The sequence below is a fragment of the Hermetia illucens genome, chromosome 2 (assembly GCF_905115235.1).
Source record: "Hermetia illucens chromosome 2, iHerIll2.2.curated.20191125, whole genome shotgun sequence".
In the NCBI taxonomy this organism is placed as follows: domain Eukaryota; kingdom Metazoa; phylum Arthropoda; class Insecta; order Diptera; family Stratiomyidae; genus Hermetia; species Hermetia illucens.
In genome coordinates, this window is record NC_051850.1 from 166197673 (window position 1) to 166335814 (window position 138142).

Below are 138142 nucleotides of genomic sequence, written 5' to 3' on the forward strand. Positions count from 1 at the left end.
CAGCTACGATGATGAAATCCGCGCACGGTTTTTGTCAGCCAACAGAGCCTATTTCAGCTTACAAAAACTTTTCCGCCCGAAACGTCTCACCATGGGGACAAAGCTCTTACTGTACAAGACAATGATCTTGCCAGTCGCCGGTTGTTATAAAAAAAAATTGGGAACTGTTGTCCGCGTTCGAGAGAAGAATCCTCCGGAGAATTTTTGGCCCCCTACATGAGGATGGACGATTCCGTAGCCTACATAATGACGAAATCTATGAGCGATACCATGTCTATATGTGTGGTTGTGAATAAAATCCGGCTTAATACGTTACGGTGGGCGGGCGACTTAATTCATATGGATAAGGATGACCCCGCCCGGAAAGTCTATAAGGGCAATATCTATGGTAGAAAAAGAAGACGAGGCAGACCCTGCTTAAGATGGAGCGATGGCGTAGGCCAGGACGCCAGACAGTTTTACGGATATCGAATTGGTGGACCTCGGCGCAAAACGGGGATGACTGCAGTTCCTTATTAAGGCAGGCCTAGACCGGATACCGGTTGTTGCGCCGTTGATGATGATGATATGCTCATAATTGCTATGAACCCAAAGAAAATGCTTTGCGAGTCCAACGTCGCCACCATTCAACTTCTGTCATGGTATGGTGGGGCGTCTCATATCACGGAGTAACTGATATTCATTTCTGCGAGGCCGGCGTCAAAAGCAATGCGACCGTGTACGAAAAGATGTTAGAGGATGTAGCCCCACTCACAAAGTCAAGATAATTCAGGAGGAGTTAGCGGTGCATGTTCCTGACTTCATAACCGTGAGTGAATGGGCTTCAGGCAGCCCAGATTTGAATCTTCTGGACTACAGCGTTTGCTCTAAGTTAGAGGAGGCTGCTTACGATCGAACTTACGCGTAGCTCGGGAAATGCCGTTTCATACCGTGCGTGAAGCGATCGATGCATGGCCTCATAGACTCCGAGCCTGTATAGCTGTTAGCGGCAGCCATTTTGAATATTGTTTTTCCTTTGAAAGCTCCATGTTTCCCTTTTCTAATGGTGTACTTTTCGATTGATTCGGTTTATTACTTTGTGATAAATAAAGATTTGTTTAACGAACAGAACTTATGGCTACACTATGTATAATTTTCAAGCGATTTGGCCTTATTTCAATTTTTGAAAAATCGATTTAAAAAAAAATCTAGCATAATGTCAAAGCTGTTATGATACTGTTTTTTTGCTTTAAGACCATATCTTTGAAATTAAAGCAGTTATAGGTTCGGGCACACTGCCACACTGGCCATTTTGTTTTGAGCGGCTTTGATAAAATTTACGAGCATTCCCCATTACTTCTTCACCGAAAAGTTACGTAATTTATTTTTTTTTTTCTGAGGAATTTTACATGACGAATTTTACAATGGTTTATTTCCTTAATCTGATCCTACAGTCATTGTTTTTTCTCATATTTTTCGCCATGTGTCAATCATCTAAATAAATCATTACTAAAATGGGACTTACGGGCACTTCAGGTTGCTTCTAATTAACAGAAACTCGACTATAGGGTTTGACAAGAAAGAAAGGAGGACTTTGGGCCGAAATCCTCGCACTTTTTTAACAAGGTCGAACGAATAACAGCTTCTAGTATGTCCAGTCCATACAATGCGAAAGCAGTTCAAAGGTTTTTCTTTATGAGTTCAAACTCGGTCATAAAGCAGGGGAGGCGACCAGGAACATTAACAACGCATTTGGAGCTGGTACGATAAGGGACCGAACATTCCGGTCAGGTGACGTAAACGTTCAAAGTGAGCTACGTGGACATCCAGGACCATCGATTGACAACGACGAGCTGCGAATCCAACACACGTCCGTATGTGAAAGACATTGCAGAGAAACTGGACGTACACTATTAGATAGTTTCCCGGCACTTGCAACAACTTGGAAAGGTGAAAAAGCTCGACAAATCGGTTCCGCATGCCCTTACAGAGCAAAACATGGCACTTCGAATGGACATTTGCAGTTCTTTACTCTCCCGCAACAGAAGCAACCCCTTTTTGCACAGAATAGTGACATGTGATGAAAAGTGGATATTATACGACAATCGTCGTCGATCAGCACAATGGCTAGATGCTGATGAGCCACCGAAGCATATGCCGAAACCGAGCCTCCATCCGAAGAAGGTAATGGTGACTGTTTGGTGGTCTATAGCTGGAGTTATCCACTATTCTTTTTTGGCACCTGAAGAAACGATAAATGCGCAGAAATACTGTGCCCAACTCGAGGAAGTGCAACGAAAGTTGAGTATTCAACGGCCGAGATTAGTCAACAGAGATGGTGTGATACTCCTTCACGACAATGCACGACCTCATGTAACCAGAACAACGGTTCGAATGGCAGTATAAGACTCTGCCTCATCCACTATATTCACCGGACCTTTCGCCAACCGACTACCACTTTTCTAAGCATTTGGATCATTTTTTGGCGGAAAAACAATTTAGGAATGAAGAGGCCATCAAAATTGTCTTCCACGATTTTATCAACACCCGAAAATTGGACTTATACGAAACTGGCATACATGCTCCTGTATCTCGCTAGGAGAAGTGTTTTGAATCGACTATTTTGATTAATTAAATAAATTTTTGTAAGCTTTACAGTCGTTTCAAATTTTATCATAGTACCAAATCGGCCATTTCTTGTGCAACAACCTAATATATCACATATAGTAATATAAACGACGAGGAAGAACGGAATAAAATTGAGCATTTAGCATTTAGATTGAATACTGTGGTAAGTATAGTGTAAATACATTGGATAAGAACATTGCAACAGCCGTTGGAACGTAACTTATAGCCGATCCATGGATGTTAGGTCTGCCCTTGCTCCTGTAATATGTAGTGTATGTGTTCCTGTGGAAATCTGAATGAAACAAATAACGTCTTCCATGTGAGCGCGTACTTTTATGTTCACAAAAATAAAATAAATTGTTGTTGTTACAAAAATAAATAGCATTAGGTACATTTACCTATGTAGGTACGTGTCACTTAAAAACTAAATTATGAAGTTTGTTTGTATGTCTGAACATTAAATATGAAGGAATGATAGAATTTCTAAGGCGTGCATATTTGAACTACAACTTGTTAAACTAAACATAACGAAAAATTTGTATTTCAAAATGTTGAAAAGAAAACAACAACTACATATAGGTTGTTTGTTTACTGTAAGTGTGGTTTGCACATTTTCCAATTTGAATTATGCTCGAGTATTTTAAAATGAAATTTGTGCAGAAATGGCTAAATATAATATTAATATAATTAACTTCTCATTTCATAGAGAATTAAAAATATAATATTGTGCCGTGTTCTATCGTTGTGTGACTCCTTTCAATTACTGAGCATAAGTAAAATTTAAACGTTCAGAATTTAGCCGTAAATTAACCCCGTTGGCGGAAATCTGATATATCACCTTAATCACAGGCGCATAATCCACCCACATGATATATCTAAGCACATACATTCTAATTCTAGATTGTTCCATTTATATGTATAATATATGCAAGATTCATCTAATGTAGAGTGTGCATTTGATAACAAACATGTGTACAAAAATAATATATCACCCTTTGAATTTCAAAAACTGAACAACAAAATATACATCGAGAGTTACTTTCTAGTAAGTAATTTGTCTTAGACTTCTCTATAAAAATAATATAATTATATATTCTAAAGATAATGCTCTCAAAGTCGTAACGATTAAATAATCAATTGGTTCTTTGGAGGTGTGTTTCTTATCTGCGTTTTTCTCAGAAAAGTAAATTTTGATATAATCACGGTATTTTTGTTTTGCTCCGTTGTCTAGTACAAGCACGTGCATGTAGATATTTCGAATATTTAGATTACAGTATCAGCTGTCATAAAGCAGTATTGTTTCTAAGGGAATTTTCAATCAATCGTATTTAAGCTCCTCTAATATTTCTCTGTCTGATCAGAGTGACAATCGAGTAATTCATCGGACTTTATACTTTCTGAATATACATTGCGTATATCTATAATATAAAAAACATTTTTACTTGTTCTATGCCATTAAGATAGCGTGGATTTATAACAATTTAAACAAAATGCGGTGAAAATTCCAGTAATACAAAAATAAATTTACATATTTTTTGAATAAGGGAAGCTCAACTTGTTAGCTAAGAATATGAGAAAAATGTTGAATTGTGGAGTGTTTCTATTTTAATTCATATTACGCTATGTTATATGGCCACTTATGATAAACTAATATCAAATTTGATATGAACCCATAACAAGGGTTTCTGCCAGGCCAGTAAAAGGACCTTCACTCCCAAGTCTTTGATATTCATCTTACTATATTTCAAGGCTATCTTCAAATTCATAAATATAAACAATGCAAATTGGGATATTTTCATGTTAGCTCTTAGCTTGTACCTTTCATTTCACAAACACTAAATATTACAATACATTACCGTTACTTTGAGGTGCATTCTAAAACTAAAAATTATTCAAATTTCAAGCAGTTTATTTTGCTTCTTTAGGCCGGTTCGCAAACAATTCCTCTACAACTGCTTCATCAGCTAGGGTAGAAATATCGCCTACATCGCGGTCGTTCACAGCTACCTTTCGAAGTACACGGCGCATAATTTTGCCTGAACGCGTTTTCGGTAGTCCGGGAGCATTTTGTATTACGTCTGGTTGAGCGAATGGCCCAATTCTTTCCCGCACTAAGTGCTTTAGTTCATCTATTAGCTTCTTATTGAAAACTTCATTCTGATTTGGTGTTATGAAACAATATAGACATTGTCCTTTAATTGGATGTGGTCTGGCGACAACAGCAGCTTCCGAAACTTGATCATGTTCTGTGAGAACTGCTTCTACTTCGGCAGTTGACATTAAATGACCGGAAACATTCAACATATCATCTACACGACCAGTGATCCAAATGTAGCCATCAGAGTCACGACGAGCACCTGGAAAATGTAGAGATCTTTTTAGAGAGTTTCGGTAGATTCATTAATAAATCCAATTGAAATGTGTTTTATTTGAAAAATACAAAAATTTAAATATTCAATTAGTGATCATAGCATTGTTGATTTTGCATACTAAAATGGTCAGAGAGCTTCTGGGGGTTCAAATCCTTTCGGTCCCTTGGAAAATGATTCAATAAAACACTAAATAATAAATTCTATAAACATTCATTTTATATAAAGTAAGTTCGAAAACCCGTAGACAGTTTCTTATAAACGTTGCTTGTACGATCAACAAGTTGTAGTGTGCGTTTCTTTTGCTGACCTAAGCAGATTTTTCCTTATATGACTAGCATAGGGAATCTATTTCACTTCCTGACGTATTGCCAGACGTTTACCCATTTAAGGTCGCTAAAACTACTAAGAATGTGGAAGCTGCTGGTAGCACCAGTGGTATGGAGAACATTATTAATTTCAACCAATTATAAGTTCATTTCCACATTCCATTCTTTAGTGCTAATGGTAAGAGCGTGATAATTGATAGGAGAAATCCCATTAGTATTCGCCTCCAATCTAAACAGTTAGTTTTTTCAAAACTTTTCTGCAAGTTAGGAAGTGCTCACATTCCACGTCCGATTTATTTATTCTATTGTATTTATAACAAAAACCATTATAGGATAATCCAAAATGTAATGTCAGCTTAATTCTTGAACGCATTAAAGAATACCTCGAAAGTTTCATCGACGGAGAGCAGGCCGCTTCTCACTCTGAATCCTCCTGCAATAACCACCATTAGCATCATTCACATCATTCTGGAACTCCGAGATACAAAAGCAGGTAAAAGAAAAGGGCTTGAGGTAACGTATCTAATACTATTATATTTCCAGTAAAACTTGCAGCTCAGTATGGATGGAATAATTTCACCATACTAAATCCTGCTTAATCTAAAATTTTCGTCAAAAAAGTTACAAAATGTTGACCTGCTCATCCAGGTTGAGAGTTCGTCGACGTTCAGCAAGCTGATAGAAGAGCTCGGATTGAATTGACTCAAAGGCAACTCGTAAAAGAACCCCGGACTATTCTATTGAAACATGAAACGTGCGATGCCTGTCCCTGGATGAGAAATCACATGTCTTCAACAAGTCGAGAAACCAGAAGCTGGGCGCTTCAGGTATGAAAGGTTTTGTTTGATTCTTCTGTGAGTGTATTCACAGTAAAGTCAACTTTGAGCTACTGTAACTTTATTAGTAATAGTATGATTCATCAAACTTGGGTATTATCCCATGCTTTATATTATATTCTGTACTAGTACACATTTTTATAACTCTAGGATAAACTTAAGGGAGGTTTTTACTCAGTTTCCTCAAGAATATAGTAATATACTATTATTAACTTAATATGAGCAGATATCGATGCGGAGAATATTTTGAGGTCACCATATAGAGGCAGCTTGGTGATTTTTGCAGATTTTTCGGTTGGGTAGTTTCTTAGAATGGGTCCTTTAAAGAAATCATCACTTTTGACCGCTCCCACTCCCTGATTTTCTATCAAATGTCAAAACTAAAACGAGCATCGAAAAGTATTAATTGAGACCTTTCATTTGATACCCAACATAACTATATTCGGTGAAAAAAATGTACACCCCCCTTTTGCATGTATCTGCATGGCTGGTCGTTAGTTCCCACCTTCTCACCAAATTTCGTGTCAATCAGTATAGTCGTTTCTGAGAAAAGTGCGTATGACAGACAGACAGACAGACAGACGCGAGAGTTTGGAGGCGTATAGTTGACAAAAAAATGAATCCTCAATTCAGGCCTATCATTGAAAAATTATGCGCACTCCAAATAAATTATTGAATAGGTGGCCCATCAATTCTAATGCTTCAATAATTTTTATATTCATGATGTTAAAATATTGCTTGGGGCCAAAGTCGACAATAAGGTAATGCACCGGGGAACAACGGCTACTTCATACAAAGATTGACAAGGGCAGCGCCTCATTGATCTCGTATGCAGCAGAAATATGGTCGTCAATTCGATATAGTTCTCGCATCTTCGCGGCCAGACCTTTAATCAAGTCAATTGAGCTGAAAACAATAGGCAACTAGCATATTTGACGTCAGCATAATTTAAGACGATTGGAGCTCGGATTATAATTTAGTGAAAACCACCTATTGATGTCATATATGTATCTACAACTCATGCAAAAAAGCCCATCTGTCCGAAAACTTCGTTTCTGATAGACTCCAGAGTGAATCTATGTTATCTCTAGAAATGAAAATACATTCACATCTAAATGAGTTCTCAGATGATAATCAAAGATAATTGAAAGAAAAGTAAAGATAAAATTAAAAATGTCACTGATCAGGAAATAGAATTAGAAACCCGGCGGAAGGAAACAATTGGTTCGACAATGGATGCAAGTAGCACAACAAGACAAAAACGAGGCACACTGAGAACATATTTAATGGCCTACCAGAGTGAAGAAAGGCATCATGCTTAGACACAAGAAAACAATAACTTTGTAACAAACGACATCAGATGAACGTTTCAAGTATTGAGAATATTTAAGGATGATTTTCAAGGGAAAACTAACCTTTGCCAAGACAAAATTGGAAGTATAATTCCCGAGAGTGACTTGATAAACAAAATATGGGCGTCCTGCCCTTTAGACCTCATAAACCCTCAAAGTTCATCGGCGTCAACAAAGGAATTTTCTTTGCAACGTTAAGACTGTATCCCTGATTTCCGTCCATAAAGGAGGTGGATATTACCATCAAGGGTATTGTAGTCACAATAAAGTGGAAAAACTATTATGTGAAAATTGCAAAGGCATCTCGCACTATGCGCTTCCTAGGCATTACTGGAAACCGGTAACAATGGCGCAAATTGACAGTTGATGATTATGCCCCACATAGGGATTTATGGTAATAACATATAAGTACTATATACTAAAAAGTTTAAAGCATTCGGAACTAATTTGTGAGTATCAGCCAGGTTTCAGCCAAACGACCGTCGAGGACACTCAGTTGCAATACGGAAAATTGTTTGCCGCGCTTCACCTCAGTCACAAGCATTTAATGAAGCTGATCCCCCATAGAAAAAGAGAGTCTACCCAATGACCATGGTCTTAATAGGCCTAATCGCGGAACTATAATTAGAAAGAGTCGAGTGGCATTACTATTTACTGTGAATATGGAAGTCGGCAACCTGGGGCTTAGCAGAGCTTCTAAAAGGAGGATACGGGAACGGAAAAAATTGCATCTGCCTATATGGTTGAACAGCAGACGTAGTAGACGTTCGATACAACAATTTTACTTTACTGCTGTTTCAGCGTTCCTGATTGCCTCAGAGGTGGAACGGCGATGTTATACAATACGGAGACCACTACGATAATTTCTACTTTATTTATACGATTATTTCTACTTTTTTTATAAAATAGCAGCATATATGCTTTTATTATAGATTTTGCAGAGCGAAGGAGTTGACACTTAGGGGACAGAACTGCTTGTTGTTTGTTTTATAATAGCTCGCATTTGAGAGGATCTGGACTACGTTGGCTTTGGCAGAGAATTTATAAATAAATAAATAATCATTTTTTTTTATCCCAATATCATAACAAGAATCAACGACATATAGGCCGTGTTGATCAGCTCACGTATATTTGAAGAAAGGGCGACAATTTCCACAATGGTCAGCGAGTGTGTCGCCCCAGAACTATATGGTACAGAACAGTGGAGGAAAAATACGAACTTTTCGGAAACACCTGGGGACTAAAACACAATACAATTGATAACGATGACAGTCAGGTATCGTTGACGCACTATGCTTTACTTGGGGTTTATGGCAATCATATAATTATCATTTTTGGTCCTGCATTAATTCAATGTGGTTTACATTAAACCTTAAAAAACTTTACTGTAGCATTGCAATGTCCCGAAGGTTCCTTTTTTCACACTTTGTGTGCAAATCTAAGTCTATATTCAGTTGTACATATGAAGCACGTAAATCAATATTGTTAAAAATGACCATCTACAAGCATAACATGGTACACCGTATCGTGCTATACGCGGCCCTTTGATCGTGCGAAAAAATTACCCATGCTTATGCAATTAACCTAACCAAATTTCATGTAAAATCTGCATTTATTACTCACCATCTCCTGTACAATAGTACCCTGGAAACTTTGAAAAATACGTATTTTCGAAACGGGGATGATTATTATAGAGTGTTCGCATCATTCCTGGCCATGGTTGTGAAAATGCTAAATAACCCTCTCCCTCTCCCTTTATTTCTGTTCCATTTTCATCAAGTAACACTGGTTTCACTCCGAAGAATGGGAACGACTGAAAAGGTAAAGAGATTTTGGTTTTTCTTTTTTCGAGGTTAGACATCTTCAAATCTTACTGCGGATCCTGGCTTCATCGGCGTTGCACCTGGAAGTGGAGTAATGACATGACCTCCTGTTTCGGTTTGCCAGAAAGTGTCAACAATTGAGCACTTTTCTTGTCCAATATAACGATAGTACCAAAGCCATGCTTCCGGATTGATTGGCTCACCAACACTTCCTAGAACTCTACAAGCAGAATAAAACAAGACACAATTATCTTTTTGATTACTCGAATATTTAAATAGAAGAAATAGTTAACTTCTTAAAAAGCCTGCTTAGAATAATCATTTTACTTGATAAAAAGCACTAATGGAAGGAACTGAATAGTGAAACTTAAACGAGAAACTCACTTCAAGGTTGAAAGGTTGCATTTTTTCACTGGCTCTTCTCCGAATTTCATTAAAGCACGAATGGCTGTTGGCGCCGTGTAAAACTGAGAAACCTTGTATTTTTCGATAACTTGCCAGAATCTGCTATTGTCAGGATAAAAAGGAGTGCCTTCGAACTATTGGAAAATATAACGTGAATACACTCGGTCGTTGTCATGAGAAATCATTCCACTTACCATCACAGACGTAGCACCATTTGCTAAAGGACCATATACAACATAAGTATGGCCAGTAATCCAACCAATGTCGGCTGTACACCAATAAATATCACCTGGCTTGTAGTCGAATACGATTTTGAACGTTGTGCTGGCATACAATAAATACCCAGCTGTCGTGTGTAACACCCCCTTAGGTTTGCCTGTAGAACCACTTGTGTAAAGCATAAACAACGGATCTTCTGCAGCCATCCACTCTGGGTAACATGCGGCCTCTTTATCCTCCATTTCTTCGTGCCACCAAAAATCACGGTCATCTGTCATTGGAATATCCTCTTCCGGAGTGTCCTCTACACATGGTGTCACTCGTCTTAAATGTGAGACTACAATGCAGGTTTCCACTTTGTGGCCCAATTCTTCACATCTATGTAGAGCCTCATCACAGGTAGCCTTCAAGTATAATAGCTTTTCTCCCCGCCAAGCACCGTCTGCCGTTATAAGGACCTTAGCCTTACAATCATGCATCCTTTCAGCTAGAGAATCAGATGAAAATCCAGCGAAAACAATAGAGTGTATAGCACCAATTCGCGCGCATGCCAACATGGCAATTGGCAACTCTAATATCATGGGCATGTAGAGAGCAACACAATCTCCTTTTTTAACTCCATGATCTTTCAAGACATTAGCAAATCGGCATACTTCCTCGAGTAATTTTCTATAAGTCAGTCCTTTTGAGTAATCCTCTGGATGGTTTCCTTCCCTGCAAAAAAAGTATATTTTATGCATTACTAATAACCATTATGACTTATAGATTTCTTATCGGCAATCAATATTTACGTAAAATATATTAGATTAGAAATTTGAAAAGAGATTCGATGTAAGCAGAATACATCACAACAAACTTTGAATCACTTTCTGTGTCATTCAAATATGCTTGTTAAGGTCGAAATACGACCCTGCTACGCATTCACCAAATTATTTTTCATAAAACATTTAATTTATAATAAAGCTTATCAATCTAGAAGTTGTACGGATGACTTAATCTGTAAAGCAACTACCTAATCTGAAGTGAAATGCGTAATTGCGAAGTATAAAGATGTGAAAGCATCAATATTTTGAAATATTCTACTATTCCCATTTCAGAACATATAAACCATAAGGTTTTCCAACCAGGTCATTTAACCTAATTATATATTATATAGCTTGCTCAATGACACTCGAAATCAAATAACTCGCGGGTCTCGTCCTCCGCTGCCAGATGCCAATATCTAGATCGATTGGCCCTTCTCAATGCATTCTGAGCTTCCTGATCTGTCTCACTATCCCAATTTTTCCTTAATGTCTTTTTAATATTTAATTTATTGTATGTATTTTAGCTCTCTATTGCATATGCCTGGTGTCTTCATAAACGTTCTTTGCCAAGTGAATTTTTGCAAAAAGCAATTGCGTCATGGATGTTTATGTTTGGCTTTGTGCGTGTCCCGCTACTGCTGACTTATCAGTTGCATTGCGTTAAGTGTAATGATAATGAAAGTTAAGTACGGTTTTTTTATGAAATGGGGACAAGAATAACAAAGAATAGACTGTATACCAAAATTTGAGCAAGGGACGTTCTGTTAAGCGGATTTTACACGCATTCTCTATTAGGTTAGCTCCAACACAAAGTTTTTGACAGACTGCATTTGCAAAAGCAATGCTAATTTCTAATTCTGACGAGACGTCCAAAATGGACAATAAATAACGAGAAAAAAATATACAATAACATACTCTGCAGAATTTTTGATTATTTTAATATTTAAAAATCTACAAGTTCTTGAGTTCTCCTAGTCTAACCCGACACAGAAAATTTCCCCATTCAGTGCATTAGTCACTTTCACTAGCTTTCTTTTCACTTTTTCATTGTATTCAATTCTAAAGTCGTTAACCCGCAACTAGCCAGCATATGTGAACGGCCAAGCGTTGTAAAACAAGTGATGGTCCCAGCGAGATCGAAATCCTACCATCCGATCACGTACTAAAAGCCGAACATGGGAGTGGATTATGCCATTCGAACAAATGAGTAGCCAGAACTTCGTTATCTGGAAAAACATGGGACTCAGTCAGAAGAATAAGCAACTCCATGTCGAATCCGAAAATCAACGAGAGCAAATCACGGTACTGGTGAAAGCAGTAAAATTCATAGAACTCAAATTAAGGGGGTCATCCCGTGTGAAGGCCGTTTTTTTTTGCCTTTTTTTGAAAAATTATTTTGGAGGACTGGATAAAGATAGAAACGTGATTTTTTCACCATATGTTTATTGATATCTCTAGTATATGTCATAAATTTTTCAGCTTGATATCGTAGCTAATTTTTGGAATACGGGTCAATTTATGCACCCATCTCCAAAAAAAGGTGTTTTTCTGCTGCCACGCTAGAGGGCGCTGTGTTCATCTCAAGAAAAAAAACTAAACGGAATTTTAATGTGGACAATATTCTACGGTCCGCAAACTAGGATAATTAGAAAATATTAAAAGGTCAATTTTTGGTGGGCTTTTAAACTTAATTTTTTGGATTTTGGTGTTTTTTTACGGCTTTTTTTATGAATAAAAAAAAAACTACCCGTCCGATTGCAATTATCCTAGTTTGCGGACCGTAGAAATATGTATTAAAGAAGTCGTGAAAATTTCAAAGAATTTGGTTGGATAGATTTGGAGCTATGGTGGCAGCCGATTTTCAAGATGCAGTTTCGAGAAAAACGCATTTGAAAATTTAAATGTGATTATCAACAGTAAAATTTTAACTCAGCATTAATCTGCTGTACCTGGTCCATAGAGAGTACCCTCCGTTTGTTCAAAAAAGTCTTACAAGGCCGATTGTTGCTCTCTCGTTTCAATTCTGGCTCTTTTAGAGAGGTCAGTCGATCGTCGTTCGGACCGCCAAATTCGCGCTTTTTTACGGCGGTCGACATAAACCTGACATATGTGACCAACTTGACATCCCATTTTCACTAGGTTTTGAGAATGCCATTGAGTCCTTCATTGAAAATAATTACAGCCAGAAAAGTGACTATTTCTACATCCTTGGCCCCAGAATGAGGGTGTTTAGGAGCGAAAGTCCAGATCAATGCATTTAACGACTCATTGTTCCCATTCTTTTCTCGACATGTCCTACGCATTCCTTTTTTACTACTACGTATATTTTATTATTTGCAAAAATTTGCAAAATTACCGGAGAAAACTCCAGCAAAATCCAATATACAATATACAAAACTTGTCGCAATTCAAACATCCATGTTCACGCTTGCTAAAAGTTACTTTGCTGATGTTGATGTGAAGTCCTTTTTCTTTTCTGATAAGTATCGATTCCCATGAAATACTCGTTTTTTAGTGCGAGCATGACGTTGAACGGTAAAGCAATCTCCCTTCGTACGATCCATTTAAAAAAATCACTGAACACACAAACAGCACAATAGTTACTACAAAATATAACTGAGTATAGCTTGAAAGCCTTTCAATGCTCACTCTAGAATGGATTATCCTTTTTATTCCAAACAGCAAATAAGTTTAGACAATTGATTGGTTTTCCATCTTTTTATATTTATAGCTGTGTTCGAATTTATAAGGCTCAGGTAAAAAACTAACAGGTAAAACAAGATTCGACGCTCTTTCTCATCGAGTACTCTAGCCGCGGCTGCAGACTCCTTACTTGTTTAACGCTGTGATTTCTGAACGACTTGGAATATCGGAAAATCCCTTTGCCCACATATTCTCCACTATATATAGATACAATTCATGCAAAAAAAAAAAATCGATTTCTCCAACCCGACACACGGGATGACCCCCTTAAGAGTAGCAATGTCATCGCTACACAACCAGATACCGGCCCGCACCAATAGTATCTTATATCACCGAAGAGCCTGTGCTAACGATCATTTCATCATCAATTTTTCTACGATCGGTCCAACCCCATAACGATCGCGGATATCCTCATTTCGGATGTGATCAAATCGTGTCACGCCACTAGTCCAACGTAACCTCTTTGTCTCCATTACCGCAAGACGCCGTTCATTGTCTTTTATTGTCGGCCAACACTCAAAAGCATAGAGGGCGACAGGACGGACGTTCGTTGATACGTCGATCACAAAGAACGGCCATAAACTTTTCAAACAGCAAGGGTAAAAGTCACCATGTTAAGAATTCCAGAATTCCAATCAAATTTCAATTGAGAGTTTCTATAGCCACTTTCAAACCTTCTCAGGAAATCCATGAAGCCGCAAAGGTCAAATACATTCGTCACCAAATTGTAACCATCGACAAAATTCAAGAGAGATAATTGCCAAAAACTCAAGCACGTTGCCCAAAATAGCTGAAGAGATCTGTAAAAGGGATGATATTCACCCGCTTGTTTAATCGTTTAATCGACACTCTTGGATGATCAGGACACTGATACAGCTTTTTGTGTGCGCATTGTTTTCTTCTAAATACACTGGCTATTCCACAGTCAAATGAAATCTTACAGACACATATCAACACAAAGTGGTTTAATTATGAGACAACAAACAAGAGGAATATAACCAAGTGACAACCTTGAATCAATAAAGCCATAAAACGAGTTTGTGTAATATGTTAGACAGAAATGTTTTTTTCTTTACGACGCATCATGGCCAAAGAATGCATTGAGGTGTTAGGATCTAGTAGGAATCATATGTTCAAAATACTGTTGGGTAACAAAATAGGCCCTAAGAAACAGGACGAAAAAATGTGACATCTAAAAAATTTCTTGCGAGAATTGTCCATGCCCCTACATAGGACAAATGATCAACTATCTGAAAGAAGCTAAGTTAGGGAAACGGAAGAGAAGGCAACACATCAGTTCTGTTTTGCTGACGATAATGCAACATTAATTTCACATAACTCCACTTTATGAAAAATTGTCGTCTTCAAGTGAAAATCAACAACATAAGAATACACCTTAATAAAAGGGCCACTTGGAAACGCCACATAGGGACAAAGAACCAGCAACCTACGCAGCAGGTGATTGATCTACATATTGGTCCTTAAAACAATATGGACAAATAGGATTCAATTATGGGCTCTGCCAAACCATTCAATGTTAATCTACTAGCGCGATCTCAGTGTAAATTTTTAAGGTTCATCCCCACTGCTCTGTAGTATTTCTGTGACACCATAAAGATTTACATATTATAATCTAGAAAAATAGTGAAGCAGATTGAGTATTGTGCCAATAAATACTTGGCCAAACTTAAGAGCCCCAAGAATATAGTAAACAAAATTTGGCTTCCAGAAAGTTCAGGACTCTGAAAAGAGTCCGCTCCTTCAATCTAGGGGAAGCATAATCACGTAATATGAATATATTTAAGTAAATCAGGAGGGGTGAAATAAAGTTGAGGTTGCTAACATATATTAATATATTACACATATATGGTATATATATGTTAACAGTAAGTAAAATATTATTAAAAAATCGAATTGAAACAAATCAGACGACTGGAAACAACCATAAACCTTAATTTTAAATTGTATTGTATTCTGTATTATTCTCCACGTTGTGGATGGCATTTGGTTGACGCGACATTCACTTACAAATTAGGCCTGTAAATAAGTAACAAATCGCAAACCGGAAGCTGAACGCTTCGGGTATAAAGTGTTCATCTTTTGTGAGAAATTTCCTATTTACGATTTTCCCCTTCCACTTCACTCACCCGCACTCCAATTTAAAATATTCCTTGATATACATATGTATTTCCAAACTTCAACTCCGCCGTTTATATGAGTTCGCTTCGATACCCGACGTCATACACGTCTTAGAATATGATAAATTCACGTGCAATACACAATTTTAACCTTTCATATCTTTGCTAATAAATAGTTGGATTTTTATCAAACTTTCCAAAATAGTCTATTATGTTATTACTTATAACCTTTCCAAATTTTGTACTTCTACGATGAACATAAAGGGTGTTTTCCGGTGAACTTCTAAAATATGGTAATATACTATTATTAACTTAATTTAAGCAGATATCGGAATGGGATGTACTTTAAGGACTGGATTTCGTAAGGATTGTGATTTTTTTCAAATTTTTCGGTTGGATAGGTTCTGAGAACGCGATCTGTTACACTTTTTGAGCACACATTTTCACCTAGTATGGAAAATATCACATCAATTTTGAAAACTACTGGTTGAGTCCTTTGATACCCAACACGACTATATTCTATAAAAAAAATGTCCACCTCCTTTTACATGAATGGGGAGCACCCGCTTAAACCCAGTGTAAAATAATGCCATCCGTTGTATGTAAGGGATTCACAGACTACACGTTCTCACCAGATTTCGTGACAATTGGTTTAGTCGTTACGGAGTAAATCGGATGTAACAGACAGACAGACATCGAATCGATTCTAATAAGGTTTTGCTATCAAAAAACACAGTTACTTCTAAAGGAGGAAGAGATAAATAAGAATAGACATCTCGAAGCGCAATCTTTGAAAAAAGCAGTATTCCTCTTGAAATATGTTAATAAAACTTCATCCTGTAGCATTTGAACGTAGCAGCTAGCTTAACCTGATTTTAGATCATGTCCTCAACTACCATTATGAGGTAAGCATATTTCAACCTGCATTATTATGAAGCGGAAGCGAACCGAAAATTGTCCATCTTTGTACCACTTCGCACTGGGAGATTGCTTAAGGTAATCTTCTATGTAGAGAAAGAAAATTGCAATTCTACTAGGTTATCAGAAAATTTCAAAAGAAAAAAAATCAAAAAGTTTCCTCTGACCGAGGAAGGGAAAGAAGATGTCATACAATTTTATATCTTTAATATAGCCCTAAAGATTCACATCAACAGATACGTTCACATCTTGTTGATGGTTGGGATGCCGTTTACATCTTACAGTAGGACCTATTACTCGTACACAAGGCGAGGAAGACTCAGGTTTGATCTCACAGCAACCTCTCCAAGTATTTTCTCCGAATTTGTGGCCATCATCTAGTCCTGACTGTGATCCCCTTGAGTATTATGTGTACAGTGTTAATGAAGCAAATGACAACGCAAGACTACATAACATCAATGACGCCCCATAGTCATGATTTCCGAAGTAATAGCCGACATAAACAAGGAGGAGTTAAACAGGTTTTAATTCAGGATAATCCTAGTCGTTGAAGTTGACGGCTACGTTCATAAACAAGCAACAATGTGAGATAGTATCAGACGAACTCATGTGTTCGATTAAACTGCTCTTCCGAGATTTGAAGAGCAAAATTTAAAATATGACAAGTATGTACATCAGAATCACTCCGTATCTCACCCCGATAATACCGATATTTCAGGAACCACTTGTTCCCGATATTTCAGGAACCACTTGTTCCCTTCATCAGTCCTAACAAGTCGCTGGAAACATCGCATAATTACACTCAGATAGCTAAAATTACCTTGAACACCAAAGTTGATGAGAAATGACCCAACCTCGGAAGGGGGTAAAGCAGAAGATTTTTAGCTCTACAAAACGTTCAAGCAGCTCTCTTGGATGAGATATTGCGTTGTGCTCTATTTTCCCAATTTTTATGAGTTAAACCTGCACCATTCAGTTTTTCTTCAAACGACCTTAAACTATGTTTGAAATTGCAACGCAGCTTTATATGGAAATTGCCCTGTTTACAGGCGAACCGACAAAGATGGACTTGATAGTAAACACCCCAATTCACTTTATTTTCTATTGTTAATTTTCATAATGGGATTTATTACCTTAAACCTCACTGTCGGCATAGATGTAAATAGGATAATTAGAACAGCTTAAAAATTTACAGTATATATTACATCCGTACCTAAAAGTTGATATTGTATTTGCACTGCATGTTACACTAAAGCAACCCATTATGCACAAAGTAAAAAAGTAAACTTTCTTCAAGTTTGAAATTTCCCTGGGTGCTAACTGATCTCATCACGACATTATCAACTTAAGGGGGTCATCACGTGTGTCGGATCCGCGAAATCGAATTTTTTTTGGCATCATTTGTATCTAGACATAGTGTAGAATATATGGGCAAAGTGATTTTTTGCTATTCGGAGTGCTTCGGAAATTATAGTATTAAACAATCGCCGTTCGAATGACTTCGCTAAAAGAACAAGAATTGAAGCGAAGGCTGTATATGTGTTTCTTGAAGGAACCTAAGGTTTATGGACTAGGTAGAGCAGATTAATGGTCAGTTAAGATTTTATGGCTAAAATTCACAAATAAATGCATTTTTCTCAAAACCGCATATTGAAAATCTGCTGCCACCATAGCCCAAAACCTATCCAACGAAATTGCAAATGCAACAATGTCTAATCTATTCATTTTCTGACCTCATACCCAAATTGGAATATCCCCAAAAGAATTAAATAATGGGAACTGGGGAGAAAATATAAATTTTTGTATTTTTTCTTTCACCAGGTTTAATGTACTACGGTTTAATAAGCACGATTTATTGCACATTGAATATAAGTTAAGTGATTTTTTTTGTCTCTTTGCAGTATTCTTTACGATGTTTCTTGCAAGAGGATAGTTTATAGCATTTTCAACACATCATGGTGCCAATGAGACATAATAATTTGATATATTATAGCAATGGTAACAATTAATGTTGCTGTTTTTATTGCGACAAGAAGATGTATTGGATTTTCCATTGGCCATTGTACGAGGGAAAGAAGTTTACATATCACAAGCTAAATGAATTTATTCGAGAAATTAATGTTGTAGAAACAAACGTTTATTAAACATGTCCCTTTCAAAAATATTGTATTCCACCGTTTATTTATGTTTTTGATACTCTCAAGTATACGACTTTGGCGATATTTTTTTTGCATGGGTGGTAATATTTATGATCACTTTTTTATCGCTTATTTTAAGTAACTCTTTTTAATGTAATTAAATTAAAAAGAACACTCTGGATTTGGCATCATATATTTTTTGATAAACTGCTTGAAACAAAACTTTCGCATTACAACAATTACACATAACAACAAAATGACATATATTATCTGAAAGTGCGGCGACCTAATAGCCATAATTGTGTAACTACAATATTTTTTAAAATGCCGTAAACCTATAAAATAGTTCCGCTTTTATTATGCCAACAAATTACTACAAAAACGTCCAAGTATGCAAGTCATTCAAAATCAACGATTTATTGTACTCAAGTGAAAATTTGAAATTTAAAACAATTACATACATAGTTCTACTGGAAGGTGAGGTAACCATGCACATAGTAAATTCCCGTGCATGTACTCACATATATAAATGAAACGTGTTGCAAATTAGGTGCTGAAGTTAAACTTGGCTTTCACCATATAGAAATTTCTATATAGCGCAAAGACTTCCAATAGCCATGAAAGTCTTTGCGCTATATTTCATTTAGATTGCCTTAAATTTTACATCAGGGTAAGACTTAGTGTTATTGAGCTGAAAGTTGGCTTCACTACCCGCATAGGAGGACCGAAAAATTGAAAGCAGGATTACATAATAAATATAGAAAGAATTCCAAAATTATTCAATTTTTAGGATTAGGATTCAGCCTTCAGTCAATCTTTCGTTGCGGGTTTCAGCTATTATGCATGAACTAGGAAACTTTGCACGCTTTTCCCAGAATTCTAATATATTCCAAGTTAATTTCACCTATTTACATAGGTAGAGTCAGTATATTGGAACACTATGTAACCAACTTGGTAATAGAGATTTGTATTGTAACTAATGTTCGAAAATGTCTTCTGACCAACCTGGATTTCAATTCGAAAAAGAAACGACTGGCAAAGGGAAATGAACCCCGTGGTAGTTTTTTGACTATAATACAGTAACGGAGGTGTGGTTTCTCCCAAACACCACAGTACAATTCTATTTTCGAAAGCATGCACCAACGGTGCTAATAAAACTTCTATAAATTTATAATAAAACAGCAATAGCGACAATATAAGCATTAAATAATAACATGTTCAGCAGGTTCCGAGTGGTTTCCTCCAATAGCGATACATAAGTTCAAACGAAACTTGAAATTTTTTATGTTAGGCCTCAGATCCTCGACAGTCGTTTCCGCTCCCGACGAAGTAATTGCTTCACTAACACTTTTAGCACATGCCCTCCCCTCTAAAATCGACCACAGACCCTATTGCCCTGAGGTTGAGATCTGATTAGTAAGGAGGCTTTTCCTTTATACGTGATGACATTCGGAAAATTGGTCTTGCATCAATATTAAGTCAGATTTGCTTCATAACTCGAAGCGTCCAATTTGCATCACAGAAGTTCTGTCAATGCGCCCCAAATTATGGCTGATTGCAGATTTTGAAGATGTTGTACGTTTGCCTATGTGCTGGGTGTTCTGTCCTTTTATCATTTGTGGACTTGTTCTACAATGAATAGCTTCTCTTCTTAAATTGAGGGCGTCTTTGAAGCTGTACCAGATTGTTTTCATCGCCTAGATGCTGAACTCTTTAGAGCTTCTACGACTTAAGGTTGCCGTGCAAATTTCCTCCTACCCCTCACAGGGGATGACCCCCTTAAGTCAGCTGATTGCATTGCCTAACAATAAATTTGGGCACGTGTTTGGAAGTCGTTGTCATGCTGGAACGTCAACACTTCTGGTATTTGACCCCAAGCCTACGGGAGCCTTCAATGGCGTGTTGTACATTTTACACACCGTCCTGAGGTCTCAATCGACAGCTAGCATAGCGACACGTCTGTGTCACTTTCATGGGTCAACCCTTCGTTCCTTTTGTTGCCAGGTAGCGATCAACACCCACTTCGACGCATAGCAATCTCTGCGTTAACATAGGGTAACTTCACTAAACAAAAGTATTAGCGACACCACATGCTCTGGGGTATCACAAAGTTGTCGGAAAGGCGCAGAATCAAAATCCTCTTAAATACCCACGAATACCTCCACCGGGTACTCGCATTTCAAAGTTGCGTCCTCTATGTTTAAAACCAAGGAATGAAGAGCAAACTAATAAGACTTTCCGTACTGGTAAACATGTTAATTTTCATTTAACAGGTTCATACATGCGCTTTTTCCGCGCCATTTCAAGAATGTGATGCCCAACCAGACTCTCCAAACATTTGAGCTAGAATGATGTTAAATTGATTTATGTGAAGTTCTTTATATTTGAGCAGTCGTTTTCCAGATCCAGAAGACTAAGGTAGGCCATACCTTAACCTTCTAGCAAGATGCTGGCACTTAGCCCAGACCAAGAGATGCTGGAAAAATATTTCCTAGAAGTTGCTCTAGATGCTCTATGCCCTCCTTTAGGATCACTAGATGGATGCCACCCATGCTTTGAAATGCTCAAAGGATAGTATAGCTACTTTTCTAATAGTAATAAACGTTCTCGCAGTGTTCCAGCTTCCTTTAAAAAACCTTTGTGTTAGAAATCGTCAACGTTCCCCTTCTCACTTATGTCACCTGTTCTGTCGAATGGTTTGCTTGTTGCCAACATATTTTCGCCTGGCAAAAGAACTTTCAACAAATCCTTCCAAGCCTTTAATGAATATCTCTTTGCGAACGACAGACGTGCCCGTGACCGTGTTCAAAAACTCGCCTAGGTAATATCCAAGTGGCAAATTTCACGCTCAAAAATTTTCACAGAATAAAGCTTACATAACACAAGAAAAAGCCCAAAATTATATTTGCCAATTTCTTTTAAATAACCCTTCTATATTATCCAGTGAAATCGCCAACAAACCTATTTCAATGGTTCTAACAGCTGGTAATAGATACCACTAGGTCTTATCTAGCATTATCGCTACCATATACCATGCTGACATGTTCTGGTCAATTGCAATTATAAATCAAGGATCGGTTCTCAGAAACTACTTAACGGAAAAATCCGCATAAAAAAAATCAATCTGCCGTTTTTAGTATCTATGCATCACAATACCCCTCTCACCGATAATAATAATCATCATCATCATCAACGGCACAAAAACCGGTATCGAGGCTAAGATTGCCTTAATAAGGAACTCCAGACACCCTGGTTTTGCTCCGAGGTCCACCCATTCGATATCCTTAAAATCTGTCTAGCGTCCTGACCTATGCCATCGCTCCATCTCAGGCAGGGTCTGTCTCGTCTTCTTTTTCTACTATAGATATTGCCCTTATAGACTGTCCGGGCTGGATCATCTTCATCCATACAGATTAAGTGACCCGCCCACCATAACCTATTGAGCCGGATTTTATCCACAACTTGACGGTCATGATATCTCTCATAGATTTCGTCGTTATGTAGGCTACGGAATCGTCTATCCTCATGTATGGGCCAAAAGTTCTTCAGAGGATTCTTTTCTCTAACGCGGCTAAGAGTTCGCCTTTTTTTTTTGCTAAGAACCCAAGTCTCCCAGGAATACATAAGGATTGGCCAAATCGTAGCCTTGTGCAGTAAAAGCTTTGACCCTATGGTGAGACGTTTCGAGCGAAACCGTTTTTGTAAGCTGAAATAGGCTCTGTTGGCAGCCAATAACCGTGCGTGGATTTGATCGTCATAGCTGTTATCGGTTGTGATTTTCGACCCTAAATAGGAAAAATTTTTAACGGTCTCAAAGTTATAGTCTCCTATCTTCATTGTTTTCGTTTGACCAGTGCGATTCGATGTTGTTCGTTCTTTGAAGAGGGTGGTGCCTCTCGCATTTACATCGGGATCGCGAATCACTTTCTCCACGACCAGGTCGAAGAGGACGAATGATAGGGCATCCCTTTGTCTTTGACCGTTGTTGATTTTGAATGGTCTCGAGAGTGATCCTGCTGCTTTTATCTGGCCTCGCACATTGGTCAGGGTCAACCTAGTCAGTTTTATCAATTTCGTTAGGATACCGAATTCTCTCATGGCCGTGTATAGTTTTACCATGGCTATGCTGTCCTAGGCGGCTTTAAAGTCGATGAAAAGATAATGCAACTGATGTCCATATTCCGACAATTTTTGCATTGCCTGCCGCAGAGAGAAAATCTGATCTGTTGCTGATTTCCCTAGAGTGAACCCTCTTTGGTATGGGCTAATGATATTCTGGGCGTATGGGGCTGTCCGGCCTAGCAAGATAGAGGAGAATATCTTATAGATGGTATTCAGCAACGAGATACCTCTATATTTGCTGCACTGCGTGATATATCCCTTTTTATGTATGAGCCAGATAATGCCTCGTTGCCAGTCGTTAAGTATTGATTTTCTGTCCCATGCTGTAAGCATCAGTTGATGAATTACTTGGTCGCCTCCATATTTAACCAATTCGGCTGTAATTCCATCGGCTCCTGGCGACTTATGGTTTTTAAGCCGATGAATTGCACGGAATGTTTCTTCTATGCTTGGTGGTGGCATCATTTATCCGTCGTCTTCAGATGGCGACTCGCCGATATTTTGGTCGTTGAACAGTTCATCAAAATACTCAACCCATCGCTCCAATATGCTCCTTCTGTCGGAAATCAGATTTCCCTCTTTGTGTCATCCTGCTGACTTGTTGATAAAATTTGTGCGCTTCGTGTGATTGCTCCCTGTGCTTTTCTCAGCTCAAGGTCAAGATATAACTGTTTAAATTTCAAAAATATAGTATAGTACCCTTCATCTGCCTCAAACATACCGGAAATCGAAATGGTACAGCAGTGAGGACCAGTGAGAACTTTGTTCGCTTAAAATGGCCGTGAGTCTTATTTTGCCTTTCAGTTCGGGAACTTTTTAAATAAATGAAATTTTGTGGTCCTTCTTTTTTTTTCTTCAGCCTTTGTCCCGTTCACAAGCGGGGTCGGCTATGTGGTGCTAAAAAGCTGCCCAAACTAAATTATTTTTCGTTCCTAACTCCAAATTAAAACCCAATTAAAATTGGCTCATTTTCTGTCTGTCTGCCTAATTGACTAGCACAATCAATTCTGCGTTATTTATTTTAAGGATTTTCCCGAAGTCCTTCATATTAAACTAAATAACTCGAATGTGGTTCGCTTGGAAACTGAAGAAGAAGAATGCAATAGTAATTCTTACTTCTAAAAATTAAGCCCCAAAATGCAAATTAGTTATTCCAATATTTGGTAAATTATTTTAAATAATTTAATTATATATTTAAATAATTGTGATGAAATTGTCTCATCTTCGAGATCAAACAGGAAACCTCCCCAAATTCTTTTGATATCATCATGAAACTTGACATTTTATTAATAAGTCAATATGGTAATATACCGAAATTTTTTGACGGTAGCATCTTTGCCAACATATACATATATATTTAAAACCAATTGCACTGGAATCTATAATACTTATTAAAAAGAACAGCAGAATATTTTGCACTTGATGCATCAAGCTTCGCATTTCACACCGTGGTCTACCCAATTGTTTGCAGACGGAGCTTAAATTTCTGGTAATATAAACTCACCTCTGACTCCTTAGGAAAGTTTCAACATGTGAGAATTCACAAAATTTTCCATAATTCGGACATGCGTAAATATATAAATTATATGTCGCATGTAAAGATTTATCTCATTTCAAGAAACATCCAGTCGTTTCTGGCGTGGTAAATGGAGAGAAAGACATTAAATTATTTTAATGTTTGCAATCAGTAGCATTCTCCAGTTCCATGAAACCGCGAACAGTAACAATCGGTGCTATTATTAGTACGCATCAAATATCATAAATAGGCAAAACGCACTCCAAATCATATTTATAGATCAAATCTTCATAATTTCATCATGAGGGCAATATCGCAATCGAATGAAATAGAGTGAAATTGGTTTATCTCCAGTCCTATGTATGTAAATGGTGAGTTCCATTATCACGACGTGAGTTCAAGCCACTCTTACTGATAACATCTCTAATTAGTCATAGTTCTGTCTGATAATATTAGTTAATGATCATCAGGCCCAGACTAGTCTGTCGTTGGCCTAAAGTGTGATTTTGACCATGTACTAATCCAAAGAGCGATTCGTAATCACATCAGGTGAGTACAAACACGTACGCGGGTGAAGTGGCTTTCAATTGGCCACCTGAGATCGCGCGACTGGATAAGATATCCAGTGAGCAACTGTTTCGCTGCTTCCATTACATTTAGATAGATATACCAAGAGATTTTCTGGTGAAATTGTCGATTGCCATCTGAAATCAAGTTATAATATCGCTTTCATTGTTCTATGATACCAAGGAAGTTGTTATTTTCCATCGATGATTTGCAATTTTAAAACAAAAAGTTGATAAGAGAAATAAAAAAAAATAACAATAAGAAGGGGAACCATGAAAAACCCAAGAAAATCTCCAATTTTTGATGATAGTTACCAACGTAGAATCAACTTCTCTTTTCAAACAATAAAATTTTCAATGTTTCTGCTTTTTTACTTTCCATGAATTTTGCTTCTAATTTTAATATTAATTTAAATTTTTACAACGTACCAGTGTTTCTTTAATTAATTTATTTTGTTCCTCAAGGCCAGTGGAATACTTTAATATTTTTAACACCATTTGAAATATTTACTTATCCGCCCGGAAATACATAATATATTCATTTGAATTTTGCTTAAAATGTTCAAAATGAAAAGGTAATTGTCATAGTGAAAATAAGATAAAACTAAAAATTAGAATTAAAAACTTTATTGTTTTTTATTCGGGAGGGACAACGATAATAGCAAGATACAAAAGAATGCACTTTATAATGATTAACGAATTCAAGAAAACACAAAAATCTCAACCGATAAACCTGATCAGATGCATTTATGGAGATTTTCGATTGGATTTTCGGTTCAAAGCCATAAATTATGAATTCCGGGACTGCAGTTGCAATATAACAAGATGGAAGTTGAAGTAAATTCCCCGACATAACTGAGAACAAAATGAGACCCCAAGCGTCATTAATACTTAACTTGTTTTATGTGTTTGACGAAATGCCTGACAATAACAAGTAAATAGTATATTTTCAATATCCACGATTCGTATTTACGTCATTCGCTTAGCAAGGAGGTTGTTCCCATTTTACGGATGACCTCTATATAACATTAAAAAAATACTTTTGATTGACTTATGAAGATTATGGACGCTTGATTAAGCCCAAAAAGCACTTGTTTCGAGAAGGTAAAACGAATTAAAAATGTAATAACTGAATATTCGCGTTTTGTCTTGGAAGTCACTCTAAGCAATAAGAATTGTTTTTTTTTTACAATTCGAAATGAATAAATATTCCTTTCTGTTTTAAATGCTCGTAACTACTGCAGATCGCTCCTACTCGACATGCATTTCATAAATGCTTGTATGCAAATGGCTAGACTTTTGGGGGTACTTCTGAAAATGTTACCTTAGGTTTCATAAAAATTCTCTCAAAAATGCATTAAATCAATGAAAATGCGAACTTTTCGCATAGTTGAGGCAATATATGGGTGCAACTTTAATTGTTCTATTTGACAAAACTTGAGTTACATATTACAGAAAGCGACGAAAGGACGAAGAAATAAGTTGTTGCGTCTGGTTCGATATAGTTCATACCCGTGTCGAGATTTTAAATTAAGGGGTTGGGCCACAGTAATGGCCTAATAAATAATCTGTATAAATTATTTTTTTTTTAAAGCAATGCAAAAGCAAATGACGGCTGCACAACTTTTTGCAACGACGCTTTCTTTTTTGAAAATCCCACATATGAAGTTTTCGGTATGTTCGCATCGAGCAAAGGGTGCTTGCGCCAAAAGTTTAGACATTTTCTCCATCTTTATCCTTTGAACATCCCATTCTTAAGGTGTGAGGGTATTCTTTCAGAAAAAAACAAAAGATTTGCTTTTAAAAATTCCTACAGTGACTAACCCCTTAATATATTCAGTGTTAACAACAGTTATGAAACTTCGCAGAGAAGCAGTGAGACAGCGTCTGATAAGTTGCCTTAAACAAGACGAAATGTGGAAGTTCAACGCTTCAGATATGAAAAATTTTGTCTATTTCTTGTGTAAGTATATTTAAGTGAAGAACAATTCCATTTGTATTATACATAGTCCGTAATGTACATATACGCATTTAGCGTGTCAGTCTCCTCACTTTAGTGTGATATTGATATTCAGCATTTTGGGTTACGGTAAATTCACATAGAAAAGAATACTTTGACCTAGTGTAACTTTGTTATTAAAAAATAACTTGGCGATATCATGTTTCATAAGTCTTCATGACTACAAATGGAGGATTAACTTAAGGGACGGTTCTAAGCAATTCTCGAAAACATAATAGCTGTTACATTAATTTGAATAGATATTGGTATAGATTTTCGATTGGGTATTCCGCATAAAACAGGTCCGTGAAAGAAATAATCAATCTCTAGTCCCCACACTCCTCGCCTTTCCAACAATTTTCAAAACTAAGGCCGGCGTTTGAAAGTACTAATTAAATCCCACATACTGATATTTGGTGGAAAAAATGTCAAACATTTCTTTTGCATGTATGAGAATCTCCCCCTTTAAACTCAATCTAAAAGGATATAACTCACTGCATGTGTAGGCATGTTCCGCCATCTCACCAAATTTCGTATCAATTGGTACCGTCGTTTCTGAGAAAGGTGCATCTGACAGACACGGAGACATTGAACTGATTTTAACAAGGTTTCTATTGATACAATACGTGCACTTAACTTACCCAAAAAGAGTGGTTTGTGCGCTAGGATGCACTCCGCCACCAAATGGATGGGGAATTCAGGACCACTCAATTCTCAAACAAAAAATTGATTGAATAAGTATGAGCCCCTCTGCAATATTACCCTTGCGCGGATCACCTAACAATCACCTAACTTTGCTGAATACCCGCTAAGAGATGTGTTCTATCCCGTTTGTGAAAAAAAAAAAACAATTTTTTTGATCCTCAATATGCATTCATAGGGACCATGGATTTCATAAATTATGTAGGCAGAGGCACAATCACGTGAAGATTGCCTAAGGTGATTGCACAATCATAAGACTTGTAACGCCTAATGTGAATTCCGGTGGTACTAAAAAAAAACCTTCTTCGAGGTAAATATTTTTCCGATAATGAACCTGTGAAAAGAATCTGACACATTGCTTTATAATCATCATAAAATCGTTGCTGGGGAAAAATGTTAAATTTATTATTGCATATTCCAATATTGCGAAATTCCCCGCCCTACTAGATTTATGTTGACTAAAGCAACAATGGGTGATTTTATCGGATTTCAGTTTTATTTGTAAGAGACCAGTCAAAAATGTGATAAATTTTAGAATTATTGTGAAATACTTCTTCTACCTATTAAGCTGTTCGTAGTGATGAATAAGGAATCTAACCTCAACTTCCTTAACTAAACCTCCAGAAGTCTGACACCTACAAATTTCCTCCGTTAAGACAAGTTAATTTTTCCTCCATTGACTGGATCACTGGGCAACCACACAGCCTCTCTTATTGTCCATATTTATTTCGAATAAAAGTATGTTTTAATTTCATTATCATGATCACACTTAATGCTACACAACGGACAAACCAACAAGAATAATATTATAAGGCCTACAAATAAGTTCTGTCGGTTTTCACAATAGATGGCGTAGCTTGTTTTTTATTCCATTGATCCACATTTCCAAACATTCATTGGAAAGCTACTGTCAATAGGCACCAATGTCAGTATAAATTATTTAATTGAAGTGTAAACAACAATACTTTTTTCATCAACGAAAATGGCCAATTTTGTACCAAATAATGTGTTTTTGCGGGGAGTTCTACTTCATTATTTCAATATGAAGAAAAAAGCAACCGAAAGTCATCGCATTTTAGTGGAAGTTTATGGTGACCATGCTCTATCTGAACGAACGTGCCAGAGGTGGTTTGGACGGTTTAAAAGTGGCAATTTTGACTTGGAAGACGAAGAGCGCGCCGGACGGCCAACAATTATTGAAGATGAAGAATTAGAGGCATTGCTCGACCAAGATCTATCTCAAACGCAAGAAGAACTTGGAAAAACGCTTGGAGTCACTCAGCAAGCCATTTCCCACCGTTTAAAAGCAATGGGAATGATCCGAAAGGTCGGAAATTGGGTTCCGTATGAACTGAAGCCAACAGACGTCGAACGTCCTGAAAGTAGACAATCGCCTTAAAGCTAAATTTCATTGAAGGAAGAGATAGTGTCAGCTATGGTAAACATGTCACTTTTTAAACCCAAATTACATCTTCAAATCTGTACTTCTTTTGTCATTTAAAAATTGGATCCCTGACGAAATCCAGCAAACCAAGCTAAAAATTAAAGAAATGAAAGGCAACGCCGTCTTCGTCGCTAGCAGTAATTTTTATTTAGCAAATTCCGATATTTCGAGAGCTATTTGTTCCCTTCTTCAGTGCGGGGTGTCTACTAATTAAAGTCTAGTCTAGTCTAATTAAAGTCAACTTCGAATTTTCCCTTCACTAAGTTCTTTCTCGTTATTCGATTTTGAAAGACTTAAGACTTGAAAATATGCATATTTGGAGGAAGAAATAAATTTAGAGAATTTTAATTTAATTTTTAACACTTTTCTTAAACGCTCATTATAGATCATCGCGCCTTTTGCGAGTGGCTCTAGATATTGAGTATCTTCTTTGCGCGTACATGCAGCCTTTATCATATTTCCTTTTCTTTCCTAATATAATTCTGTATTTTCCCGGATTCTTTATTCTCCTAGAATTTCTGTTTGAAGTCAAACAGAACTGCGCACTGGTGGGGGGAGGGAACTGTATGGAGGGAAAATGGTTCGTACTTTGAAAAAGGTCATATAATTAAATTTTTCTCCGATGCTTTTAGTCCACCCTATAATTAATAGGCAAAGGAGTAACTTTCCCCAAAACTACAATTTTCTGTTTCAACGTATATATATTTCGGGAGCGGCATACCCCCAGTTCGAAAGCTACCTCTCCGCAAGTTAATCACCAGGAAGATAGACATAAATTGGTTCCGATGCATTGTTGTATACGTCATTCCGGATAGTGGCCTTCTTCTTCTTGTTTTTCTTCAGCCTTTGTCCCGTTCACAAGCAGGCATTCGGTTTCGCCATTTGGCTCTATCGAATGCCTGATCTGGGTGCAATCTCGAGGCTTTTAAATCCCCATCCAGAGTATCAAGCCACCGTTGTTTCAGTCTGCCTTTTGGTAGCTTACCATCGACGTCGATGTTCAGACCAATCTTGACAAGTGAATTCTCGTAAGCACGAATTGCGTGACCACATAATCGAAGACGCCTCTTTCGCAATTTTTCCACGATCGGTGCAACCCCATAACGATCGCGGATATCCTCATTTCGAATGTGATCAAAACGTGTCACGCCACTAGTCCAACGCAACATCTTCATCTACATTACCGCAACACGCCGTTCATTGCCTTTTATAGTTGGCCAATACTTAGAACCATAGAGGGCGACAGGACGGACGACATTGCGGAAAATTTTAAATTTGAGACGTTCATTCATACGTCGATCACAAAGAGTACCAGCTGTGGAACGCTACTTCATCTAGGTTGCGTTAATGCGTGAAGCAATTTCATAACGCAGTTCTCCATTGGCTGATAGCGTTGATCGGAGGTATTTAAATCGCTCAGTTCTGGGCAGATCACTGCCGCTGACAGTGATTCTACCTGTTTCAATCTGAGACCGTACTGCATGAGGCGATCATTCCTTTTTTGGACAAGTTGCTCGAGATCATTTTTGCTTTCAGATGGAAGGAAAACATCATCTGGATAAAGCAGTATGTAGGGCGCTGGACGTTGGATATCCCGTGTGACGGTGTCCATAACAAGAACAAAGAGGAGTGATGAGAGGGCTAGTGGCCTGACATATTATTTAAATATCTTGACAAAATCAAAAGCCAATCTTGTGTTACAGTAGCGAAACCTGGACGTTGATTCAAGCCGGAAAACAGATAAGCAATGCCTTCGAATGGGCAGTCTTCGGCGATTATATCACACCTAATGAGAAAGGATAATGAGTGGAGAACCAAACAGAGGAGGGAGTTGTATCCTTTTATTCAATGAGTTGGAAGCGATCACCCACATTTAGTGGACCAAGTGAAAAGGAGAAAATTTTCAAAAGCAAGGAAAAGAGGACTTTCAGGAAAAAATTAACTCAGAACCCCCTTAGAAGATTGCGCACTTAAGGGTATATTGATGAATAAAATTCAATATGTAAAAACCACTAGATCCTTTTTAATAGATCCACATATTTGGCAGATGTTTATATGCAATTTTTTCAGTTCCTGAATAAGCAAGTGTGCGACTATCAAAAAGGGAGATTCGCATACTAAATAATTTCCCTCGTTCTTCGTAGTGAAACAAATATCATTACGATGCTACTCCCTCAACGAATTGGTTGATCTAGAGTCTTTTGACCTCATAAAAAGGGCTAAGAAACCCGTTTGCAGTTTTCGTTTTGATAGAAAAAAAAATCTATAACACAAATTTGGTCTATTTTTTACAACTATTCACTTATCTTCATATAGGCTGCCATAGAACAGTTTGAATGCTCAAAAGGAACATTGTTTCTATTTATTCATCAACTGTATTCACTAAAAGTTCCAAATGAATTCCCTTAATTGGGTTTGTTACGTAAACTTTCTTTGCTTCCCTCGTAATTATCCTTCTCTTTATGCTTCATTTCATCTGCTTATAATGGCAGTTCTTCAACAATGTCAACAATTTCTTCCCAAGAAACGCATAATCAAGACACTGCAGAATTACAGGTCGATTCTCAAAGCATCAGAGTGAGAATATTAAAATTGTCATCGACCTCCTTCTGAAATTTTTCCAATTTGTCTAGGTGCCGACTGAACAGTAGAAAGGATACAAAAATCAAATTATTCTAACAAGGACTCGAGCAATCCTTGCAAACATTGCACCATCTTTATCGATTTCCTCCCCCCAATTATTATGTAAGCCATGACAACATGACATCGTCAATTCCTCCTTTCGCTGCCAGTAAGCCCAAGCTTACGTCAGACATTCTGTCCGTTTGTAAGCAAAACAGGAGCAACAAAGGATTTCATTTGGAATTGATGCTACACTGGGCGATAATAAAAATGAGAGTGAAGTGATTGAGTCACTCCTTGTAGTGATAATCGATTCAATGCACACAATTATATTATGACATCGGCCAGTCGCACTTTATTTACACTTCTTTAGTACAAAAGGAAGGAAGAAGGGGTGACTGTGGTGTGGTGACCTTGCAACACGAGTGCACCGTAAAGTGGGCAGACACTACAGCATTACGGAAGAGTTCATGCGTAGGCAACAGAAAATCGATACATGTCTATGCTTGAGAAAATCTAAATTTGTAGCCACTTGAATACGCAAAAATGTATTTTATGATGTAGTAAAGGCAACATTCGAATTACTTGAAGCGAGCGGGTCCTTTGAATTTATGTAAATTCCCTGAAAATCACTCACCAATAAAATGCGATATTATCAGCTAATCCATTTTTTACATTCCTATCTAGCAAATTGTAGCAAATATTTGTCGAAGCACCCTCCATCCACTTAATCTGGACAGGACCCTTTGTGGGGTCGAAGTTGTACTGCATAAACTTCTTCGCATCAGCTGGAGTCTCCCAGTGAAATTGTTTGGCGATCCGACCCCAGAATTCAGATGGATTGTCGAGCGATTCCCGATAGAATTTCAAGTACTCCTCCATACTAGAAATGTATGCATTTCGACTTAAAGTCGCGTTCGGAAGATAAATCGACTTTTCAGACGGCATTTTCACTTTCGAATTTTCCAACACTATAAACGAAAATCTCGACGATTTTTCACAACCCTAACGACGATGGCTACGACGGATTCTAATTGGGCATGGAAAGCGATTCCAATTGTATTCGTTCTTTCTTTGTTATTTCTGCCGCCACACTTTAGAGGTCACCACATATGTTGAGCGGATTACGGAAACGCGGAAACGAGAAATGTGTTAAACACTTATGAATTATGCGCGCGCGATTCAAACGCGTACCAGTCTTGCTTTGAAAATTAACCACTCTTGAGTTAGTGTATTTAAAGGTTTGGATGCTTTCCACCGACTGAGCTAAGCTTGCATGAGTATGAATGCAATATGAGAACTTGTCGCGACTTTTTTCGCCAACGGAAAGTCATTTAGTTTTTTTTTGGAGAACGCTTTTTTCCTGCTTCACTCCACAAGTCCAGCGTCCGAGTTGTTTTCTACCTCACATGTTCCGATGAAACGTATGATTCCTCACTATCACACTGTTGCAGACGTCCGGAACGAAAGCTTTCGCACAACCCCCAAAACAAAGTAGTAGAGATAAGAAAGCGCATGTTTGGTGCTGTATGGAAGTCGTAGAACAGTATAAGAACGAGGGGCACACAACCTTTAATTGCTGAATGAAAATTCGCCTATTGGAAACGGAAAACATCAGATCCCTTAAATTCAACTTGTTTGAGAAAATTCCTCTTTTAGATTGTTGTATACATACAAATAGGGATAGAAAGGCCATAGGAATATTCGGGATTAATGTGGATTTAGATGTAATAATTACATTCACTGGACTTGCACGCTCCGTTTTATCTTCAATTGCACATAGATGGAGAGTAAGAGACACTAATAAATACTGTCTTCTTCTCAGGATTCACTTTGTGATGATTTATCCAAATGTAGTTATTATTACATAGATCAACAAGAATTGTAAATTCCTATCTTAACTTTTTTATAGATCTTTACCTCCACAAATTGAATGATTTTCTCATCTCGAAATTACATTTCTCTTGCTTTTCAATAGTTCAATAGTGTTTTTACCAACGTTCTTCTCAACGTTTGTATGTATCATCATCAAAGGGCGCAACATCCGGTATCCGGTGTAGGCCTGCCTTAATATTCGATATCCCTAAAAGCTGTCTGGCGTCCTGACCTACGCCATCGTTCCATCTCAGGCAGGATCTGCCTCGTCTTCTTCTTCTACCATAGATATTGGCCTTATAGACTTTCCGGGTTGGATCACCCTCATCCATACAGATTAAGAGAAACGCCTCCCGCAACCTGTTGAGCCGGATTTTATCCATTATCGTGGTATCGCTCATAGATTTCATCGTTATGTAGGCTACGGAATTGTCTATCCTCATGTAAGGAGCCAAAAATGCTTCGGAGCATTCTTCTCTCGAATGCGGCCAAAAGTTCGCAATTTTTTTCGCAAAGAACCCAGGTGTCCGAGGAATACATGAGGATTGGCAAGATCATGTTCTTGTACAGTGAGAGCTTTGACACCATGGTGAGACTAGCGAAATAGTTTTTGTAAGCTGAAATAGGCTCTGTTGGCAGCCAACAACCGTGCACGGATTTCATCGTCTTAGGTGTTATCGGTTGTGATTTTCGACCCTAGGTAGAAGAAATTTTCAACGGTCTCAAAGTTGTAGTCTCCTATCTTCATTATGACGGTAGCGATACGATGTTGTTCGTTGTTTGGTTTTTGGCGCTGACATTGCCACTATGTACTTCGTCTTGCCTTCATTAATGTGCACCGCCTGCTCGATCTGGATGAAGATAGATTGTACATCTCAGGTTTTTCTTCCCATAATGTCAATATCGTCAGCGTAGGTCAGTAGTTTGGTGGACTTGAAGAGGATGCGTTTACGTATGCATCGCGAATCAATTTCTCCAGGGCCAGGTTGAAGAGATCGCATGATAGGGCATCTCCTTTTCTTAGACCGTGGTTGATGTTGAATGGTCTCAAGGGTGATTCTGCTGCTTTTATCTAGCTTCGCACATTGGCCAGGGTCAGCCTAGTCAGTCTTATTAATTTCGTCGGGATACCGAATTCTCTTATGGCCGTGTACAGTACAGGTCATAGGTGGACACAAAAGGTACGCTGCTCTATAAGTCCTATATGCGGACGATATAAACTTTATGGTATATCAGTAAAGGAGATTTCTATAAACTTCGATAAAAAAGCAAACAAAGTTGGTCTTCGAGTTAATGAAAAAAAAAAACACAATTATGACGCAAACGACAAAAATGGCGTCCAATAGACAAAATGTAACGATTGGCGAGTAGAATCTATAAAATGTAGACATCTTTGTATAATTAGACTTACAACTGACGAAAAGTGAAAATAAACTTGAGGAAATAAAACAATGAACTTAGCACGCAAATAGGGCCGTTTACTCGGTCCTTATGATTGTAAAAGCCAGCTGCATACACAGGACAGCAAAGCTCCGAATCCACAAAACGATAATAAGAACTGTACTATGCTATGGATGTGAAACATGGATCCTAACACAAATTTTAAAAAAAAACTGGTCAATACCTTCGAGAGAAGAATCCAATAGCGAATCGGATACAACCATGAGTTGTAAATATTTGACAACCCTGAAGTCTTCAAATTAATAAAACTTCGAAAGTTGCAATGGGCTGGCTACATTCAGCAATTGGACGATATTTGGATATCTAAAAGGGTACTCGAAGGGAGGTCAGAAGGACGAAGACAGGTAGGAAAATGTTGAAAACACTGGGTAAATTCGGTTAACGAAGACAGCGCATCACTGCTCGGATTTCAGAATTGAAGGACGCATTCGATAGATTGAGTTGGTTGGAGGAAGGACATGCTCAACTGTAATGCCTCGACGACGACTGCCAATATTGAGAAAAAAAATATACAAGAGGGCAAAGCTAGAAACTTACTGTATCGTTAGGCTGAAGAACAGGCAATCATACCCTTCGCAAGGCGTATCCCCAGGTTAATTTGAAGTCCAGGCAAGAAGGATGTCCAATGATGAACCATATGCAATAGGAACTTACACCTTTTATATAAACCGCCAGGAACCCCTATGCACATCGAAATTCGGAAGCTCTTGTAGATTGGTCATGTAGAACAGATGAACGACAAGAGAATTCCTAGATACCTACTCAACGGCAAGGTACAAGGCTGACAACAGCCCTAAACACATTGGCACATATGAGGACAAGCCATTAACAATGCGAATTACAAGCTGTTCGGTTTTCAAAGGTAAAGAATGAAGTCGCCTGACCGAGAATAGTGGAGGCGGAGATTTCGAGAGAACAAGGATCGATTTTGGACTATAGTGGGATGGAAGAACTGATATGCCTTAATATGTAGTTCCGCTGCTTGGTATTTCACACCACACAATTGTCTACTACATCAATAATGAGACTCCAAATTAGAAGTCCCTTCTTCAGGAAAATGTATTCTATCGCTCCAAAACTTAAGAGCTTAAGCAATGAACATATTTTGAGCGTATGGACATATCGAGTAATTTTTTTAGCCAAAATTTGGAGGTCAAATATAAATAAAACATATGACGTTTCCTGCTTTTTTTAAATATTACGTTATTTCAAAAAAAATTTGCCAAAGAGAAAATTCCCTCCTTTAGGTTAAGCATTTTGGGGATGTGGATTTATTCGCGCATATGAAGTGCAGCATGAGAATAAAAAACCGCTAATTATTAAAATAAAAGGATTTGACCTCATATATCACTGTTTTTACACAAGTAGCACGCACTATTTCTTTGTACCCTTCCTTGAAAAAATAGACAGACTTTTCCGTTTTCTTAGCACGTGCGATTGGAATCAACTGTCCCCCAAACATCCAATTATAAGCCGCTCTATGGACATCGGATGATCTCAGCTTACACCCATCAATCAATTGCCCATATGTTCCCGTATGGTGTAGATTATATAATGGCACACAGAACCCAGAACGTGATGGGCACTGGTAGTGTTACTGAGACCCAGACATTCAGACATTTGGCTGCATCGTGTTGCCCAGTCCACTCCTCTCATTCAATGATAAAACCTGACCTTGGTGCCAAAATTTACCGTCCGTATCGTCTCTTATGATTGGAGGAGTATTTGCAAGAAATTAATTTTCCACTATAAGCACTCACTGAGATTAGTGTAGTGAAACAGTCGGTGGAAATTTTAGTGTCAACATTATCTGCTACCAGCGAAACTGGTACTCATCGCACTTGTAAAAGATAAGACAATTCGTAATGCTGAGTAATTTGTGGCTGATTTTATTGACCCATTGAGAAGTAAAAGCATCTAATATTGATCACAAACACGAAACGCAATATTGTACGATTTTTACACTCTATTCAGCAGTGATAATTAGAACGTACATTCAAATTGCTTTTCAAAAAGAGAAATGTATATTTGTAAACTTCGATTACACATTATTTACTAGAAAGCGGTTGCGCTTATTATCAGGAAATGTTATGAAACTACTCGTGTAAAAACTACACTGTCTAGGTACATATTTGTGATATGCAATAAATTAAATAGCTTCGTGCTGTGTTCAACAAGGAGATTACTCGCTTATCACGGTAGGGATAACAATTTGTGGGCTAATATTCGAAATATAAGTACGCTAACGAAACGATATGGAGACGCCTAAAACAGACGAGCATTAGGATTATCGCGGCTAGACAGAATGCTCATTACCTCTTAGTTAAGCTACTGTTCTAGAGATATCGGCTGTGAATTCAGGATTAAAATAAATTGAGATATTAAATCAATAGGGGAAAAGTTGAGAAAAAATAAGGGAAGTATATTTCGTTTCTGGCCAAACTATTATTTTAATTTAACACAAACTGTATTCCGGGAGCCAGTTGCTCCCTTCTTTACTGAGTCTTCTTCAAAACAGCACGAGAGAAAGCTCACGAAATACGATAAGTGTAAAATAAAAAAATTGTTTAACGACAATGGAAAATCAAGAAATCAATCCATCATACGAGAAATGTAACAATAGAAGATCTTCAATTTTTGACTAATTTTTTTGATTGCATTACCCCATTCGAAAACTATTTGTTCCCTTATCATGCCATGACTAAGTTGAGGTCATTTAGTAATGCTTTCAGCTTCATTGATATTGATTTACTAAATATTTATAAAACGCAAAAAAAATCATAATTTAAGTATTTTATTCGATCTCCTGATACTTTTTTTACTTGACAATTTTTTAACTTTGAATGTGACCTCTTAGGTTTCACTCTACCACGTTTTCTCAATTTTTTTCACAAAGTATTTTATGTAGCTAAATACAATCTGTAAACTATGAGCACGTGTTGTTAGTGTGAACCAGCTTAAGGCTAAATGATAGCTACGAGATTCCAGCCCAAATAGTGAAACATCCCAGTATCGGCTGCGCGCTAATTTAATCTTTCGGCGGAGAAAGAGAAAGTAGGCTTTTTATGACAAAATGTAATCAGCATCAACCGAGTCCTGTCCCATATCCGCAGAATTTCACCCATCGCTATCAACTAGAGCACCGAAGATATGACGCCACCCTGGAATGTCCCTCTTGTCCCTCTCGTTCATTCGATTGGATTATCCTGATTTTTAGCACAGATACTATCCAATGTGTAAGACACTCCTCTAATTTTATTCTGGTTAGAAACTCGTTGATAGTCAGAGTGAAATTATGGGGTGTTTCCAACGATTTATTAATTGAAATAATAAAAAAAAAAACTTGTTGTTTCTTATTCGTTGGTGTGGGTATTTATTCACACAATAAGTATTTATCACCACAAGTTTGCACTGATGAAGGGAACAAGTGGTTCCCGAAATATCGGTATTTGCAAGAATAAATACCCACACCAACGAATAAGAAACAGCAAGTTTTTATTATTTCAACTCGTTGATAGCTTTGGCGCTAGCGTTGTTGAATTTTCGTTCTATATTCAGGAAGGCAGCTAAGGTAAGTCGCCTGTGGTGTAACAACCGGCCAACCGTGCTAATTGGCTCGTAAAGAGCGGTTTCTATAGGTTTGCCTTGGGGGTATACGTACTAAGATTTGGTAAAGGGCAAGCTCTCCGTGATCGTCTTTGAAATTATGTTCAGGATGCCATCTATGGTCGTCAACAAAAACGAGGTGAACCTGATTGTCACTCGTCACTCGTGGAGTCATAGTTTGAGTTAATGGCCTGCTGCGATTGACTCGAAACTGAAACAAGTCAGGAGACCGGAAGCTGACATCTTCAGGTATAAAAGGTTCTGTGTTTTCCTATGTGAGGAACTTTGAGTGCGTGTCAGTTGCACTTGCAGAGTAATTTAAAATTCAATTACGGACCACTTTTGAGCGGCCATTTACACAAATAATTTGCTCTACAAAGTACTCTATTCATTATAGTTAATTCCATACGCTTCACTAGAAGTTCAGCATTATCAGCAATGTGAAGAAATTCACCTAAAACAGATACAAAAAACGGCTAACCTAATAGCAGCAAAGGACAGAAGGAGAATTCGCTTCTTCATATATATAGGCTGTAATATTTCACTTGAATGTCAATTATTCTAGTTAATAATGACGTCAGCATCTTATTTGCATGGTTTAACATGCAATAAATTCTCGCGAAATTGATAATTTGAACTGCTATAGCTTGGAACTAATAGTCGGATTCTCACGAAACTTTGCGGTATTTACAGGGCGTTGGATGAACTTTAGGGGGTTTTCCGAACAACTTTTAAAATACTATCATTAAATTTATTTGAGCAGATATCAGAATGGGACATATTTTGAGGCCTAAACTTCATATAAGCGCAAGGCCTTGAAATTTTTCAGATTTTTTGATTGGGTAGTTTCTAAGAATAAGTCCACACTCACTTTAAATATGCACATTTTGGCTCCTTACTCGGGTACATTAGGTGTAAAAAAATTTTACATCCCCCCTTTAAAACTCCACCTAAATTTATTTCACTCACTGTGCGCGTGAGATTTTCCCATATGTCCACGAAATTTGGTTTGAATCGGTGCGGTTGTTTCAGAGAAAAGTGCGTGGAGCAGACAGACAGAATCGATTATAATAAGGTTTTGTTTTACACAATCACACATTATCCCTTATACCAATTCCAAATCCTGTATTTCTAGGATGAAGTTAAGGGGGGTTTTCGGATAAATTTCTTAAATATATTAGTACGCTGTCATTAATTTACTTGAGCCGATTTCGAATGTATTTTCAGACCTAGATTTCGTATCGATGCATCATTTTTTGGTTGAATAGGTTCTCAGAATGAGACCTGCTTCATTTTTTGGGGAACACATTTTGTTTTCCACTCCTCTCTCCGATACTAGGTAACAGTTTCGAAAAATACCAATCGAACCCTTTCATATATTTAGTGAAAAAAATTTACAATCCCCTACCCCTCCCCTTTGCATGTATTGGGAGCCCCCATTAAACTTAATACAAAATGGTGGTACTTGCAACTTTGCTATATGTAAAGGGATTCACAGATCACACCCTCTCAGAAAATTTCGTGGCAATTGGTTCGGCGGTTTCTGTGCAAATCGGTTGTGACAGACAGGCAGGTAGATAGGCGTACACAAGAATTTAAAAGGAGCTTTTAATGAGCAGGGAATATTGTTTGGGCGCTATGAGGCATTTGTAGGCAACACGGGATGATTTTGTGACCACAATCAGAGTCCTGTTGAGGCAAACACAACGGTACCAGTTTATACTGAGTGCATGGCTCAAGTAATTCACACTGGTGTATGCAAGACTTAATTCTCTACCAAACTAAGGAGTACGGCACTCGTGTTGAAACCCAACACCATGCGATCCCCCGCTTGAATGTAACCACAACCCCCATGAAACTCCCACTAGAGAGCCAACCGCTATAACCAAGCTGAAGAATTCTTCTGAGACACGTGAACTCAGGGATTATCCTGGTTGTAATGGTACCAGTGTACCCCTGGCAAGGTTTTGTGATCTATTGTCAAATCAGATGAGCCCCCGTGCAGTCTCGGTTCTGATTGTCTCAATCCATAGCGACTACTGCGTATTCTATTGCCGACACGTGGAGGTTCTCCTCCCACTTGATTGTAGTCCGGACAATAGGGTATAAAAGTATAAGTCTTTCACAGAAACGCGAGATGCGCTAGAGCTTCCTTTCTGGTAAAAGAGTGCAAGATTGCGCCCACGAGTGTAGGGGAGACTGCCGCATATAAAAATAATTTTGCCACCGTATACGGCGTCAAGGAATAGATTACATGATGGTCTTATTAGTGATGTCAATGGTAGGCTTCACGATGATGAGCAGTCGAAGAAGGAACACTTTACCACAATTCGGAATCCTATAACATCCGATGAAGTTTCACTTTTTGTGGATGATATGGCAAGCCATCAACATGCGAATACAGACTCCTCTTCCAACTGAAAACGAAATTATCTTTGTCATTAACGCATTTAAGTGGAGTAAAGCTATCCGTCTTGACGATCTCCAGCGAATCTTTTCCGTGCAGCTTTTGTAATTTCTCCAGAGTTGTTATTTCCACTCATACATACATATTGAGTATCTGAGATCATTCCACATAAGTGAAAGAAGATGATGATGGTTAAGATTCCGAAGAAATATACCTTGATTACAACAATTGGAGGGGTATCTGCGTGCTTCGAGAAATTAACTTAAATCATCCTGGAACGCATCAAAACACATCTCAAAATGTTGATCGACAGAGAACAGGTTGATTTTCACCCTGGATCCTCTTGTACCCACTACATCAATACCACTCGGATTATTGTGGAATGGTGAGCGGAGTTTAGATCGCCGCTTCGCCTTCATCTAATTGACTTCGAGAAAGCTTTCGACAACGTGAACAGGGAGTGTATCTGAAATCCTCTACGCAGGAGGAACATTCCGAACAAACTAATAGCTATTATCAGAGGCACATATAATAGCGTGGTGTTACATGGTGCATCGAGGTAAAATCTCAGAGGAACTTGAGGTGCAAAGTGGAATACGCCAGGATTGCATATTGTTGCAGATATTATTTCTCTTGTCTTCGAGGGGTCTTTAAATGCTGCCTTGTCTGGAGCATGTAGAGGAGTTCAATCGACTGTGTAATTTTTGCTCCAACACCTCAATTACACTGAAGACGCTGAGGCTTGTTCTGGATCTGGAACAGGAGGCTAAACCAAGGTTCCCGACCTGACTAGTGACCTTCCTAGTTGCAATAACGGGCTGAACATCGAAGTCGTCGATTAGTTTGTATATTTAGTTGCAATAACGGGCTGAACATCGAAGTCGTCGATTAGTTTGTATATTTAGGAAATCTTATCTTCACTGTTTTGTCCAAAACTTGGAAATGTAAATATCTCAACACTATCATCAAGTTGACATTGTTCTGTCCTAGTGTTCCGTCTCCGCTACTACATGGAAGCAGGACGTGGAAAGTGGCTACCACTGTTATTCCAAGTTTTCATCAATTTATTTAAGCCTTTTGCTATCGACCTAGTTCGTCGACAGAGCCGACACATAGTAATTACAAAAGGAAGAAGGAACATAAGAAGTGGTCTAATATGTAATTTCCAGAAGTATACTCCTGATGGCATCAAGGGACTTCTACTTTTTAGCCTAACATCCGTCATGCAACGCTTAGAATTTCGTACTGAAAACACTAGACGAGTTAATTCAAAAACTATCACGAAAAAGCATTATTTTCTTTCTGCTTCCTAGATGACTTATTAATACAAGTAATTCTCGAATGAAAACATTTCCTTATTTACAAAGATAAAAATCAATAATTTTAGATCGATACTTTTCGAAGTATTAATGGGCTTGTTTCAATGATAAATTGATTAGAACTTTTTCAAACATGAATGAAACCCGAAAATATAAATATATTCGTGCACTGTGTATATGCCTCAATCTAATGTAGTTGTTTAAAGTAGTTTAAATTTACTAACAACAATTTGAGGCAGGTTGTCAAAAGGAAGGTCGTTTACTTTCATGTCGTGAGCTAGATTACTTATTATTTGTTCAGAATCGTATCACGCGGGTATTTCATACATGCATTCATATGCTTAGGTAATTAATCTCAATCCATTCTATGCTAGATCGGTTAGCGATATTTTTTATTTCCGGATTAGTAGAAAGTTACTAACCAGATTAATCTTAACGATTTGCATTGCTAGACTACTGTTCGGAGAAGGTCACGTTCGAGGAAAACTACTCAATGTTCCACCAACTGCATGTAATGCATGCGTTATGTCACTAATAGAATAACGAAATTATTTGTTACGAGTTGAAACTAATTATCATAAAACTTTTCTTCCAAATAAACGAGGGGTAATAACATGGTACTAATGGAGTAGGAAACATATTTTTGCGCAACACAATGTATACTATTTTGGTTTACTTTTCAGGTTAAATTCTTAATTGGGAAGTGGTATTATATACTATATATAATCACTGTACGATATATCGAACCGAAACCAGTATAAAATAATCTGAAAAATTTATTGACAAATAAATTATCAGCTCATCCCAATAATAAGTAAAAGAAAATCATAACGCTCAATACCACTATCTCGTCGTGCGGAATTGCAAATAATTGCAAAACACTCCCATCATAAAGACATACCCCTCCTTCTATCCTTTAGCTATCCTAAGCTTCCATGTTCATACAGCTGATGGTCTTATTTGCCGCACCACAGGCCTCATTGACTTTTGCACTTATGGCACCATATTAAAAAATCCATTCAACGTTTACTAAAGAAATTGCAAATATAAGAAAAATACTCTTGGGCGATATTGCAGTTGTGTTTAGAATTACTGTAATGACTTCAGAGAATAATATTACTTCATTAAATGAGTCTGAGGAGAAATATTCACGATTACGATTGCGGTTTAAGCTTTGGAGTTTGTCACATGATTGTGGCTTCTAAGTCTAGCCAATTTGCTTTTGCCTGCAGAACTATTACTAATTGAGACTTTTCCTTCATGAGGAATTCATTCTCTTCTCTCGCTTAATTAATTTCGCTCAATCTGCAGACATAATTCCGGCAATTCAGCCCTAAATAAAACGGTTTGCGATCAACCCCGGCAAGGAGCAATACTTTCAAGTATAGAGGAAGAAACAAACCGGAATTTATTCAATGTCAGACAGAAAGACGTCTGTCACAGACAATCTACATGGAAACGTCTTAAGCTAGGTATTCATCATCGACGGCGCAACAACCGGCATCCGGTCCAGGCCTGCCTTAATAAGGAACTCCAGACATCCCGGTTTTGCGCCGAGGATCCGTTGTCGTTGCCGGGTTCGTCATTGTAAGATCCATCCCATCCGAAGCTCCTTTCGTGGCTTCGTAACGTCGGTTTTCCGTGTAGGGTTGTCAGCCCTAGCCAACCCCAACCTAGAGGTCCAGTTGGTACATTTTGTCCCGTTTTTAGACGCAGGAGACTCGCCTTCATCCTTCTCCGTCTGTAGTTTTTCATATTGGTGCTCAGAGGTAGCGGTGAGGAAGACGGGGCGGCAACCCTGTCGGCCAAAGCAAAACCAAGTGGTCGAGGAGAACCTCCATAGCACCGGGAGACGCTGTACTCACTTTGGTTTGCCGGCCGTGATGTAGTAGGCGAATGCTCCAAAGGCCTAATCAGGGCGATCAGACCCGAGTCTGCACGGGGACTCATCTGAAGTGGTAATTGGCCACGAAACCTTACCAGGGGTATACTGGTACCATGGGAACCGGAATAGCTCCTGGACTCTCATACTTCGGGTGAACTCCCGTTGTATGTGAGTACAGCTCGGTTATTTGTGGTAGGCCCCCTAGTGGGAGTTTCATGGGGGCTGTGGTTATGCTCAAGCAAGAAGAGACCTTCGCGCCCCGACATCGTGTTGCGTTTCAACACGGGTGCCGTACTCTTTAGTTCGGTAGAGATTTAGGTATGTCATGCATCCGCCAGTATGAATGCTAAGCCATGCACTTGGTATAGACTGTCTTAAGAAGACCGTGGGATTAAGTCACAAGACAAGCGCTAACGTTAAACCTTTAAGGACTTAACTGTAGTTTTTCATAATGAAAGAACTCCCAGCGATCACCACGCGGAGGTGGAGATGGAGTTTGGTAGTAGAGCTATTGGCGTTGGTTCAGCAGGCGTTTCTCATGTTTTATGCTCCATCGTGGGTACCAATCTACGTTTCGCCCTGGGATCTATACTACCCTTTGACCGCCAAGCTAGGTATTATCATGAAATTGTGGGGACTATGTGTGTTCAAACATGGAGCCAAAGGTATAATTTTCTGCTGATTATGAGGTTTGTTCCCAAAACTTGCCAAACCGAAAATTCTCAAAAAGATAATCATCAAACCTCTTTATAAAAACCAGTCCTTAAAATACAATAAAGTTAATACATAGTAGTAAATTACTAAATTTTTGAAAATTTACTGGAAAGTTGCCCTTAAGGGGAGAAACCACATTCGTAGGCTTATTTTCATGAAATTTTTTGGTAGGAAAAAATAATTGGAAGTCAATCAAATTTGGACATGATATTAGTCATATTTCGGACAACTTTTGAAAGTAGTGCATCTACATATGTATATGAAATCTAGGCCTCAAAATACAGTTAATAATGGTATCTTACTATTATAAATTAACAGAAATTTACCTAAGAACCCACTTCAGTTCATCTCAGGAGTACAAAATGATGGGTGAACTTAGAGCATAATATACGGCATATATTTGAAAAATAGGGTTGAAATCGTACTATTATTACCAAAGTTATGATAAGTCAAAGTTATCATTTTCGTGTGAAATTATTGCGCGTTAAGTAATTGGTCATCAGCAATTTACTGTCCGGATAGCTGAGTGGTTAGGAAAGTCGCGGTTCAAATCTCACTGGTGGTAGTGGTATTTGTATCGTGATTTGACTTCGGATACCAGTCGACCCAACTGTGAATGAGTACCTAAGTCAAATCAGGGTAATAATCTCGGACGAGCGTCAATGCTGACTACATTGCCTCCTATAGGGTACTGTAATCCTATAGTGTACCGTTGCGGTCTTGAATTAGGTGCTCTAACACACTTCAAGGCCCTAATCCATGGATTGTTGCGCCAACGATAATCATTATTAATTTGCTAAAGGTGTTTGTTTTCGGTTTTCAAAATCACTTTTATTTGGAAGAAATTTTGGACAATAATAATGTAGATTTAGAAAAATAAATGAAAAAAATAGAAGAAATTTTATGTAGTTTCCGAGAATGGTATTAAATTTTTGACTAAATGATTCATCATCATCATCAACGGCGCAACAACCGGTATCCGGTCTAGACCTGCCTTAATAAGGAACTCCAGACATCCCGGTTTTGCGCCGAGGTCCACCAATTCGATATCCCTAAAAGCTGTCTGGCGTCCTGACCTACGCCATCGTTCCATCTTATGCAGGGTCTGCCTCGTCTTCTTTTTCTACCATAGATATTGCCCTTATAGATTTTCCGGGCTGGATAATCCTCATCCATACGGATTAAGTGACCCGTCCACCGTAACCTATTGAGCCGGATTTTATCCACAACCTGACCATCGTGGTATCGCTCATAGGTTTCGTCGTTATGTAGGCTACGGAAACGTCCATCCTCATGTAGGGGGGCCAAAAATTCTTCGGAGGATTTTTCTCTCGAACGCGGCCAAGAGTTCGCAATTTTTTTTTGCTAAAAACCCAAGTCTCCGTGAAATACATGAGGACCGGCAAGATGGTTGTCTTGTACAGTAAGAGATTTGACCCTATGGTGACACGTTTCGAGCGAAACAGTTTTTTTAAGCTGAAATAGGCTCTGTTGGCTGCTAACAACCGTGCGCGGATTTCATCACCGTAGTTGTTATCGGTTGTGATTTTCGACCCTAGATAGGAGAAATTATCAACGTTCTCAAAGTTGAAGTCTCCTATCTTTATTCTTCCTGTTTGACCAGTGCGGTTTGATGATGTTGGTTGGCTGGTTTTCGGTGCTGACGTTGCCACCATATATTTTGTCTTACCTTCATTAATGTGCAGCCCAAGATCTCGCGCCGATCGCCGCTTGTTCGATCTGGATGAAGGCAGCTTATACGTCTCGGGTCGTTCTTCCCATGATGTCGATATCGTCAGCATAGGCCAATAGTTGGGTGGACTTAAAGAGGATTTACCTCGAGGGCCAGGTTAAAGATGACGTATGATAGGGCATCCCCTTGTCGTAGACCGTTGTTGATGTCGAATGGTCTTGAAAGTGATCCTGCTGCTTTTATCTGACCTCACACATTGGTCAGGGTCAGCCTAGCACAGTTTTATCAATTTCGTCGGGATACCGAATTCCCTCATGGCTGTGTACAATTTTACCCTGGTTATGCTATAACAGGCGACTTTAAATCGTCAGGCATTGATTCGCTGTCCCACACCTTGAGCACAAGTTGATGAACTACTTGGTGTAACTGGTCGCCTTCATATTTAACTTATTCGGCTGTAATTCCATCGGCTCCTTGGCGACTTATGATTTTTTAGCCGATGAATTGCACGGATTGTTTCTCCTATACTTGGTGGTGGCAGCATTTGTCCGTCGTCTTCAGTTGGCGGGACCTCCAACTCGTCGATGTTCGGGTTGTTCAGTAGTTCATCAAAGTACTCAACCCATCGCTCCAATATGCCCATTCTGTGGGAAATCAGATTTCCCTCTTTGTCTCGGCAGGATGAGCATCAAGGTGTATAAGGCTTCATCCTGCTGACTTGTTGGTAAAACTTGGGCGCCTCGTGCGGTTGCCTCTTGTACTTTTCTAGTTCAGACTTTGTGGGTTCTCCCAGGCTTCCTTTTTCCGTCTGTGAAGTCGCTTCTCTGCTCGATGGAGTTCGTGATAAGTCTCTGCTCGTGCCCGCGTTCATTGAGAATGTAGCATTACTCGATATGCGGCATTCTTCCGTTCCGTTGCTAGCTTACATTCATCGTCAAACCAGCTGTTCCGACTCCTTTTGCGCCTGGGGCCAAGTATCTTTGTGGCCGTATCAATGATAACGTTCTTCAGGTGGTTGTGTAGATCATTTGTTGATACTTCATCTCCAGATCCTCTGTGTTGTGGATGGCGTCAGTGTTAACTATCACCTGATTGTCAGAGGGGATTCTGGGTGGTGTTGTTATTCAAGCTCGGAGCACCATGCCAACGAGATAGTGATCCGAGTCTATCAATATATGGCCAATGCCCCCTATATGTTCTGACATTCATCAAGGCTGAGAGGTGGCGGCGTTCGATCAATACGTGGTCAATTTGGTAGATAGTGATCCGGTCTGGAGAGGCCAACGTATGTTTGTGGACCGCTTTGCGCGCAAACCAGGTACTTCCAACAACCATTTCGTGTGACACTGCTAATTGAATAATCCGCAGTCCGTTATGGTTGGTATCCTTATAAACGCTATGGGAGCCAACGTATCGCCTGAATACGGGCTCCTTCCCCACTTGGCTGTTAAAATCTCCAAGTACGATTTTGATATCATATCTGGGACAGGCTTCGAGGATTTGTTGTACTGCCTCGTAAAAGGTATCCTTCTTCGACTCTGCAGTCTCCTCTGTAGGGACGTGAAGGTTAATGCGGCTTATTTTCTCTTATGTTTTCAAAGCCGATAACACTAAGTTTCATTTTTTGGCTGTCTAAGAAACCTACTCCGAGCACATGGTTTACTGGATGGTCACTATAATATATAGTGTAGCGGCTCTTCTCCAGGAAACCGATCCCTGTCCAACACATCTCCTGTAACGCTATTACATCAGCCCTATATTGGGACAGGGTATCGGCTAGCTGCTCAGCAGTTTCATCTCTGTACAGGGAGCGCATGTTCCATGAGTAAATGCGCAAATCGTTATTCCGTTGTCGGTGCCGGGTTGGTCGTTGTGTAATCCGCAGTCCGAGGCTCCTGTTGTGGCTTCGTAACAAGTTGTTTTCCGTGTAGGGTTGTCAGTCCTTACCAACCCCCAACCTGGAGGACCAGTTGGTACATTTTGCCCCGTTTTTAGACGCGGGAGACTCGCCTTCATCCCTCTCCGTCTGCAGCTTTTCTTTAAGAAAGAACTCCCAGTGGTCACCACGAGGAGGTGGAGATAGGGTTTGGTAGTAGAGCTGTTGGTGTTGGTTCAGCAGGCATTCCCAGGTTTTATGCTCCATCGTGGGTACCAATCGCCCTGGGACCTATACTACGCTTTGACCACCAAATAATATACATAATATATATAACCCAATCAAACTACAAATTTCCCACAATTCCGTGTAATTAGGGTTGCAAACACATGCAGGTTCATGTGGTTGCCTTGGACCTAACATTTTTTTCAACGGTCAATACGTTGACGCTTATTCAACCTGATATGATGATAAATACTCCTCTTCTCAATTTCTGCAAGGCAAAATAATTTAATAATAATTTGATCATTCCAAGCATATGAGTATCACCGAAAATTTTTCCTTCTTCTTTAGAAAGAATGTCGTTAAGTTAGTTTCACGACATTTTAAAACCCTAGTTACCACGCGACAGGTAATCATCAAAAATATTCGGGTTAATCAGAGACACCAGCAATATTAAATATGAATTATTTTTTATTTTACAATAATAGAGGGCAGCTATGTCTTTTGCAATTGGCAGAAATTGGAAAGAAAATTAGCACCAAAAGGCCGACATCTATAGTGATTATTCGTTTAGATTACTGAGGGTTATATGTGAAAATTGGCGTAGATGTCGGAAATATTGTACTAAATTACACGGGTTGTTCTCCCGGCTACTATCACTCATCCTCAAACTGTTTTTCTAATGCAGAAACTTGGCTAAGTACTGAGAGAGGTTTTGATCCTATTTTCATTCCGTTCTTCATTTGGAAAAATGGATAATTGACAGTAATTCCATTTATTTCATACTGTAAATTTGTAAGATTAGGAAATAACAGTTTGAGCACCTGGATTAACATCCGAGAAGGCAACCTCCCGGAAACTAATCGTCCGAAATCTCGTTAGCGAAACCTATCAATTAGCCACCTGTAACTTTACATTACAATGCGGACTTCCGCAACCAGCTGTAGAATTCAACCAAGAAACCGAAATCTGAAAAACTGCAGGTTGGTTTTTACAGAGCAAGAATGCGTGAGGAGTACGGGGCAGGGTTCTTGATAGATTGTTCGAGTTGAAGCTCTTCCAGACTGAAGTACGTTTTTAGTTTTATACGCATATATGACTTGCCGATTATTATCGGTGTTCACTTCAAAAGTTTGGATTTGGATTGTGCTGGTCAGCACGATGATTGCGATTGCAGATTCCTTACTAAATGAGTACGTCTAAAATCGTAACCCACCCCCTTATTACCCCTGTTCGAAACACCCTACTGACTATGGTTACATAAAATACCATGATTAATGATGAAGTAGTCAATTTAAAATACATCATAAAAACACATTTTATTAAAGGTTAAGCGTAGCTCTACCAATGTTTCACATATCACTAGACACCATCTTTGGATTAATTCTATTCAATTCTTTAACATAACAATCAAGGTCCATTCGGAACATCAGCCTATCTAGTGCGAGTCTGATTTTAAGAACTCTTCGTATTTCTTTTCATCCATGAGTTCTTCCAATTCCGCAGGCTGTATGAGCTTCACTTTGAATAGCCAACCTAAAGGAGAGTCGCAATAACGTAAAGTCAATAAACATGTTTTTAGCGATTCAAAATGTGATGGCATCACCTTTATCATAACACGAAGAGTTGATAAGGCCAGGCGAGTCCTCGACTGCCGTATTCTTTTCGGTAACGGTTCCAGATACAGGAGAATACACTTCGCTGGCAGCCTTCACGCTTTCAAGCGCCCCACATTCCTCATTTTGCTTTATATTCGCGCCGACATCAGGAAGCTGTGCGAAAACCACATCCCCTAGAGAGTCTTGGGCATAGTGTGAGATTCCAACTGTTGCGATCCCATTCGCAACTGTTACCCATTCATGTTTCGCTGTAAATCTTCTCTCTGTAAAAAAAGGTTAACGAACACGAAAAATCCATTACAAAGGTTATCGCATGAACACTACGACGCAACACTCACCGCTTCGATTCACTGCTGAGATACCAAAGCATCTGTAATAGTTTGCTGAGGAAATCCCATTAAACTGTGCCTGCACCGGTCGCGAACTCTTCAGCAGTCGCAAACTGCAATTGAGTAATTTCTGTGATAGAACCATTTTCGCGACAGCACTCCTAAGAAGACCTAAACACAGATTACACGCCGCTCAATAACGCGCTGCTTGTTTGCGAGACAGACTTGGATTAACACCGATAATCCCCAAGAACGCGTCTCCCCCGATGATAACTTTTTTCTGCACTTGCCCCCAGTTTGACATAACACCCGGCCCCGGCCGATGCCCGCTTAGTAATCTGTCAATGCGCGAGCAAAAAACAGAAACATATGAACAACACGTGGTCTACGTCAGCATTGCCAGGTTCTTTCTTATCTGTAGGCAATCTGTGAGATTTGTGAGACTTTCATTAGAACTGATTTCAGTGGGCGGGGAAATGCGAAAAGATATCTGAATCAATAACGAGCAATTTGTAGCCAATGAAGGAGTGTCTTTTTAATTTCAAGTGTCTTTTGTTTCTATATACTTTGTTTAATCGACCGAAGCTTAGTTTCTCTTTATTCTGATCTGAGGATTACTTGGCTCCCAGAAGGAACTAAGTGGGCTCAGTTTTCATCTTTATAATGATACAGGCAAATAATTAAGCAGAGTATGAAGAAGGAGTTTGCACAGGCAAACTGGAAGCAGAAAAGTTTTATTTCGGTAACGGTAACGTTGTAACGATTTGGCTCCGTGTTTCCTGTACTTCCTAACCATTGCCAACAGAAAACTAATTTTGTCATTCTTCGCCAATTATCATGTTACATATATTCAGAGGACGTTGTATGTTCTGAGCGATGTGAACTTTTATTATGACCCTTATCTTTCATCTTAATACACAGCATAGATCATGGATCACTGATAATTTTGGAGTGGATTGGCAACTCGTATTTGAAATGACGAAATTGAAGAAATTTCTTCTTCTTATGGTTACGTTAAGTTTTGCGGTTCGATATCAAAAACATAATTTTATGGTTTGAAATGCACTTTATTATTATATTAAGTACTCTGAGTATTCGCAGCAGCGAGAGAGAGATTCGAGCCGAAGATGGACAACTCCCGAAATTTGTACTTGGGGTTGGATTTGAGGCTCTGAAGCACTGCGCCATCTTCCTACTCTTTGGCAATAGCCGAGAAGTCGAGTGAAGCGGGGATGTTTATCTCGGAGACACGTGGCAAAGCGTCATCAACTATGTTGTCCTTGCCGGACACGTGAACTGACTTATAAAGCTCAGGTGTCGAAGCTGACGAGGGGACGCTTTATCGGGCTTTTGTTTTAAAGCATACGTGAGGGGCTTACGGTCCGTGACCACTGTGAACGGCGTGCCTTCTAGGGAGAAATGGAAGTATTTAATGCTCCAGTTCGCGGCGAGCAGTTCTCGATCGCGATTGCTGCAATTCCGTTGAGCCGAGTTCAACTATTTAGAGAAAAAGCTTAACGGTTGCCAGACTTGATTCACCTTTTGGTGGAGAGCAGCACCTACTGTGATGTAAGAGGCATCAACAAAAACGGCTAGGGGTGCATCTTGTTGAGGAAATGCCAAGAATGTAGCATCAGCCAGTTTTTGCCGAGATTTGTCAAACGCGCGGAGGCCACACAATCTCTCGTGTGTTCTTTGTTTTGGGGCCTACAAAGAACCGGAGACGCACCCTAGGACCGTCTGGGTGCTCTCCGGAAGTCGTCAGAGCCAGAGCGACTTCAGCAAGTCGTCGTCATCTTGCTCCCACTCAATTGCCTCATTTTGCGAAGCAATTGGCTGGGAGTTCGATCTCCCAACGTTAACCCTGCCAACAAGTGATCCGGCTTAGCTGACTCACTTACCATCAGACGCTTAATTAGCTCCGTTTTGAGTACATTTTAGGAGGCCGTTTTGACAATGTCTGCCACAATGAGGATGGTCTCCATATTCAAGCCTACAATGGCGTGGTTAAATTTGGTCGCGTCTGCTGTGACTCCGGACATTTGGAATTGCGCCTCCAAATGGACGAAACACAGCTCCGGGTTCCTTCGCCAAAAAGGAGGGACGCGCACAGCGAGGGTGACCACTTGAGGGTCCGATGGGCCTGCCGCGCCTTTGTTGTCCAGAGGCATGGCAATAGCTAAGTTAAACGGTGCGAGGTGAGTCGAGGACGCGGCTGTATCGAATTTGAACATACCCTAATTTGCCGACGGCAGATCGCACCCCGAAATGCCCGTACGAAAGACAAAAGAAACACACGCATCAGCAAAATCCGCCGATATACCCCGGAGCGGACGTTTGACGCGCAGACCTAAAATAAAAAAATCGCCACGAGAACGGAACTCCAACGACGAATTTTAAAAAGAATATCGTCACCGTCTCTTGTGGCGGTTCTATATTTATTTATTCTTTAACTAGAAATTCAGGACACGGAAGGAATATGTCAAAATTTTACAACTTAAAAAAAACTTTTTCCCTGCGGCGGTTTGCACTGACAGCGTTTTTGAGGCTGGGGCTCCTAAGCGTGCGCGATGATCCTCGTCGGTGGCTCCCTGCGGTGACGTCGTCGAAATCAGCTTCCGCATCTTAGAGGCTGATGGCTCAACGGACTGATGATTTCAGCACTAGACATCGGGGGCACAAAAGAACCAACGGCATTTTTCGTGTCTCCTAGTCGGCGCTGATACGGGACGTCCTCTGCAGAATTCAACCACGTGGCGGTCACGACCATGACGTTCCACGAAATGAATTCCCTGCGATCGCTCATTCAAAGCCGTTTTCGCGGTGCTGCGTCGGGCTCCTTCTGGTGCACGGCACACAAAAAACAGCCCGAAACTGGCCCTGCGACGATGTCGGCTCTCACTCAAGTCCTGGCTGCGCTGCCTCGCTCTACCTGGGCACAATCGTCACAATTGCAGATTTCCGCACAAACCTGCCTTTTCTCCTCGTTCCAATCAATCGGAAATTTTATTCCAATTATTCTCGAACCGGGCGAGTTCTTCTGGGTCACCAATTTAATTAAAACATTTTATTTATTTCACAACTTATATTTACAGCTGGCCTAAAATATTACATTAATATTCAGAATTTTCTGAAATAATAAAAAACTTGTTGTTTCTTTTTCGTTGGTGTGGATATTTATTCCTACAAATACCGATATTTCGGGAACCACTTGTTCCAAGTGGAACAAGAACCCGCATAATTACACTCAGATTCAGAATTTATTGTTTTACCAGTTTGCAAGTAATCCACAAACAAAATACCTCTCGCATCTCAAAAAAAAACTGATGCCAATACCTTCTTGGCTGATTTCTGGACATGAACTCGCTTCAGAGCCGAAGAACCAGGTTCACTCCACTGTTTTGATTCAGGGTCATGGTGATAGGCGCAACCTTCATCTAGAGTGATAAATCGATCCATATAATCGACTTTATCCTTTCGAAAACGCTCTAAATGTCGCTGAGAAAGTCGCATTCGAATGTGTTTTTGTTCCATTGTTTGCAAATGCGGCACCTATTGTACACATAGCTTTCTGAAACTCAATACTTCAGTCAAAATATTGCTCACATTGCCCAATGAGACGCCTAGGGCTTCTACTAAATTTCTTTCAATCACTGGACGATTTTCCAATATGATATCCCGGATTTTTCCTACAATTTCTGGTGTTGTTGTTGTTTTAGACGCCCTTCACGTGGATCGTTTTCAAGGCTTGTACGACCACGTTTAAATTCAGCAACCCAACTTTCTACTGTACTAATCGAAAGCGAAGAGTCCTTATACACTTTCAACACCCGTTCATAAATTTCCTTTGCTTTTAAACTTGATTTTTTTGCATTGTAAAAAATACTGGGGCCAGCCGATACTAAATGGCTCGTAAAGAAAGAATGAATTAACAGATTGGACGCTCGCCACGGTCACCACTTTGGGGTATTACCGACACTTGCATTATCGTGGTAATATTCGAAATAACTCGTCTCCAAGGCAGATTACTTTTCACTAAACTTTATTCACAAACAAATACAATTTTCATTTAAAGAAAAGACTGACGTTTTATGATGTCTGTCGAACTGCCGGATAATCGTTTGCGAACTTCTCCCTCCTTTTGTATGTCCCTCTCGCAGTTGACTTTTGTATCTCTCCTCATTGTTGCCACAGCAGCATTTCATATCAGGTCATCTACTGGCAAATCTATTCTAAAAGGTAAATCACAAAGGCCCATACAGCCAAATGGAGAAATTCGAAGTTTGTTAGCAGGTGAAAACCTCTGTGAAAAACCTGAAGCGTCTAGAGTGACATTTTTATTATTCTTTAAGAAGGGGAACATGAAAACTCGGATAGGGCTTTTAGCGGGAAATGCCACAGGTAGTAGAAGACCCCTGCATAAGCGATTTTATACGGTAGAACAACGGGCTTAATGAAGGCTGTGTTTCCCCTCATCTCCTAGCCTAATCTAACTGTTCGGTAGCTTGACTTTTAGCAATCAAAACTATGTTAGGCGATGACGGCTTTATGGTTTCTTACAAGGGCAGAGGCAAACCGTCAGACGCTGCCTCACCTCTGCCCTGGGAGCAGCGTGACCGAAGCGGATCGCAGATGTTAAGTGCTGCTTTATATAATTCGCAGAACACAACATGTGAGGGGTGCTAAGCCATAAACGAGTGGTCGGTGGACCAAAAAAAGAGGGAGTAAGTAGCTCCCCATTTGGTCTAGTCCGAGATCAAGTTGATGCGGATTTAGGACCCCACAATTCTCAAAAAAATCAAAACTACTTTTCGACAACTGCGTAATGAGACACGCTGTTATTCAAATCACCAAGATATTTTCATCTTGGCCCTATTTTGGTCATGACAAGTTTGAAAGAGTAAGTAAAATCTTGACGTAAATATGGGTTTTCATTTGATTTCGGTAGGATCCAATAAGAGGCCAATAGTTGGGTTAATTTATTTTTTGGAGCTTAGTACAAACCAGATAGTAACAAGGACTGATAAAGATGACACGTCTATCCGCCGGATATTGTGGAAGAAATCCTTTTCTTGTTTTGTACATTTGCTGATTCTTCAGAGGGAAAAATAGAAAAAAAAATGGTAAAATTTGTTCATATTGTCATAAAAATAAAATATGAAAATAACCACATTATTTTTAGCTAACGTGAAACAAGCCAACAGTTTATTATGGAACTTAGAGATTTTACGCGAATGCACTACATCCCAGAGATAAGAGCTGACCCCAAGTTCACTCGAAATCAGTCTGTGGTGATGGAGTCTTCGCAGGGGGCCATGCGCATACCAACGAGAAGTGCGTCTCTGTATCTGCTTCGTCCATAGTCACTTGAATATTTCATTAGTATCTGGGAGGGTTTAGTTACAAATAGCCTGGATTAGCAAGTGACGTACTGAGCCCGTTTAGAGTTCAAGTACAAGAGCGCGTTCCGGGAGCGATAGTGGACTGGGGCACTTCGAAAAGTATTGAAACAACCAAAACAAAAATAACAATATATTATTAAATAGTAGTAAATTAAGAACATAGTCACTAATTTGTATAAACTTTATACAACGTAAAAATAGTAATAATTTACAATGCCGAACGTGCTTCAATCATAGGCTTAGAGTTATTTCCTTTGATCGCCATCATTGAAATCTAGAATTCCGAAGAGCCGATTTTAAAGGTCTGTTTGATTGATTGGTTGCAGCTGTATCTGAACGTACCATCTGAGGACTATAATCAGGATCTGGAACGGGCGGGTAGGGTTTGAAAGTGTTAGTATCAGCTAATACAGCATAACCATTTTTTTTAGGAAGATCATTCTCTTCTTTCGTATCATTACCAGGCGGGTACCGTTGATAATGTCGTTGCAGTAGTGAATCCACCGACATGGCATTCGCTCGTTTCAAAGGTTCAACGTTCAGTTGTACTGATCCGGAGTTACGATCTGGTTCTTTGCTGTGAATTGAAGGAAAATGTAAAACTATTGGGAAAGCTTTCAAACTATATACATAATATGAAAAATATATGTGGTAAACGTGTTAGAGGTGGTACAAAGTAGTATTCGACAGTTAGTAGACAAAATAGGACGATAAAACTATTGGAAAATCTTGAAAGACATCAATTGAGGTACCTTTGCTGATGATCGCTAAAAAAATCGGAAAACTTTTAACATTCCTTAAAAGAAACTTTATATTTTTTTAGAATAAAACTTAAAAAATAATAATCAAAACCAAAAGAAAAGTCTAACCAAGAAAATATTTAGATATCTTTCTTCCTGGACTAAATATATGGAGTAAGGTTGGGTGGCTGGATACAATAAGGAAGCTCGTTTCATACAATAGCAAGTTATTTCGGTTGGGGTCTAGAGATAAAGTCAATTTACTTGAAACCCGGCAACGAGGTTCGAACGAAAACGCGGCCCAGATTCAAGAAGTGCAAGAATTTTCATAATATGATGGCCAAAAGACCTGACTGAAATTGAAATTTTCCACCACTCCGGATCATAAAAATGAGCAAAAATACAAAATTGTCGAATCGTGGTGAACGATACCTCATTCTAAACTGGGAATCGACTCAGATTCAGGAAATTAAAGAATTGGTCCTTTATTATCATAATAGGGTTTGCACCAAACTTTCTATTATGGTAATCTGTATATGATTTGGATCGTTGTAAAATTTTAGCAGAATTATTTATTTCCATTGTCTGATTATGAACGCTACCAGTTGAGAAGAAACTGTCTGCCATTCAGAGCTGCCTCAATACACAAAAACAAAGAAGTAATTAATAGTCATGACGGCCACGGATTTCTCGTGCAGACATGAGGCAATGTTCGTTGGCTTGACCGTGTTCTTAGTAAAACCATGCCCAATTTTTTATCAATATTATAATTTTTGTGATCGATCTCTCGCTGTAAATTGACACCTCTATCTATAATGACCAGGGAATGCTGAGGAAGGGAGGGTAAGCCAAAAGAGAAGAGAAATCGGAGGAGGATATGATCTATTGTGCGTCCCTCCTCTATCGCAGCAAATGGGTTAGGAGTTTTTCAGCTCCAGACGCGAAGTACGTTATCAAAGACGATCTCACCCACCCGAGGCCAAATCAACTTAAGGCAGAATAGCAAGAATTTGTTGGGAAATTCAACTTGTATCCACTCACATATTTTTTTTTTTTTTGCAAATTCCACAAAGTTGTATTTAACTGCAATTGGCATTTTTTCTCTTCATTAAATTTTGATATTGCTAATCTTAAGACCGTTCTTTCTATTTCCCATTATAATCAATTGGTTTATTTACTTTTTTAGCTGAAGTGAAGGTTCTAATATTTTACATTTTATGAAGTTGAATTTGACGAAAATAAGTCAAAAATGGCAACTCTCAAGATATAGCGGAAAATCTGTGGTCAGAGGACCTGGCCCAAATCAAGCAAAATTGAAATTTTCCATGACCTTCGGGACATCAAAAATGGCAAAAATGTAAAATCAACGGATTGCGGCGGGTAATACCTCCTTCGAACGGGAAGGCGGCCCAGATTCCTAAAATGCAAGAATTTTCACTTCAGTATGTCGAGGACGCAAGATATCGCAACCGAAAATGAAAAAAATTGAAATCTCCCACGACGTGGTAGAATTCGGTAAATTGGCAAATGGTCGGATTGCTGCAGGCGATGTCTCCTTCAAACGGGGAGGCGACCCAGAATGCAAAAAATGCAAGATTGTCCTCGCTACGTTGCCGGGAACGCAAGATATGGCAGAAAATCAGCGGCCAGAGAACTTGGTCCAAAGAAAATCTGAATTTTTTAACGACCCCTGGGTCGGAAAAATTGGTAAAATGCAAAAGCGATACCTCGTTCGAACAGGGCGATTCGAATTCCAATATTGCAAGAATTTTCACGCTTCGATGTAGGGACCGCGAAATATCAGGTAAATGATATGGCAGGAAAACCGCAGCCAGAGAACCTGACCAAAATCAAGGAAAATTTGAAATTCTCCACGAAAGGTCGTAAAAATTGGCAACAATGTGAAATCGTCGGATTGGGGGAAGCCCTCGTTCGAATGGGGAGACGGTCTGGATTTCAAAATTGAAAGAACTGTTACGCTACGATGCTGGGAATGCTATATATGGCGGAAAACCTGCGTCCAGAGAAGCTAGCCAAAATCGAGGAAAATTGAAAATTTCAACGACCCCAGATCGAAAAAATTGGCAAAAATTAAAACTCGTCGGATTGACATTCAAAATCTTGAATTTCCAAAGAAGTGACAATTCTGACCTATTAATCAAGCTCTATATTATAGCCTACATTGCTGCAAAATTTCATGGTGCTCGGATGAACCTAAGGAGAGTTCTGCAGCCAATTACTGAAAATTATAGTAATATACTATTATTAACTTTATTTGAATGGATATCGGTATAGATGGTATTTCGGAGCCTAGCCACCATGTAGTGGTAGCCTATTGATTTTTTTCAGATTTTTCGGTTGGGCAGTTTCTGAGAATGGCCCCATTAAATAAATGACCACTTTCAACCCTCCGCACTCCCCGCCTTTGCAACAAATGTCAAAACTAAAACCATCGTCGGAAAGTACTAACCGAGACTTTTCATTTGATACTCCACCGGTGAAAAAAAAATTTACTCCCCCTTTTGCATGCATGGGGACCCCCCTTAAGTTCTACGTCCAAGGATGTAACTCACTGAGCGTTCACAGTTCCCAACTCTCCACCAAATTTGGTGTCAATCCTCGTGTCCTCGAGAAAAATGAGACGGACAGACAGACAAGATGCAATACAAGATAACAGATGCTGCGCAGTGGTGACACTCGAAGTAAAAAGTGAATTCAACACTGCAAAGTGGACGAAAATCGAAGAGGCTCTAACCAAATTACAGGCTCCAAAGTACATTGTACGCATTTCTTCTTGGAAGAAGATTATATTGCCACTCGGACGATGGACAGACATTATTCCCAATGACGTGCGGCGTACCACAGGGACCTGTCTTAAGTCCCTTACTGTAGTTAATTATGTATAGTGGAGTGCTGACGCTACGCCTTCCTAACGGCGTGACAACCATTGGCTTTGCGGGCGATATCGGGATAATAGTAGTTGCAAAACGCTTAGACGAGATGGAAATCTATGCAAATGAAGTGATATGGGAGATCAATTCCTGGTTGAAAAAGTCCGGTCTAGCACTTGCTGAACATAAAACGGAACTAGTGCCCATCAGCAAAAGAAGGAAAGGCACGACCATGAAAATTAAAGGTGGTGAACAAACAATTTACTCCCAAGAGTGGCTTAAATATTTGGGAGTAATGGTTGTCAAAAGGCTCAACTTTAAAAAACACATTGAGTGCGCTGCAACCAAAGCGTCTTCCATCGCTGTAACGATCTCGGGGATACTACCGAACATTGGTGGACCAAGACAAAGTCGACGTCGTCTTATTTCAAGGGTAGTTAGTTCCGTGCTACTCTACGCAGCTCCAGTTTGGGCAATCGTTCTGGAAAATAAATCAAACTGCGGAAAACTAGGAATGGTGTATCGACTAAGTGCACTCCGAGTATGCAGTGCTTATCGAACAACATCAGGGGGGAGTCTATTGTACTTCGACGGCAACTAGCACGGCGGGAATCCATCGCAGAATGGCAGAAAAAACGGAACGAGTCACAAACTGGCCGTTGGACTTACCATATCATTCCACACATTCGAAGATGCATTGAAAGGGGCCACGGGAAACTAAGCTACGAGCTAACACAGTTTTTAAGTGGATGTGGAGGTTATCGAGCTTATCTACATCGATTTGGAAACGACAAGTAACCATGCTGCCCAAGATGTGATAACGTGGCTGAGAATGCGGAGCATGTTGTATTTGAGTACCCAATAATTACACCACACCGAACTAGGCTGCAGGCGATCGCAAACAGGCGCTTATCACCTGAAAATATAGTGGACTTTATGTTGGAATCAACGGAGGTTTCGAATCAAGTGGTCATTGAGGTGAAAATGATTCATCAACAGCTAAAGCATGAAGAACTGCGAAGAAAGCATGAAAGGGAGCGAACAATAACGAGCCGAAGTTAAGAATTGATCCAGCCCCGCGATGCAATGCTTATAGCAGTCCCGTGGGGAGAGTGGAAGAAGAAGGAGGTGGTTTAAACCTTTCCACCTTCCAACGATAAAAAAAGACAGACAGACAGAAAGTAAACCGACTTTAATAACGTTTTGTTTTACACAAAACCTTAAAGAGAAGAGATGAGTGGAATTTATAAATTTAGCTGCCCAGAATGTGAAAAATTGTATAATATATTGATCAGACTAAACGGCGAGTGACCACAAGATGCGAGGAACACATAAGAGGGTAGACCAAACGAAAAAGCAACAGCCCTTGAAACATCAAGTCAATGGTAGCAGGTGGGAGAGGGGCATACCATAACGATGAACAACGTGGATATTATAAAGCTGGTGCGGAAAATACACCTTTTGGATGCAGCGGAAAGCATATGTATCATCAAAGAACGGAGGCAGGTAACCTTAAATCACGATGAAGGAAACTGCCGAACAAGCTTGGTAAAAAAGGTATGCAGCAAATAATAAAAAATAGGGGAAAAAATGAGAACAATGGGAAAAATGAAAAACAATTACAGAGTAGTTAGTAGAATTAAAATCTACCGTCTAAATAGGGTTAGTTTAAGACAGATTAATTAATTAGGTACTAGCACTGATGAAGGAGGCACGTGGTCTCCGAAACAATTGTATGCGAAAGGAGAATAAAAAAAAAAATACCGTATAAGGAACAATACCTAGTTCTTTTCTTAATTTACACAGTATATCTAATAGGCAGTACCCACACTCAATGGTCCCGAACTTATTAATGTACTCGCATTGTGGAACTTTAAACATCATAGTCCCCCCCCCCCCATCTTGCACTATCTACCTCTGGTTTAGTGCCCAAGATGTATACGAATAAACTGCCCAATCCATGCGACCATGGGAACTATGTTGGGCAAACTTACCAGAAATGCAACAGTCCTGCTCATGCGGAGACGTGAACCAAAACGCTATTAGGATTGTTTAAACCACACCAAGACGAACCTTAGGATCATACACTGCAGCCTAAACTACCAACTACCTGAGCAAGCTAGCGATATCTGGGAACACTACCTGCAAGTTCTGTGGAGAGGGTGACGATACCTCCATACATATTCTGAGTCAACGTCTCATACTTCAGCAAAGTGTGTTAATGCACCAGAATGTCATTGAATTAATTGACAAACGATAGTTGATAGGAACGCCATAACTATCAAATTGGTACAATAGTCCCTTAGAGAGTAGTGTAAACGCTTGTTACCATTGGTATTATTATTATTATATCGAATGAAGCAAACGAAGTGCAAACTGAATAGACAGCTCATCCATCCGTACCTATAAAACAATCAGCAGACTTGAGTTATGTTACGATTGTAGAACTTTGGACTTAACTCGGGCTTCCGAACGATTGCAGGGAAGGTGCTGAGAAGAATTATTGCAGAATTCGAGAAGAAGACAGATGTGTTCAACACAATAAAATTAAGATGGGTAACTTGAACATACCCAAAACAGTGTGATGACGTATTGCCTAAAGGGGTTCAACGTGGGGTCTGAAGTATTCAAAGGACACCTCTCCCCCCTCCACTTTCCCGAGCCTGGCTTACATAGAGTCAAGCAAGCGCGTGTCAACGGAAGATTTTTGTGGACCTTCACATTTGTGGGTGGACCGTCATGGTCACTTTCGTCAAATTTTTATGTTTTTGGGATAGTTCTCCGCTTTTGGTCGTCTCCGGCACTCCGGATGGCCTTTGCCCATCGTCTAATCACATTCTCAATTACAAGCGCCCAAGGAGAAAACGGGAGCTTCAGATTGAATTGAAAACTCAGAAAACGATGAGGGATTCAATCATTCCGCGACTGTTTATTAAGTGTAAAGAACCGGTGAAAGTGGTATGACCACGAGACGAGACACACGAGAAGACAAAGCGGAAGGGTGATTCCTTTGACATACTTTTCTTCTCGATCACTACAAAAAAAGAAGGAAATTATACCAAGCGAGCTTGCCAGCCTTCCTTTGGGAAACAAAGGAAAGGGGTTAGAAAAAGAGCTTCTTATACTGAAGTAGTACAAAAACCCCAGAAGTTAATGGATACCTGGATTCTTATATAGAATTCAAAATTTCAGAGAACAACACAATAAGTTGGGTTGCTCCGGTGGCAAATTTAGCGGCCTGTTAGAAGGATTTTTCAATTCGTCTCTAAATTGTATCTTTCGTATGAAAATATAAAAAGAATCAATCTTTAAATAGATTGAAACTACTTAGGAAATTCGAAAACTATGAGAAAATAAAATATAAAAAATTATATGTACTTACTTAGTTGGTGCATAGGCGTCTATCGGTTGCCGCAGAATATCCGACTGTGTTTCTGACACAAATCCTTCGTTGTCATGTCCATACTACAAATATTTGCATATTATTTCCGTTCCTTTTTTTGTTTTTTTTTTTGTTCACTTACCACATTTGTTGGAGCCTTACTTATGATGAATGTTTGTACGAAGAAGTAAGACAGTAATGCAACGTTGATAACCCATAGGACGAAACCACGTAACGCGATGATCATCATTGATATTGATGATGTCATTCCGGCGAGGAGGACTGATGCTACTTCTGGGCTGTCATCGAAGTACAAAGCAGTTCTGGCGACAGCCAAAATTTCTCCGTAATCAAGCCCAAAGAGAACACCTAATCCTAAATCCATTGCGCTTATAGCCAGTGTTATGAGAACCCATATCAGGAGTATTGTGTTTAGTAAGACAAGTCGGTTTGTGGCAACCTCTAGAATTGGAGCGATTAGAAGGGTTTAGTAAACATTCCATGAGTGTAAGAAACGACGAATTCATACTTCGCATTAAACTTGCTGAACTACAAAACCACAGTATGTGTATTGCAAAATATACCCAGACCCATGTGTTAACCTGCTGGTAGTCGAGTCTTAATGCGATTTTGTCAAGTGAGTTGAAATCAATTTTGGAACTGGAACCACAGGTTCCAAAATACATGTGATAGAACGTTTGCTGTGTAATGGCTGCCACTGACTGATCTTCTGAATTGACTTTATCAAATGCACAGTAATGCGCCGTGATGCCCATTATGGATAAACCGAGCCACCCCAAAGACTGCAGCTGAAGTTACAAAATTAAAAATTGGTTAATATAATCAGTACAAATTATGAAGCGCTGATCATATCTACATACATACTATGCTTTCAAAAAATGTATGATACAATGTGGAGAATAATCAATACCGCACGCTTAGCTCATTAACTAAACAAAAGTGCAAATAAAAATTGCTAGTGATATTATTACATTCCGAATTATTCATCATTTACTCACTCCATTCATGCAATATAAAAATTGAAGCCGTCGGGAAAGCCATAATCAAATAAATCGATATTGGACCCATTATGTGATATCATATTTTAAAATTACGGCTTTATGTCATGGTTGGAATTTTTCACGCATTAAAATGTTCGGATAATTGATTACTATGACGCCTACAATAATAACAAGTTTGAATCAAAATTTTGAAACGATCCGAAATTTTCAATTTCAGATTTTGTATTTGCTGAAGTCATCCATCATACCCATCTTTTTCAACAGGCCACAGGAGTAACTTATAGATATTGGAGAACTTTTAAACAGATATATTGGAATCTTTCGCAATTAAATTCGATAAAAACCTATGATATGATATTTCCGAATTGCTATAAAGCGTAACAAAAGAATCTGTGACGCAAGATAGATTAAAGTCTTAAAGATTCCAAGGTGGCTGGAATATTCGCGGAATTCTTTTCATTTTGGCTTAAAATACCGAAAGTACAAAAATTATCCGTTGATTAGATAAGCTACACTTTGTTGAAGCATACAGTCGAAAATAGTATTATTGTTGTACTTCCCCCCATATAGGGTTGAGTCAAACTGAAAGGGTTGAGGTAAACCCCAGGCAAGTGGAAGCTACGAACAGAGTGAGATAGCGTCTGGAAAACTGCTTCTCCCTTAGAAAGAAGAGCTGCTTGTCTTTCTTTGAGAGCGCCCTTACACTATGGTATTACTAAACCCCTTGATAGATTTTAATTGAAATTTTAGATAATTTACCTCAGGCTGGGTCATCAGCTCATTGATCATTGCGATGATGCCAAACCGTCCACCTAGGACCTCTCAAACCAGGCGCGAAAATGTGGAGGAGGTCTCTCTTGTTTCTTTGTACCGAGAAAGTTACCGGCGCTCTAGTATACGTTACCGTTTTTCAAGAGCAACCACCTCCCTTGGCTCAATGGGAATCATTCCCGCAATTACCACCATGGCTGGTTTAGAGACAGTATGGTGCACAGACGCGACTCGGAAAGCTCTCCGTCTTTGTACTTACGTAGGCGCCTACGATATATGTACTTCCTTGCCAAGAACGTCAATCCATACCTCTGCACCCTAGAGCAGAAGAGACTGCGTTGTACTCATCAGAAGACATCGCCTGCTAGACATTTTTTTTTTTTTTTGGGGTAGGGTAGGTGAATGCATTTATGCACACAGTATTGGACTCCCGATTCGCTAAGTCGTCGGACTACCAACTAAACACCTCCCCATCGTCAGAGAGCTAGCCTGGAACCGTTTGTCACATTACTTCGGGCCAGCCCCCGAACTCTCCCGCCTTGCGGAGCCTTCAAATCAGGGAATTCCTTTCACCAACGGGAGGGGAGAGGAGGAAGGGAACTGTCAGTTCAAGGAACCCCCTGCCATCCGGCTCCTCCACCGGTCGAGTTCTATCTTCTTAGCAACGAGAAGGGCCCGAACGTAATGGGCAACACGGTTCCAGATGTCAGCAGTCCTCAGCATCTCTTCCACAATGTTGTCTGGAGAGAGATCCCCTGTGTTTAAATAGAGCTGCTGACGAACCCCATCCCACCTTCCACAAGAAAAAAAAGCGTGGTGGGCATCGTCCACAACTCCATTGCAAAACACACAATGCGGAGAACGCGCCTTTCCAATCTTGTGCAGGTAAGACTGAAAATTTCCATGCCCACTTAAAAATTGGGTAAGGAAATAGTCAGTCTCACCATGATTCCGATTCAGCCACGCACCTAAGTTGCCGATGAGCCGCGCAGTCCATCTGACTCTAGTTTCATTTTGCCAAGAGAGTTGCCACTGGTCTAGAGTGTGTTGCCGTTCTTCGCGAGCAACCACCTCCCTTGGCTCATCTCCCTTGCGCTTGTATATGGCCTGACGCTCCCTAGCAAGAAGGGCAACGGGGATAACTCCCGCGATCACCATCACGGGCGGTTCAGAGACTGTGCGGTACGCAGACGTCACCCGTAAAGCTCCCCGTCTCTGTACTTGCGCGAGGCGTCTACGATATACCTCCTTGTTAAGAGCGCCAGCCCATACCTCTGCGCCGTAGAGCAGGGCAGACTGCGTTGAGCTCATCAGGAGACGTCGCCTACTAGACGTAGGACCCCCAATGTTTGCCATTAGCCTACTTAACACCGAAACTCCAGCCGCAGCCTTGTTTGCTGCTGCTTGGATTTGCTCAGAAAAGCTCATCTTTGAGTCAAGAGTCAACCCGAGGTACTTTACCGCTGATTTTGACTCGATTATCGACTCGCCGAACGATATGGGACGCAGGGTCGGAATTCTCTTTTTAGTCAGGATGACTACTTCGGTTTTTTTCCAGTGCAAGGTTGAAACCATGAGTAGTAATCCATCCGCTTACCCGTCGCATCAATATGCCGAGTCTGCATTGCGCCTGTTCGACAGTGCGTCCAGCAACAAGCGCTGCGACATCATCTGCGTAGCCGACCAGGCGCGACTCTTCTGGCATGTCGAGTTAAAGCAGACTGTCATAGGTAGCGTTCCAGAGATCAGGCCCTAGGATGGATCCCTGTGCTACCCCCGACGTGACCTCCATCCACCTTTGACCCTCTAGTGTTTCATAGAGCAGGGAGCGGTTCCTCAGATAGTCCCTCAAAATCCGTAAGAGATAGTTCGGCACGTTGAAGGTATTGTCTAGTATGCCTAGAATGTCTTTCCATCTTACAGAATTGAAGGCGTTTCTGACGTCAAGCGTTACGAGCAGCACCACCCGTCGAGTTCGGCGGCTATGTGCCTCTGCTCGTCGAACGGCGTCCACGACCTGCATGACAGCATCAATTGTCGATCTCCCTGCCTTAAAACCAAACTGCCGGGGAGATAAATCTCCGGCAGCGCGTATCGCCTGCTAGACATAGGACCTCCAGTGTTTACCATTAGGCGACTTAAGACAGAAACTCTACATGCAGCCTTGTTCATTGCTGCTTTGATTTGCTCGAAAAAGCTCATCTTTGAGTCAAGCGTCAGTACAAGGTTCTTAACCATCGGTTATGACTCGATTATCGACTCGCCGATCGGTATGAGACGTAGGGTCGGGATTCTCTTTTTAATCAGGATGACTACTTCAGTTTTTTCCAGTGCAAGTTTGAAGCAATGAGCCGTCTATCCAGCCATCTATCTTTTCACCCGTGGCATCAATATGCCAAGTCCGCTTTGCGTCTGTTCGAGAGTGCGTCCGGGAACAAACACCGCAACATTCTCTACATAAACGACGAATCTTTTGGCATGTCAAGTCTAAGCAGACTATCCTAGGAAATGTTTCAGAAGTCCACCATAGGAGGGATCCCTGCACTACCCCCCGACTTCCATCCTCCTCTGGTCCTCTGGCGTCTCCTAGAGCACGGAGCGGTTCCCCAAAAAATACCTGCATATTCCCCCTCCCTCAATAAGGGATAGTTCGACACGTGGAAAGTATTGTCCAGAGTACCTAGAATGTGGACCCATCTTAAGGAATGAAATGCGTTTCCGCTGCCAAGCGTTACGAGGCGCCCCACCCGTTGAGCTCGGGGTTTGTGTGTCTCCACGATATGCATGACAACATCAACTGTCGATCAAACTGCTCTGAAGCCAAACTGCCGTCGGTACAAATCTCCTGCAAAACGTATCGATTCAGCGAGTCTATTTCCGATGAGCTTTTCGAGCACTTTCCCGGCAGTGTCAAGCATATAAAGTGGTCGGTATGAAGACTGCAGCTCAGGCTCACCTTTCCCTTTGCTGATCGGCACAAGCCTCGCACCTTCCAACGAGAAGAGAAAATGTCCTCTTTCAGGCAAGTGTTGAACGCCTCGAGTAGAAGGTCTGGCCCATGTTGAAGTACCACCTCTGCCGGGGTACCATCGTGTTCTGGCGTTTTCTCTATAAAGGACTGCCTCTTCCAACTCTTTTGTAGAAAATGGCGATGCTCAGGGAATAGTGCCCGTACAATGCGATCCATCTAATCGGTCTTAAGTAAACAAGGAAAACAACGCACAAACAATTTTTCTGGTTAACAGTTTCACCTCGTCGACCAGGTCCTGTCAGCAGTGAGCTTTTATCATATTTATTGCGCAGCGGAGTCTAAACGTCATGTCAAATAGCGGAGTGTGTGACAGCCCTTCTGGAGCTCTATGCAGCCCCACTGCCCCAAGACTTTCATCAATTCTCCCCACCTTCGCGAAGCGCACACCGAAAGGTTGCGTCAACCAATTCGAAGGCGATATATTGATGGTCGGTTGTCGAGAAATCTTCCAGAGTTCGCCATCCATCCACTAGCAACACCAATGCTCCCGGCGTGAAAGTTACCTCGAGATTGCTACGCTCGCAACCTAGATACCGTTTCCCTCTGAAGCTGGTTTGGACCATGCCCCATTCAAGTACCCTGTCATTGAAGTCAACCCCGACCAGGATCTGCCCTTTTGTGCTCACGATAGCGCCCTCCAAATTATCAAGCCTGCGTCGAGAGTCCGGCATCGTCTCATGTGTTAGATAGACACTGAAATAGATAGACACCAACTCCAGACAAAGCCGTCACCTCATCTTTGGGCAATAACCCTAAAGTGGATGGCGTCCCGAATCTAGATAGTCGTGGTCTCTGATACGTCGGGGTGCCATGAAGATGTTTCCTAGCTCTTTCCAGTTATGCTCTGAAGATTGGACACCGCCTCGTAGTGTGCGCAACGCTCTCATCAAACGCGCCACGATCCCTGCATAGAGCTCAATTCTGCTTTCCGTTGCAGGTATTTGCTTTATGGCCTACCTAGTCGCATCTCAGTACATTGCCCTCCTGTCAGGTCCCCGGCAGGCTGTAGATGTGTTCCCATAATCTAAACATCTATAACTTTTGGTAATTGGGGTCCAGATTCGTATTACACATATTATCCATCCAATTCTGATTTTCCCGCTGTTAAGAAGCTTCCTCACGTATTGCTCGGAAGTTTGCAGAGGCGAGGTTCTTTTCTATGAGGCAGTCAAGATCTCAGATTTCCAGATAATACGGGGATTCTAGAGAAACCAAAGCTTTCACTTCCAATAGCCTCAGCAGCGTGTTGTTGTTCTTTGTCCCTCTTCCCCTTCTTCTTTTGGGCCCTGGAAAGTACCAATATGAAATCTCCTTCAGATACCGCTTCGTCCTTTCATTTTTTTCCCAGTTCACTCTGCAACGGAGTATCTCCGATCCGTTTGATGGTGGCGGTATTCTCAGCAGGGGGCGCAGTTACTTCTGGTTTTTCCGCATCTTCTGTTGCTCGCCATGTCCGTCAGTAGTACGAAATACGATCCAGAGGCTCCTACAGTTCCATCAGTTCCATCGTTTTTCTTACCTTTGCTGACGTTTGCTGGAGGAACGTCGCAGATCACATTCACATCACAACTACCGGCACATTTCTTGATAGGCCTTTACTCTTCGGCTTTCCCCAAGAACAGTCAACTGCGCTTCTACTCGGCTTATATTCGAAGTCATTTGGACAGCAGTTTCCACTGTGCCTTTTCCCACAACAACAGCACTCTGTGGTCTGAGTGGTCCTTTCCACCCCGGTTGCAGCATCAACTTGCGCGTCTTCTTTTTTACTTGCATATCCGTGTGGGAAGTGTTGGAAGATTGTAATGAAAGATGTCTCTTATATGTGTTATGAGTTCCATGGGGAGTTAAAATAACATAGTGCAAAGGGACCACTATTCGCAAAGATCATTACAACTCCGCCGAACATAGCATTGAAGACCTCCACATCCTATCTATAAGCGAAACAGACTTGTATAAATCCGTAGGAGTTCTGCAAACAACCGATGCTCGAATTGGAAGGATGGTTTGCTGTATAAATTCCTGCGACGTGTGAAGAATAAAATAAGATCACCGAATGTGTTCGCTATCCCTTCATTGGTTATGCATTCGGAATATTGCCGTGAACGCAGATCGATCTGGAAAATTTCCAGCGGAGGATATGGACTAATATGTCCAAATTTCGAATGCATCACCCAAATTCACCCGTGGAGAGGATGAACCTGCCTCGTGTGGCTGACTTTGCGGCACAATTTCAACACCAAGTCAACTCGCAACGTGCTTATTTTTACAGCATGTAGCAGTTGAGTCCTTTGCATGCATCTGTTTGTAAGGCAGGTCCTCTGAGTGTGGTGAAGTGAAATCAAAAGCGGATCAATGAATGGAAGTCGAAGTAATACATAGTAAAAATGTGAATTGCTTTTGGCTTTGCATTTTTCAAACAGATAACTGTGTGCTTGGGATCCTTTGCTGAGACGGAGGAACTTATATGTGCTATTCAGGATGGCGTTGTCGTCAGCCGAGCTTATAAAAACCTCATAATAAAAGAGCGGGTGGAGAACGACCAGTGTAGAATATGCGGTTCGGACTTAGATGCAGCATGTATTGGATGGCTAGGGGCTGTTCTCAATGCTAATAACGCCACCACCGCCAGCGTAATCATGCTGCTACCACTCTTATTGATTTTTAGTTTTATTAAATAAAAACCACCCCTTGTCTTACTGAATTTAGCTTCAAATGAAAAGAAACAATTCCACGGTATATAACATGTAAGTAGATACTACCATGAAATTTAAATGTATTAATTAGTTCCACCATTTATTTAGTTCATAAACACATATCACACGTGTTCAGATCTGATAAGATACAAATTTTTCAACGTCAAAATTATAATTGCCATTAATTTTGTGATGTGGTTTTCTATGTATGTATTATACATATATGTTATATGCTCGGAAATGGAACATGGATACTCATTAAAAGCAATATGAAAACTATAGCTTTCTTGACAGCTGAAATTTATGATATCAGTGATTATGTTATGATTATTACCATTTATGTATGGAAATATGTTAATCAATTTTTCAAACGATTTCATTAAAAGAGAGCAAGAGATAGGTGAGGCAGCATCTGACAAATTAGTTGTGCTCTGGTTTCCTAAAACTAGGGTTCCGTGCACCCAAAAAATGAACTCAATTAGTACTGACTGGACTGTTGACTACTGATCTCACTTTTCAATATCAGTAGGAACATTGGGAAAACCCTTCGTAAAACATAAAGTTTGACAGCAATACAGTGCATGACGAGAGTATTCTTCCTAGCTATGAGTTAATTTGTGAAGTTAATCTTCGCCATAGACAGTCCCAAGACTGTTTTAGAAAGGGGAAGGGAAAAGTCGTCTCAAGAAGTAGGTGGGGCCAACTCCAACCGGACTAATTGGTATGCGTCCGGAGAGCTCACAGGTTAGAGCACTAGGTTGCCATAGGCAAGGTCGTGATACAAATCTCACTGGCACTGGGATTTGTATCGTGACTTGAAGTCGGATACCAGTAGATTTAGCTGTGAATGAGTACCTGATTCAAATCAGGGTAACAATCTCGGACGAGCGCAATGCAGACCACATTGCCTCCTACAGGGTACTGTAATCCTGTAGTGTATCGTTACGGTCTAGAATGAAGTGTTCTAACACACTTGAAAATCCTCGCGCAATTGGATTAGTGCGCCAACGAGTCTGCCGGTAGTAAACATGATTTCGGTGTCGGATTCCGATCGGTATGAGACAGAATATTAACGACGAGATTGCGGTCTAGGATGAGGAACAACAGTGCAATGTTACGCACCAATGTAGAGGAGAAGGAGGCTTTGTATGGGTAACTCAACACAGCCAAGAAGAGACTTCCTAAAGGTAATATTGCAATCTTGATAGGTGATTTGAATGAGAAGGTGGACGGTAATAACAACTTCCTCGAACATGTGATTGGGAAATATGGTCTTGCGAACCATAACGACAATGGTAAAAGTTTGCGGCTTTCTGTCTTCTGCAGCTTTCACCGTATCATCATTGTTAGTCCCTTTATTCGAGCACAGTGCTCAACATAAGCTGGGTTCGGTTTCGATTAACTGGCAATGTACATCGAATCCGATTGACCACATCGCGATCAGCAATAGATTTGGGAGTTGTATTCTAGATGTGTGAAACCAGAGCCCATCCGCCTCAGGTGAGATTTCGTATCGCATCCTTAGCTAACGAGATCCGTCTGTCGTTCGATAGTAGAAGAAGTATCTTGTTGACCGACATCTTCAATAGCTCTCCGGAGAATTTTGATGAACACTGCGCCGCAATAAAAAAAACTCTTCTCTCCAGTATACGTGAAGTGGTTAGCAACGTCTTAAACGTGCGAGGTCCCGATAAATGTGTTGGATAGATCATACTTTAAGCAAGAGATGCAAATGTTGAGTGAGTCACCCTAAAAACAAATAGCGCAGACTTGTAGAAGAGGACTATAGGGTTCTTCGGAATACCTAGAGAAGGTTCAAACGGATTTCATCGAATCGGAAATGAAGGTGCCCGGAAGCATTATTTCATTTAGGAGAGCCGAGTCAGGGAAGCGAAAGATGCCGCAGTACGCAATGATTTTAGAAGTGTATATCGCATTACGAAATAGTTTGCATGTGGTCGCAAATCTTCCAATGGTCCTGTGAAGGACGTCAACGGTCGACTTCTCATCCATGATGAAGAAAATCTGAAGAGGTGGAGAGAACACATCTTTACGGTTCTTAACCGTATCACATCCGGTGAAGTTCCTCCTCTTGTAGATGAAATGGCCAGTCCACGTAGTATGCGGATACGGACTGTTCTTCCAAGCAGAAAAAAAAATCATTTCAGCCACCAATGCACTCAAACGGAGTAAAGATGGTCTGCCGCACAGTTATTTATCACTGCACCTGGAGTTGCTGTAGATCTGCAGCTTTCACTCGTACGGAAATCTTGGGAATCCGTTAAGATTCCGGAGAAACTAATAGCCATTTTCAGAGCGCCATATAAAGACGCAAAATGTCAGGCTCAAGATAAAATTTCTGAGGATTTTGAGGTCCCAAGCGGAATTCGCCAGAGTTGCATCCTGTTATCCGTGACGTTCTTCATGCTGCCTTGTCTGTCTTTTCATTTGTCTAAAATTTGGAAATGCAGTTATCTCAGTCTTCTTCTCATGTTGCTATATCGAAGAAGCACATGGAAAGTGAACACCACTGTTGATCAAAAGCTCTAAACCTTCGTCAACACTAGTCTGTGTCGTATCATTGCAGTACATTGGCCTATCACTATCCCAAACGAAAAACCTAGTCGGCGCACAGGCCTGCCACTCATACGCACTGTGATCGGAAAAATCCACTTTCATAAGATGGCCGGCGAGTGGGTCGCCCCAATGACACTTGGCGCACTTGAAACTTGGAATAGGAGCGAAGGAGTACGGGCGTCGTGGAATGTCATGAAGGAAGCTGAAGTCATCAAGGGGTAAATGGCAACCATTTGGCGACTGTGTTCATTCAGTGTCTTATAGATGGAGTATTTGCCTGGTCCGGTAAATTGAGTATTTGTATTTGACTAGTCCAGTTAATTGACGACTACACACCGATTTCAAGTGAAACTTCTTGGAAAATTTGTTGCCTAGATGATAGGGCAACTCGGTTATTAATCACTACACCGATACTGGTTAATGACATTCTGTTCCGGAGAATGACGTAGTTTTGAGAAACGGGTTATAAGCGCGCCAAGGAGTCGATATCTGTACCCTACTGGATTCCGTTCCAAATCTGAAACACATAATAGGTGCGGACGATAAATTCGTTCAGTTGGTTAGTCCAAACCATACGACGCCAGGGTCATCCGTCTCTCGTGGCTGGCAGCATAACCGTCAACACGTCCGCGTGAAAAGAGCCGCTCTGATGTTGTTGAGCGACTCTCAACCGTGTTGGATACTGTCTTCGTGTCCTTGCAGTCCCATTTATAGAATTTAAATTGTTATCCCCGATTTCTTCCTAGGAGTCATGGGAAATCAGTCAACCCCGCAACAGACGCCCAAAATAATTTTATTTCTCATGGTTACCTTCAAAGTTAGGGAATGTATTTAGAAGGAAGCCCATGAAATACAGTGTAACGTCACTGCAGTTCGATGGGTCCGTCGATTTATTCACGCCAGATTACGATTTGAGGTTTACTTTCCCAGAAAGGAGAAAAGGAGTTAGGAAGACGTATATATATATATATATATACATATTGTCCGGGTGGCTCAAGTAGTTAGAGCTGCCGTAGCGGAAGGTCGCGGAACGAATCTCACTGGTGGCAGAGGGATTTGTTATCGTAACTAGATATCAGATACCAATCGACTCAGCTGGGAATGAGAAACAGTTACCTGAGTCAAATCAAGGTAATAATCAGGCGAGCGCAATGCTACAGTGTACTGTAGTGTACCATGTATTATATATATACATATGTATCCCATTACAATGGATAATATTTGATGATCATCATCTCAGCCTTTCATTTTTACCTGAGAATTTGACCCCTGGTTCACAGCCTTGTTTTGTTTTTCAGTCATCGGTATAGAAGACCGCCCTATACTCTAGTCTGCCTCAGTTTTCTCTGCGTTTAAGGCTAAGTTTATTTCTCCTACCAAATAGATGTATGGGGATTCGAGAATCAGAAGGAATAACGGATCACTCTGAATGATCAGAGACTGAGCTTCTGCTACACGCTATACACACGTACACTCGCCGCCACGAGATTTAGTGCGCACATAAAGCAGGGTGAATTGACAATCAATACGAGAAACAGCGAATTATAGAAGCTAAAACCGGAAGGTGTATTCATATGAAAGTTTAAAGACCACCGGAAAACCCGTGGACTACCACTAGACCACTAGACTTAATTCGGGCACAAATAGTTATAAACAAGTCGGGAAACCGAAAGCTAGACGCTTCAGGTACGAAAAGTTTCGTGTATTTCTTTTATAAAGAGATTTGAGTGTGCATTTGTCCCATTAGGATGGAGAACGTAATATATGCATATATTATGTGAAAATATCCACTTTCAAATGATATTTGCATGTAAAGTCTTCAATTTGCACAGAAGCGACAGTTTTGACTTATTATAACTTTGTTAGTAATAGTGCGATTTTCAGCAAATTTGGTAAGGTTATGCTGTAGCCTACATCGCTGCAAAATTTTGTGATTCCAGGATGAACTTAACGAATGTTTTTACTCAATTTCCCCAAAAATAAGGTAATATGCTATTATTAACTTAATTGGAGGAGATATGGATATGGAGAGTATTTTGAGGCCTGGACACAGTATAGAGACAGCTTCATGATTTTTTTTCAGATATTTCGGTTGGGTAGTTTCTGAGAATGGGTTACCCCTGGTAAGATTTCGTGACCGAAGCCACTTCAGATGAGTCCCCGTGCAGACTCGGATCTGATCGCCCTTGCTAGGCCTTGGAGCATTCGCCTACTGCATCACGGCCGGCAAGCCAATGCGATACAGCGGTTCCCGGTGCCACCACGTGGAGGTTCTCCTCGGCCACTTGGTTTTGGTTCAGCCGACAGGGTTGCCGCCCCGTCTTCCTCCCCGCCACCTCAGAGCACTCGAAAGTAACAACAGATGGAAATAAATATAATCGCAAACACGTAATGGGTACTAATTATATTCAAATGAAATCCATCATAAGTCCAGACCTAAGCCAGACCGAACAAATAGTTGTAGTTTTCCCTTATTTACATCTATTTAAACTATGCTTTTCAATTAAATACGCATGCGGTACTGCACAGTCGTTTTATAATTAATGTTTTAGTTAAGGTAGAATTATGAATATACGTAATTTGAAGAAAAAGAAATCATTTGTAAACGTGTCGCACTGAGAAAGGAAATAAGTAGTTGCCCAATTATCGGTATTTGCAATAAAAAAATAAATATACTCGCAAAAGGAAACGGCCGATATTGTTTCATTAAGTTAAAATACCGAATTTCCAGAACAGCTTAACTGAAATTTTATATAAACCTACCAAAAGGAAAGCAGATAATGATAACTTATTTCTCCGAAAATTTGTCATAACAATCGACGCAATAAATTTCTGTGAACATACCACCCAGGCCAAAGGAAATGCTCCATCACAAAAACTTTGTATTGTATGTGTATGTTTATATGTGAATCCCAGAATTCGCTCGTTCTTTCAACCATTATCGAAAAAAGTATTATTCATTTAAGATAGCTCAATCTACAGTATCCCAAATCCTCGGATGATAGTATTACCAAAAATTAGACGTGAAAGATTGCAATGACGATTCTCGCGATAAGGAAAAACAAATATTACTTGCAGATTTTTGTCAGCATCTTGTATAAGTCATCGCGCAATTCCTTTGTCTCTGCCTCATATCCGCTGGGCTGTAAGACGAGTATCTATCACCTATCTTGGTTAAAATGTTCGATAAGTCATCACTCATCTCTTCGAATATGCCTCATTTGCAGTGATAAGGGGAATGCCTGGCCGTGCATTCAACTTAGAAATTAGTTTAGTTTACACCTGACTTTTTTGTCACTGATTGATATTTGATAATAGCATGCATCCTATAATTAATTGTGCACTTGCTCATACTGACCATTCCAATGACGCCGGCAAATCGTATTATGAATTGCAAATGGATAAATCCTTTACTGGAATCAGAGATGGTCTGCATCGTGGTGTTGTTTTCTTAACTACTATTTCACTACACACAAATTTGGAACAGATTATCTTTTAGAGCCCGTCGAAAAGAACTATTCCCGGTCGAAGATGCGTTCAGATAAAATAAAACAGCTCAAGCGTCCCTGCTGTGAGCGCGTTGACGCTCGGCATTTGGGTAAACGATGAACTACTGAAACTGATTTTTCAATGTGCAAAATTATGGACTCCTTCGCAATTTGAAGATCGGGCACTTAATAATATCGGTACAGGTGCATGTATTTCACACACCTGTTATCAGTACCCCTATCGTGCTTATCACTTATCAATTCGCTTTTCATTCGTTCCAAGTGAACGAGAATTGTACTTCGCGGATGTGGTGGTTCTGATATGATATATATGATAAATAAATTTCTTATGATGTCCAGCGTGAAATGAGCTTTTCGTTCATATATACACGTACATTGCCATACAAACTGCCTTTTGATTAGATTCGGTAGCTTAGGATTAAACATATCTTTCGCTTGCGCACAACTCTATATTAGCTTATCCTAGTCATGAGTTTGATTAGCTATCCACTTGATAGAATGGAGTAAGCGAATTCCTTGATGGGAATTTGATAGCCTTCTTTAACCAGTTAGTTCCCGCCATTTGGTGGAATAATTTCGCTTTCAACTTTTGAATAGCCCCTTTCAAATATCTCCTTGAAAGAACTTATTTCTTCACTTTTTTATAGGGATTCAAATGTTATTTTGAAATTAAAAGGTACTAATGATGAACATAGGAGATAGAGTAAAGTGCCATACCATATCTACTAGTCCATTCTTTGCATCTTTATGCTATAAAACAAAATATTATGAAAATCGGTCTATCTGTCTTTTTTCATCGTTGAATGGTGGAAGGATTCAAAACCTACTGCTGGCTCCTGCTATGCACTTATGTAAGACTCTTACTCACTAAAACCACCTCCTCCTCTATCCACTCTACTCACGGGATTACTCGAAACCATTACGTTGCGGGGTTGGATCAATTCTTAAGCGAGAACTATCATAGTCATATATAATGTCAAAATTTTAACGAACGTAAATTAGAGGTCTATCAAAACTCATTCTCGCCCATAATCCCATTGATTCGTGTGAATACTTGACATTTCGAGTTAATGTTTCCAGCATCTCACTTCTCACTTGCTTACACTATTCCACAAAAACAAATTTCAAATGACATTTCCTATGACATGTGTTTGACATTTCCTATGCTAAACTCGGTTATTACAGCGTTTTCTATGTTTAACGGAAGTTTAACGAAACTCCCGGAGGTACATCGTTCTCTCTCTTTCTTGTTTTCTTCCTAAGTTTCCCTGCCTGAGCTCTCCAGACGGGATCACTTTCATCCAAATTGACCACGTGCTGATTGAACGCCGCCACCTCTCAGCCTTGATGAAGATCGGAACATATAGGGGAGCCAATATAAACTCGGATCACTATCTCGTTCGTACAGTACACCGGCCTCGAATTACAGCACCATTTACAATCCCCTCTGACAATGAGCGCGAATGCTGAAACCATTCAAAATTATCTTCACAAGAAGAGCGTTATCATTGATAAGGCCACAAACATACTTGGCCCCAGCCGCAACAAACGTCGGAACGGCTGATTCGACGATGAATGTAAGCTAGCAACGGAATGGAAGAATGCTACCTACCGAGTAATGTTGCATTCTCAAAAAACGCGAGCACGCACAGAGACCTATAACGTACTCCGTTGACCAGAGAAATGACTTCACAGACGAAAAAAGGAAGCCTGGGAGAACCAACAGGTCTGTGAACTCGAAAAGTACAGGGAGCAACCAAACCAGGTGCGGAAGTTTTATCGACAGTCATCCTGCCGAGAAAAAGAGGGAAATCTAACTTTGGACAGAATGGCATATTGAAGCGATTGGTTGAGTATTTTGATGAACTGCTCAACAACGAAAATATCGGCGAATTGGAGGTCTCGCCAACTGAAGACGACAGACAAATGCTACCACCACCAAGCATAGAAGAAACAATCCGTGCAATCCATCGGCTTAAAAACAATAAGTCGCCAGGAGCCAATGGAATTAAAGCCGGATTGATAAAATATGCAGGCAAACAATTACACTAAGCAGATCATCAATTGATGCTCAAGGTGTGGGACAGGGAATCAATGCCTAACGAATAGCAACGGGGCATTATCTGTCTCAGACATTAAAAGGGGGATGTCGCTCAGTGCAACAATTATCGAGGTATCACGTTGCTGAGTCCATTTATATAATATTCTCCGCTATTTTGCTCGGTCGGATAGACCCATACGTCCAGAACATCATTGGCTAATATCAAAGAGGCTTCACTTCAGGCAAATCAGCAACAGATCAGATTTTTTCTCTTCGACAAGCGGTGGAAAAACTGTTACCCCTCTACACGAGGATGGACGATTCAGCAGCCTACATAACGACGAAATCAATGAGCGATAGGGTACGCTGGGCAGGTCACTTAATCCGTATGCATAAGGATGATCCAGCCCGGAAAGTCTATAAGAACAATATCTATGGTAGAAAAAGAAAACTAGGCAGACCCTGCCTGAGATGGAGCGATGCGTAGGTCAGGACGCCAGACAGCTTTTAGGGATATCGGATTGGTGAATCTCGGGAGTAAAACCGGGATGTCTGGAGTTCCTTATTAAGGCAGGCCTAGACCGGATACCGGTTGTTGCGCCATTGATGATGATGAATACCCCGATGAGATGGGTAAGACTAGTGTTAATGAAGGCTTAGAGCGCTCGAATAACAGCAGGGATCACTTTCCATGTTGTGCTCCAATATATAACCACAGTTTGATATTGGTGCTGAGGTGTTTACATTTCGAGTTTTCAGACAAAACAACAAAAACGGATCTAGAGCGTGATGTCAGTGTTGTGAAGTAGAAAGCGTGCCCAAAAATGACTGAGCGAATCCCCCGCATTTATGTTGAGCCGCTCTCAAATGTGGCGGTTTTGACCGCTCTGTTTGTCGAGTGGAAAACTGATTTGGAGGTTAACTTCATTGATATCATGGATTTGAAACCGAACTGTTGGGTGAATTGAAAGACTTGTCGTCACTTTCGAAAATGCTTGGGTTAAGTGCATATGTATGTTTCCTTAACGCCTTGCCAGATTTATAAAGCAAAACATTAATTAATTGTGCATTAATCGAATCCTAGCATTGAGGAAGGCGACAAGTAGTAGCCGAAATTTGCATATTTCTAAAAAGAGTAGATTTTTAGTATTATAAAAGGAACTTTTTTTTTAAATTTTAACAATTATAGACCCCGTTCGTGTCGCGGGTGAAGTTTTTATGTCTCCATATGCTGGTATTTCGCAAAGATCTTGTTCCCTTCCTCAGTCCAGGGTGTCTAACAAAAAGATTCATATATTTATCGTTGCTTGCTTTTATATGCGTCAAATTGATTCAAGTTTCCTCCCTGCTTAAGCAGCTTCAAATTGTTGATGTCTACTTATTGTCCCTCTGTTCGTGTTCTTCTTTGTTTATCCAATGTAGGTTTTTTGACATTCAAGGTAAGACATCTTATAAATTCCATTTATTTCTGTTAGGCATTTCGGCTCTTTCTCGTAGACTGATAGGCTGGTCGATTTTGATTTGATAAAGTTTCTTAATTCCGGACCCAAGGAGATCCTCCTTCTTCCCTCCTTTTGATGGGTCTGTAAATGTGTCTAATGCGTAAACGCAGCAAATCTAAGGAGTATGTACTGCGCATTCTGTGTATGAGAATTTTACTATTTTACATTACAAATATGGAAACATCGTCGCCGGCATAACTTAAATCATGTCTTAAGTGCGCTCATTAAAAAATGCGTCAGAAGTTAGTATCAAAAGCCCATAACTTCATCAGACTGAATAATTTTCGAAGTCTACTACGGATTTCTTAAATTCTCCCTGACACGTTAATACTGGTTTGCTCTCTATGGACTTTTTATTGTGAGGACTTTTTTGGCTAGCTTGGTAGCTAAAAATAGAAATATCTATTAAGAAATAGCAACCATCAAGAGATTTGTATGGACGATTTTGCTATCCGCTTACCGACAAACGTGATGATTAGATGACATTGCTTTCAAGAAGTAAATTTCTAAACTACTAATGTACGATAGAATGCCACACAAGGGTTAACACAAGCCTCTTATCAATCATTTGCTAATTGAAATTCTGTACAAAATTTGTTATCTGTTCGAACTAAAAACTTCAACTGATGTAATTCCAAAAACACTCGATAAAAATTTGGTGAAAACAATAAACATTTTTACTCTCAGTTCGATGAGTATATTCGTTATCTAAATTGATACATTTACATGGATTGGATTCCGATAACATATCTAACAAATATGTATATAAAATATTTACTACTACAAAAAAAAACGAAAAGTAAATACTTTCCGAAGTTTTGATTTTTTTACTTAAAATTTAGAATAGCTTAACAATTTTAGATACGGGTGACCACATCATAGTAGAAGTTCGAAGAAAATGAAAAGACTTTCTGGGAAACTATTGGTATGCTTGAGTTTGTATTAAAATTATTGAATAATTGGAAGCCTTAATAGATTATCAGAAATCCGTTAATAAAAGTTATTCTCTGAATTCAATTGAGGATAATTTTTTGATAGAAATATTTATTAAATGAATATTCGTTCTTCTGATTGATAATTCCAAGGAAATCAACCACAATTTTGCCGGCTTGAATCATGCTTTTTTCGCTGTCATGAACTTCTTGTCTTACCAGAATCGCTCGTCGGTTTTGATCGATCGATTATATTCTCCAATAAATCATTTCGAATGGACAAGAATTTGTCTAGTCTACATATCATCGTCGATCACCTCCGAAGGCGCAGCATATATAGTTTAGAATTGTCAAACAGTTTAGAATTGTCAAGTCAAACCTCTGTTTGGCTGGACAGTGGTCTGCAGTAGCTCATTGTCTTTGCTTTATTCACTTTTGATTACTCGAAGATTTTTGAAGGCATTCTTGACAACCGTATTCGCGACATTGTTCAAATAGCCATGAATCAAGCCATATTTGTCAAGAACTACGGAACTACAATATACGCTGCGTGCTTACTCATGAAGAAACACCGTGGGAAGCATTGTCCTCTTTACATTGCATTTCTTGATCTAGAAAAGATATTTGACCGTCTGCCACACGAACTCATCTAGTATGTTCTGCGACGACACCTAGTTCCAGAAGAACTCATGTACTGGGTTAAATTGTTCTACCACGATTCAAAAAGTAAAGTTCGAAGTGTAGCGGGCATATTAAAACCGCTTCGTAGCCCCGCCGGTGTTCATTAAGGGGGTCATCCAGATTTTAGAATTTTTTTGTGAAGAACTGGATAAAGGTGCGAATTTTTCACCATATATTTATTAATATCTTCAGCATCCGTAGTAATTTTTTCAGCTCAGTGCCATAGTTCATTATTGAAATACAGAGCAACTTATACACCCATCTCCAAAAAAGGTGTTTTCCTACTGCGACGCTAGAAGGCGCTGTGATCATCTTAAAGAAAAGATGTAAACGGCATTTTAACGTGCGGACTTAACCACAGTCCGCAAACTAGGATTATTAAAAAATATTGAAAGGTAAATTGTTGGTGCTTTGTTAAACTTTTTTTGTGATTTTTGGCGTTTTTTCACGGCTTCTTTAATGAATAAAAAAAAAAACTACTGAATCGCAATTATCCTAGTTTACGAACTGTAGAAATATGTTCAGAATAAGTGGTTAATTTCTAGAAAAACCCATTTAAAAAGTAGAATGCGGTTTTTAACCATAAAACCTTAACTGACCATTAATCTGCTATACCTAATCCAGAAATCTTAGGTTTCTTGAAGAAACACAAGTAAATCCCTGGGGTTCAATTTTTATGATTTTAACGAAGTCATTCGGACCGATAAATACGCGCTTTATTATGGCGATCGACATAAACCTGGCATGGGATATTTTACCTGTTTAACACTGTAATTTCCGAACCATTCCGAATATCAAAAAATCACTTTGCCCATATATTCTACACTATATCCAGATACAATTGATGCAAAAAAAAATCGATTTCTCGGATTCGACACACGAGATGACCCTCCTTAAGGAAGCGCCCTCTCACCACTCCTCTTTGTCCTTGTCGATACACTGTCACACGGGACATCCAACACCCAGCGCCCTGTACACTGCTTTATGCAGATGATGTTTTCCTGGCATCTCATAGCAAAGTTGATCCCGAGTTACTTGTCCAAAAATGGAACGATCGCCTCAAGCAACACACCGATTCCCATGAAATAGGCACAATCACTGTCATTAAAAGCGACTTGCCCAGAACTGAGCGATTTAAATATCTCCATTGGAGCCAATGGAAAACTGCATTAAGAAATTGTTTTACGCATACGCGTGTTAAGAAATTGTTTACGCAACGCGACAATTCACCTGCCAAGATTAGTCTGAACATCGAAGTCGATGGTAAACGGGCAAAAGGCCGGCCGAAACAATGGTGGGTTGAAACGCTGGATGGTGATTTGAAAGCCTTCCGCCTGCATCCAGATCATATCTTTGACCGAGCAAAATGGAGCAACCGATTGAGACTGCCAGACCTCGCTTCTGAACGGGACAAAGCCTGAAGAAGAAGATGGTAATATAATAATTTCTGATGCTAATAAATAATTCTGGTTATTCCACCTAAGCAAGCCATTAGCAAAATTAATTGTCTCTGCACCGGAGACCCGTATTTGTATGATTGATCAATCGGTTGATTGTTATCGTAGTGTAACGAGGAATTATTGATAAAAGTCGTCCAATGTCGTGCAAAATTCGGCGATTTAAATAATTTTCATAAAGCAGTTGACAGGCATGGAAAAAATCATCTGAATAAATAAGCTATATAAATTTGGTGACGATCTAAAAATCGGCTATTTGGTTGATACTTATTAAAGATCAACAATTATAAAGCATGTATGGATTTGCATGTTATGTTGTTGGGCTTTAAATAATTTTAATAGAAACCAGTTATCATACTAAAATTATTTAAAATGCTGTACGTGCTGGTTTGTGATCCTTGGGTGCGAAAAGCAGCTAACAAGAGGGGCTCTGACTCCTTAAAATGATTTATAAATTAAAGATCGAGCAGGCGGCGCGAGATCTTGGGCTGCACATCAATGAAGGCAAGACAAAATATATGGTGGCAACGTCAGCACCGAAGACGAACAACATGCCAACATCAAACCGCACTGGTCAAACAAGAAGAAGAATAAGGATGGGAGAATACAACTTTGAGACTGTTGACAATTTCTCCTATCTAGGGTCGAAAATCACAACCGATAACAACTACGATGATGAAATCCGCGCACGGTTGTTGTCAGCCAACAGAGCCTATTTCAGCTTACAAAGACTGTTCCGCTTGAAACGTCTCACCATAGGGTCAAAGCTCTTACTGTACAAGACTATGATCTTGCCAGTCCCCATGTATTCCTCGGAAACTTGGGTTCTTAGCAAGAAAAATTGCGAACTCTTGGCCCCGTTCGAGAGAAGAATCCTCCGAAGAATTTCTGGCCCCCTACATGAGGATGGACGATTCCGTAGCCTACACAATGACGAAATCTATGAGCGATACCATGACCGTCCGGTTGTGGATAAAATCCGGCTCAATAGGTTACGGTGGGCGGGTCACTTAATCCGTATGGATGAGGATGATCCCACCCGGAAAGTCTATAAGGGCAATATCTATGGTAGAAAAAGAAGACGAGGCAGACCCTGCCTAAGATGGAGCGATGGCGTAGGTCAGGACGTCAGACAGCTTTTAGGGATATCGAATTGGTGGACCTCGGCGCAAAACCGAGATGTCTGGAGTTCCTTATTAAGGCAGGCCTAGACCGGATACCGGTTGTTGCGCCGTTGATGATGATGATAAATTAAAGAAATATTGATCCCCTTCATTTTCAATCGACGTCAACATCAATGTCGTCATTCCATTCTTTGACCTAAATTTCCGTTATTTCCTACAAAAATCAGCAATCTTGATCGATATCTTACTTGATCCAGATTTTGAAACAGTTCTATTTTTTTCTTCTCTAGCCTTTGAACGGCAAGCGAAATATTGTCTTCATTTTCAACGCCATTTTCGTTAGTTATATTCCTGAAAGTGTTATTGGTACAGTGATTCATAAAATTTCTTTCAACTCGATTGCTGTATAATCTGAGGAGGTGCTGAGTCCTCCCGCAATTAGTAGAATGTTTTAAAACTGTAATTTCTCAGAAATAGAATAACATATTAACTCTCTTTTTTTTATTTGAAAAATAAACAATGAAATCATGTTTTTGTTATACACAGGGTTGTATTTGATGTTGAAATTGACCTTTTTTGGAACTTGCTCCAACTTATCCTGCGTTTTCAACCAAATTGTGAACCCGAAAAAGATCGATAAAATAAGATTCTGCAGAATCTGCAGGTCAACTTCATCATTCCACGTCCTTAAGAGGATTAAATCAAGCTCATGTTGGCTTTTCGGCTTCTGTTCAGCTACCTTTTTCTTGATTATTGCGCAAAAGTTTTCTAAGTGGTTTGAATCTGCTTTACTGAGTTTTCGGCCAGAAAGTTACGTACCTTCAAAAGCACAAAAGGTCGAATAATTGGAAAACCTTCAACATTTTATATAAAATAGCCATTTTATATAAAATAGGGCGGGGCATCGTCCTGTAAGGTGACCCCACTTGAGGTATCAGATCCTCCTCCAAAGATTCGTTTATAGGCTGCACCATTGACTCTTCCATCATTTAATGAAAGTCTTTTCACACCATAATACAAAAAGCAGTCCCAGATTATCCTGCTTAGCGCCTGGCGCACTGTGGTCTGAATACACTCCCCAATGAATCCCTCACCTGATCTTCTCCATAGGTAGTGGATTCCATCCGACCCAAAAATATTAAATTGGGATTCATCGGAGAATATTACAGTGGGCCACTGTTCCAGGATCCCATAAATAGCGTTGCTTCCCCATTATTTCATTCAAAAAAGTCTTCTTTTTGGGATTTCAGCCATGAAGTCTGCCCCTCTGAGCCTCCGACGAACTGTTGACGCATCAATTTATGTCCCAATGCCATGCTTCAGCTGTTTTTAGTGTCCGATGAGCTTTTGAATCGATCCCGCAGTCATTCAAATTAATTGTTTGCTCTAATTTCCAAGTTTTTCTAATTTTTGCAAGTACTAATTTCCTAGCGGAGACTGTATTCATTAATTTAATAGTTGACAACGTCTCAATCCATCATAATGGCATCCATTCGATCCTATAACAAATTTTATTCTACAAAATAATGGAAACACTACAATTTTCTTCAAATGTTTCCAGATACACTGAAAGCTCTAAAGTTTCACATCGTGCACGAAAATGTCAAATGAACTTAAAGTAATACAAGCAGAAAAAATTCAAATGAAAAACTTAAAGCTTATTAGTGTCACACTAAAAGTCCCGTTATCTCAATCGGGGATGTAGCTCAGATGGTAGAGCGCTCGCTTAGCATGTGAGAGGTACCGGGATCGATGCCCGGCATCTCCAAGTTGGATTTTTTTTGCAATTCTATAGCAAATATTTACTTTGTATTCCATATGAGGTTGAAATTCACGGAATTTGAGATGAGATGTTTATTGTGTAAATTTATATTTTCGATCACACGTTTAAAGGAAGATAAAACAAGAAAATTCGCATTGTTATGTGGATAAAATGCTGCGCGGAAAGCTAAAATGCTAAAAGATAAAATGCTCTTCCACGGAGAAAGCTATCATTAGTGCATTTGTACATCGATGCAGGCTTCTGCAAGAAATGCTTTTCCTTAATATCATTTCTACATGAAATGCATGGTTTTCGAGTTATTTGCGAAAAATCATTAAAAAACATGCAGGCGCACATCGGCGCTATATAACTTTTGTTTCTTATGCCACCCTTTACCCCCACCCCGAATTTCATGTCAATCTTAACTGAAAAAATTCGGAGGTCGCACTCATTTTTCGGCTTTAATAACTAGCGAAAAGAGTGAGATAACATAATTGAATTCTAACAAAAATATATTCGAAAAAGTATTGTGAACTTCCGGAGAATCGACACAGTTATCGTCAGATTAATTCGGAGAGATCGCACTATGGATCTCTTTCGCATGGCGTGAACCCTTGGATTTCGCAGCCGTTCTACCCAAATGACGGGTATTTCGAAAAAACTCTCACGACAGGCTTTATTTCTCTAATTCTTGATTCTGCCGGTGTTCCGGTTATACGTTCAAAAAATAGAATACCTCCCGAACTTGACTGTGGGGCCTCCGGAATTCGAGTGGAGATACTCCAGAGTGAGAGCAATTGGTATTAAGTGGGATGAAAAGGAGAAATCCTGGTACTGGTGGCCACAGGTAGATACTAGACAGCTACCACACTCCCCCTTGCCCCTCCAGAAGGGAAATAAGTGCGAGTACGCACGAACGCTGAAACCAGATGTCTTCCAATTAAATTCGGGCAACAAAAAATCCTAGATCAAAGTCATTTAAAGAGCCGTTGTCTTTTTCACAAAAAAAAGGCCAATGATCCTATTTCACACCATACTGTAACCGTGTAGGAGTGTAGAAACAGCACAGATCTCCCTGGGTTATACTCCAATATCGAATGTTTTCTTTATTGATACATCCACTGAGATGCAAATGTGCCTCGTACTAAAAGAAAATGAGATGTTTCGCGGGAGCGTAGCAAGCATGTTTTCACAAGCAAGTTGTCTGACTTCATAATCACGTGGCATTCATGGACAACTATCATTTTGTAAGGTTACATATAAAGATGTTCTTTAATTATTCGATAAATAGATAGATTCGATAACTACCAAAAAAGTTGGACTTCTCGGTATTGAAGGCCGGGGAGGCTCTTCAATGGCAGCCCAAACTCTCTCAATTTTTTCTGGGATAGTAAGGTATTCTGGTATTCTGATCCAGTCTTCTGATTGACGACACTTTTCCGGTAATCTCGAATGCATTCACCACAAAACACGACTGCGAGGGAAATATTGAACCTCAAACGGAAGGCATGCTGTACACGGATGATTGAATACACGTTTTCAAAATAGACTTGACACAAAACATGCGCTGATGTACGGATGATGGGGTTCAGCATCAAGGCTACAGACAACTGACAAGCATTCCATAGCCCTTCAACGTTCTGCATCATCCTTGTCAGAGCGGTACTCGTGCTGGGTTCTTCATCGAGAGCATACTACAGATATCGCCTAAAATTAAGCTTCACCTATCTTAACTTTATCTTTATCTATCATCACTTCCAAATACTTGATGAACAGTTAGTTGGCGATGATCTTACAAATTTTTCTTGCAGGGCTTGATGGTCCTCATCACCAATTTGGGCTCTACGGCTCAAAAGTAGTCGTATTGATTGGGAGGTAGTATTGGTAGTAGATAGATTACCCATTAGGAAGCGCGATAATTCATGGAATCAACTATCCCAGAGTAACCGACGAGTGGATCGGGGCAGAACACTAAAGGGAGCATGTAAACTTTTCAATGAGATCTGGAGAGAGCTGAAGCCTATTTCTACGAACCAACATGGATGGTAAGTAGTTGTCGTTGAAGCGCTATGCTCCATATAAGGGATAATGACAACGATATATGCCTGTATGTTTTATCTGGTGGCAATATCAATAGCCGTCGTTACCCATCGCAGTTTATCTTATTATAAAGTAAGTTATCACCTAGAAACGACTAGAACAGAAGGCACGTTTTTAACTGTTGACTGCACTCTAAGATATAGCATTGAGTTCCAATTTTGTTTTTTCCCTAACCAGAAATTAAAAATTGGCTTTATTATTATTTATGCATTAAACACTTTCAATATGGAAATAAATAAATATTCATTGAAAATATATCAAACAATCAAGACTTTGTTTAAGTCAAAATTTCATTTATTAATTACCTTATCTAATTAGCTAACAAACTAACAATCTGTCTTCCAATCATATGACCTCATTGTATGATTGCGTATCTATTAGTCATTCTAGATATTGCCTTATGAACGCATCAACATATCCATTTGTTCATGATTTTATTTTTAAGTGGTTCGTAATGTTTTTCACATAAAAATGTGCGTTAAGAACATTTTAGTAATCTATTCACATGTTATCTAAAATTAAAAAGTGAATTTAATCTATGGAATTTTATATGTATTGCACTATTGGTATCTCGTAGGTTAGTTATCTCTAGAGGCTCTAGACCAATAAGTTTCTCACAAGAAGAACGCATTTATCATATTGAATCCATACCCCAATTTAAGATTGATCACATTCAAACATTCAGAACTTGTTATAAATACATACATGTATGGCAACGAAGGCATCCCTCTAGAGTGCGATATGGATCGTCATATTAAAAGCAAGAATCACAATTAACAAAAACTTATGCTAGCTTGATTTCGTCTGTTACGTGCACCCACCCAGTTCTACTGCTATCCCGCAGTACCGACTCACTAAACAATTCCACCCCAGTCAATAGACTATATATACACAAGGACTATCAAACACTTAGTGTTGCAGTAGCCTTCAAAGGGTGATGTTGTTCCTATTCTAAATTGCACCGATTCCCGATAGCTCGAAACTTCATTGTAATTATCGAAATCAAAAGAAGCACTTCGCCGTGACCTTTGCATAAAGCTATATTCCTAAATTGTTAACCTAAGAGGATACCCAACTACCATCGCGTTCCTCCTGTCTGACTGGTTGGAGGGGACGTAGCGGCTTGCAATTGCGCAGCTCTATCTTGAATCGTGTAACGATCTTTTCGGGGGAAGTGAAGTGTATAGTCTGGTACCGGAACAGGCGGAAGCACTTCATGGTCTTCGACATGGGCAAGTGTTTTCCTGGGGGCGACTATATCCTCACGAGCGTTGAAATAGGACCAAGGCAATTGTCCGCGCAATTCACCTGTTACGTAGCTAGTAGGTCGCTCTACAGGTGCTGAAATCCGATGTTGCTCCGTATTCCTTTCATATTCAGCATAACGATCTGATTGAGATCTGCCAACATCTATTTGAATACGATGGCCATTTTGTGAATTCCCTGAGTGTCTTTTCTCAGGGTATTGTGATCCTGAATCCCTGCGTCGCTGAACAACCATATCCGCTTGATTTGCACTGACTATTTGAGGAACATGGCTCGGCACATTTATTCGTTTATGTTTCTTTTCCCCGGGGATAGCGTATAAATCCTGTGGAACGATGTTTACTGGATTGTCATCTGATTTCAGCGGCTCAAAGGTCCTTCTGTAAGGATCTAATGACTTGCCAGCAGGCTCTAATGGAAGTCTAGCAGGAACGTAGTAGTATTGACTTGGAAGAGGTTGATGAATCGCAGGATTTTCAATCGACTCAGACTAAAAGTAATAACAATGAATAAAAAATGAAGATTATATTATCGAAATTCAAGTTACCGTGCTCCGCTCCGTTTGTTCTAGTTCGCCTTCTGGCTTAAATATCAGCTGAGTAGCCTGCCGAACAGCCCATATCATTCCGAAAAAGTTGAATAAGAACAATACCAGCAATCGACAGGATACACATGTGAAAATAATTGAAGGAAAACTGAAATGGCTGTAATTTCTCTCTGCAGCAGGTAAGATTTCCCAAATATTTTGAACATTTAAATACTCGAAGGTGCTTTCGGCTGTCTGCAAGAGGCGAGCAAGTTAAAAGTCAACTTTCAACATTTTTGAGTTAAATAAAAAAATATTAATTACAGTTGTGTGACATATATCGATTATGTGGAAAACCGTAGCGATTACATCCAGAAGACAACCAGCTATTATGACAATGGCCCAAGGAGTAAAATAGCAATGAAATGCGGTTTTGCTCAGTTTTCGACGTGTCGCCCCAACTGAAAGAAAGAAGCAATAATTTATTTATAGTAAGCAATAGGCTGGAACTATATGCAATTCAAATTTAATTCAGATTCAAATGCCCTGAAAAGCGCTCCCGTGGTATGTGATGCCACAAGTGAAGCTGTGACACCTCAATAAACCAAGGAAGTGCCGTTAACGTGCACAATGCATTCTCCCTACTGTATCCCCTGGAATATGTCAATGGACTGATGAATCTACCATTTTGATACAAAAAAACAAACACAGTGAGCAAAAATTGAAATCCAGACACCGTCGTAAGAAACACATAAGTGTTCAGAAAGAGAGTAAAAGACGGTTTTGTCTAGGGCAGAGGCAAGTTATCAAATGCTGCCCTAGGAGCAGCGTGACCAAAATTGACAACAGGTGGAAAACGCCCCTTTATATATAATCGCAAAAAACACGACAAGAGGGCAAATTATATCCAAGTTTAAACCTCCATTAGTTTGAGCCTAAGGTAGGCTAAAGCTCAATTTTTGTTTCTACATCCCATACAAAAAAAGTTGTTTGTATTTGTATGCCACGTAGAGTCTGCGAAGAAAATTAACGAAAAAGGATAAAATACCCTTTCATAGAACTAATGACAAAAAGACTCTACTTTCGTAGGCAAAACTCAAATCTGGGCAGAGCTTAAAAATCGTAATAATGGCATAAAAAAAATTAAAAAATTTACTACTCCGTATCAAGATCTGTAAACCAAACGAAGCTTTCACTCTTTGTGATATGGAATCGGCCAGACGCTGGATATATTCGGTTGGATTTTTGTTCAATTCTTCGAGAAGACCGTCCATCAACTGTTTTTTGCTCGAAATGGAACGTTAGCGAAGTCAATCATCGACGTAATCCTACAGGTCGTCAATAATATTGCAATCCGAAGATTGTGGAGGAGTTTTGTCTACCTTTAGACAATTGAACATTGTCATTTTCTTGGTACATCTTGCCTGTTTTTAGCCGCTGGAATACTTTGTTAAAAATTTGATGTACATATTCGCATAGAAATTCCCCTCCACGAATTACCCACGCCCTCCACTCCGTAACAACCCCACACCATAACCCTTTCCTCATTGTACAATTCTCAATACGTGATTCATACGATCCTGCCTTGAACGTGTCATATGACACAGCCCTGAACATATCAGACACAAAAGAATTGTTCCATACATTCAGTAGAAGGCATTCCATACATCTAGTAGAAGGCATTCCGGATCCGCACAAACACAGCACAGCCCAGGACAAAATTCTTGTAAAGAATATTTTCCCCGTGCTGGAAGGTATCCCTACAGGGAAATTGAAAAACCATTCCATTGGAAGCGAAGAAGCATAGACATCCGCAGGTATTTTTTTTAGGAATTGTTCCGTCGGAGGCCAATCTCTATCAAAATGTACCTCTCAAGAATTCAAGCATAATTTTCACTAATATAAATTGGTTCCATGTGTAGAGTGCAGTTTGAACTTCTATTTGATTTGTAATTTCGCGAAAAAAATGTGTTGTGACAAATTTGTTGCATCTCCAGCTCTGAATTTATAATTTTTTTTAATTTTACATTCATTTTTCATTAGCCGCGGTCACTACAAGGTTTCGCGACGGGAGCAGAATCTCATTTCCCTCTTTCTGAATTAATTTACTCAAATAATGCATTTCATAATGTGCAATCACCCTAATGTTCGCCGCAGATTATACATTATTGAATGCATTCGAGCGAATTGATCTTGACACAGGGGAATAATTTGCCGCATCCGTGGGCGCACGCACATGTTGCTGCAACATGAACTCAACAGAGTTCAAGGCGAACGTACCTGCATGGGGACCGGTTCTTGGTGGAACAGTTGGACTGGCGGGTGACAACAGAGAGAGTTTGGATTTGGGCAGAGGAGATAGCTGGAAGACAGGAGGTGAGATTGGGAAAAAATTTCACGGGGGAGCATCTGGGAGGAAAAGTTTTGATTTTTCGCGGTGGAGAGAGCCGTGACGTTGGGAAGATTTTTCGCGGGAGCATCTGGCGGTAAGGAGCAGCCCCTGTCCGAACTCTGGACTTTCCGACATCGACAAAGGCGGGAGGGTAAAAAGGATACGTTGGAGCAGAGAAAGCTGCGGATGGTTTTAAAGGCACCGATGGAGTTGCTATTCCAGCGGGAGTGCCACGTAAACCTGGAAGGACTCGAAGTGATTGGTTCAACACCAATGCTGGTATCGTTCGCGATTTGACTTCTGCCATTGCGGACAATTGTCCAAAGACTTCAATCGTGATTATTACAAATCCTGTGAACTTGTGTGTATCAATTGCCGCAGAAGTTCTAAAATCCAAAGGAAAGAACTATCGCCGTCGTCTCTCCGATGTTTCAATTTTGGATATTGTCCTTACTCGAAAATTCATTTCGGATCCACATAAAGTTGATACGAATACCGTTGTTATTCCGGTGATCGGTGGACATTCTGGTGTTACAATTATTCCGGTCGTATCGTTTTCGCAGTCCGATCTTGAGAAAATCCCAGTGCACAGCATAGAAGCAGCCGCAAACTCTAAAAGGGTTTTTTTCTTATTGAAAAAGAAAATGAAGTAGTAAATTGTATAATTCTATATACACACCACGCCGAGCTCGAAGTGATCGCATGTGTTAGTGTTAATTTTTCTTTTGTTTGGATTTCATTTCACGCGCGGTCGAGCCGATTTTTTTTTTTTTCAATTTCCCAATTTTAGCTCCCGTTCTAGTTTTTTTTCGTTGGCCGTCGCAAATTCCTTCGTTGTTGTCTATTCTAAAATCCGATGCGGACCCACGCATCGGTATAGACACGTTTATTTTGTATTAATGACACGTGAGGGATCAAAGCGCTCAAAGGACCCTCACCCCCGATGCGGACTTAGGACTCTTAGGATCCTCAACCCTGAAACCAGCATAATTTCTTTTTGGCCCAGTTTTGGTCTGAAAATATAAGGCGGATTATATTTCGCACTCATGTCATCTTTATATCTAAAGGAGCGATTACCACCTGTAGTCATTTTGGATCACGTTGCTCCCAGGGCGTAGGTAAGGCAGCGTCTGATGAGTTACCTTTCTGAGCCAAACCATCAGTCGCTTTTTTTAATTTTTGGGTATTTAGCTCAAAAAAGGGGGTCCGTAAACCACAAATGTGAAAGAAAGTTTCTTCCTAATTGGTCCGGTCCGACATCAACTGGATACGGACTTTGGACCTCAGTCCTCAAAGAAAAAAAAATTATGTTAATGAAATCAATAAAGTAAAGCGATTTGAGTTTGCCCAGAACTTTCTTTTTAAAGATCAAACGTTCTCGTTCTATAGATTTAGTTTAATGTATTCTCCAGCGATGAAAAATACAAAAGCGTGGAGAAAGCCTAACACAAAACTGGAGCCGAAAAACCACAGTAAAATATGTTGAGGTAATTGTTTTGGTGTGAAGCTGTTAGGAAGTGGAAAGCATAGGCGTGGAGCGCACTATGGATGCGAATATATATACCAAAGTTTTTAAAAAAACCATGTCAGCGCAGAGAAACAAGGAAAATGTACTAAGACAATGACCCGAAACATAAAGCGCGCACGATAATTTTCAGAACTGATTTATATCCTTCACAAAAATACTTCAATCTTGGTTGCAATTTCGAAGATGTCTTTTCCATACAGACGTATTTTCAGCCACTTTCCAGACGTTCGCATTAAAGCTTTCGTTTGTAGTTTGGGTGAGACCACCCAAAAATCTCTCCAACGACTTCTGCTTTGATGACACAATCTACTCAAACTAATGAGAGAACAAAGAAAGTCAGTGAGGGAGAAGGTCTAATAGAAAGTAGCTTCACGCATTAACGCAACCTGGATGAAGCGGCGTTCCACAACTGGTGTTGTTTGTGATCGACGTATCAGTGAGCGCCTCAAATCTAAAATTTACCGCAATGTCGTCCGTCCTGTCGCTCTCTATAGTTCTGAGTATTGGGCGACTACAAAAGACAATGAACGGCGTGTTGTGGTAATGGAGACGAAGATGTTGCGTTGGACTAGTGGTGTGACACGTTTTGATCACATCCGAAATTAGGATATCCGTGATCATGATGGCGTGATTGCGCCGATGGTAAAAAAAATTCAAGAGAGGCGTCTTCGATGGTATGGTCAGGCGATTCGTGCTAACGAGAATTCACTTGCCAAGATTGGCCTGAACATCGAAGACGATGGTAAACGATCAAAAGGCAGGCCGAAACAACGGTGGCTTGATACGGTGGATGGGGATTTAAAACCCTCGAGATTGCATCCATATCATTTGATAGAGCCAAGTGGCGAAACAGATCACGACGAGCCGACCCCGCTTGTGAACGGGACAAAGGCTAAAAAAAAAGAAATACGGCTTAAGCACTACAGACAAGACAGAATATTTTAGATGTCTGATTATGCAATCTATAATTTTTGGGTAGAATTTGAAAAGTCGTTGACAGATATGTACGTCATATAACTTTATGATGGATACATCGACCGCAAAGTCACATATTTGTTCTTAAAAAGTTACCCCGTTCAATTTCTACTAGATAACATAACTAGAGGGAACGAGGTAATTTCGTGACTAAAGGATTACTGGATATATAAATCTTCTGATGCAGTGGTGTTTACTGGGCTTATTGAATATATACGATACCAAAGGGGTAGAATGAATTATTTGCGTAGTTTATGATGGCAATGTCCCAGTATCGACAAACTGATACTGTGCGAGGAGTAAGTCAATCTATGTATCGGACGCCCTTATCATACTAGGCAAAAGCCTGTAACTAACCAACAGATGTCGAAATACGATAATATCGAAGATTATATTGAAAAAAAACATCCCCTATACCAGCTAGGAATACTCATAGAATGTGACTCACAGCTTACCACTTGTTTTGAACCTCAACACACAATAACATGATTTGGCACAAATATCATTTGAAATAATAACTTAGAATATCTCAATCCAGATGATAACGCGTATAGGAAAAGCAAATATACTTTTAACACATTTCACTCTGTCGTCCATGTTCAGAAATAAGGGTAGATATGACAATGCAAAATGCGGACTGACAGCCCTATGGCTTCCACAACACTTAATGATAAAGTTACTAAAAGCAAGATACCTACCTATCACTAGTAACGATGTCAATACCCACAAAAAGCTAATGGCTATATAAAAGATAACTAGTCCTTCTGTTCTTTCCGCCACAAAGGTTACTTTTGGTAGGTTTGCAACATCCTGGTACGATGATCGAGACCATATAACTTCCGTGCAAGCACTATCTGTAATAAAACGCCACCAATTCAGTTATTAATTCAAAATTCATGTTTCCTTTACTAAAATATCAAAATAGCATTCGAAAAGCGAAAAAAATGGAGAGGAAAGATATGAAAATCTTAAGAATGATAAAGTAGATAAAATACATACTTCGAAAGTAGATAAAGTACATTATGGTCCCCAAATTGGTTGAAGTCATATCGAACTGGCATTCGATAGCCAGTAGCGCCCAGATAGATAAAACAAGATACAGTGCTCCTTGAAGCTGAAAAAGTGTACATTGTGGGGTTACTGACTTTGAATTTTAGTCTCCTTATCGAAGAGCTCTATACTCACCATCGTTATGGACCCTATGACTGCAATCCTAGAAAATTTCCTATTACTAGGCGTGTCCATCGTTCTGTGGAATTTCGGCATATTGGCATAGGCTTATTCAATTGAATCCACAAGACTGCAACTTATTCTATCTGACAAGCTCCTCCTACTTAGCTTCCCATGAATTCGGTGGGTCCTTGTAATATGCAACTGGTGTCCGGGTCTAAAAGGGTAAGTAAATTTCAATGTATAACTCTCGAATCTCTGATCGAACGTTAGTTCAGATTCTTAGACTGACTAATAAACTTGGAATCGCACTGGACGAACCGACATTGCGGCGAACGGTCCGGACCAATCACCCACAAAACCTAACAGCGAAGCGAACTGAAATTACGACACCTGTACCAAAGCTTTACTGCTGGACTAAAAGTTCCTGAACATTCAAATTGTTTTGGTTTTTTTTCCATCGATATCTTTCTTTTCAATATGTATATGTATCTATATTTTGGCCACACATAGATAAGATAACCCACAGGTTGAATCAACTGACGGTTGATATTGATGGGGTAATGCACGTCACCATCTCACCTTGGTATTTTAGTTCTAGTAAACACAGGCCTATGCAGTATTCATTTTAGAGCCGTCCATGGTAGAAATTTCCGAAGCTAAAAACGGAAAGTTACTTTTCATCAGTCAAGTTTTCCCGAATCGGAACAAATGCACATGCATTATTTGCGCAGGTTACCGATCAAGTGATAATGGTGGCATAGAAGATAGGCGTTGAATTTCCCTATCATTTATTTTATCACAGATAATTCATGCATTCGCACAAATTTCACAGTGAATTTATTTGTAGTTGAATACGATTAAGTTAATGAAAATTTATGATTAGATTGATCTCGGGCTTTCCAAATCAGTATTGTTATTTCTGCTATTTGATCATCATGATTCGACCTATTGAAAGCGACTATAAATAAATGAGGAAATCATAGCATAAAATGGCTTATCTAAAACGGAAAAATTCACCAATAATATGCAATTACGTTTACATGACTCTTCACTTTTTAGGATGACTCACAGAATTTAGTTCGGAAGATCAAGTTTGCCGTATTCAACCCACTTTTCCTCTCAGTTCCACAGAGTGTGAAGTTACGTTCTTACGGATTTATATTCTGGTCAAGTAAAGGGGAGGCGGCCCAGATTCCGGAAATGCAAGAATATTCATGCTATGATGCCACAAACGCGAAATATCGCGGAAAATCTGGCATCAGACAGACTGGCCGAAATCGAGGAAAATTGAAAATTTCCACGACCCCCGGTCGACAAAATGACCAAAAATTCAAAATCGTCGGATTCGCGCGAACGATACCTCGATCGAAAGGAAAGGCGGCCCAGATTCTGGGAATGCAAGAATTTTCATGCTATAACGCCACAAACGCGAGATATCGCGAAAAATCTGGCGCCAGACAAAATGGTCGAAATCGAGGAAAATTGAAAATTCCCTCGAGCCCCTCTCCTTATAATGTGCAGATACGGAATCAAAATCTTGCGGTTCAACACCCTAGAAGCCGTCTTCAACCGGTTCAATTATTAATAACACTAAGTTTAGTATAGCATGTCGAATGTGCGCATTTTGGTTCTGTCTCATGATTCCTCGATAAATGAACGCTTTATTGGTTCTGCGACATGACGGAAAATGGAAAATTTTGCCCCTTTGCATAGCAATAAGACGTCACCCTTGCTTTATTTAGTTTTTTCCAGCTAAATTCATAACCAAATTAATACAATTCCAACTAAATTGATGTATTTTTAGGGCTAAATTTCAATTTCATTTAGGTTCATTATTATGATTTTTTAGCTAGAAAAGTTCTAAGACCGAGTCCTGTTCAGTGTTGACTTTTTAATACTAAAGATACTAAATTTAGTACCTTTTGAAATTCATCAGTACGTCAGTAGTTTTGTTTCATTTTTCAATACTTTTTTAGTTAAATAGGTACTTTGCAGTACTTTTCAGTACTTTTTTTGGTAATATCATGTTCTCTTGAATGGCAATATCACGCTACCTATGGTTTCGATTGTCAAAATTCGTCAAGATTTCCATAAAATCACTAAGTGGTGGTTTCAATGAATGCATTCTACTACATCACAAAAGGATATGAAATGGAACTACCTGAGGAAGATGACAGTTCGTAAATAACGCTACGTCATTCGTAATTCACAGAGAAGTCGGTTCAAAAGTGCCACGACATTTGCAGATGTCGCAACATGCACGGGTGGACATGGACATTCGCTTTCGCCTGCAATTGACATGCATAGTTTTAGGATTTGCACTGTTGTTAATAATAGTGGGTATAGTGGTAGCTTCGTGATTTTTTGGAGATTTTTCGGTTGGGTAGGTTCTGAGAATGGATCCATGAAAAAATTTACTAACTTTCAGCCCCGGTCCTCCCCGCTTGTGCATTAAATGTCAAAACTGAGACCAGTTTTCTGGTACTAATCGAGAGCTTTCATTTGATGACATGACTACATTCGGTGAAACACATTTTACACCTGCCTTTTGCGTGTATGGGGACCTTCCCTTAAATTCTACGTAGAACGATGTAACTCACTGTATGCATGGGCGTCTACAGTTTCTGACTTCCCACCAAATGTCGTGTCAATCCGTATAACCGTTTCGGAGATAATGCGTGTGTGTGTGACAGACAGCTATATAGCCGGCCTGACAGACAGAAGGTGAATCCATTTTCATAAGGTTTTGTTTTACACAAAACTTTAAAAAGGAATTTCTTAACTTCGAACTGCTATAATTTTTACACTAATGACTAGAGTTCCGTGAAACTCCAGTATTATGGGCGATATATATTCTCTAAGCTAAGGGGGTTTTCTGGTTAATCTGAAAAAGTTGGTTTTGGTGAAAAGTGCTTGTGACGGACACACAGCCAAACAGTAAACCGATTTTAATAAGGTTTTAGTTTACACAAAACTTTAAAAATGTACACCATTCCCTTGTATGGGGAGTGACCCTTAAACTCAACACACAATCGTAATCTACTATATGTACATTTATGTGCTCTGAAGGAACTGAATTCACTTTACACCTACGGATCACTACCATCGGTCGCTGACAATGTGCTTCAGCTCATGACTTTTCGAGAGGCTTCCACCCTACCTTCACTGTTTTGCGCCACGCAATGCTAGGTCGCACTCAATTTTCAACTTCAATGAATGGACCAGTATAGCGTATGCTTGAAGAGTGCGCCGCAGATGAAAAGGTGGTAAAAGTTGAAGAAGTGGCATAAACTTGACGCAGTGTCACAAGACCTGAAGGAAAAATAAAAGAAACTGCATTGGAAAGGCAGCTCCTTTGGGAGTCAAGAGCAAAAAGTAATGCTTCGTGACACTCCTAAATTTATTTATATGTAATTGCTCAGTCTGCTGTGCTTGGTTAGCCACTGTAATTTAGTAATGGTAATTAGAAATGAACAGTCCTCAATTAAAGATGCTAATATTATAACAATATAGTACAACAACGTTAATTGTTCGACAAGGGCTGGGTATCCCGTTGAATGATCGGTGAATAGCAACAAACCTTCAATTACATCCGCGCACAGAAGGGAAAGAAGGGTTTTGCAGTTTCAAGCCACCCCAAAAATATCCCTTCGACGACGGTGTCAATGAGATAACAAATTCTATGAATAAGAATCAGATGGTGTTCCATTCTCCTCAAACTTTCGATTAAAAGACTCATTAAGTTGCTTCCCTTCATTAGTTTCTTTTACTTGATTGCCTTTTCAATTTCGAGGTCACATATAGGTGGAATTACAAATGGATGCGCAAATCCTTCCATTGCAACTCACTGGATGATAAGCATTGCAATGTCCTTGTCATCAACACAGCAGAAATGTTCGACCTTCTTTTGACAAGTCAATACAGATCTCTATTGCTCTCCTAAGTCCCCAGTTCATCGTAGGGTTCTTTATAGGAGGCTGTTCCAGTAATGATTACTGGACGGAAAACAAGTTCCGAATATCATTAACTACAACAAAACAACAAAGACACTGCAGAGGAATAGGAAACATAATACCAACTACATGAAAGCCCCGGGACTAGCAGTGCTATCTCCACCAACCATGCGCGAATTTATATCACTTAATCGACGATCAACAATAATTTCGAATGGGGAATCTTTCAATTTATTTGTCTCGTACTTTAATTGGTCTTTATCCTAATTGTGGATCAACCAAGGAATATAGTAGACCATAACAAGCAGATTACATACAGGAGATTCGTCTCCTGACGCATTGGTTGAATTTGAATGCTGGAAGAAAAGCATTGCGCATATTCGATATTCTTCAATCACTTGTGCATGAAAAATCTCCCGCATTTACTATGGTGATAGTGTCATGTATGTGATGCATGGGTTGGGAAAACATCATTAGGGATCATTAGCGATGTGCTTTATTATTTTACTTTATTTTTTTTTTTGTATCTCCACGAAAAATAAATATCTTCGAAATTGTCGAATAAATAAATTAATTTAAGAATAAAAAAACCAAATTTAAATTGCTCATGACATCATGAAAGTCGATATTACGTAAGTGTTCTATCCAAATCCGCACCGAACTCGAGATAGCAAACTTTTATCATGTGAGCGAGTCTTAAGAAATAATGCACAATTGATTTTCTAGCTACGTTACATATGGAACTACTACGCGCCCGAAATTCTCAACATAGGAACTACTTTATCAAAAAGCGGGGAGGAGGTTGTTTGTTGTTCCGTTAATCTACTAATTTAATATCGCTAAAGAATTAACACTGAAATCTGTGAACGTCGAAACAACATATAATTTCTAAAGAAACCAACGAATTATATTCATTTCGGTTGCTGCATCAACGTTTCTTGGAGCTTCACAGCGACTGACATTCCTTCATATAATTAATTAAGCCTCCTTGAACTTATCCAATGACATTTTTATTAATATCATAGTGAAATTCCTACATCTCCAGCATTTACTCCATCTCAGTTTTTTATCATAATTCAAATATACATAGACGTATGATACATATAAATGTTACTTCCCGGCCAAGGTCGCCACAGCCTTATCAGCAACTTGTTCACCGCTAATCGTAATTTCTCCAAAAAGCCTTTCATGTTAAGTTTTTCGCGCAATCTGCACGTAGTATGGCAAAAACCTGAAGTGTTATTGTTTCACTCTCTCTAATAAACATAAAAAACATGATAGAGCTTATATGGGGGCAATTTCAAACAATGCCATAAAATAATTCGAAAAAGAATATTTATGAAAATTTAATCGTGGACCGGATGAAAGCGTATTGATAAAAACAAATAATCAGAAATGTTTCTTCGAACGTATTTTGATTCGTAGATTGAAATCTTTGTTACAAGAAATTCATCTTAAAGCATATTTGAAATGATCCTCATAAAACCATTATTTAGGCAAAAACTTCACTGAGCAGGAAAAATATAATCCCGACGGATTAAAAAAATTATAAATACTTTTTGGCGATTGTAGAGCCGTAAATTAATTCGTAGCAGACACACGCAAGTTGAACTTCAAGAGGAATTTAGCGGACTCCAAATACCGCAGGATGAAAGGCCGGCGATCTGTTATGAAGTTGTGATCCAGAATTCTTCACCGCTGAATCAAGAATGACTCAGTTCCTGATTATCCAAGTGCTTCAAAGGGAAGACCAGTTACGTTTCTGTGGATTTACATGAGTACTCACCTTAATTCCAGTCTTGTTAAGATGCGGATTCACTTTGTGACCACAATCAGAGCCCTGCTGAGCCAAGCCCAACGGTATCAGCATATACTGAGTGCATGGCTCAGTATTCATACTGGTGGATGCAAGGCCAAAAGTCTCTGTTCGTTTGAACATAACCACACCCCCATGAAACTCGGACTATGGGGCCAGAATTAGCAACATTTGAAACATTTGAATTCAGGAGTTATCCCGGTTACCATGGTGCTGGAAAAGTTTCGTGACCTACAGCCACTTCAGATGAGTCTCCGTGCAGACTGTGGTTTGATCACCCTAATTAGGCCTTTGGAACACGACCAGCAAGAGGTTAGATATTGTCTTCTATTTGTAGTTAAGTCTAAAATTGATAGACCAGAAGCTTACTCCAAACTACAATTTTATTTTATAGTGTATATATATAGATTTCGGGAGCAACTTACTCCCTTCATCAGTACAAAGCTACGACCAGCAAACCAAAGCGATGTAGCGTGTCTCGATGCTACAACTATAGAGGATCTCCTCGGCCACTTGGTTTTGGTTTGGCCAACAGGGGTGCTGCCTCGTCTTCCTCGCCGCCACCTCTGAGCGCCAAATTGAAGGACAAGAACATCCTTTTGAATCTTTTTTCATATAAAACACCCTCAATTAAAGCTGCTTTCGGTCGCTCACTATGATAGAAAACTGATGAGCCATTCAGATTTTTTTTCAAACAAACCCAGCTTCATCCAGTCACAAAAAGTTGGTATAAAACTTTATAGTAAAATATTGAAAAAATCCTGAATTGGAAATGGAAAAGTCTGAATTTGAAATGGAAAACTGTGAAATAGATTTGCAAGAGTCTCGAAAGTTGGTTAGTTTGGAAAGTTTTGAAGTTAGTTTGGAAAATTCTGAATTTTTGGCATATTGTTAGTTATAAGGTTAAACCCCAAAAGGTAATTACAGACATCATTTATAGGAAAAACTTCTTATAAGGCAAGTCAAAATCAATGGAAATTGAAGAAAGGCTGGAAGCCGGAATCTCAAAGTTTCAGGCATGAAAGGTTTTGGTAATTTTCCATTAAGAATATTTAGCTAAATGTACCCGATATTCAAGTCGATGTGGTATTCACATTTTATCTATTATGGTTAGTTATTTGACCCGAAAGCAGCAAATTTGGCCAACTATAACTTCATTAATAATAGTAGGATTTCCAGCAAACTTTCTAGTATGATGCTTTCTGCTACAACATTTTATGGATCTAGGATGAACTTAAGGGAGGTTCGCAGTAAATTTTTAAAATATAAAAAAATAGTATTATAAATTTTATTTGAGCAGATATCGTAACGAAGAGTATTTTGAGGCCTAGGAACTATGTTCATGGATCACCATAATTTGTTTCAGATTCTTTGGTTGGGTAGTTCCAGAGAATGGGCTATTCAAGTAATTATCTCCTTTCAGGCCCCCGCACTCGTCCCCTTTGCAGCCAAAGTCAAAACGAATATCTGCTTCGAAGAGTACATGACTATATTCAACAGAAAAAATGTTGCACCCCTCTTTTACAACGATTAATTATTTGAAATAATAAAAACTTGTTTCTTTTTCGTTGGTGTGAATATTTATTCTTGCAAATACCAATATTTCGGGAACCACTTGTGGTTCTTGCAAATACCGATATTATGGTTCCCGAAATATCGGTATTTGCAAGAATAAATATTCACACCAACGAAAAAGAAACAACAAGTTTTTATTATTTCAAAGGACACTTTGGTATGATACGGATGAAGGACCTAGGTAGTACACCGTCACAGCCGGAGTGCCACAGAGCTCAGTGTTGGAACCTCCTGTGGAATGTGATGTACAGAGGAGCCCTTGTCCGTCCTGTGTCAAAGGAGGCCATGATAATCCGTTCTGCAGATAATCTAGTCGCGAAATAACCTGAAGATGTTGAAATGTATACTAGCGAAGCCATCAGCGCCATTAAAGAGTGGTCGGAGATAGTTCAGCTTGATCTTGTGGAACGAAGGGCGAAGGCGAATCCATCTGAAAAGAAAACAAAATTCCGAAAGGCGGTAAGACGGGACTCGTTGCAAAGGTGGCAGCAATTGTGGAATGACTCGCAGAGGGGTTGCTGGAACCACACTTCGATTGCCCATATACAGTGAGCGCAATTTCTATATACGCAGTCACATTTTTCCTCTTTTTCTTAGAAAATGCATAGAATGCCAAGATTGTGTGAAACAATTGAAGGGAATATAATTTCCTAGGTTTCCTAAGAATTCGTTATGACAGCGGCATTTAGTTTAGCGGAAAAATTTTGTACGATATTTTGTTTCTGATCGAAAGCGATCATTTGCAGGTGCGCAATTTCTATATATGCAGGTAGCTAAAACGTCTATAAAATTAATTTTGAAAAGTTTTTTTTTTGTAGTTTTTGTAGTGACGTGAAATGTTGTAGTGTTCTACGTAAAACGGTGCTCAACTTTAACTTTTTTAGCTTAGATTATAGTGATGCCTCGTGGAAAAGTGTTAGCCGAAGAAGAAAAAGCCCAATTTGCCAGAATGGAAGATTCGGGTCGCACAATGACAGCGATGTTGAGGTAAATTAGTAGATCCGACGGAGTTGTGCGGAATTTCTTTAGATTAAAGGGCAAATATGGTACAAAAAAGCATCCGCGTGAAAATAAAAGAATCGCGAAAAGAGAAATCGCCCTGATTAAAGAGGAAGCTACTAGAAATACAATTTGTTTCGTTCCAGATTATGCCGAAATTCCTTGTTCCTATTAAAAAGAGATGGTTGCAACATATTTTCCTTACTGATAACTTCATTAACTATAAAAAACCTGCTAAAGTAGCTCATTTAACACTGACAAATAATAAGGCTCGTCTCAAATTTGATAGATCGTGGATGAAATGGGATGAAAAATGGAAGGCAGTAATTTTTTCGGAAGAGAAAAAATTCAAGCTTTACGGCCCAGCTGGATTTAGCGCATTTTGGCACGATCTAAAAAAAAAGAAACTCCTCGAATGAGTCGCAACTTTGGAGGCGGCAGTGTTATGGTTTGGGGGGCATTTTCTTTTCCCGGTAACCTTCGACAGGGAATCGTACCAACCAAAATGAACTCAGTAATTTATACTGAGCTTCTGGAAGCCATTTTGATGCCGCATTTAGATAAGAATAATAACATTGACTGGATTTTCCAACTTGACAACGCCGCGGTACACGCTACTGCATACACGAAATCATTTTTAAATGACAAACAAATAAAAAATTTGCAGTGGTCCCAACGAAGTCCTGATCTTAACCCCATAGAGAATATATGGGGGATGCTTGCAAGGAAAGTCTATGCGAATGAACGCCAATTTAGCTCCGTACTTGAGTTAATGACAAAAGTTTTAGAATGCTAGGACCAAATCAAAGAAAATACTTTAATTTAATAGCCTCAACGCCAAATCGAATTTTCGAAGTCATAAGGTCCAATGGGTGCAAAACAAAATATTAGTAACTAGTCAATATGCGTTTATTTATTTCAATAAGCTTAAAAGTGCAAGTGCGTATATAGAAATTGCGCAGTAAAAATGTAATTTTTGGTAATTTAAAAAAAATTAAGATGTATTTTGTTAATTTTTTTTGTTATTCTAAACATAAATAAAGATACATTTACTATCATATAAATTTTATATTTCTCAAGGCTTCTATATAGTCACAACGAGCAATATATGGGGTGCGTATATAGAAATTGCGCGCACTGTAGTGGAGTGGAGCATGTCAAGTTCCCCTGTCTGTCTGGTTCGTCCCTACGTACTTGAGGAAGGCGATCAGACCCGAGTCTGCAAGGGACTCATCTGAAATGGCTCTTGCCACGAAACCTCACCGGAGGTTATCTGGTACCATGGGAACCGGGACGGCCCTTTGAGAGCATATGCTCCGGGAGAATTCCTGGAGGATGTGTTCTCGGCCCGGTTATTTGCAGTCTGGTCTGGTCAGAGAGGAAGAGTCTAGAAAACTTTCTGAAAATCAACATAAGCCCGTCAAGGAAGCGTTGAAGTCAGAGGGAAACCTGTGTACAGTGGACTCCGCAATTATGATAAAAGGATTCAAGCGGAACTTGGGAAAGCGGTGCGCGCAAGCAGGTGCGAAGAATGGAGGACTTAGTCGCTAGTTCTCTCCGCGAAGTAATGCTTTGAGGCGATTCCGCGGAGAGGAAAAAAAGAGAAAGTGGGGGTGGTTTTAGTAGATCGTTAGGGAATCCCACACACTTTTGCAACCTGGCACGTGTCTTTTTAAGACAAGCAAAAGGCAAACAGACAGGCAGTGAACCAATTTCAACAAGGTTTTTGGAACTGCACCAAAATACAGAAAAGGTCGCATCGGCTACACCCATTGCAATAAAACTATGTTGGTTGTAGCTAAATATAAGCCAATATGCAGATATTGACTATTTATATCGAAAATCCATAAAAATCCAAAACCTGCCTAGGGAATTTCACCTTCTGTTCTTGTGATGGATATTAATTCACATTCAAAATCACATCAGAATTTTGTTTTTTAAAGGAGGTCACAAGGTTTGAATAGCTCGGAATCGTTGTTCTAAGTAGGTTCAAATCTTAGAATAAATCCCAAAATCAGTTCAACAAATAATCTTAGCTAACGGATTTAAATAAAATTCCATACAAAATAGATGAAATCAATGCATAAATCAATCCGTAGTGCATTCCGCAGTGATGATGGTGCACTGCATCCATTCCAAAAATTAGAACATCAATCTTCGAGAAACACTTCACCTGATTTAATTTATAAAATTTCCAAAGACATTGAATTATTGTAAATTCCAAGAATATGAGTTCAAAAAGTGGCTGCAATAAATAATACATACATAATAGAAACTTTTCTGATTAGCCCCATTTTTTCCAGTAAGTAGTTCCATACAATGGCCATTGGTTGAGGAAATGAGAATAAGTGATAAAAATGATTCGCGGTGGTCAATTTAAAATTTAAATCAAACAAATCAAGTTCCTGTGCGATCTCAGGTTCGAGATGTGTTACATAGGTACGTATAAGCATGTGCTATATATGATACAACCAGAGTTAAGTGTTGTTATAGAATGGCTCTGGCGTACTCGGGTATTTTGTTGTTGGCCGTGATTAATTTAACTTAACTTTTTAACTATGTTCAGCTTTCCCCGTTTCGAACATTTTGTCAAGCCAACTTCAGGTTTCCCAAAAATCTCCGAGAATTCCATCTTCCGTTAGTGCATGCACTGGATGATTCCGACATCACCTAATACAAGGTTATATCAAGCGGCCGGTTTGGGTCAATTCAATCGGGAAATAATAGTAATATTGGCTTATAAAAAACTTTCTCATCGCTCTTAACAGCAGAGGCTCGAACATGCTAATCAAGAGTGAAAATGAATGTTTTGCAAAAATTTTTTATGCAAAAATTACTCTTCCGTTCAACCTTTATTCATTTTCAACCGCATCGTTGTGCTGCGAATGACGCAACCATTTTTCAGAATATATTTGGATAATTCATCAAAATTGACTTATGATTATATAATTCGTGGAAACAATGAATTTTATTTGATGTTGAAGAATCAAAATATTTACAAGTAATAATTAGTAAGCTCATTGTCTGATACAATGGATCAACGCGGTAATTGCTTTCATGACTGTGATGGAAGGCCTTATTTTCGGCATTTAATCTTCATTCGAATTGTTTCCCTTTCGTTGGAATGCGTGTCGTGGACACGTGTACTTACTTCTCTTCTATGTAAATTATCTGAAATATTGCGCTACTTTATAGTGTACTTAGAATTATTAGGTCGTTTGGAGTAGAGTGAGTCAGTTTAGTGTAATGACGATCTTGTCTAGAGAATAATTCATGAATCACGCATACTAAAACAAAGATAAGAGGAATAGTCGATTTCATGTACAGAATGAAAGGGCTAAATATTCCACATAAACGCAAAAAAGCATTATAAATGTCTATTACCAGCAGTTGAAGTAGCAACGATGATGAGAAGAAGCACTTTAAAAAAAGGACCAAACAGAATCATGAGTCCTACGATGAAAGCGTAGATTGTGTTCACGTTGCTGCAAAAAAATCTAGGAGATGCCTGCTAAATCACCACCAAAAGCTCTGCTAGCAAATCCTACCTCCACTTCCATGGATGAGGAATTCTTTCTTAACGAAAAGAAGAAGGAGGAGACTCCCCCACGCCTACGAACGGAGTAAATGGTGCCAACTGATCTTTTAGGTAGCCCTAGCCGGAATAACTACTTATTACGAAGCCATGAAAGAAACCTCGGACTGCACAATAATAGACCTGACAAAAAGTTATTTGTACAGAATAGAATCTGCTTAGCCTCTAGTCGTTACCCACCCCGAATATAAGACTGATGCATTCCAAGAAATGCGTTGGACAGGGAGAACAGGGACCGGTCTCTCAGAGAAGAACGATTGCACTATAGTATATAGTCTATAGCCGTCTATCTAATAAACTATTAGTTCGAACAAGACTTTCTAGTCAACTATAAAATAAAACCTCTTCTTCTTTTTCTTCAGCTTTTGTCCCATTCACAAGCAGGGTCGGCTCCTCGTAATCGGTTTCGCCATTTGGTTCTATCAAATGCCTGATCTGGGTGCAATCTCGAAGTTTTTAAATACTCATTCAGCGTATCAAGCCACCGTTGTTTCGATCGGCCTTTTGGTCGTTTACCATCGACTTCGATGTACAAACCAATCTTGGCAAGTGAATTCTCGTTTGCACGAATTGCGTGACCATACCATCGCAGACGCCTCTCTCGCAATGTTTCCACGATCGGTGAAACCCCATAACGATCGCGGATATCCTCATATCGGATGTGATCAAAACGTGTCACGCCACTAGTCCAACGCGACATCTTCGTCTCCATTACCACAAGACGCCGTTCATTGTCTTTTATAGTCGGCCAACACTCAGAATAGAGAGCGACAGGACGGACGAGTTTGCGGTAAATTTTAAATTTGAGACGTTCGTTGATACGTCGATCAAACTTCATCTGCATAAAGCAATGTGTAGGGCGCTGACGTTTGATGTCCCGTATGACGGTTTCCATAACAAGAACAAAGAGGAGTGGTGAGAGGACCCTTCCTTGATGAACACGAGACACGAAGTTGTTTTCATACACTCGCCATACCCCGAACTTTACTTTGCCGATCGTGGTAGAGCAGTTGAACCCAGCGCACGAGTTCTTCTGGCACTAAGTGTTGTCATAAAGCATACCAGATGAGTACTTGTGGCACACGGTCAAGGGCTTTCTCTAGATCCAGAAATGCAATGTAAAGAGGGCCATGCTTCCGAAAATGTTTCTCCGAGAGTAACCGCGCAGCGTTTATTGCGTTATTAGTTCCGCAGTTTTTGACAGATCCGGCTTGATTCACGATTATTTCAATGACTTCGCGAATACGGTTGTCAAGAATGCGTTCAAAAATCTTCATGTTATGGGAAAGTAACCGGATCGAACGGTAATTTGAACATCCTGCTCGACTACCTTTCTTTTTCCATACTGGAACAGTGGTACTTTCTTGCCAGTCAGATGGTGTTCTTCCTTCCTGAATAACCCGATTAAAGAATTCACTGAGCCGCAGTGTTGGGTCCCAGCTCTTCGCTTTCCAGAGCTCAGTTGCGATGTTGTCAGGTCCTGTAGCTTTCCCCGATTTCATTCGTTTTATTGCCTCCTCGACTTCAGTTGCGCTGACAGGTGGAACTACTCCAAATGTCGACAATGATTGTGGAGGTGGAGGATGAACGAATCCTTCAGTTGAAATTTGCTCGAAGTATTCTCACCATCTATCCGTCGTGGCCCTTCGGTTGGTAAGCAAAGTAGCGTTCTTGTCATTAACGCACCAGAAGTATTCGATATCCAGTGTACGTCGATGTCGACTTTTGACAAGTAAATACAAATCTCTCTCGTCACCCCGAGTGTCCAGTTTATCGTAAAGCTCTTTATAATGGATATCTCGGGTAACAGCGATCGTTTTCTTTGCTTCCTGGTTGGCATTCTTATAAATTTGCCAATTGGTCAGCGTTTTGTCATCGAGAAATTTGTGGTAGAGGCGTGTTTTTCCACGGACCTTCATTTCAACATCATCATTCTAAAGCCAAGTATCTCCGTTGATGTACCGCTTACCGGGCTTGGTGACCCCGAGAGTTGCAGAGGCCGCTTTGTGGATCATGACTTTTATTTGGTTCCACGATTCTTCTACATTCGTAATGGTTGGTAATCGCGTAAGTGAGATTATTTCCTCTTTCTTCTCACCAAATCGCAACGATTTAATGCGCCGCGGGCCAGTGCGTTCCTCTTGCTGTTTTATCGTTGGCTTAATTCACAGGACGGCAATCAATGGCCGATGTTCAAGTGCAATCGTCTTATAGGGAACGGCTTTTCAATCAGTGACAGTGGTAAAATGTCGGTGTCTTATGAGAATATAGTCGATTTGCGTTTTACTGTTCCCACTATAAAATGTAGGAAGATGAGATAAACGTTTGATGAACCATTTATTCATAAGAGCAAAATCGATTATACGTTCGCCACCAGGGTTCGCCAGGGTACGCGGGGAAGGAGTGAATAGTACGATCAGCTAATATAATGGTGAACTTCATCAGCCGATCAACGAATCATTCGACTTCCTTAATAGCATCATGGAAACCCTCTGATATGGCAATGCCAACACCATGTTGAGTGTGTGGGTTGCCAAAATAGAGAAGTTTATAGCCATTTTTACCGCGTTCGCGTTCAATGTCGCAACTTTTGGCACCAGACCATCGGGTTTCTTACAGAGCGCAGATATCAATGCACCTTTTCCGAAGGGCTCTTGCGAGTTCCTCGGTCTTTCCAGTTAGGGTACCAACATTTAGCGTGCAGATACGTATTTGTTTTGTTCGTTTTGTTTGGACTAAATTGATTACATTGGCGAATGGCTATGCATTCTGCCATCGTGAGTTAAATTTCAAAACATCAACAGAAGACACTGTAGAGTCGAGGAAGGATGCCTTCTAAATGGCCGTAAAACGAAGGCTCGTAGCCAGCCCCATGTATGATATCAAAATTAGTCAGGCAATACGTAGGAACCCATAGCCTGTGCAAATTATCAATGACAACGGATTTTGGATTACGCTCTTCGTTTGATCGTAAATATACGTTGGCCACTCCAAATGGGTACACTTTCGACCAAATTAACCAGGTGCTAATCGAACGCTTCACATCTCCGCCTCATTATGTCAAAACATATAGAGATCCAATATAGACTCAGATCTCCATTTCGTTGGTATGGCGTCTCGTAGACTAATAGTAACACGGCCTTGAATCCCCTCTGACAATCTGGTGAGATCAAACGCTGAAGCGATCGCTAACAAGGCCCTTTGTGACCTAAGGGAAATAGATGTGACAATAAATGCAACTATCAGATGCCCTGGAAGCGAATCCCCAACAACTGACATTCATACGCAATTCAAGAACATCGTCCTTGGTATGGCTTTAACGATATTTGACTTCAATTGCCAGGAAAATTGGAGCGCCTTGTATGATGATGGTTTTGTGGCGCGGCAGGATCCGCAGCATTCGAAATTTATTTCAAATGTTGCCGATGCGGACGGATAGATGGCGCGGAACTCTCCACTCACTTTAGAACTCGCCACGGGAGTGGAGAATTAGCGGTGAGAAAGTGCCGTTGGTTGGGACAGAAAGGACCGCATGGAAATAAGCCGGTCTTTTGTCTCCAACCGCGGCGAGTAACACTCACTTAAATCAAAGTTTGAAACGTTGTATTAATTTTTATATTGTTTTATGGTTTTTAATTCTATTTTATAACCACACTCGTGAATTAAAGTTATTCGATCTATTAGAGAAGTTATTTCCTCTCTTTTCCTAGTAGAATCTATCTTGGTGCTTGAGAAATAGCTGAGTAATTCATGTTTTTGAATAGACCAACTTAAATGGAAAACTAAATTATTAATAAATGAAAGTGGTTTGCGAATCTTTCTATTTTGTATATTTTTACAATCCAAATTATCTAATGTGGTATAAGTTTCGTGCTCTTTTCCAATAAACAACAATTAAGAAACTAAAGTTTTATCAGAGTGAAATTCCTGGCTGTTCCTGGCGGATGAAAAAAACGGAAGCGGTTGTCTAGAAAGAGGCACATTGTTAAGGTAGAAGCCGATGGATAGACGGTTTTCTCTAGCCCACTATCAAATCCTTGACGCAATTATTGGTGGTAAACTGAGCAGGCAGCGCCTAGAGCCTGCGTGTCAAAAGGCAGATAGTGTCGCCGCTGAATTTGCAAAAATGTTGGCAAATGTTGGTCGGCTGCGCATGCAAACTCTCAGAGACGGAAGCAGGCGAACTCAGTTTATTGGATAATGGCTTTCAGAGTTTGCCGCGTTTTTAGAACTACGTCAGATGAGGTGGTGATAGCGGGCATGATCCCATTGGACATTGTAGCGAAAGGAAGTGTCGTGCTCTAGCATCCAAGGAGTATGGAAGGGCAGGCAGAGCGCAGAAATGTGGCAAAGTTAGAGTCGTATGATCTCTGGTTATGCAGAAGGGATGGTTTTTTTGAGAGGTTGGTGATCGCACAGACTAATCCTCAACATTAGAGTATGAAATAATAAAAACTTGTTGTTTCTTTTCCGTTGTTGTGGATATTTATTCTTGCAAGTTCAACAAGTTCAACTTGTTTGCACTGATGAAGGGAACAAGTGGTTCCCGAAATATCGGTATTTGGAAGAATAAAATACCTACCAAAGGAAAAGAAACAACAAGTTTTTATTACTTCTATTAAAGTTTTATGTTAAATTAACAACGGAATGCATATCGGCAGCAGTCCCAGAGGATCTGGACACCCACATAGACTTATCGTGAACTCTGTCAAAAAGAGAAGCGACTTCTCACAGAAAAGAAGGAAGCCTAGGAGAACCAATAAGCCTATGAACTTAAGAGGGTTCCTTGGCAATAAATGAATGTACCTCGTCTCATTCATTAATGTGCAGCTCGAAATCTCACGCCGCCTGCTCGAGCTGGATGTAGATTGAACATCACGGGTTGTTCTTCCCATAATGTCGCTATCGCTAGGGTAGGATGATGCCTCTCGCTTTCAAATCTGCATCGTAAATCAATTTCTTCAGGGCCAGGTTAAAGAGGACGCATGGTAGAGCATCCCCTTGTTTTAGACCGTTGTTGATGTTGAATTATCTCGAGAGTGATCATGTTCCTTTTATCTGGCCTCGCACATTGGTCAGGGTCAGCTTAGTCAGTCTTATCAATTTCGTCGGAGCAGTGTCCCGTTAAAAGCCCTACTATCGTTTTCATCCCACTTCTTAAGGGATAACAAAAATGCCGCTCTAGTGGCCCTAGGCTCTTTCACAAAGATTTTCGATTGCCAGCAAAAGTTCAAACTTCTCCACTCGGCTGCGTGAATCTTTGCAATTTCACCCTTCAGAGTAGACTTGACAGTAGATGGTCGGATTCCAAGAGCTGGTTCTGGCCCCACCATTATGGATCTGTCTGTCAGGTCTGTCAGGTTCCTCATTACCAGCGATGTTAGAGTGCCCCGGCAACCGCATCAGGAATGTTTCGTTCAGTCGGCCAAGTTTCAACAGCACCTGATGACAACTCCACACCAACTAGCTTGATATGTAGTTGTCATTTAGTACTGATAATGCCGCCCGACTGTCGGAACAGATTCGAATGATGCGACTCCTCCACTTTTGTCGCAGACATTCTTCTGCTGCCAATGAAATGGCGTATATCTCCGCCTGGAATATGGTGGTCATTTTTCCGAGGGGTCGGGCCAGTTTTATAATCTGATTCTCCCAGAACACCCCTGCGCCCGATCCACCCTCCATGACTGACCCCCCCAGGGTCAGTTTTATAATCGGATTCTCCCAGAACACCCCTGCGCCCGATCCACCATCCATGACTGACCCGTCGGTGAAGATTGTTAAGCCTGTAATCTGAAAAGACTCATGGCCATTTGTCGACCATTCTTCCCTTTCAGTGATTACGACAGTGTATGTCTTTTCAAAGACGAATCTGGATACCATATGATCGGTCGGCATCAGGGCAACCGGATGTTTTTCAAGGAATTTCCAGATAGACGCATGACCGTGTGATCGGCCGCCTTCCCACGCCCCAATGGTATCGAGTCTATATGCATCATTGGCTGCTTTCCGTTTCACCTCTAAGTGAATGGGGGGTAAATTTAGGATGGCTTCAAGTGCCACAGTATGTAATACTCATTACTCCAGTAATACTTAGGCAACCAAGTCTCTGAATCTGCATTCGCAGCAAAGTTCAGTCTTGGCCACAAGACGAAGCATGCATACATCAAAATGGGTTTTATTATGGATATATACATTCAGTATATCCGTTTTGGTGAAAGTCCCTAGGTCTTACCTATCGCATTCCTACAGTACCAGAGCAATTTGCAGGATTTTTGATATTGTTCCTGGATATGGTGCTTCCACGTTAACTTGGAAACGAAATGTACTCCTAAGTACTTGACTGTTTGCGCCTACTGGATTTCCGCCCATGCTTAGGTGGGTAAAGTATAGGTTCCTAAGGAACATAACTAGTCCAGTCTTCCTAGCATTCACCGTGAGTCCATTGCGGAGGCACCAACTGTGGATTTCATGCAGAGTTGCATTCAAGCGGTCACATTTTGTGTCCGCAAACTTGCCGGTAATTATTACGACTAGATTGTCCGCAAATGCTTACTTGAAGACTTTTTTGTACTCCAGGAGCCGCAGCAGGGTATCCATTACCAAGAGACATAACAGTGGAGAGAGAACCCCTCCCTGTGGGCAGGTCCTGAGACATCCTGCTTCAATGCACGATATGAGGAATTTCCTCCACTCCAGCATGTGAAGGATCCAACTGATTAGCAGCGGTTCGATTCCATGCTGTCTTGTCGCATCACAAATTGTCGCGAATGAGGCATAATTGAAGTTACCTTCGATGTCTATGAATGCACCTAAGGTGTATTTCTTTTCGAACATCGCCTTTTCAATTTTTGCCGTAAGTTCATGGAATGCTGTGTCCGTGGACTTGCCTTTCTGGTAGGCGTGCTGCCTATTCTGAAGTGGCCACTTAGGAATGTGTGTATCCCTTATGAACCGATCTACTAGTCTTTCTAGTCCTTTTAGCAGAAAGGACGTTAGACTGATCGGTCGGAATCTTTTTGCGTCTGTGTAGGTGGGTACCCTGGTTTAGGAATGAATAACACCTTCACATTATACTATTTAATTGGAATATAAACGTGTGCTAGGCATGCGCGATATATATTCCGAATGTGTAGACCCAGGGCATCCATTCCCTCTATTACTAGCGCAGGAATGATGCCATCCGGACCTGCAGACTTGTATCTATAGAACGAGTCAAATGCCCATTTTACTCTTGCATGCCAGATTCCAGTCTCTCGGTTGAGGGTTGTATGCACCTGTTGGCCTCGAGATTGGATTTTGGATGCTGCCTGGGAAGTGCACTTCAAGCCGAACAGTACTAATTAAAATCTTCCATTTGAGTCCCCATATGACCAATTCCCGAAAAAAATGTCTTCACCCCCTTGAGAACTCAATGCAAAATAGTGCTACTCACTGCAAATAAAGGGCTACAGAGCCTCCATACTCTCACCATATTCCATGACAGTAACTTTAGCCCTTTTGGAGTAGATCTAGTGTAACGGACAGACACTGAATCCAAAGTTTTTCTATGCCAGCTCCTGAGAAATGTGTTTCAAAATTGCCGTTCCAAAAATTTACGACGAGCGTATTTGTTCCATTTTTTTACAACGTCATATACTTCAACAAATCCGTGTAATCCATACATTCCCCATGCCTTCAAGCCAGGCCAATGAACTTGCTTTTCTGAATCATTAGGATGTTAATCCTGTGTTTTTCAGCCTACTCAGCCATTGCTCCAGGTGAGCCTGACGTAAATAGATACTGAACGTTCTGATAACAAGTTTGTTGTCATTGCTCTGTAATCTTTTTTCTTTTCATACTCGCTGGTGAATTATAATAGATGGCCTTACTTGCATTGTCTTTCTAGACCTTTAAACGCTTAATGGCATTTGTGATATTTAATTTGTGTTAGACTACTGCTTACCCATACTCAACACTTGTGGAAGTGGGATATGAATCTAAATGTCAGCAAAATATCCGTGTTTTGTCATTTTTATCTCTTTATCTCCACTAAGATTTACTCAATATCTGCAAATACTCGTATATATTCGCTTTTGAGAAAAAGACAACTTTCATGATTTTTATCACCTTGTAAGATTGTAATTTTCCTCTAGTCATGAAGCTCTTATAGACGATTCGTAGTATATTGCCAAAGAAGTATCTATCCTATGGCTCAATACGTGTATTTTATTAGATTCGCCCTCGGTCAACATGCATAATAACGCGTACTAAGAGAAAAAGGATCAGTTTTCTTTCCACTAGGTATCCCGAGAAATAATATAATGGTATCAAAACTATAGAGGTTTTCCCAGAATACAAGTGACGGTAAACTAATTAAATCAAATGAGCACAAACCGCACATTTTACTAATAACTACACACTACGGATTTATCAATGCAGTAGGTCGGTAAAAAATTGGAGGCAATACATATTGATGAAACACGATGCGATCAAAAACCCAAAAGAATACTACAAGAAATTCAAGGTTTTCTTCATTTTCAAGGTGAATCTAGAAAGTCATTGTGAAAACGAAAAAGAGAATAGAAATTGCAAGGGAAGCAAATAAAGATGTTTATATATGAGAGTCGACGGTCAGACGTAATCCTCAGACCAACCTTTATAAAGAAAGTCCACAAATTGATCTTAGCTAAGCGCTCGCTGACATTTATAAGGAAAGCGACTTCCATAATATTCAGTTACGTTATCCGGAAGATACGTACCTGCAATTCGGAAGGTATGCGATGATAATGCCACTAAACAGTATCTAATTAATCAATTTATTTGTCAATTCCCATGTAAGACCTCGGGGGCACTGTCGAAATTCACACCAGAATGTTAACTAAACTTCTAAACTATGCACCGAAGTATCAACTCAAAACGACCAGAGTAACAATACCAAACAAATTACGTAATCACCGGATAGTTATGCTTAAAAAATTACATCTATTTACCCCCGCAATAAATAATGATGTAACTCAAGCGTCGAGTAATAAATAATGGTAGCAATCCCGAACTTGCATGCACTTAGCACCTTCTCACTAACCACACACCACGTAATAATGGTATTTGATTGGGCTCGAAATATAACTTTTCACGTCATCTCTTAAAATATTCGACAAATCTGGGTCTCCAAATTTCTACGAGGTTTCTGGCTACACCGGTTTTTTTTTATAAACGATTCTAATTACACAATTTTTTCTCAGTTCAATTTCAGTAGGAACAATACGTAATTATCTGTAATTCCTGCAATCTTAATGTTATCTCGTTTTTTTTGTTTAGACTCCCATGTTTGCAGGTTTTCGCGCAGTCCCGCCACACTTTATCGCTCTACACTCGCAGATCGCGTAAACAATGATTTCATACGTATGTTAATTGAGTTTGCTTGCATTTAGTAGCGTTCAGTGGATGCACTCGCGTAATTATCATCTCAGGTATTGCCCCACGTTTGTGCACTCCGCCAGTCGCACTTGATGAAGCTATGCCTCGACGATTTCGCACGACCTTCGAAACAGATCAGTTCGACGGTTAGATCTAGCTATCTAGTATCTGGTATCTGGTATCTAGTATGTATCTGACGATCGCACCGCAAAACCCAAACTGATCGAGTCAACTGATCGCTTCTGTGTCTCATGCATAATTTGTTTGTCCCAGAGAGCTGTAATCTTCCCAAATTTCCGTTGATTGTATTATAGTTTTTGTCTAGGGACCCGATGAAAAGTTTGAATCGGGTAAAAGGTGTGTTTTGGTGATCTACTATCAAAGCGGATCATGCTAATCAAAAACGATGAATCGAGTATTTTTTTGTAATTCTGTCCCACTTTAACGCCACCTTTATACTCAAATCTACATACACTCAGCAATATATGATTAATTTCGGTTAACTTTTCATTTTGAATTATTTTCCGAATGTTATGCGGTATGAGATTGGATCGGAAAGCTTAAATAGGAACGACAAACGGTTTTATATTTTATCAGATGAAATTGAGATCCAAAGTGCGCAAGCGGATACATCGCAGTGACCTTTCAGAATTTCTTCAGATTAGCTTATCAGCATGGATTTCATGGTAAGACAAGAACGGGAGCTTTAGATTGTTTTCACTACTAATCGCGTAGGCATTTGAGATACATGTGCATTGAGTCCGATAGCATTATTTAATCAGGCAAATATTCACAACGCTCTTGAGTTCATTCGAGATAGCGGAGCGGGTCATCAAATCCCTCATAGCCGAGCACTGTACTTCCAACAACACTCTACCCGAGTTCCAATTCGCCAACCGAACTAAACACTCGGTTGAGCACGCACTTCTTGTTCTCAAGACTGATATCCTTCTAGGTATCAATCGGAAGATACCCACCATAGCCTGTCTCCTTGACTTTAGGAAAGCTTACGACTCCATATGGACTCACGTATAAGCTCTTCGAAATCCTGAATATCCATCCGCACCTCTGTAAGCTAATTCTTAGCCTTCTAGATGGGCGAAAGTGTTCAGTCAACATCCAACAGCACCTTTCCTCGTCCTATCCTTGCCCCGCCGGCATTCCCCAGGGTTCAGTCCTTTCTGCAACCTTTTTCTCCCTGTCCACCGCAGACATCCCGAAGCCTACTACCCACCCGTGTCATATCCGGATCCTCCAATACGCAGATGACCTAATCCTGTATACCACCACCAAAGACATCTCCCGCGGTGAAGCACGTCTGCATGCTTATTTAGACGAACTTTACCATTATTTCACCCGTTGGAAACTCTCCTTAAATGCCAATTGCGAGACCATTGTCTTCCATGGAAACATGAGAATGACGCCGAAAATGTGGAGCAACATTAGATCTTTGTCACTTAAAATCCGCGACGATCCCATCCCTACTGTGAAGGAAGTCACCTACCTCGGAGTGACAATGAACGCCCGCCTCTCCCACGTCCCTCATATAACGAAGGCACTAGGTTCAGGTCCTTGTACCCTATCCTTAAATGCAATATCCCCACGGTTTTGTTATAAACAGCTTATCCGCCCGCTCCTCATTTTCGGCTTCATTTTCTGGTCTGATTGCTCCCCATCCCAAATGGAACGATTCCGCCTTAAGGAGCGCAGGATCTTTCGCTACTACGCCACCATTTTTAAAAACGAAGACCGCTCCAAGTACATTTCCAACCAGATCCTCTACGAGTCCTGCCAAACCCCACGTATCGATGCCATCAACTTCCTGGTCAAATGTCAATCCCATCCCAATCCTCTTGTCTCCAAAGCCGTGCAAATAGAGATCGTTGAAGATAACCTTCTTCGGACTCATCTGTTTCCCCAGATCCTCTTATCCCTCCAATCACAGAACCGTCTTTTCGATCCCTAAGGTAGAGTAGTCTTCTACACAGACAATTTCTCCGACTCCCAATTTTTTAAACCTACCCATCATTAGCGCCCCTCCTAGCTTTTAATTCCCTTCCCTCTCCCGCATGTCACCCCTCCTACCCCAATCCTCTTTCGCTCCCCGTCCCACCCTGTTTTTAAATATGCTCAACAAGTGGAGGTTTTTTTTTCGACTTTTCCTCCAAAACGATTTGTAAATATTTTCACACATTTATTTCTTTAGTGATAAGTTAGGTTAAGCTCCATGATATACCTTAGATTAAGTTTAACTGTTAAGGTAGGCCTTAAGTTAGTGATAAGTTTATAGTCATCCTTTTTGTAAATAAAAAATTGTTGTTTTTTTCGTAAATTGTTGTTTTTTTTCAGTCGAGACAGCAGTCACGAACGGACGTGACATTTCAGATGCAAACAGCGAGGGGAGGAAACTTCAATATCTGGAGCATTTTGAACCGAATTCGGTCGGCAGTCAGCCGAGACGGACAAGCAAAACAAAAAATTTCTTTTTCAAGATTTATTTTGCCGGCCGACGTTAGTCGGACGGATAGTATATATTTTTATATTTTCCCTTTTCTACACAGGTGGAAATCACGTCCCCAGGACAAGAGGATTGCAGATAGCAGCAACAACGGAAAAACAAGGAGATGGCCACCAAGAAGCCGAAGATCGGGGGCCCTAAAAACGAGACTCGAGCAGACTTGCTCGAAATCATTAGTATGCTGAAGGAGGAGATTGCTGAACACCGAGCAGAGCTCAGGGCGGAAAGAGAAAAACGGCAGGAAAAGGAAAACCTGCAACAGCAAACAAAGCAAACCGGACAACCGATTGAAGTGGACGACATCGTGGGATGTGCATTTGCTTTCGCCGAAACAGTAATAGTAGAAGGCAGCAACAACGAAGCCGCAATATCGGAGGACGAGGATCAGTTCAACTTCGTCACAAGGCGAAAGCCGAAAAAATTAAGGCTAGTACTGCAGGCTAATATCACCCCAACCCCCGCCCAGACACCCGAAAAACCTAAAATACCGGTGATTACCGGATACTCCCCAAACGTCCCTCAATTGCCCTTAAGGCAAAAGGGATAAAAATAACATTAAAGAATACGAGGGCGGATAAGACCCTCATCTTCGTCGAATCCATTGAGGATCACAACAAAATCTTCGCTCTTATCAAAGAGCAAGTCTTCAGCATCACAACCAGTACCCCGCAGTCCCTCATTATTCCAGGACTATATCGGGAAACCAATGCTGCGGAAATCCTTGCGGAGCTCAAAGCAGGAACTAAAAATCAGATCAGTGACCAACTTCCTGACCAAACAGAATAAAGCTATCCATAAGGAGAATTCTACACTCCCAATTAAGTCACAATCGAGACTTTCCATAGTGACCTTCCAGCCCCCTCAAGAGCTCAACCAAGCTTTCAACGTGAAGTACATACTGCACCAGAAGGTTACCTTACCAAAAATAAAGCCGTTGGAACAAATACGCACGAAAAAACACCCGCGTGACGACTGCCCACGCCCCACAACGGAGGTGCCGCATTGCTGCAACTGCGGCAAAGTCGAACATCCCACCAATTACCGCGGTTGCCCGGCTTAAAAAGATATGTTGACCCAAAAAGAAGCTGCCAAAGCCCGCAAAACTAAAGACGAACAGCAGACCAAACAGGCAGTAGCACAACTATCGCAAAGTTTGGCCAAACCAGGCGTATCTTACGACCAAGCCACGAAAAACTCGCTGCCCCGGGTGGCTCCTGCACCTCCACCTTCAACAACACCGTCCCTCCGTGAATTGGTTAGATCTCGTGCTTCAGCCACCCCAAACGAGCAATGACAATTCGCCGCCATCAAACTCATCCTTAGTCTATGGAGTTAAATATCGTTACTTTTAACTGGGCGTCCCTTGTATCTCATGCCCAACGTGCCACTGCCCAGTTGTTGGTCGACTTTCTGAATGCAGATATTTATTGCGTATCGGAGACTAATCTTAAAAGCAGGCATAATGTGGACTTCACCGGATATAGTACCATCCGGGAAGACAACAATACCGGCGCCGCCCTTTTAATCAAAAAAGATTACGAATCGCCATAGACAACCTGCTAACTTGCTCCGCCGCGGCGGCTTTCGTTAAAACGGCAGATAGTAAGCGAATTCTTATAGTCTGCGTTTATATAAGATGGCAATCAAAAAATGAGGAACTCGGCCAAAAGTCTTAAGCGATCTTGTCTCTGGAGGCGACTTCAACTCCAGGCACACTCTCGAAATAGTCTTGCAGGGTTCTCCGTCAAAGCCCAGTAGTCAATCTATAATAGACTACTTCCTTCTATGGGAATAAAACAAAGCTTTCAAGTAATATCATCTGATACCTTACCAGGCATCTCCAACCACTTCGCGATCAATCTTAAACTGTCCTCACCTTCTTCTCTGAAAACGCAAGCAATGACCACAATTAGGTCTTTCGCCCACACTAACTGGAATAATTTCAAGGCTGCCTTAGCACCAAAATTCAACTTAAAAAAAGCTCACAAATAATCGTAATCTGTCGGACAAAGAAATCGACGAGGCTATTTGCTTGGTATCTGACGTTATTGATACTCCTGCACGCAGGAACTCTAAGCTGATAAAAGTCAATGAGTTTGAGTTCAATTCTTTTCCAGATGCGATTATCATCATCATCAACGGCGCAATAACCGGTATCCGGTCTAGGCCTGCCTTAATGAGGAACTCCAGACATTCCAATTTTGCGCCGAGGTCCACCAATTCGATATCCCTAAAAGCTGTCTGGCGTCCTGACCTACGCCATCGCTCCATCTCAGCCAGGGTCTGCCTCGTCTTCTTTTTCTACCATAGATATTGTCCTTCTAGACTTTCCGGGCTGGATCATCCTCATCCATACGGATTAAATGACCCGATCACCGTAATCTATTGAGCCGGATTTTATCCACAACCAGACGGTAATGGTATCGCTCATAGATTTCGTCATTGTGTAGGCTACGGAATCGTTCATCCTCATGTAGGGGGCCAAAAATTCTTCGGAGAATTCTTCTTTCGAACGCGGCCAAGAGTTTGCAATTTTTCTTGCTAAGAACCCAAGTGCTCAAGGTATGGGACAGCGAATCAATGCCTGACGATTGGCAGCGAGGCATAATCTGTCTCATACATAAAAAGGGAGATATCACACAGTGCAGCAATTGTAGAGGTATCACGTTGCTGAGTACCATCTATAAGATATTCTCCACTATCTTGCTAGGCCGGATAGCCCCATACGCCCAGAACATCATTGGCCCATACCAAAGAGGCTTCACTCCAGGCAAATCAGCAACAGATCAGATTTTCTCTCTGCGGCAGGCGATGGAAAAACTGTTGGAATATGGACAACAGTTGCACCATCTGTTCATCGATTTTAAAGCCGCCTATGATAGCATAGCCAGGGTAAAATTGTACACGGCCATGAGAGAATTCGGTATCCCGACGAAATTAATAAGACTGACTAGGCTGACCCTGACCAATGTGCGAGGCCAGATAAAAGCAGCAGGATCACTCTCAAGACCATTCGACATCAACAACGGTCTACGACAAGGGGATGCGCTATCATGCGTCCTCTTTAACCTGGCCCTCGAGAAGGTGATCCGTGATACTGAGGTGAATGCAAGAGGTACGATCCTCTTCAAGTCCACCCAACTACTGGCCTATGCTGACGATATCGACATCATGGGAAGAACCACCCGAGACGTTCAAACTGCCTTCATCCAGATCGAGCAGGCGGCGCGAGATCTGGGGCTGCACATCAATGAAGGCAAGACAAAATACATGGTGGCAACGTCAGCACCGAAGACGAATCAACCAACAACATCAAACCGCACTGGTCAAACACAAGCACGAACAAGAATAAGGATAGGAGAATACAACTTTGAGACCGTTGACAATTTCTCCTATCTAGAGTCGAAAATCACAACCGATAACAACTGCGATGATGAAATCCGCGCACGGTTGTTGTCAGCCAACAGAGCCTATTTCAGCTTACAAAGACTGTTCCGCTCGAAACGTCTCACCATAGGGTCAAAGCTCTTACTGTACAAGACTATGATCTTGCCAGTCCTCATGTATTCCTCGGAAACTTGGGTTCTTACCAAGAAAAATTGCGAACTCTTGGCCACGTTCGAGAGAAGAATCCTCCGAAGAATTTTTGGCCCCCTACATGAGGATGGACGATTCCGTAGCCTACACAATGACGAAATCTATGAGCGATACCATGACCGTCCGGTTGTGGATAAAATCCGGCTCAATAGGTTACGGTGGGCGGGTCACTTAATCCGTATGGATGAAGATGATCCCACCCGGAAAGTCTATAAGGGCAATATCTATGGTAGGAAAAGAAGACGAGGCAGACCCTGCCTAAGATGGAGCGATGGCGTGGGCCAGGACGCCAGACAGCTTTTAGGGATATCGAATTGGTGGACCTCGGCGCAAAACCGGGATGTCTGGAGTTCCTTATTAAGGCAGGCCTAGACCGGATACCGGTTGTTGCGCCGTTGATGATGATGATGATGATGATGATGATGAAGAACCCAAGTCTCCGAGGAATACATGAGGACTGGCAAGATCATTGTCTTGTACAGTGAGAACTTTGATCCTATGGTGAAAAGTTTCGAGCAAAACAGTTTTTGTAAGCTGAAATAGGCTCTGTTGGCTGCCAACAACCGCGCTCTGTGATTTTCGACCCTAGGTAAGAGAAATTATCAACGGTCTGTAGTATCCTATCTTTATTCTTCCTGTTTGACCAGTACGGTTTGATGTTGTTGGTTGGTTGGTTTTGGGTGCTGAAGTTGCCACCATATATTTTGTCTTGCCTTCATTGATGTGCAGTCCAAGATCTCGCGCCGCCTGCTCGATCTGGATGAAGGCAGTTTGTACGTCTCGGGTGGTTCTTCCCATGATGTCGATATCGTCAGCATAGGCCAGTAGTTAGGTGGACTTAAAGAGAATCGTACCCCTCGAATTTACCTCAGCATCACGGATCACTTTCGCGAGGGCCAGGTTAAAGACGACACATGATAGGGGCATCCCCTTGTCGTAGACCGTTCTTGATGTCGAATGGTCTTGAGAGTGATCCTGCTGATTTTATTTGGCCTCGCACGTTGGTCAAGGTCAGCCTAGTCAGCCTTATCACAATTTCGTTGGCAGACAGAATTCTCTCATGGACGTGTACAGTTTTACCCTGGCTATGCTATCATAGGCAACCTTAAAGTCGATGAAAAGATAGTGTAACTGATGTCCATATTCCAACAGTTTTTCCATCGCTTGCCGCAGAGAGAAAATCTGATCTGTTGCTGATTTGCCTGGAGTGAGGCGTATGGGGCTATCCGGCCTAGCAGGGTAGTGGAGAAAATCTTATAGATGGTACTCAGCAACGTGATATCTTTATAATTGCTGCACTGTGTGATATCCCCCTTTTTATGTATGAGACAGATAATGCCTCTTTCCCAGTCGTCAGGCATTAATTCACTGTCTATCACATTGACCACAAGTTGATGAACCACTTGGTGTAATTGGTCGCACCTATACTTAACTAATTCGGTTTTAATTCCATCGGCTCCTGGCAACTCATGATTTTTAAGCCAATGAATTGCACGGACTGTTTCTCCTATTGTTGGTGGTGGCAGTATTTGTCCGCCTATATTCTGGTTGTTCAGTAGTTCATCAAAGTACTCAACTCACCGCTCCAATATACCCATTCTGTCGGAAATCAGATTTCCCTTCTTGTCTCGGCAGGATGAACATCGAGGTGTGTAAGGCTTCATCCTGCTGACTTGTTGGTAAAACTTTCGCGCCTGGTGCGGTTGCTCCCTGTACTTTTCGAGTTCACAGACCTGTTAGTTCTCCCAGGCTTCCTTTTCACGTCTGTAAAGTCGCTTCTCCGCTCGGCGGGGTTCGTATGCAGTATTCTTCCTTTCCGTTGCTAGCTTACATTCAGCGTCAAACCAGCCATTCCGACTCTTTTTGCGACTGGGGCCAAGTATGTTTGCGGCAGTATTTATGATAGCGTTCTTCAGGTGATTGTGCAGATCATTTGTTGATGCTTCATCTCCTGGATCTCTGTTGACTGCGGTTATTGCGGCATCCATTTCCCTCCTATAGGTGTTGTGGAGAGCTGTGTTATGAATGGCTTCAGTATATCAATGATAATGTTCTTCAGGTGGTTGTGAAGATCATTTGTTGATGCTTTATCTCCAGGATCTCTGTTGACTGCGGTTATTGCGACATCCATTTCCCTCTTATAGGTGTTGTAGGGAGCTGTGTTATGAATGGCCTGATTGTCAGAGAAGATTGTAAGTGATGTCGTAATTCGAACTCGGAGCACTATGCCAACGAGATTGTGGTCCGAGTCTATATTGGCCCCCTATATGTTCCGATATTCATCATATGACGGCGTTCAATGAGCACGTTGTCAATTTGGTTGAAAGTCGTGCCATTTGGTGAGGTCCACGTATGTTTGTGGACCGCTTTCCGTGCGGTACTTCCAGAAACCATTTCGTGTGATACTGCTAACTCGATAATCGGCAGTCCGTTACCATTGGTATTATTATTAACACAAATCTGTCGATGTGTAGTTGGGGCAGTACAACATCTTTAAATGTCCTTGGTATCAGTCTACGATCCGACAATGGGACTTTCAAGGGGGAGAGCTGGAGACCGTTTGACCAGAGATCCTTCTCAGATCGCAGTTAGATACATTTGCGTCTACATCTTGCTGTAGATATTTTCAATCCTTTCAGAGATCCCAGGAAGATCGACTAGAGGAGATTTGGCCAAGTTATCAAGGACAAAAACTTCGGTGTGCGAATTGGGAACATCGACACGCAGGCGAACTAGAGTCAAACGTCAGGCATTCTAACCCGCCTTTAAAGTTGCCTACCCTGCAAAGTACAGTAAAATAACATTGACACCATGGTGGAATGAAGATCTGTCCAACCTCAGCAAGCTGACCAGGAGGTCTTCAACATTAGCTACAGGCAGAAATACCGCCATACAAAGACTGTCTGAAAAGGTACAAGTCAGCCGTCAAGATCGCCGGAAAAGGGTCCTGACTGGAAAATCAGTGAGTCAGAGTCCCGCTTGGAGAATACGGCGCCTCAGCCGGGTGAAATTATCAAATTAACCAATTTCATATCGCAATCCTGGTCATGAGTCCGCGAAAGATTTTCAGCCCTTTTCCAAATCTTAGTACGGTAACCTCAAATGCAAATCCAAAGGAACCGCTCTTCACGAGGCAAGTAGCTCAGTTGAGCAGCTACTACACTGCATGCGATATATCCTAGCTGCCTTCCTGGATATAGAGAGAGCATTCAGTAAAGTTAGGAGCGGGGTGAATGTGGTAGAATATGGTGACGACTTGGTGATATTCCGATAAGCGATATAACGGAGGGCTCATTGATAAAGGTGTGCCTGTGGGCTGCAAGAGCCCGACTTAGCATAAACCCAACCGAAACAAAACTACTACCATTTACCGTCCAGACAAAGGTCAACAACAATAGTCACAATAGTCACAATATGGAAGGGAGACCAAGTCAGTATTGACGAATATTTCTAATGAAAGAGTTGGAGAGTGCTATGATGGGTGTCAGGACTAAATGCATTCTGGAAGTACGATTGGCGATTTCTATGGTTACTATAAGCCGCTATGTGTACGCTGTTGCCGCAAACTCATAGCAATTTGTTTCAACCCCCCCCCCCCCCCCACGACTTTTCGATAAGTTTCCACTTTTCCTTCACTGTTACGTGCCATATAGTTCCAAGGTGACTTACTAGTCGACCGTCTTGAGATCGTAGATTCCAATACACCAACCACTCGAAGGAAACATGAGTTGATGAAAATTGGAGCTTTTCAGTGATCTTCCATGTACTAATCCCATATAATAACACAGAGAGAACACTTGTAGACTATTTTTAGCTAGCTAACTTCATCCACCCGACAACCAGCAGAGACGGCTGGGCATTGGTTGCTGGACGTTGGGAAGATCCATATCGGATGGGTAATCTGTTATCGTAGACAACAGGTCTCTTTAAAAATATGACAAAAACTCCAAATGTATGCTATGTGATTAAAAACAGACCTGGATAGGAGGCATGCTGCTACAAGCAGGAAGTATCCTGAGTTGAATAATATAGCTCAATCAAGGCCCCTTTCGCTGACGATAATGAATCAAATCCAACGTGCAAGTGGCTATAATAAGCGAAATTCCTAGAAATCCAGACAATAATGTGGGGGAGTTCACTGACCAATGTAAGAAAACACTGTCTTTCGGAAACTTTCGCGATTAGATATCATATTTACTAACGATGGTCAGGTTAATACATGCCGGAAATGAAGTTCCGATTCGGATGTAGACTTGACTTTTATCAGGTTTTCACTAGTTCGCAATTGGTCCTCAAAGTGAGCACTACAGCACAAACCAATCACCAGGTGATAGTCTTCAATCTGCAGAACAAGCTAAGCGATTGGGGACATATTCGTCTAAGAATATTGCACAAGTCAAACTGCCTACGGAAGTAATTGACGAGCAAACAATTGATTGGACATGCTCACTCTCGGGCACAGCCGGTGAAATAGTGCATTGTCGAATTTTTGTTGGTGTGAACCAGACAACTCACCCAGCTGGTAGAATTGACCAGAAGGCCCAAGAACATGTCTAAAAGGAGGTTCGAAAGAACCTCAAACTAGCTGTATAGCGAAGTAAAAGTGACTTCTTCAAACATCTCTGCATAGAGGCCGATATAGACCCAGTTGAAAAATTCAAACGCCATAAAGATCCGCAAATCACATGATCCGATTTCCTTCTCAAAATTGTTTAGAGTCTATTTCCTCAGGATTACAGGCGCACCAATAGTCTTCAGAAACCTTCAGGCATGATAGGAATGCTTGCAATAACAACAGAAACAAGTCGGGAAACCGGAAGCTGGACGCTTCAGGTACGAAAGGTTTTGTGTATTTCTTAGTACGTAGCACGTAATATATCCATATATTATGTGAGAGTATCCACTTTCGGATGATATTGACATCCATAGTCTTCAATTTTCAAAGAAGCAATAAATTTGAGGTGTTATAACTTTGTTAGTAATAGTGCGATTTCCACCAAACTTGGTAAGATCATGCTCTATATTATAGTCTATATCACTGCAAAATTTAATGGTACTAACCAATTACAAAAATTTGTAGTAATATACTATTATTAACTTTATTTAAACAGATATCGGCATGGAAGGTATTTCGGAGCCCAGGCACCATATAGTGGCAGCCTCCTGATTTTTTTCAGATTTTTCGGTTTGGTAGTTTCTGAGAATGGCCCCCTTAAAGAAGCGATCACTTTCAACCCCCCGCGCTCCCCACCCTTCCAACGAATGTCAAAACTAAGATCGGCTTGGAAAAGTACTAATCGAGACCTTTAATTTGATACCCCATATGACTATATTTGATGAAAAAAAATTTTACACCCCCCTTTTGCATGTATTAAATTTTGAATGTATTAAATTCGACGTAAAAGGATGTAATTCACTGTATGCGTGAGCGTTCACCTTTCTACCAAATTTGGTGTCAATCGCTATAACCGTCTCCGAGAAAAATGCGTGTGACGGACGGACAGACAGACAGACAGTAAACCGATTTTAATAAGGTTTTGTGTTTGCACAAAACCTTAAAAATGCTGAATATTTGTGGCAGACTGAGAGGTAGCAAAGCACCGGGCCTCCACAATATGGTAAAAAAAACCTTTAAGTTGGCTGTCAACTCTAGGCCGAATATATGAAGTTGTTTTAGGTTTGCTTCCTGAGGTATGAAAATACCAAAGGATAGTGTTGTTACCTAAAACTAATAAATTTCGTGGTCAGCCAGCCCCGTACAGAACTATATGCCTATTGGACGCTATAGGGAAAATGTTGGAATAAATAACGTATAACTGATTGCTTCCTTTTGTAAAGTCTCAGAAGCATTGGTTGCAAAATACAATGCACAAAAAGGGTAGTACAGGAAGAAGATCGCCCGCGAATATTCACTATACCTCCGGGAATATACCCTTAATGTGCAAAATTCATTCTATTTAGCCAATTGGAAAGCGGACGATTAGTGTACCCCCGATAGACTTCTGACAGGAAAGAGCGCTTTGGTACATCACCATTGATGAACTCAGGGAGTAAATTTCCCCGGGAGTATTCGGCATAGCAGGAGAGCAATATTGTATAACAGCATTTGTAATAATGTCCTCCACAGATGAATTCCCAGCATAAATGTCTGGACGCAAAAAAAAACACATAGAAATAAATCACAACTTCACACGATTCTCATGAGGGATGCCAACTGTCCGAATTTCGACAGCATCTCGGAATTTGACTTTTCCCATTGTTACAGATTCACATAGGAGGAGGAGGTCTGAAGAAGATATTGGGAAGGAAGGTAGCATTGGAAAGCCTAATTAGGGAACTGTTTGCGTGCCAACAAAACTGAAATGCAGTTGGCCATAAGTTGGGGCGTGTTCAATGTGGGCTAAGAGAGACAGAAGAGAAGAAAAAGGCGCGAGTGCAGTCGTTGGGCAAAGGAAGAGGTAGCGGGAACTATGTCCACCGCGATGTAAGATTAATTTGAGGATTTCCACCTTGAAGAAAAAAGACAGTAAACCGATTTGAATAAGTTTTCATTTTTACACCAAACCTTAAAATTAGAATCAAAACCTTCTTTTCAATGGGTACCAAAGGTGTCTGCTTTTATAAACCTATGAATGTTCCAGCTTTTCCAAGAACACGTCAATATTTGCGATTATCATGGAATATTATACGAATGATTCCATGATACCATACTATGAAACTGTTTTTCCAAATCATAGCACACACTCTGCTGAGTACCAAACAACAACTAAGCCCCTGTAATTATCATTGCACCCCATAGATACTCAGCACTCGATGACTTCATCACAATGGGACTCAAATGATCGTTGACCATCAGTTGTACACTTTGAATTTATAAACAAAAAAGCTATGGCACGCGATAATAAGCCACACGATCACCATACTAAGAACCTACCATTCCAAAATTTGAAATTCAAATTTGATTCACCAAAGTCGCACGGTGACTTGGACTGAAAACCATGTCACCTTGATCGGGAAATTTAACGGCATTAGAACATAACTCTACTCTCTAGCATTGTCGGATAAAGATATGCATATTAAGATGCATAGTCATTCAGATGCCAAGTTTTCCATCAATTGGGAGCTTACCAAAAGTGGCTGGTAAATACTTTCTCTTGTTTGCAACTTGTTCTCATCTGACATTCAGATAGTCCAAAAGAAATTAATGCTTTGGCGTGAGTATTACGGTTCCCACTGCGCAGATATGTTCATTGATTCAGATACAGCAAGTTTTGAGAAAAAATTTCACAAATATTCTTATAAGGCCAACTGATTAAATTCTTGGCAAGCTTTCACTTTTAGGTTTGTTTTAAAGTGGGAAGTACATATGTACTTATTTGCAGATATGCGCCATATATACATATGGATCTATAGAAAATAAACAAAATAATCAGCTAAAACGATACGTTGAATTTGACATCAAATAAATTTTATTTAGACACATGGCTTGGTAACATGTTCATTACTATTCATTCGAAAATAGTGTAAGATACTAAGTACGTACATATGTGTGCTCATGCTGTTAACGTAACATATGACATTATTCTCACTTGGTTTGACTCAATACCTGCTTTCCGCCATGTGCGAACTGGGGAAAATTCACCAGGTTTTTCCAAGGCGTTCAAATTGTTAAAATTGAACAGAAGAAAAGTAAAGCACAAAAAATTTAATACCAGCTATAATGTCCCTTCTTTAAGAACATATCTAAGAGAAAGTGTCACCACTTCAAATTTTACAGAATGGAAGATTGAACAATAGGCGCAAAATTTTTCCATAAGAACAAAGATTACTTCTATTGGATTGGAACTTTTCCATTGCGGAATGTTAAATTTTATCGTGAACGTTTCAAGCTTTCGCTTTTTTCAGTAACATTTTGCTTTCTCCATAGAATCTATTCTCACCATTCTGCTGGCTTGATCTGGGTTATCAGAATAACATTCGAGGACAGATGCAAATTGTTAAAAGTTCTATGTCTATAGTGGTGATAACACTAGCTTGTAACAAAATTGTCTTTGAAATTAAAATGTGGATATGCAAATTCTAGTCAGGAAAGCTGCACTCCATACCTCCAACCATAAATAGTATGGTTTACAACAAAAATTGGAGATAAACTAAAACATACTCCAGAAACTACAAAAAAAATAAAGATCAAATACAAAGTAAATGAGATTCGATTCGGAAAATGGAACCTAGATAGAATCATTTTAGGAAAATATGTGCGCCGTCAATTAAAATTCGTAGTAAGGACAATTAAGAAGAACACCAAACTTGTATAAGAGTAAGGCTCGTTTCGCACATATACGCTTCCTTTCGGTTCAGTTTATTTTCGATCGCATCCTAAAACACACCAAACTATGATAAATGAAAATCCTTGACTCATACACGGTTCCATTCGGCAAACTGCTCATTACACCCAAAAGAATCCTGTCAATTTTTAACAGCTTCTTCTTCCTCGATGACACTACAGCCCAAATTGAGCCTTGGCCTCCCGAATGCAACGCCACCAAATATCGGCGCCCTCCAGTTAGAAGATCTTAAAATTAAAACAGCAATTTGTGTCCAGTGAGTCCTCTCAACGTTTCTTTGGCTTCCCTTTGGTCGGCTACCGGCTCTGCCTTTCAGCACTGGTTCGGAATCCTTCCCTCATGCATTCATTCGATGTGGCCAGCCCATTGCAATTTCCGAATTTTGGCTAGTGTTGTTGCTGACAGGTCGTCAAATAATTCATACAATTCATGATCGTATCTGATTCGCCAGGCAGCTCCTTCCTTCATGATTCCGAAAATCTCCGGAATGACTTTTCTCTCGAAAATATGGTTTTCCAACATTGGCGTCAAGGTCCACGTCTCGTATTCATATAGCAGCACAGGACGAATTAATATCTAGTAGATGCGTAGACACCTATAAGAGGGAAATGTATGCCACAATCACCACAGTCAACAGAAATCCTCGAGATGAGGCATCAACAAATGATCTTCACAACCACCTAAAGAACGTTATCATTGATACGGTCACAAAGAAACTTGGCCCCAGCCGCGAAAAGAGTCGGAACAGCTGGTTTGACGATGAATGTAAGCTAGCTACCGGATGGAAGAATGTCGCATACTGAGTAATGTTACATTCTCAAAGAACGCGGGCAGAAGCAGAGACTTACCACGAACTCCATCGAGCGGAGAAGCGACTTCACAGACGGAAAAAGGAAGCCTGGGGTAACCAACACGTCTGTGAACTAGAAAAGTACAGGGAGCAACCGTACCAGGCGCGGAAGTTTTACCAACAAGTCAGCAGGATGAAGCCTTATACACCTCGATGCTCATCCTGCCGAGACAAAAAAGGAAATTTGATTTCCGACAGAATGGACATATTGGAGCGATGGGTTGAGTATTTTGATGAAATACTGAACAACCAGAACATCAGCAAGTTGGAGGTCCCGCCAACTGAAGACAACGGACAAATATTGCCACCACCAAGTATAGGAGAAACAGTCCGTGCAATTCATCGGATTAAAAATCATAAGTTGCCAGGAGCCGATGGAATTACAGCCGAATTGGTTAAATATGGAGGCGACCAATTACACCAAGTGGTTCATCAACTTGTGCTCAAGTTGTGGGACAGAGAATCAATGCCTGACAATTTACAACGAGGCATTATCTGTCTCATACATAAAAAGGGAGACATCACACAGTGCAGAAATTATAGAGGTATCACGTTGCTGAGTACCATCTATAAGATATTCTCCTCTATCTTGCTAGGGCGGATAGCCCCATACGCTCAGAACATCATTGGCCCATACCAAAGAGGCTTCACTCCAGGCAAATCAGTGACAGATCAGATTTTCTCTGTGCGGCGAGCGATGGAAAGACTGTTGGAATATGGACATCAGTTGCACCATCTATTCATCGACTTTAGAGCCGCCTATGATAGTAGCCAAGGTAAAACTATACACGGCCATGAGAGAATTCGGTATCCCAACGAAATTGATAAGACTGACTAGGCTGACCCTGACCAATATGCGAGGCCAGATAAAAGCAGAAGGATAACTCTCAAGACCATTCGACATCATCAACGGTCTAAGACAAGAGGATATCATACGTCCTCTTTAACCTGGCACTCGAGAAAGTGATTCGTGATGCTGTGGTAAATGCAAGAGGTACGATCCTCTTTAAGTCCACCCAACTACTGACCTATGCTGACGATATTGACATCATGGGAAGAACCACCCGAGACGTAAAAACTGCCTTCATTAAGATCGAGCAGGCGGCGAATAACGCGAAATCTTGGGCTGCACATCAATGAAGGCAAGACAAAATATATGGTGGCAACGTCAGCACCGAAAACCAACTGAACACACTGGTCAAACGGGAAGAATAAAGATAGGAGACTTCAACTTTGAGACCGTTGATAATTTCTCCTATCTAGGGTCGAAAATCACAACCGATAACAGCTACGATGATGAAATCCGCACACGGTTGTTGTCAGCCAACAGATCCTATTTCAGCTTATAAAAACTGTTCCGCTCGAAACGTCTTACCATAGTCAAAGCTCTTACTGTACAAGGCAATGATATTGCCATTCCTCATGTATTCCTCGGAGACTTAGCAAGAAAAATTGTGAACTCTTGGCCGCGTTCGAGAGAAGAATCCTCCGAAGATTTTTTGGTCCCCTACATGAGGATGGACGATTCCGTACCTTACATAACGACGAAATCTACGAGCGATACCATGACCATCAGATCGTGGATGAAATCCGGCTCAACAGGTTACGGTGGGCGGGTCACTTAATCCGCATGGATGAGGATGATTCCGCCCGGAAAGTGTAGAAGAGCAATATGTATGGTAGAAAAATAAGACGAGGCAGACCCTACCTGAGATGGAGCGATGGCATAGGTCAGGACGGAACTCCAGAATATATTATAAATAACAATTCAGATGTAGAAGAAGATTCTTCAGATTCGGAACTCATAGTTGATGCTGTGGAATTGAATCGAATATCCCATCCAGCAACAACAACCAACTCAGCCATCCATCACAACCCCAAGAAGCTACCAACCAGTTGACACCCCAATTCAAACACCTCAAACAAGAACCCAAACCTACGTTCAATAATCAAACCACAGAGACCCAATACCACTCTCAACCTCGACTGTCAGAATTGATACCTACCTCATAATCTTTAAACTCTGACGTGGAGGAGAAACTAGTGCCTCTCTCTCTCTCGTGTGTCAACTGCACCCCACAAAGAGGTAGCTAACCTCTCTAGTTACACAGTTGATATTCCTGTCATTGAACACATCCAAAAACTTATTCCATTCCATTGGCCTTATATATATTTTCCCCTTCAGCCTCTTCATCATCTTTCAGCCCAATCGAAGTAATACCATCTAGCCAAGTGAAAATTTGCAGTACCACCAGAAATAATAAAGTCAAAAATTGTCTGGACCAGATAATATACCCACCATTACTCGTCTGTTCAAAAAATGATTTCTTGCCAAAACCTCTACTCGTAATCAATGTCTCCTCACAGCGCACTTTTCCACTCCTACCATACCATCTCATCCTTTCCATCCATTCTTCTTTTCATCTTTTTTTGTGCAAAGCGAAGCTTTATTTTTCGATTCAATATCTGTCTGTTCATCTGTGACATCCAATTTACTAGGAAACGACAGAACCTATTGTTACGAAATTTGGTGAGAACGTGTGATCTGTAAGTCTCTTTACATACAATGAGAAGGAAGGGGAAAAAGAGAGAAAAAGGAATGTAAATTTTTTTTTATCGGAATATGGTCATGTAGGTTTTCAAATGAATGGGTTCAAATATAACTTTTCAGAACTTTCCATATCAGCTGGAGGGTAAGGGCATTAGGACCCAAAATGTAGGTTCCATAAAGGATAACAAGCCTCGTTTTCAGAACCCACCCAACCAAAAAATCTAAAAATAGTGACAAAGATGCATCTCTATCAAATCTAGGCCTCAAACTACATCCCATTTCGTTATCTATTTATACAGGGTGCGGCAGCATAACTTCCTTTTTTCAAAACTCAATAAAATCTATTGTATGCATCGGAAAATATTTATTTATTTTTTATAATGTAGGTACATGTCTAAAGTTTTTATTTACATTGTTTTGAAGATCAAATCTGTTAGGTGACGTCCCCCATTCTCCATACAGTGCGTAAACCGATTTCTGGCGTTTGTCATGACTCTTGTTAGCATAGCAGGTGTTATGTTGGCAATTTCTTCTTGGATGTTGGTCTTCAAATCTTGTAGGCTTGGACGGTTCACATAAACACGGGATTTCAAAAAACCCCATAGAAAAAAATCACAAGGGGACAGATCGGGAGGGCATGCCGGCCATTCCATATCGCCTCTAATTAAGATAAGGCGCTCTGGAAAGTGTTCCCTCAAAACAACCATCGATGCTCTTGAAGTGTGTGCTGTTGCACCGTCTTGTTGGAACCAAGTGTCCCCCAAATCCAAATTTTCTAGCCGTGGGAAAAAAAAATTCTGTAGCATGTTTACATACCGGTCCGAATTCACTGTCACTGTAACCTCATTTTCCTCAAAAAACCAGGGACCAATAATTCCAGCTGAGGAAATTGCACACCACACTGTGACTTTGGATGAATGCAAAGACTTTTGATGCAATTCTCGAGGGTTGGTGTCAGCCCAGTAGCGCATGTTTTATTGTTAACCGACCCACTCAAATGAAAATGGGCTTCATCGCTAAAAAAAACAATAGCACCCTCGGGAACGACATCAAGAAGAAGCTCACACGCGTTCATCCGAGAATTGAAGTCACGTTCTGAAAGTTCCTGCACTATCGCCATTTTATAGGAATGAAAATGAAGATCATCATGAAGAATTCTTCTCACAGAACGATCGGATAGTCCAAGGGCAGATGCGTGTTTGCGCGCAGAACGCCGTGGCGATCGCAAAATTGACGCTCTCACTGCTTTAATGTTCTCAGGTGATCTAACGGGCCGAGGGACTCCAGTTCTTCCTTTTGTCGCACTTGCAGTTTGTCTGAATGTAGTGACCCATGTAACAATTGATTTGCGGTCTGGGACGGGAGTCAACGGGGCTAAATTAAAGCGATTCCGAAATGCACGCTGTGTTGCAATAACCGAACATCCGCTTGAAAAGTAAACCTCAACGGCAAAGGCACGCTCCTCACTATTCCAACATATGATGGCGACTGAACCGTGTCGGGACAAAACTTTACAGTATCCCCTCTTGAACGAGACTACTAGCGCTCCGCTATGACATCAACTAGCTGAGTGGCACGCATTTTAAAAAAGGAAGTTATGCTGTCGCACCCTGTATATGGCTATACATTAAAAAATACACGGTAAAGTCAATTTTGAGCTACTATAACTTGGTTACTAATAATATGATTTTGATCAAACTTGGGGACAATAAGCTTCATATTATATTTTATACTACTACCAACTTTTATAACTCTTGGATATACTTAAGGGGGGTTTTATTCAATTTCCCCAAAAATATGGTAATATACTATTATTAACTTAATTTGAACGGATATCGATATGAAGAGTGTTTTGAGGCCTGGGCACCATATAAAGGCAGCAAACTAAACCTACCCGGGATAAACTACTAGATGACTTGGTGGCCCTGCGGTGGCCCAACCCAACCTAAATGTTCACCCACTGCTGCTTCAAACATAATAGGGTGGAACCCTAGATAAACGTAAGGACTGACGCTTTTCCGGGCTAGAGCGAAACAATCTAACGTCCATTCATGCATGATTATTATTTCTATAATATAATTCGGCGATATTTGAAAATAACAATCAAGATCCAGTAAAGCACCCACAGGAAACAATATTATTTTTTCTGTTTTGTTTTATACTCCTTATATATTTTAGTTTAATTAATTCCAACAAGCTACTTATTGCATTATTGCAATGCTCATAGTTATAATTTTTACACGAATAAATTTTCACTGTAAATTTGCTGACTTCATCCTTCGTTGTTTCATTATTCTTACTACTTTTAATGTTTGCGTCATATATTTATACGATCTCGACCATGTTTGAACAAATTTCAATCCCTCCTTATTTTCCGTTTACATCAATCTAATTGGGACCCAATCCTTAACGGACGACCTGAAGCAGGCCCCTTCCGTCAGCACTCCTGACTCCAGGCTCCAATCGGCGCCACCTGCTGATGCTAAAGTCCTGCCCATGGGTAAGCACCTGTCCGCGGACAGCAAACAGTGTTCGGACAAACCAACTTCGGGCAAGCCACCTCCGGGCAATGCACAACCCAAGAACTGTGCCAAGGTTGAGGGGAGAGGATCGTTCGGAGCATCTGCGGCTAAAGGGAAGCCGAAGCGGCAGCGGTCCTCGGACGATCCTAACTCTTCGATACAAAAGGCAGCAAAGACAGCTCGGCCGGCAACGGCTAGGCCTGCATTTGCAGCCAAGACTATCGAAGCCGATGGATGGGTCCTGTACGACGACTCTAATCCATCCAGTTACGATACTGAGCAGTGTGAACACCTTAGAAGGAAACTCCTCCTAGCTGTAAGGACT

General features: G+C 40.3%; 4 protein-coding genes and 1 non-coding gene across 12 annotated transcripts; 1 reads left to right on the forward strand and 4 right to left on the reverse strand.

The window, feature by feature from the left end:
* Positions 1–2918: 2918 nt before the first annotated feature.
* On the reverse strand, positions 2919–32562 carry LOC119648010 (acetyl-coenzyme A synthetase). The gene is made up of 6 exons (XM_038049410.1): positions 32252–32562; positions 9916–10654; positions 9701–9855; positions 9368–9536; positions 9117–9306; positions 2919–4964 (listed from the first exon to the last, which is right to left on the reverse strand). Exons 1-6 carry the CDS (start codon positions 32560–32562, stop codon positions 4516–4518), a joined length of 2013 nt encoding a protein of 670 aa, XP_037905338.1. The 3' UTR covers positions 2919–4515.
* Positions 32563–49965: 17403 nt separating this feature from the next.
* LOC119648245 (glycine cleavage system H protein, mitochondrial) lies at positions 49966–50950 on the reverse strand. The gene is made up of 3 exons (XM_038049882.1): positions 50630–50950; positions 50279–50554; positions 49966–50208 (listed from the first exon to the last, which is right to left on the reverse strand). Exons 1-3 carry the CDS (start codon positions 50763–50765, stop codon positions 50111–50113), a joined length of 510 nt encoding a protein of 169 aa, XP_037905810.1. The 5' UTR covers positions 50766–50950; the 3' UTR covers positions 49966–50110.
* A 5187-nt stretch (positions 50951–56137) lies between these two features.
* LOC119649856 lies at positions 56138–76819 on the reverse strand. 4 transcript variants are annotated; one of them, XM_038052215.1, is made up of 7 exons: positions 76488–76819; positions 63565–63844; positions 63178–63497; positions 63036–63118; positions 56484–56599; positions 56365–56387; positions 56139–56296 (listed from the first exon to the last, which is right to left on the reverse strand). In XM_038052215.1, exons 1-7 carry the CDS (start codon positions 76563–76565, stop codon positions 56231–56233), a joined length of 966 nt encoding a protein of 321 aa, XP_037908143.1. In that variant the 5' UTR covers positions 76566–76819; the 3' UTR covers positions 56139–56230. The 4 variants fall into 4 exon arrangements, with proteins under 4 accessions (XP_037908142.1, XP_037908140.1, XP_037908143.1 ...); XM_038052214.1 differs by having other exon boundaries at positions 56138–56387; positions 76488–76818; XM_038052213.1 differs by having other exon boundaries at positions 56365–56599.
* A 9251-nt stretch (positions 76820–86070) lies between these two features.
* Positions 86071–86143, forward strand: Trnaa-agc. Its single transcript has one exon. It is a non-coding gene; the product is annotated as a tRNA-Ala (tRNA).
* Positions 86144–88513: 2370 nt separating this feature from the next.
* On the reverse strand, positions 88514–117650 carry LOC119649193. 5 transcript variants are annotated; one of them, XM_038051229.1, is made up of 7 exons: positions 117008–117650; positions 96110–96311; positions 95924–96038; positions 95623–95778; positions 90354–90490; positions 90051–90284; positions 88514–89993 (listed from the first exon to the last, which is right to left on the reverse strand). In XM_038051229.1, the coding sequence occupies exons 2-7, from the start codon at positions 96188–96190 to the stop codon at positions 89313–89315; spliced, it is 1404 nt and encodes a 467-aa protein (XP_037907157.1). In that variant the 5' UTR covers positions 96191–96311; positions 117008–117650; the 3' UTR covers positions 88514–89312. The 5 variants fall into 5 exon arrangements, with proteins under 5 accessions (XP_037907157.1, XP_037907153.1, XP_037907152.1 ...); XM_038051225.1 differs by having other exon boundaries at positions 116777–117650; XM_038051224.1 differs by lacking the exon at positions 117008–117650 and adding an exon at positions 96387–96523.
* Positions 117651–138142: the final 20492 nt, after the last annotated feature.

What these genes read in the sequence shown, in the direction of transcription:
- LOC119648010 (XM_038049410.1), bottom strand. Translation starts at nt 32,562, where the DNA reads ATGCCGTCTGAAAAGTCGATTTATCTTCCGAACGCGACTTTAAGTCGA. An exon ending in TGCAACCTTTCAACCTTGAA is followed by an intron (nt 9,537 to 9,700) that starts GTGAGTTTCTCG and finishes TTCTGCTTGTAG; the next exon opens with AGTTCTAGGAAGTGTTGGTG. An exon ending in CGATGAAGCCAGGATCCGCA is followed by an intron (nt 9,307 to 9,367) that starts GTAAGATTTGAA and finishes TTACCTTTTCAG; the next exon opens with TCGTTCCCATTCTTCGGAGT.
- LOC119648245 (XM_038049882.1), bottom strand. Translation starts at nt 50,765, where the DNA reads ATGGTTCTATCACAGAAATTACTCAATTGCAGTTTGCGACTGCTGAAG. An exon ending in CTCAGCAGTGAATCGAAGCG is followed by an intron (nt 50,555 to 50,629) that starts GTGAGTGTTGCG and finishes CTTTTTTTACAG; the next exon opens with AGAGAAGATTTACAGCGAAA. An exon ending in CTCTTCGTGTTATGATAAAG is followed by an intron (nt 50,209 to 50,278) that starts GTGATGCCATCA and finishes ACTCTCCTTTAG; the next exon opens with GTTGGCTATTCAAAGTGAAG.
- LOC119649856 (XM_038052212.1), bottom strand. Translation starts at nt 76,565, where the DNA reads ATGCAGACCATCTCTGATTCCAGTAAAGGATTTATCCATTTGCAATTC. An exon ending in TTCAGCAAGTTTAATGCGAA is followed by an intron (nt 63,498 to 63,564) that starts GTATGAATTCGT and finishes CTCCAATTCTAG; the next exon opens with AGGTTGCCACAAACCGACTT. An exon ending in GACGCCTATGCACCAACTAA is followed by an intron (nt 56,600 to 63,035) that starts GTAAGTACATAT and finishes TTCAATTCACAG; the next exon opens with CAAAGAACCAGATCGTAACT.
- LOC119649193 (XM_038051229.1), bottom strand. Translation starts at nt 96,190, where the DNA reads ATGCCGAAATTCCACAGAACGATGGACACGCCTAGTAATAGGAAATTT. An exon ending in TCATAGGGTCCATAACGATG is followed by an intron (nt 96,039 to 96,109) that starts GTGAGTATAGAG and finishes ACACTTTTTCAG; the next exon opens with CTTCAAGGAGCACTGTATCT. An exon ending in TCGATATATGTCACACAACT is followed by an intron (nt 90,285 to 90,353) that starts GTAATTAATATT and finishes CGCCTCTTGCAG; the next exon opens with ACAGCCGAAAGCACCTTCGA.